Below are 137,900 nucleotides of genomic sequence, written 5' to 3' on the forward strand. Positions count from 1 at the left end.
ACAAGCAAACTAAACACCACAAGGAACTAACCAGACAGATCCGGAAGGTGAGATATTCTGTAGGACAACTACCTCAATTGCTTCCACTAGTAAGTGTCCTAAAAAAGGACTGTACTAGATTAAAATAAACTTAAGGGGAATGTGTGGTCCTGGATTGAATACCGATTTGGATAAATCAGTTGTAAGAATAATTGGAGTTAATTGGAGAAATTTTAATATGGCCTAGAAAGTAGGTAAGATGAGACAAGAGAAAAGTATACCAAAATACAAAGTAGAAAGTGTTGGCTAAATAATACAGGTTATAAAAAAGTTATAAACAATTTTTAGAGCATAATCTCTCTCTCTCTCACACACACATACACACACACACACGGTTGTTGCAGTGATGTTCTCTGGGAGGTAAGAATATGCTGTTTGTTTTTTAAACTTGTCTCTATTTTCTGATGTTCTACAAGCACATGTCCTGCTTATGTAATAGTTTTTTGTTTTTTTTTTAAGTAGTGACACAGATTTAAATGGGACAGATTTGCCATGAAGGTAATAAAGCTTATGCTTTAGGGCCCTTTGTTCACATGGAAACTTCCAAGGCCCTAGGAGGGCTTCTGGCAATTTTGTATCACATTTTTGTGGGGATTTTTTATTTGTTATGTTTTAGAAATGTTTTACTGTAGTAAAACAGACATAAAATATACCATTTCAAGCAGACAATTCAGTGGAATGACGTACATTCACACTGTTGTGCACCCATCACCACGCCCCACCTCCAGAACTTTGTCATCTTCCTGAACTAAAACTCCCTATTGCCCCATCTATCCAGTATTTTTATTTTAAGTGTCTCCAAAATTGTGTAAGCTTTAAGCGCCAAAGCACCCTGGTCCAGCCCCAACTGACACTCAGAAATCCTGGTCACTCCTGAGCAAGCTTTGAAATGATATTTGACACTAGTAAGTGATTTTAGCCTCAAACCAAAGTGCTACCAACATTGCCAAGGAGACAAGATCACTGTGGTGGGGAGAGAGATGGGGGCAGAGGAGCAAGAGAAGCAGACTCCCCACTGGGCAGGGAGCCCCATGTTGGGCTCCAACCCAGGACCCTGGGATCATGACCTGAGCCGAAGGCAGACACTTAACTTACTGAGCCACCCAGGAGCCTTGTATCAGCAAATTTTAAGCCTGACTCAGTATGACAGAAAACCCGAATTTATTTCTCTGATACATAAAAGAAGTCTGGAGGTACACAGTCCAGGCAGGACTAGTATGGCAGTTTTATGATCATCAAGGAACTGCAGCCCTTTTATCTTGCCATGCTACTGTCAGTAGAATGCCACTTCATGGCCCAAAGGGGCTGCTCAAGCTCCCACTGTCAAGTCTCTATTCCAGCCAGAAGGAAAAAAATAAGGAGTGAAAAAAGTATGCCCCTTCCTACAATGTTTCCTCACCACAGATGCACGGTGGGCTTACATCTCTGTGGCCACAACATAGTCACATGGCCTTACCTAGCTGTAAGGGAGGCCAGGAAATGTAATTTTTATTCCAGAAAGTTGTGCCCAACTAAAGATCAGACATTCCATCATTAATAAAGAAATGGAGAGCATGGATATTGAGAAAGGCAGCTAAGCATCTGTCAAATAGTTTTTAAAAAGATTCAGTGTGCTAGTTTTTGAGGTTTGATGGGGGCAAGTAGGAAAAGACATTTGACTATTGCTTAGGATTTTGTTTAGAGCCGAAAGCTCATTTCCTCACAATTAACTTTCTAGACTGGGAGCTAAAGCCTCTTTCAATCCCACAGAAGTAGGCTAAACAGGCTTGCACAGAAAACAGGAAACATCATCTTCCCCACCGAAGGGGACTTTTGGATGTCTCAATGGCCAAATACATCCAAACCACATAGCTAGACCAATGAGCTTGACTGTGGTGGGTAAGCTTTAACTTAAACCAGCGTGTTAGCTGCCATCACGTTTGGACTGTGTGTTGCTTCCCGAGAAATGGTAACCTCAGGACGGGGTCTCTTGACCCCCTCCTTAGAGACTATTCCATGGAGGGCATTTGTCCCACGTGATAAACAAAGGAAAACGAGGAACAGGAATGCCACAGTTGCTTTACCAACCACGGAGTGGTTTCCAGTGCTTGAACCGGGCAAACTAGAAGCGGCCAGGTGAGGGGCAGATGGAATCAGATCAGCAGGGCCTTATGACCTTTCAGCTGCCTCTCTGACTTGCTAATGAAATAGAAAAATAAATCTTCATGCTTGTACATCGCATACACTGGTTGTCCAATTGCTTTTCTGAACTGATCACCTTTGATTTTGATAGATAATACATCGTTCAGCAAATTCCGGGATTTTGTCCAAATTAGAATATAATTTCTCCCCGAAGTGGCCTTGAACAGCGGTCAGCCTGCTTCCTTCTTTGTCCTTGACCTAGCCACTGCAGGACTTGGGCTCTTGCTTCTTCTGACTCCAGGATGAGCATGCTGTCACTCTCTGAGAGGGGGAACATTTTGTTGATCTAGCAGAACTGCCCTGTCGCAGCTCTAGTCTTCTCAGCTGGGCACCCTCACAGAGCCAGCCTCTGGGTAAGAAACTAATTACTTGGACTCCTCCTTCAGTTTGACCTCCTAAGGGAAATAGGCCTGCAGAAGTAACCACCCAGGCGTAGCAGAGCATGGAGCAGGGCCCAGCAATTCCTTCCAAAACGGAAAAGGCTCCTGCGGATAAACCGGTGTGTTTTGTGTTCCCGCCTCATACACAGCTCGGAAAGGCTGGGTTTTAAATAGACAACAGCACATACCCCTGCTTGGGGTAGGTTGCATTAAGAGTAAGGGAGGGTTGAAAGGCAGGGAAGAAAATAGCCTCCCAGCAGCCTTCCTTCCTTGCTTCCTGCCTGGCTCACCCCTTTCCCAGCAAGCTCTGGGGGCCCTATGTCCCCAGACAGGGGCTGGGGAATATCAGGGCAGAAACAAGCCCTCTGGAGGCAAAGGGAGGCTCCTCTGCATTTCCCTTTCCTGCAGGCCTGCCCTGGTTTTTTCATGATGTCATCCATTCATCATTGTGAGCTGATTGGCGGTCCCAGACCTTGGCTAGCTGCCCAGGGCCAGGAGGGAAGAGAGAGATACCAGGGCAAACTTGCAGCAGGCCCCTGAGCATGTGCGGAAATGTTGTCATCAGTTCCACAGAGAAAGACTCGGTGGAAATCAAAGAAGACAGTAAAAGTCACAAGATCTTTTCCAACCTTCCCTTCCCTGAATGCCTGGGAAGAAGTCAGGGGCCTCTTGCCTGTGGATGGGGAGCCAAACCCTGGAGTTGGCCTGGGTGTGGAGGAGGGACTGCTCTGCCAGATGCTTCATTCTCCAGAATTCAACCTATTTCCTGACTCAGTGGTGTTTGAAAGCAACTTTGTCCAGGTACTCTTGGGTCGCTCAGAATGGCACTCCTTGATTCTTCTCAACCTGTTCCCAAGATGTGACCAGGAGAGTCTGTCCCAGAGACTGGAGTGGAGTGAGAACTGGGGCAAGGAGAAGTCAGTGGGCCTGGAATGCATCTGACCCTGACCTTGCAGAGCCCCAGACAGGGCTTCTTCTGCAGACACTTGTCATCGTGGGGACAGAGGTCAGGAGTTCTCTGCTCTGAGTAGAGGACTTGGTATCTGAATCCCTCCATGTGCTTCCTTCTCCAGGGTGTCAGCCCAAAGAGGTGAACAAAGAGGCAGTGAAATGGGCTGCCCTTGGAGGGTTTGTAACAGAAATGCTGATTGGTGAAAGAACAGGAGCAGGGCCCCCGAGAGGGACCAGGGCTCAGAGTCTCTGCTTTCATGAGGTGTCACTGTGCAAGTGACCTGCATGCCCCGAATCCCAGTTTCCTCTATTATAAAAGGGGTTGGACCAACCTGGTTGTTCTATGCAAACACAGGAAGCAAAGGCCCAAGTACAACGGGCACTCAGGGCATTTTTTTTTAAAAGACTTATTTATTTATTTGAGAGAGTGCACGTGAGTGCACTGCGCAGAGAGGGAGGGCGGAGGGAGAGGGAGAGAGCAAGAATCTCAAGCAGACTCCCCGCTGAGCACAGATCCCACGACTGGGTGGTTGGGGGCTCCATCCCAGGACCCCAAGATCGTGACCTCAGCCGAAATGAAGAGTCAGCCGCTTAACCGACTGCACCACCCTGGGGCCCCTCTGTGCATTTTTGTTTCCTTGCCTGCCCTTCCTTTCCTCAGGCCAGGTAGAACCCAGAATAAACAGACCTTGGGGGCTGCAAGGGACCTCACAGTTCAGGGAAAGTGCAGGAGATAATAGGGCCCCTCAAAGAATGGCCTAAGGACAAATTTTTCAAAGAAAACCCAGGAAACAGTGTGGGGAAGAGTCACAGAAACGTGACACAGGTCCAGGAACTCCTGGGCTATGGTTCTTGTGGGCGATTGTTGATAGGAGGTAGTGTAAATACTCTTACTGTTGTTCAACCAACATAGGTTTAAAGATTTTATTTATTTATGTATTTATTTGACAGAGAGAGACAGTGAGAGCAGGAACACAAGCAGGGGGAGTGGGAGAGGGAGAAGCAGGCTTCCTCCCGAGGAGGGAGCCCGATGCAGGGTTCGATGCAGGGCTCGATCCCAGGGCTTGATCCCAGGACTCAATCCCAGGACTTGATCCCAGGACTCGATCCCAGGACCCTGGGATCATGACCTGAGCCAAAGGCAGACACTTAACAACTGAGCCACCCAGGCGCCCCACCAACATAGGATTAAACAGTGGGTCTCAACAAGCATTGATTTCGCCTGCCACTGCCAGGGGGCATTTGGCAACCTCTGGAGATATTTTTGATGGTCCCAACTTGGGCGGGGGAAAGGGATTGCTATTGGCGTCTAGTGGGTAGAGACGGAGGCTGCTACTGACCATCCTGCAGACGCCCCCGCCCCCAAACAAAGAATTAGCCAGCCCCAAATGTGAATAGGGCTGAGGTTGAGAGACCCCTCAGCTAGAATACACTGCTGCTTCTGCCAAATGCTCAGGCTGTGCCCATGGGGCTGCTTTGCAGGTCAGAAAGGGCAGGAACTGGATAGACATCTACAAAGCCTCCAACACCATGGCCCTTGGGGTAACCTCCTCCGTGCCCTGCCTGCCCCTTCCCAATATCCTCCTCATGGCTAGTGTCAAATGGCACCAGGGACAGAGCCAGACATGGAACAGACCATCTATGGCCCCAAACATCAAGCTGAAGAGGTAAGCAATACAGATGGGAACAGAGGACGAGTAGGGTGAGGGGTGGACCCAAAGTAGAGGCTGCTTTGTGACTCAACTCAAAGTAGGGAGAAACAGAGAAGTCGCTGGCAGTGACATTATTATTGTAGACAACAGTAGCCCGAGACAGAGGGTGCACTGGAAGCATTAGGCCAAGCTTGGGGGAGGGGGGCAAAGGGAAGTGTTATGCGGTCAGCAATGAGAAGCCAGTCAACATGACTTCTTTCCTTCCTGTTGCTCTCACCCCACTGAATCCATAGCAAATCTCCCTGCCTCAGGCTGAGGGGCAAGGAAGCAGTGAGGTCCAGCCAATGGAGCACTGATTGGGAGACACAGACTCTAGTCTTTGGTATCCAAATGACTCAAATAAGTTTTGAGTCTCAAGCTATTTGCCTCATCTCAGTTTTCCTGGGGTAAAATGAGCGGAACTAAGTCTCACTTAGAACTGTAACATACAGGAAACTCAGACTCCTCTGGGATGAAACAGCCCTTTCTGATGTTTGAATCTCTTCAAGTAATCTGTAGGATATCTCAAGAATCTCTAGAGATTCCCAGAAGTCCAGGTAAACCCTTCATTTCTCCATGTCAGCTTGGTGATAAACCTCACCTTTATGTTCTGGGTGTACCTATAGAAAGTACAGCCCAGTTCCTTGAACTCTAGCCCCTTTGGGAAGAGTAGTGAAAGCACTGGGGTCAATGAACAGACAAGCTGGAAGTTCCCTTTATACTATCAAGAAGGAAACTGAAAACCCCTATGACCCCAGCCTCCTTATTCCAGGGCTATCTCTCTCAAGCAGGATCCCAGGGAACACCAGCATGAGAATCATGGCAGATTTCAGGGCCACACCCCAGACCTACTGAATCTGAGTTGTAGGGGATATCTTGAGGTGTCTGCATTTTAAACAAGCGCCCCAGGTAAATCTGGTCTCCCCAAAGTTTGAGCACCATGGTGCTAAACATTCTCTCTCCTACCCCCAAAAACCTCAGTCCTGTAGGAGACACTCCTCATTTTAACGAAGTCAGGGTTGGATCAGAAGCCATAGGGTTGCCATGGTGTGTCTTTCCCTTGTGGCTTTAGGATCCTCCCATTGAAGTTTGTGGAGTTCCAGGTCTGTGACCGGCTTCAGCGCATCCTGCGTTTGAGGACAGTCACCGAGAAGATCTACTACCTAAGGCTCCACCCTGACCATCCTGAGACTGTCTTCCACTTCTGGATCCGACTGGTTCAAATTCTGCATAAGGGCCTGTCCATCACCACCAAGGACCCTAGGATTCTTGTCACTCACTGTCTGGTACCCAAGAACAGCTGCAGCCCCTCGGGAGACTCTAACGTAAGTGGGCACCATTGCCACCTCCAGCAAAGGCCAGAGCTGAACTGTGGAGTTTAGGTGAGCTGGTATGTGAGCACCCTGTGAAGGTGATCCCTGCCTTAGGCCTTTGCTAATCAGCTTTATTGAGGTATAATTTACAACCATAAAACCCAGCCTTTTCAAGTATACAGCTCAACATTCTCAGTAACTGTATAGAGTTGGGCAACCATTACTACCATCCAGTTTTAGAAAACTTCCATCACCCTAAAGATTCCCTTCTGCCCAGTTGCAGTCATTCAAATGTCCCTATTTCCTGCCCTAGGCAGCCTGTGATCTGTGTTCAGTCTCTATAAATTCATATTTCTTAGACATTTCATATAAATGAAATCCTACAACATATAGTCTTTTATGCTTGGCTTCTTTCCCTTAGCATGATGTTTTTCAGGCTCATCTATATTGTAGCATGAGGCCAACTCTGTGGCAGAGTCACAGACTATCCGTATTCCTTTTCATTGCTGAATAGCATTCCATCATATAGATAGACCACATTTTGTTTGTCCATTCACCAGTTGGACATTTGCATTGTTTCCAGTTTTTGACTATCATGAATAATGCTGTTATGAACATTTGTGTACAAGTTTTTGCATAGATGTATGTTTCATTTGTCTTGGGTAGATTCCAAGGAATGTAATGGCTGGGTCATGGCATAAGTTTTGATTTAACTTTCATTTTTAAAAAATTTTTTTAAGGTTTTATTTATGTATTTGACAGAGAGAGAGCACACAAGCAGGGAGAGCGGCAGGCAGAGGGAGAGGGAGAAGCAGGCTTCCCGCCGAGCAGGGAACCTGATGCAGGGCTCGATCCCAGGACCCCGGGATCATGACTTGAGCCGAAGGCAGATGCTTAACCGACTGAACCACCCAGGCGCCCCTAGATTTAACTTTTAAAGAAACTGACAACTATTTTTCAAAGTGGCTTACCATTTTACCTTCCCATCAGCAATGCATGAGGGTTTCAGTTTCTCTATATCCTCACCAACCTTGTGTTTCTGCAATAAAAATTCCACCTGGTCATGGTATATATAATCCTTTCTATATGTTCCTGGATTCAGTTTGCTAGCATTTTGTTAAAGATTTTTGCATCTATGTTCATTAGTGATATTGGTCTGTAGTTTTCTTCAGAAATCTTTGTGATACCCTGACTTTGGTCTTGGAGTAGTACTAGCCTCATTGACTGATTTAGGAAGTGTTCTTTCCTCCTCTGTTTTCTGAGTTTTTGAAGAATTGGTATTACCATTAAGTATTTGATAGAATTCACCTGGGCATTTTTGCCCCAGGCCTTAAGATGTGACATCAGACCAATTTGAGCTGCAACATAAACTCCATGAAGGCAAAGGGTTTTTCCCCATCTTCTTAGCTGTTATATCCCTAGTGCCTGGTACAATGCTGACATTCAATAAATAATGAATGAATGCATGAATGACTATGAGCAGCATGCACGGCTAGAGTACCTATGGGGGTATCACAGGCAACAGGAAAGAAAGCAATTTTACCCAAGTGTGAAAAGCAGCTCAACATAGGATTTTTCTTAGAGAGATTAATTTTTTAAAAGATATTATTTACTTATTTGAGAGAGAGAGAGAGCTCCAGCATAAGGGGCAGAGGGAGAGGGAGCCGACTCCCCACCGAGCAGGGAACCCAAGGCGGGGCTTGATCCCAGGACCCTGAGATCATAACCTGAGCTGAAGGTAGACACTTAACACTGAGCCACCCAGGCGCCCAGATAAATTATTTTTTTAAGTATCTATTAAATTCCTACAACAGATATTTGATCCCCCTACCCTGAAATATAAAACCAAGTAGCAGAAGCTTTATTAAAGTTTATAGGAATAGGCTATTCAGGAACGTGTGAAGGTACGTTAATAAGAATAGATTATCTACTAAATTATGTCTAAAGTTTTCAATGACAGTATTATCTTTAAGGCACTAAAGGATATTTATAACAATACAGGCGGTATGATCAGAGATGGCCTCAGAATGGCCTCTCCGAGCAGCTGACCCATCAGCCCAGAGGAACAGCTCGAGTTCCAACACTTTCAGGTCTGGACCGTGATTAGGAAAATGCAGAGACCCTAAGGCCTTAACCACCTGGCTTTGCTTTTTCCCTCCATCTAGTCAGTAGAGAAGAAACCCCAAGCCTCCCAGCCCAGCGAGAGCCTCATGCAGCTGATGGCCAAGGGGGAGAGTGAGGCGCTCTCTCAGATTTTTGCCGACCTGCGCCAGCACAATGAGTTCAGGTACATGCCTTAAATCAGGCCAGCCTGACATCCCTGCTGCAGCCCAGATGGCCTGGGCTGTAAGATCTAGAAACCAAGTCACTTGGAAAAGGAGCAGAAGGAGGAGCATGAAATACTTGCTACCACTCAGGATCCAGGTTTTATCCTCGACTCAGAGTAACCTTTCACCAGTTCTCTTTGCCTTAGTCTCCTCCACAAAGCAAGCATGGTAGGCTCGACTCCAGAGGAATGTTGTACAAAATAAGAAGTAACTCGTCAATAATAAGAATAAGATAATAGCACAGGTGGGAAAGGAAAACCCAATTTCTAATCCTGTTCCTAGTTCTTACGGAGAAATAACTAAAACATTGTCTACTCATTGAGTTCATTTACCCATTCACCTGGCCTCTGCTTGGACTTCAGGGAGCTTCTGTGGTTGCTTTCTAAATGTATAATCCATTCTGGAAAGCTCCATTGTACAGGCTCATCTTCTCCATGCCTGAGGAAATGTCCTTGTATGTGCAGCTGCCTTAGGGTTGACAGGCATTGAGAGCAGTTAGACCACAGGGCACCACGACCAGAGCGCAAAGGTAATGTGGGAATCGGGGTCTGGCAATCTTGATCTGTGGTTTAAAAGGAAAGGGAGGACAGAAGTAAGTTAGTAAATGTCACCAGAAGAGAAAAACTAGGTGTTAGAAAGAAGAAGGTTTTTGTCACAATAGGGACCAGCAACGCAGAGACAGAACCAAAAAAAAAAAAAGAAAAGAAAAGAAAAAGAAAGAAAGGCTTTCCCCCAGTGTTGGTAGTAAGCCAGCAGAGTTGGAGGGGGCAAGCTCACACAGTCCTGGGCCCAAGTCACTGCTCTGACTGTGAGCCTTCAGGCACATTGCTTTACTTTTCTGGCCCTAAGTGTTCAGATCTGCAAAATGGAAATTATGGTAGTGCTGACCTCATCCAGATCTTGTAAGATTAAATGAGCTCATACACAGCAGTACTTGGCATGCTCCTCAGCAGATTTAGGAAGGCAGACGTAAGGAAATCCTCAATAAATATTAACTCGTATTATTAACTCAAGCGTGGGCTGGAAATAGAAAAGTAGTCACACAAGAAAAAGACTTGTTAGTTGCCCATGGCCTAAGAATTTACACGGGAGGTTGTCACTTTGTATACATATCAGAGACTTAACTACAGAGTATAGTTAAGTAATTTCTGGGTAAGATGTCAATATTACTGAGCTGGAGACCCCTGGACTCTAATAGAGCAAGATATATTGAAGCAACTTATTGACCGTCTCAAAATCTGAAATCACGGATTTTTCTTTTTTTATTACTGTTTGAAGGATAGCTTCTGTTTATATTCATGGCCACCATTCAGTCACCTGGCCACCCCCAGCTACAAGGGAGCTGGGAAATGCACTCATCATTGTTCATAGCCATGTGCCTCACACAAAATTAGATGTTCTGCCCCTGAGGAAGGAGAGAAGGAGACTGGGGGCCTGTGGCAATCTCTGGCACAGGCAGCTTTTAATATTTCTGGAAGGTCAGAGGAGACTAAGACCAGAAGAGAATAGGCTCTAACCAGATGAAGGGTGAAGAAAGCTGTAGAGGTTGAGGGATCAAAGGAGGCTTCATCCTGAGGAAGAGACTTGGTGAGTTTAGAAAAAGGGAGGAAAGGCCAGTGGGGAAATGGTGGTGGTGGGAGGATGGAAGTAGAAGTGGGCAGGGCCGAGCCAGGGCCTGGGAAGCGTGGGCATGAATTAAGACCTTAGTGGAGTGGTAGCCTTAGTTGATTTGAAGGGAGGGAGCCTAGGTGTGAAGAGGCCAGCCGGTAAGCTGGGGCAACCTAATCGGGGCTGTCGTGTCCCAGATGGATCGGAGGGCTGTGAGAAATAGGGGATAATGAATTTTTGCTTCACTGTTCTCTCAGTAATTGCTTTGGACAGACATTGGGTTTCTTCTCTTTAATTTCCTAGAACGAAGCCCTGAGTGATGGTTTCTCTCCTCATTCAGGCAGGTTCTAGTCTGTTTGCAATTATGTCAGTTTTTGCACATTGGCAACAACCAGCAACTTACAGCAAATACAATAAAAGGCTGAGACAAAGGACCAAACAGATGCAGTCGCACCCACTCTTCCTCAGCAAAAGCGGCAGCATGGGCTCAGCTCCCCACCCCGCCCCCCTCCCCACTTCCCCTTCCTGAGTTTTTTTCTGGTACTTTATTATGCAGCACACCCACCCGGTGTCGCCACGGTTGGCCTTTTTCATATTTATATCTGCCTCTAAAGCTTTTGCATGAAGAAAAATATAACTGGAAAGAAGATTTGAAATGAGAATTTCATGCTCTGTTCTTTTCCTTTTGACCTTCATTTCCTTGATCCTGAAATGGCTGGAGTTCCAGGAGCAGCAAAAAGACACAGACCAAAAGGGACAGCTCAGGTAATGGAGGGCACAGGGCACCCATGTCTCGGAGAACTTTCTGCTCCACACATGTAGGAATAAGTCCCCCCACCAGCTCCCCATCCCAGCTTTCCCGGATCTCTGTTGTCTTTCCTTATCTTAGTTTGAGTTCCTCTAGGCTCTTTGGCCACCATACTCAATCTGGCAGCAAGTCTTACCAATTTCTTTCTTTGAAATGTTTCTTGTATTCTTTCCTTCAGTTCTACTCCTGCAGATTCTACACTAACCACCTTATCACTGCATGCCTGGCCTGTACAGTAATCTTCTCTAGTTTATTCATTCATTTACTCATTCCAAAACATGCGGTGAGCACTTGGTAAGTGCCCAACACTGTTGAAGGCTTTGGAGTCACAATGAAGAAGGACACAGTACCCCTGTGAAAGGGTTTATAATTTGATGGAGTCAGATGGGTAGATTCTGAAATCTCAAAACCTCTCTTTCTAGGCAACATTCAGAACTCATGCCTGGGGTCCCTCAGGAGCATAGAGACAGGGGTCCCTCACTCCCCCCAGGAGGCTGTTTGGGAAGGCCCGGGGTCTGAGCTGAGGCATAGAGGATGAGTGCAGGCGGGGCTGACTGAAGCAGAGAAGGCAAGGCATTCTTTTTTTTTTTTTTTTTAAGATTTTATTTATTTATTTGAGACAGAGAGAATGAGAGAGAGAGAGCACATGAGAGGGGGGAGGGTCAGAGGCAGAAGCAGGCTCCCTGCCGAGCAGGGAGCCTGATGCGGAACTCGATCCAGGGACTCCAGGATCATGACCTGAGCCGAAGGCAGTCGCTTAACCAACTGAGCCACCCAGGCGCCCCAAGGCAAGGCATTCTAAAAAGAGGCAGAGTCTGGGTGAAAGAGCATGACACATTCTGGAAAGAGCAGCCGGTTCCCTACTTATTGCCAGGTTCTAGTTTACCCCAAATCCACTCATTTTGGCATGCAGGACCCTGCAGAAACTTCCCTCTCTTCCCCATCTCACCCGAACAGTTTCTCCCCCTCAAATAGACGCCCCTTGCCTCATCTTCTTCTCCAACCCAAATCTGCTCTAGTCAAGTATTCGCTATCCTTCCCTGTGCCTTATTCATTCCCTCTGTTCCCTTCCCCCTGATGCCCCACCCTCAATCCTACCCATCCTTGGTCATAACCTCTATGACATTATTCCCTACTTGTTTCATAGGCTTAAGTCTTATTTCTTCAGCCAATACTCATTCTTTTCATGCCTCTGAATTATCTGCAGTGGCTAGCACAGGGCTAGGAACCCAATGGGAGTTCAGTAAATATCCATGTGCCACACCACTAATAAATTATTCCTCCAAATTGGTTCAGGAGGCAACCAGAATATCGTGTTATATTTAGGAATTTAGAGGAATGTGTAGATCGCAGAGAAGCTCTCGACTTTCATCCAAACCAGGGATTCCAACCCAAACGTCTGCAGGTGGTATGAATGGGTAGAGAGTCTAGGTGTCATGTAAGAAATGGTTGACTTTTCTCTCAACTCCGTTGTAAGTTAAACACCAGCTAGGCTGACACTTGGTTTCAGCACTGAGGAGGCAGTAGGAGGTGGTAGGGACGGTGGCGATGAGAAAGTGAAGGTTTCCATGAAGCCTTCAATTGTCACCATGCTGGAACACAGGCCTGGTGTTGCCAGATACTCTGATTTCTCAACAAAAGCCACAAATCTAGATTTTTATGTGACCTATCCCCTGCCCCATAAACACTAACACACAGTCTAGGCTGACACTTAGTGGGCAAACAAAACATATCTGCAGGCCAAATTCAGCCTGGAGGCTGCCAGGTCATTCAGCCCCTGTTCTAAATGGTGAGTAGAGCTGATGCTGGCCCACGTTTTCCCAAGCCTGAGAATGTGTTCTCATGTCATGTGACTGATAATACAATGATGATGCATTGTTTTCACACATACATTCAATCACATACACACTCAAAACACCCCATGAGATTATGGTTGAAGAAGACAGAGAATAAGTCACATTTACTTCTAGGACTTGAGAAAACAGCTGGAATTTCAGAGTCACAAGGTATGTGGTGTTCTGACAACTACCACGCCCAAGCTGTCTTGAGGCTGATTTCAGTGAATTGTCCTAGAATGTTCTCAGGACCCTTCACTCTCCTTGTACCTGAAGGAACCTCTTTTTCCTCTTTGGTCCAGATAGTGTACCCTTTGAGTTTGGGAGGACAGTTATACCCCAGCCTCTGGGAACTTCTGGATGAAAAGAAAGAGAGAGCTACATTGGGAAAAACCAGGGTCCCAAGGCTTACCTGTGTGGCTGAACTTTTCAACTCCCCCATCAGTGGGTAGTGTGGCCCTACTTCAGTGCTTCCCAAACTATAATGTGCAAGCAGTCCCCTGGGGATCTTGTTAAAATGCAGATTTTGACTCAGTAGGTCTGGATGGACCCAAGATTGTGCATTTCTAACATGCTCCCAGGTGATGCCAAAGCTGTTGGGCTGCAAGCCACCCTTTGAGTAGCTGAAGCCAAGTGGACTAAGAACAGGCTCTGGCTTAAGGCCATCTGGGTTCACGGCCATTGCCAGTTCAGCTAGCTGAATCTCTTCGGGAAATTCACTCAGTGATCCTCTCCAAGCATGTTAGTTCCCTCCTTTTACTGGCACTGCCTTGTTCAAAGGATATAATAGTTAAAACATGGGCTCTATTGCCTAACTGCCTGGCTTTGAATTCTGGCTCTGACTCCTCATTATGTGACCACAGGTAAGTGACTTAACCTCGCTGGGCCTCAGAATCCTAGTAAAATGGGAACTAGAGCAGCACTGACCTCTCGGGCTCCTTGTGAGAATTAAAAGAGCATTAAGGTGTGTGGTTGTTTGGAACCATGCCTGGCTCATAGAAAGCACCCCACAAGTGTTGGCCATAACCTGTGAGACTGCTCTGTGAATTAAAGTTACAAACGAATGCATTCCCTTTATGACCTAGAGAAAGATACTCACAGTGAAGACGGCATCCCTTGCACCCGCGACCTCAGTTGGAGAGATTCGCTCACTTATGGAGAGTGGGAAAGAGAGAACCCCTCTGGGCCACAGCCCCTTTCACTCCTCAGCACCCTGGCAGCCTCCACGGGACCACAGCTGGCCCCACTCATATAGGTACTGTGATGGGAATAATCTGATCGCCTTCATGGGACAGCCCTGGAGTTCCATCTCAGGCTTGGGTTCAGGTCCTAGGGGCCTGGGGGTGATTCCAGGAGGCTGTGAGTGGGAGTGGGGGGTGCCAGCCAAAGCCACCTCAATTCTCTTTGTTCCTGCTCTGTTCTTCTCTACCTCCAACTGGGTTGAGTGACACCCTAAATGTGGCAGCTCCAGAGCCCCTAGAGGCTCCTAGGACCTCTTGCCAGGGGCCCTGACAGGACAGAGACCCGGACAACACTGTTGTGGCTAGACCTGCTTCCTCCCTGCTGTGTGGGAGGGGCTGCCTCCTCAGCCGAGTGCCTCTGGACTCTTCCTTTGAGGGAGTGGGAAGCTGGCTTTCCCTTTTCCTTTCCAGAGCTCTTGGGGAGCCCCAATCTTCTGTTGCAGAGAGTGAGAAGGAACTAGGCCAGAAAGGGTCGGGTGGGGATGATCCTTCTCTGGAGCCCAGCCCTTATCTTTCCATGTGCCACAGGCTCATCCACCCATCCATATATTCATTTAGCAAATATGCATTGAGTACTTCCTATGTGCCTCTGCCTGACCAGAGAGAGATCCCTAAAGAAGGTAGGAGTGGTTTGTGTTTTCTCAAGTCAAATAATATTAATAAACCACTAACTCTGACAAGACACCTATTATTAATAGTTGACAATTAAAAAATTACCTTAAGTATCTATGTGTCCACAGAAGAGCTTTTTAGGCAAGCTATGTCTTATTGGACATTCTTCTCTCCTACATTAACAGGAAATTCTATTTGAACCACCTTTTCGCACTGGGGAGAATCTATGCAGCCCTCGCCAACGCCACTCTGCAGCATTCAGCTTTCTGAGGGACTCTGTCTGGATGTAGGGGAGGAGAAAGCTACAACTAAGGAAAAACTAGACTCATCTCACGCTGATAGCATAGCCTTTCCCTGGAGAACCACCTGGGAGCATGGCTCCGGGTAAGAGCATTATTCCAGCATCATTCCAGTACGTAACTCCGGGTCCGTGCCACTACCCATCACACCTTGCCTCCGTTACCACCACCAGGGCAGGCACAAGAAGATGTGCTCTCAGAAGGGCCATGGACAAGAGATGGAGAGAAGGAAGGAAAGGGAGGCAGGACCGGAGGAGAGGGGGACAAGAAACAAAATGGCGGTGAAGAGCAAGGGGAGGGAGAAAGAGAAGAAGGGAGATCTCACAGAGAGGTGGTAAGAAAACAGAAGGGACCTGAATGAGAAGCTGAAAAGGACAAGAGAAGACATACACCACTGAGAGATGCCTCACGAAGCTTCTATTTATCTAATTTAAAACTTGAAAGTAAGGCCATATACCCAAACAAATGTGTTTTCTTCTCTGTGCCAATTATTCTGGATAACTGTGAGGGGCTAAAAACTAATTCCAGCCAAGGGCCTCTCCTGAAGTTTCGTTTTTTCCCCCAGTTTGTTGTTGTTGTTGTTTGTTCCTCCTTTGATTCAAGCTTTGTGCCTTCTTCCTTAGCACATTCCCTAACTTGGACTTGCTAGCCTGGCCCTGGTATTTCAAATGAAGGTTTGGGTTTGAGGCTGCAGAAAGGTTCCTGCAGGAGGCAGTGTTAGGACAAGGTGTGTGAAGGAGGGGGACTTTCTCTTTTGTGGTCCAACTTCTTCAGTTGGCTGTTGTCTCAGTCCTATGGACACTGGCTCAATTTCCTTTGCGTATGACACCCCCTTTTTAATTTTTTTTAATTTTATTATGTTATGTTAGTCACCATACAATACGTCATTGGTTTTGATGTGATGATCCACAATCCATTGTTTTCATATAACACCCAGTGCTTCATGCAGTAAGTGCCCTCCTTAATACCCATCACCGGGCTAACCAATCCCCCCTCCCCCCTCCCCTCTAAAACCCTGTTTGTTTCTCAGAGTCCATAGTCTCTCATGGTTCATCTCTCCCTCCAATTCCCCGCCCCCCCATTTTTCCCTTCCTTCTCCTAATGTCCTCCGCTATTCCTTTCACAAATAAGTGAAACCATATGATAACTGACTTTCTCTGCTTGACTTATTTCACTTAGCATAATCTCCTCCAGTCCCATCTATGTTGATGTAAAAGTTCGGTATTCATCCTTTCTGATGGCTGAGTAATATTCCATTGTATATATGGACCACATCTTCTTTATCCATTCATCTGTTGAAGGGCATCTCGGCTCTTTCCACAGTTTGGCTATTGCGGACATTGCTGCTATGAACATTGGGGTGCATAGGGCCCTTCTTTTCACTACATCTGTGTCTTTGGGGTAAATACCCAGGAGTGCAATTGCTGGGTCATAGGGTAGCTCTATTTTTAAAATTTGAGGAACCTCCACACTGTTTTCCAAAGTGGCTGTACCAACTTGCATTCCCACCAACAGTGTAAGAGGGTTCCCCTTTCTCCACAACCTCTCCAATATTTGTTGTTTCTTTCCCTGTCCATTTTTTGCCATTCTAACTTGTGTAAGGTGGTATCTCAATGTGGTTTTGATTTGGATTTCCCTGATGGCTAATGATGAACATTTTTTCATGTGTCTGTTAGCCATTTGTACGTCTTCTTCAGAGAAGTGTCTTTTCGTATCTTCTGCCCACTTTTTGACTTGATTTTTTGGTTTTTGGGTGTTGAGTTTGAGAAGTTCTTTATAGATCTTGGATACCAGCCCTTTATCTGTAGTGTCATTTGCAAATATCTTCTCCCATTCTGTGGGTTGCCTCTTTGTTTTGTTGACTGTTTCCTTTGCCATGCAGAAGCTTTTTATCTTGATGAAGTCCCAAAAGTTCATTTTTGCTTTTGTTTCACTAGCTTTTGGAGATGTATCTTGAAAGAAGTTGCTGTGGGCGATGTCAAAGAGGTTACTGCTTATGTTCTCCTCTAGGATTTTGATGGATTCCTGTCTCACATTGAGGTCTTTCATCCACTTTGAGTTTATCTTTGTGAATGGTGTTAGAGAATGGTCGAGTTTCATTCTTCTGCATGTGGCTGTCCAATTTTCCCAGCACCATTTATTGAAGAGACTGTCTTTTTTCCATTGCATGTTTTTTCCTGCTTTGACACCCCCTTTAAATGTTGCCATACCTTGTAAGTGCTTGTAAAACCAGCGATTCCACAGAAAGGAGGTATAGCCTCAAAACATAGGTAAGTCAGAGGTTCCAGGCTCAAAGTAAAAGTAAAATGAGAGGTTTGCAAGTTATAGATCAAAGGAGTCACCAAGGAATGTCTGTTACCATGGCCCGTGGACTGGCCACTTTGTTTAAAATGCACAATATTTCACATTCAGTAAAAAATAGACTATGAGCATTTCAACCAACTTTCCAATTGGAAAGCTTTTTTAGAGGTCTTGCTCTAATTTAAGATATCCTATGAGGGTCTTTTCTTTCGCTGGGGTAATTGAAAAGGTTGGAGGGCTAAAAAGTAAGCTCCTGGATCACCATCACTCTTTCCAAGGATGAGTTTTGTTGGTGATTTCAATATCCACGTAGGTGACCCCTCCCATACGCTGGTTGCTGTTCCTTGAGCTGCTGCAGCCCAGTAATCCTGCCCACTACCCTCATCAGCCACTAACTCCTGCGATTTTATCTTAGAGTTTGTCGTTAATAACTGTAGCCCACCCCATTACTTCCACTCTCCATCTCTACCACCACCTGTCTTTCCCTGAGTCCAGTAATCCTTCCACCCGCTAATCCCACAATCTATTGCTCCTTCTGGTTTTCACTGTCCCTCACTCCCCTCACATCCTCATTTCCTTCCCCTCAGCCTAGATTCCACGATCAGTCATTACTATTACCATTCCCTTGCATGCACCCTCAACACCTTTGTGTCTCTTCCACTTGATTCTATTTACTTGGCTAAGTCCAACTGTCCACCAACTCCATGCCTGCATCATGCTGCTAAATTTGCCTGGAGAAAACCATGTGATATACTAACCAGTGTTACCTCAAAGTCATAATCTCAAGTCTCAGGAGGGTCCTCAGTGTTGCCTGGAGATCACACTATGCTTCCCTCATCTGTTCTCTCTGCTGAATGGCTACTTCACACCTTCTCTCGCCTCAAACCCCCAGTGCTTCCTGATGACCCAGCTTCCTTTTTCTCTGAGAACATCATAGCAATTGAAAGAGAACTCCAAGCTCTCTCCACCATGTCCACCACTTACCTGGAATTAGACCCACAGATCTAGTTTCTCTCCTTGTTACTATGGAAGAACTGTCTCAGTTCTAAGCAACGTCCAACTCTTCCCCTTTTGTACTAGATCCCATCCCATCTCCTCTACTCAAGGACATTGCTCTAGCAATTCTCCCTTTTTCCTACATCAATTTTATGCTCACTCCTAGATCCTCCCCATCAGCAACAAACTGATATTTCTCCTAAACATATTGTTATTTCTTCCACTTAAAAATAGAAGAAAATAAAACAAAACCTCCCTTGGCCCTGCTACCCCACTGCTCCAGTTTTCTCCACCCCTTTAAAGAAAACGCCTTGAAAGGGTTTCCAATTTCTTGCTTCCTATTCTCTCCTGAACCCCTCTGGTAGGTTTTGGCACCCACTACCCCACCAAACCTGATCCCCACGTTGCTAAAGCCAATGGCTAATCAGTCCTCCTCTCTCTGTTACCAGCGTGGGACATAAGTAACTACTCCTTTCTCCTTGAAATGCTTTCTTCACTTGGCTTCTAGAACACTACGCTCTCCTGGCTTTCCTCCTTCACTGACTTTTCTTCTCAGTTTCCTTTGCTGATTCATTCTCATCAATACCCTCTACCATCTCCAAATCAAAACTCATGGCTGCATATCACACATAAACCAATTATCCCCAAATTTATATCTCTAGTCCAGAACACTGTGAACTCCACAGACACCTATCCAACTGCCTACTGGACATTTCTATTTGAATATCTAATAGGCATCTCAACATGTCCAAAACTAACCTTTCAATATTATCCCTCAAGACTTGCCCCTCCCAAGGTCTTCTCTATCCTAGTCAATGGCAGCTCCATTTTTCTACTTTCTCAAAACTTTGGAGTCATCCTTGACTCCTCTCTTTCTCCCCACCCCATCGCCAACCCATCAGGAAATCCTTTTAAACTACTTTCAAAATATATGCAGGATCTGACACATCTCAACCCCCCTGGACCAAGCCATCCTCATCATTGTCATCACCTGGATTGTTGCAAAACCTCCTAAAGGGGTGGCTTTTTTCTAATCTCACCCTCTTCGGTCACATGTAACCCTTTAAAAATCTTAGATCATGTCACTTTTCCACTCAAAACCCTCCAATGTCTTCCCATCTGTATTAGTTCAGGTAATGCTAGCTCTGAAAGAGATAAATCCCAATATATCAGTGGCATAAAATAACCAGTAGAAATTCATTTCTCACTCAGAAAAAGCCCAAAAAAGGTGTTCCTGTTCAGTGAGAGTTTTTTTTTTAACAAGCACCTGGGCTCCTTCCATCTCGTGATATGCCATCTGCACTACATGGCTTCTAGGGTTGCCAGAGAAAGAGAGAGAGCTTGGAGAATGGCCCATGGCAGGTTGGTAAGGCAAGTACTGGAAGCGGTAGACATCATTTCTGCTCCTTTTCCTTTGGTCAGAGCTCAGTTACCCGTCCACGCTGTAGTCTAGCTGTGTCCATAGAGGGAAGAGGAAACAATCTGGTAAATAGCCAGTCTCTTCCATGCCTTCTCAGGCATAATAAAAGGGAAAGTCCTTACAATAGCGTAAAGGCTCCTCGCCCACCTCTCTGCTCCCTCCTCTCCGACCTCATTTTCTCTACTCTCCTCAATTACCACAGCCTAGCCACACTGGTTCCCTGCTGCTTCTCAAACACTCCAAGCATGCTTCAGGTCAGGGCCTGCCTTCTTGCTGTTCCCTTTTCCTGGAATGTTCTTCACCACCTTCAGATGTTCACTTACATGTTCATCCTCTTTATGAGCCTTCCCTGGCCACTCTTTCTAAGATTGCAACACCACTCTGGATAGTCCCAGCACTCTGTTCTCTCCTTCTCTGCCTTATTCTATTCCTTGGTACCTATCATTACCTCCCATTCTCTATGTTTTGCTTTTTTATCTGGATTATTGGCTTCATACCAGAATATAAGCACCATGAGAGTTTGGTCCATTTTGTTTATTGCTGTATCCCCAGTGCCTAGAATGGCATCTGGCACATGGGAAGCAATACGTTTATTTGTGGAGTAAGTGTTCAGCAGCACCAAATGGGCAGAGTAGGGAATGCTTGAAGAACATCAGCTTTCAGAGGTTGACATCATGCTTGCCATAAACAGTACTTCAGTACTTCTCTGAGAGACAGAATCCAGGACTCATGGGCTTTTAGGGGCAGCTAAGGTGACATTTCTTATGTGAGTCACCCTTCAAGTCCTCTTCCTCCTCCACCTCCTTTCTAACTCAGGGCTCCCTTGAGGCTTAATGTGCTTTTCTCTCCTCAGCTCATTTGTTCTCATGGCTCCCTCAGCTGCCTCCTGGCCAATGATCCTTCTAAGTATCTCTTCCAGCCTATTGATTCTTTTTCTTTTTCTTTTTTTAAAGACTTATTTATTTGAAAGAGAGAGAAAGAACGCACGAGCGTTCTTTGGAGTGACAGAGGGAGAGGGAGAAGTAGACTCCCCGCTGAGCAAGAAGCCCCACGCTGGGCTTGATCCCAGGACCCTGAGATCATCACCTGAGCCGAAGGCAGACACTGAACCAACTGAGCCACCCAGGCACCTCTATTGACTCTTCTTAGATATTCTGCCGTCATCTTAGACTTTCCACGTCTTGAACTCATTTCCGTTTTCTTACACCCATTTAGTTCATTCTCCCAGTTTCCTATGATTAAAATTTTAAATTTTTGACTGCTCCTTTATTTCTTTCATCTAAGCAGTCACTGAGTCGAGGACTTGTTATTTCCACTTAAAAAATTTCTCTTGTATATGAGAAGTTTTTTTTTCCCCCAAGGCCAAGCCCTTATCCACAGGGAATCTCAGGGTTGGAGGGCCCCATCTCTGGCAGAGTCCCACTACCTTATCCAGCTTCCTCTAGGACACTTTCGAGATGGGTGGCTCTCCCACTGGGCTGCAGTTCCTTGAGGGCAGGGACCTGTCCTATTCATTGTGGGTTTACCAGCACCTGGCACAGTGCTTGACTTCAAGGAGGCATTTCTCCTGATGCACCCTATTCTATAGTTAATCCCTATTAGGAGATGTTCCTCCTAGAAAGAACCACTTTCCACTTTCAATCTCATTCTACCTCCCACATAGGCACAAGTTTAGAAACCTTCAGAAGACCCACAATTCCCACTGCCTTCAGTTCAGGCTCCTCAGATTAAGACTTTGTATTACTTAGAGAAATTTACACATGTGCTTTCTCTTCATGCCCCCCCCCCCCCCCTTTTTACCTCCCTCATCCCCTGCCTGGCCTAAGAATTTATCTCCCCCCTCTGTCCCCCACTTGCTCTTGTTTCTGTTACTGCTGTTGCTGAATAGTTGCATTCAGGAATTCCTTAGTCCAGTTTGAGTTGCACCTTCTTAGGAGGAAGACCTCTCTGGTTAGCACCAAGGGTCACTGTCATTCCTAAAGTATTCGTTGTCAATCTTTCACCTTGTCAATTAAAAGCACGTTAACTTGCTTTGTATTTAAAGCTTTCATCAGCATACTACCTGTTTCAATTCGATGTTAAAGTATGAGGCTTTATGTGCTAAGAACATAGTAGGTTTATGTTCCATTGGTGTTGCTAACATAGTAGTCCTCATTCAATGTTTGCTTGAATTTCATGACATGAAATTGAATGAGTAAGTGAAAAATTTCCTGTGTTCCTCTTAACTCAGGAACATGCAATGGGCTCACCCATTCAGTTCACTTCACTTAACATTATTGAGCATTTACTCTGAACTGGGCAGCAAGGTCAGAGCTGTAGATAAAAAGATGAATAAGGCAGGGGCGCTTGGGTGGCTCAGTCAAGTATCTGCCTTCAGCTCAGGTCATGATCCCAGAGCCCTGGGATCGAGCCCCGCATCGGGCTCCCTGCTCAGCAGTGAGTCTGTTTCTTCCTCTCCCTCTGCCCCTCTGCCTGCTTGTGCTCGCTCTCTCAAATAAATAAAATCTTAAAAAAAAAAAATGAATATGGCAGATCTTTACCCTGGAGCTTAGCCTAGAGGAGGACATGTGGATAAAAAGCTTTTTATAGCAAAATTTGGCAAAGTGTATTGAAGATACAAAGTGTTAGGAAGGCAAAAAGAGGAATTATACCTAGTGGGGTCAGGAAAGACTTCAAAAGCTAACCGAGACTGAACCGGGACTTCTATTGGCATTCATAACACACTTAGTCCAGGCAGAGGAGATCACATGATGAAGACAGATCAGAGATGTGAAAAGGCAAACTGTTAGGATACACCGAGATGGTGGTGGCCAGAGCACAAGATATGTGGGAGGGAGTGGTGGGAGACAAAGCTGAAAGTTACACTGGAGCCAACGAGTGAAGAGCCTCCCGTAGGCTACATCAGGGCGGTAGCGCTGAAGGGAAAGAAGTTGGGATTGTTCAATATAGTTGTCGACTGATACAGTCGAATTAATTCGGTCCTGTGTGCTTGTGGGCATGAAGATAACTGGAAGGGTAATCCAAAAAGCCGTGTGGAGGCCGAGTCACGCGCTGTGAACTGGGACCAGGCCGCCAGACAGCCGCGCCCACACGCCACCCGGAGTAGGGGGCTGGGGCCCGCCATCCCCACAGGGCCGGGGACCAGGGTTGGGCGGGAATCCGGTCCACGCACTCGGCGCGCTCGCGGGGACGTGGCGCTTTCCAGCCAATCCCGGTTACGCGACTGTAGGGCCAATGGATGTCGGGGAATGCTGCACGTCAGCGGCGGGTTCGTTGATGATTGGTCAGGAGGCCGCCGGCGAGGCGGGTGGGGGCGGGGCGCGGAGCTGCTTCCGGTTGGGCGGTGCTTGCGCGCGTGAGCTGAGCCGGTGGGTGAGCGGCGGCCACGGGAACCTGGGCTGTGGGCGCTTCGAGGAAAGGTAGGTCCTGCGGTCCCCAGTTCTTCTGCAGCCTCGTCCTTTTCCGCTTTTTGTCGTCTGCACTCGCTCCCGACGCGGCATGGGTCCCCTTCGTTCGGGGCCCCTGTTTCTGCTAGCGCGGGGGGAACGGGCCCTGAGCCTGCTCGCGACCCCGCGGCCCTCGGCGCGCAGTCTGAGTTGAAGGCCGCCGCTCGCCCTCCCGCGCGCGCCGGGAAGGGGCCTGAGTCTCGGCGAACTCCGGCTCCCGGTTTTGCGTTCTGGGGGGTACTGTTTTGTGCCTGGCTTGCCACGTCCTCGGCCCCTGGGCTCCGTCTCTCACCGAGTCCCTCCTGTTTGCCTACTGAAGGTCGGAGGGCAGTGGGGTAGTGTTAGTGTAACAGTTCTCTGCCACCTCCCACTAACCGGCCTACCTGTGTCCTCCAGCCCAGCCCCAAGGCCACATCCCGAGAGTCGGGTGCGTCTGCCAAGAAAGTCGTGTTCGCTGACTTTGAGGGTGTAGAAACGGGGCGGGGGGAGGGGGTGGGGGAGAATGCGGGAAGACACTATGTGATTAAAAAAAAAACACCTTTGTGTAATTTTAAAGAAAAGCCGACTGCTTCGAGCTTCCGTGTTTGGCTGCATACTTCTGTCAGCGACGGGAAATAGTTTTTAAGCTTTATTAGGGAATTGTATTTTACCTTTTTTGTTGCTTTTAGCTATAGATCTTAGTTCTGATTTTTGGCATGCTGTGTTGAGAAGTAAAGTTAATTCCCAACCGCTGCCCTGATTAAGAGCATAGTTAGGTGGTAGGTAGTTCTGAAAGCAGCTTGTGCACTATGGCAAAAGTTTCCTGGGTCTCCTGCTAAAATTGTAGGGCCCTTGATCTCAATTCCTGATTGTTTAAATTCTCAGAGTAATGTCTCTGAGAATTGAATTGCATTCACTTCCTGGCGGCATGTGCCATAAGATCAACGTTAATGAATTGGGAATAAGGTTGCTTTTAATATGGTTTTGTAGTTGGGAAGTAGAGAACGTGTAGTCTCCCGATAAATTACTTTTTGCCCTAGAGTGGAAGACACAAGACAAATGCATGTCTGACCTCATTCCATGAATTTAGTTAGCCAAGTGACGATGGCCATCACTGAAGAATTTAAGTATTATAGTACGAATTTACAGTACAAACCTGTAAATTGTATTTGTGGGTAGAGAATGAATTGCCTAGGCCTAATCTGAGTTTTACAGTGATTCAGGGGTCTCCAGTAGGATTTTTTTTTAAGAATTGCAACTAGGAGGACCATGAACTGATAAAGATGAATTGGGTATGCCTGAGTGGATGGTACTTGGTTACAGCTTTGAAATCAACTCCTACCACTAACTCTCAATATAATTCTTGGCTTCCGTTCATCCAGTAATGTGTCACAAGATACATATTGGTGGCATTTTCTATACATTGCACCAGTACAGGAGATTGGTAATTGATATTAACACAAATTTTCTATAACATGGGTGTGCCAGGGGTATTGGAAGGACAGAGGTGTAGCCAGGGATAGCCGTTGGAGATGCTAGGCCGTAACATCCTAGATCCTTTGTGAACTCTTAAATATGGGTGTTGTTGATGTTGTAATTTATGTATTAGAGTTAAAACAGCTGAAATAACACTTGCCTGTTGCTGCCTGATGGCCAGATCCGGTGAGGGGAATTGGGGGTTGGGGAGCAGGCAGGAACTGCATTGCTGCCAAGTACTGTCCAACTAATCCAGTAAAATGTATTGGTATATAAAAAATGTAAGACATTGTACTGGGGACTGTAGAAAGATATTAATTTATATTAGCTGAGAGTCCCGCCTTTTAAAAATGTACTGTCTATAGGGGAGCTAAGGAGACAACTTAAAGTAGCCTATGATCATTATTGTGGAGTGGTACAAGTTTTATAAAAGTTAAGAGGAGGGCGCCTGGGTGGCTCAGATGGTTAAGCGTCTGCCTTCGGCTCAGGTCATGATCCCAGCGTCCTGGGATCGAGTCCCGCATCGGGCTCCCTGCTCCTTGGGAGCCTGCTTCTCCCTCTGCCTCTCTCTCTCTCTCTCTGTCTCTCATGAATAAATAAATAAAATCTTTAAAAAAAAAAAAAAAAAAGAAAAAAAAAGTTAAGAGGAATGGGTACGGATTACTTCCAGATGGAGTAATCATAGTAGATAGGTCTTTTCATCTAGGACTTTAAAATTATTTATAGACATTTGGCACCGAAGGGAGGTTGAGCTAAAATAACTACCAAATTCTCAAGGACTTTATGTGTGTTAAACATGCACTCCAAAACTGCAACTAGAAAACAAAGCTCCTGTCCCTACATTTTGCAAAGCATTCCTATGGCAATTAATTATGTGTTAAAGTTTCATCAGCCCCAAAGGAAACTTTTTTCTTCCAGAATTTTTAGAACTTTTTTCTTAATTTTTTCACTCCGTAGCCAGAAAATTTTAGTTTGTACTGAGCTGCTTTGGTTATAGAACTAAGGAAGCCTGAGTAATAGTTTATCATTCTCAAAGCTCTTCTTTAGGCAAATTTTGCAGTTTTTCTATTCTCAGCTGTCATATAAATGTGTGCTCTCAGTACCACAAATAATTTAATTAGAATGTGTTAATGATCTCATGTAAATTTGCTTTGTCACTAGAGAAACATGGACTAAATGGTTTGTCATTATCATAACTTTTATCAGATCATGCAGGATGACATTATTCCTTGAATGTGATAATCCGTTGTACTTGCACTAAAGTTGTAAGTGAAGAATGTCAGATAACCAGATAGCTTTAATTTCTAGATTTTATAACCTGGGCCTTAGTATACTTAAGCTGCTGTCAGGCTGTTACCCCAACCCACAACTGAAGTGGACACTTAGGCAGTGAGATCCTCTTTTTGCTGCATTATAGAGGATTGTCCTTTTTTGCTGATTATCCAGCTCAGAGAACTGGAATTTTACCACCACACCCATTTCTCCCACTTGTTAACTTTGAGTAATGGGTCTTTGATCAACCAAAATACCTGTGGGATCACTCAGTGCTAATGTTCTTGAGAAGTTGTATTTAATCCAGACATCTGAATTTCCCTGGAACAATTTAAGTGTTCTGTGACCAATGACTGGGAAGGAAGGGAGGGAAATGGCAAGAATTTAGAGCTTTCAAGGAAATTTTTGAATGGATAAAATAAACTGATTCTTAAGGCTAATCTTTGTTATTGAAAGAAATTTAAGCTTATGCTATTAATTTTCTCCCTATGAATTAACTGGAGCAGTTCATGAAAATAACTTTTGCGGGAGACCATTATTGGTGATATACTTTGAAGGATGATAGTTACTTGGTATCTTTCCTGTTCTGTTTAGTTTGTGTCTCTAACATGGCATTATCCAGTAGAAATATAGTACATGTCACATGAATACATTTTTTCTTTTCTTTTTTTTTTTTTAAAGATTTTATTTATTTGACAGAGAGAGACACAGTGAGAGAGGGAACACAAGCAGGGGGAGTGGGAGAGGGAGAAGCAGACTTCCTGCAGAGCAGGGAGCCCGATGCGGGGCTCGATCCCAGGACTCTGGGATCATGACCTGAGCCGAAGGCAGACGCTTAATGACTGAGCCACCCAGGCGCCCCAAATACATTTTCATCTGAAATTTTAAAACAGATTAATGTTAATAATTTAATCCAGTGCATACAAAATGCCATTTTTTCTATGTAAAGTGTAACACTTATATCACATCTTATTTACACCAGCCACAGTTCAAGTGCTTAGCAGCTGCATGTGATTCATAGCTATTGTCCTGAACAGTACAGGTCTAGATTTTTTTTTTTTAATATTTTATTTATTTCATTTGAGAGAGCACATGCAGGAGCCAGGGGAGGGGCAGAGGGAGAGGGAAAAGCAGATTTCCCCGTGAGCAGGGAGCCCGACATGGGCCCAATCCCAGGACCCTGAGATCATGACCTGAGCCGAAGGCAGACACTTAACCGACTGAACCACCCAGGTGCCCCAGATTTTCTTTCTTTCTTTTTTTTTTTTTTTTTAAGAAAAAATATTAGATGTTACCCTTGGTGAAGGTGGGACAGAATTATAGAAAGAAAAACTTACAGGTCATTTGAGAAATAGGAGATGGAGAGATGCTTTTTCCACAGCCATTGATTTACCTTCTAGATCACATGATAAAAGTTCATACATCTATGTGCGCCATTTATGTTTTCCTGATATCCTGTTATCTATTGATGTGTAGCTGTGATGAAGAGGGAAGGAGAAAGAGAAAGGCCATTATTTGGTTTCAGTTTGATTGAAAAGATAAACATGCTTTAGAAATAACTGCACTAATGCAGTTCTTCAAATACATTGTGTCAAAGGTTGTTTTGTACTGTTCTCACATCTTCCTATATAAAATATCCTTTGTCTTGGTGGATATCTTTTGTTTCTACTTGAACATTTTTATGTACTGTATGGATTTAGATAAATCTAGTACAGTCTTTTTTTAGTGTCTATATTCATAGAACAAGAGGCCTTTGTGAAAGTTTCTAATAGCCAGGAGTTGGTATATTATATGTGGGTACAAAGGGTGTATATTTTTTTTAAAAGTTACTTAAAGTGCAGGGTTTTTTATTGTCCACTGCAGAGAGGTGAAGGTAGGACCATTGGCTTTGTCCATCACGTGGTCCTTGTGACCTTTTTAAGAAGTAGTTCCATCAGTGGTAGGTAGAAAGCTAGATTTCACAGTGGCAGTAGGTGGTGAGGAGCAGAGATAGCAGTATAGACACTCCTGTGGGTGAGGGAAAGGGAAGGGCAACCTTGAATGAATAGCGAGGTCTGGGAAAGACAGATTTTGGATTGTGGAGACCTGAGTAGTAGTGATTGGCAAAATGGGGGAAGGAGCCTTTAGAGGCGTGGGATTGGAAGTTAATTGAAAGAGAAGGAAAAGGGATGGATAGATAGATGATAAAGCAGAAGCTCTTGACTTTTACTCTGGAATTCTCTTATCCTTGTTATCAAGATGTTAAGCCTCAAACTTAAATGTAGCTTTGCCTCTAAATCACAGTGAATCAGTGTTACATTTTTGTATGTTACATGTATCAAAACTTTGTACAGTATCTTTTCCAGGCCTGGTAATGGGCTTAGGCATTATTTATATTGTAACATTTGAGGTTTGCAAGAGTTGTTAAGGAATTATGCAAGAATTGTTGGGGTATTTTATTCTGAGGATGTAATTAATCATATATAAAATTTTCCTAAATGTGAAGTTTCCTTATTAATAGGTATAAGGAAAATCAACTGTTGCAGTGACTTGATTTTACTTGATTTTGTAAACCTCTAACATTATAGATATTGTTTGGATATATCACAAAATATCCACAACAGAAATTTGTTCCTTTTCTCTACAGAGTTTTATTGGTCTAAAGAAGTGTTTGTAGTTTGAGATGGAAGTCTTATTTTGTCCTAAAATAAAGTCATACTCATTTTGGCATTTAAGAGAGCCATTAAATCTCTTAATTTTCTCTTATGCCACTGATTTGATTGATCAGTTGAATTATTGAAGGACAAGCTGAAGTGTTACTCTAAAGCAGCATGTTTTACTTTAAAAAGAGTTTATGTCTTAATAGATATGTGTTTTTCTTCAGTCTCCTTTTTCAATCTGGAGAAATGGCTTGAAAATGTTTTCTTTGCAACTAGTATTGAAAAGAGTTTTTATAATATTTAAAAAGTAATATACACAGGTAATACACATGAGTGTGTATTCATTTACAAAATATAGACAGCAGAGTACAATACTAAAGTTCATACCAGCCTCACCACCCCGCCCATCTCTTCTCCCTTGAGTCTGGGGGTTACCACTGTTTACAGATAGATGTTTATCCTTCCACTCCGTTTTTATTCATATGTGTTCTATATTATACAAATACAAACAACCTGGGAGGTTATTTGGTTTCGCTTATTACATAAATGAAATCTTAACATTGTTTTGCAACTTGCTTTTTGTTGTTCACTTAAAGTGCCATGGCGAATTCTCCGCTTCAGTGCAGATAGATTCACCTCATTCTTTTTAACCTTTGTGTAGTCTCCCATAATAGAGGTTTCGTGTGTATTTACTAGTTCTCTGGTTTTGTTTGTTCTCCATTCCTTTTTTATCATTATAAACTGTCATTATGGAATATCTGTGTGCAGGTGTATACAAATTTGGGCGTTTCAGTGGGCTAGCATGAAACAGAATACTGATAAACTTTCAGAAGCATAGCTGAGTTCTGATGTTGGTAGGAACAGCTTAAGAAAAGTCCCACCTTCTTCCCGGTTGTCTAGCGGTCTCTTGGTCTTGCTTTTTCACATTGCTTCTTACGGGTTTTCATCAGTCTCACCAACCATCCAGTAAGAGTACTATTTTTTGGAGAATGAGCATTCCAGGAGTGACTGCCTTCAGTCATTTCCTTAGAGGCGTTTCTGTTTGACTTATTGGTGCTGTCCTGTTTACTGTAGAATACTTTCTACTCTCTGTTGATGCCGCCTCTGCCATTTCAGGACCTTCTCACCCTTCCCCACTGCGCTGCTTTCCCAGGCACTGCGTACAGTGTCCTTGTGTGCTCTTACAACCTGAAAGTTACTCATGGAGACCTCAGGTTGTGCTTTTGTAGGATCATCTTTCTAGGTTGTGTTGGGATTAAACATATTTCTCTATTTGCTTTCTTTCTACTTTTAAGGAATCTTTATGTAACATGCTCACCATTAGCTGTTGTAAGCATTTTTTAGTTTACTGAATCCAAAGAACTCTCTAAATCCAAGGTGATGCAATGTAACTTCCTTTACTATTTGGTGGTTACAAGAAAAACAGATACATTGAAATATGTCTGATCTGTTGGCATACTTAATTTCTTTAATTTAATTAATCCCCTGGAACAATTCATTCTAGCTCCCAAAACTTTCAGGCAGGATCAGCTATATGCAGTTTCTTCATGTTAAGTATATTTTCAGGTCAGTTTTTTTTTTTTTAAGATTTTATTTATTCATTTATTTATTTAATTTATTTGTCAGAGAGAGCACAAGCAGGAGGAGCCGCAGGCAGTGGGAGAAGCAGGCTTTCCGCTGAGCAAGGAGCCTGATGCGGGGCTCGATCCCAGCACCCTGGGATCACGATCTGAGCTGAAGGCAGACTGAGCCAGCCAGGCACCCCTAAGAGAAATAATTCTTAATCAGGAAGAAACAAGATAGATAGGGGTGTTTGTATGATTGCAGCTTTATTTTTTTTTTTTAAGATTTTATTTATTTGAGAGTACGTGTGCACGAGCAGGGGGAGGGGCAGAGAGAGAGGGACAAACAGACTCCATGTTGAGCGGGGAGCCTGATGTGGGACTCGATCCCAGAACCCCGGGATCATGACCTGGGCTGAAGGCTGATGCTTAACCGGCTGAGCCACCCAGGCATCTCTCAGGTCAAATTTCTTAAGATATTACTATGGCTGTTTGAGAGGTTAGTTAAAATAGTGGTTCTTAGCCTGGCTGCCTTTTAAAAATATTAAGTTAGGGGTGGGATTTCGTGATCATATTTTCTTAAAAGTCTTTGGGTGATTCTAGGGTATAGTCTAGATTGAGAACCACTAAGTTAAAAGTTATGCTGAAAGAATTCATGTTTTTAAAAATATTTACATATAAATTGTGAGCCCTTGGACTAGATGGTTCCACTAGTGACAGCCTGGGGAAGGTGAAGTCTGTCTAGCTTAATCTGCAAATTAGAGTAAGGCAATGCATTTACCTTTCATGTGATACAGTGGTCCTCTGTACTGAGCCTTTTATTAGTTTCCTAGGGCTGCTGTAACAAATTGCCACAAACTGGGTGGCTTAAAAGGTCAGATATGTATTCTCTCATAGTGCTAGAGGCTAGAAGTTAGAAATCAAGGTGTTAGCAGAGCTATGCTCTGTCTGAAGGCTCTAGGGGAGGATCTTTCCTTCCCTCTTCCTAGCCTCTGGGGTTGCCTGGAATCCTTGATATTCCTTGACTTGCAGATGCATCATTCCAATCTCTGCCTCTTCATAACTTGGCATTCTCTTCTCTGTGTGACTGTCTAAATTTCCCTCCTTTTATATCAATGATTGGATTAGAGCCCACCCTCTACTCCAAAATGACCTCATTTTAACTTAATTACATCTGCAAAGATCCTGTTTCCAAGGTCACATTCACGGGTACTGGGACTTCAGGATATATATCTTTTGGGGGGGACACGGTTTAACCTACAAACAAGCCTCATGCCTAATAACCACCTGCCTATCCAGTAAGGGAGCCATTGGTTACAAGTGGAAATGAGTTAAGAGATTTTGTGAATTTACAAAAACTGACTCACTACAGGGGGAAAGGCATTTAGAATTCATGTTCTACTGGTCAAAGAGTTAAAATATGAAAATTGGGAAAACCTTTCCTCTTGATTTTTAATTTTATAGTTTTTTTCTCTAAGACCGTAACCTCTCTAGACAATATTCTGGGGAATCTGTAGAGTATGCTAAACAAGTTACCATCCTGCAGCTTCTCTGCAATTTTTTGGTCAACATTTTTTGATAAAGTGTTCCAGCCTTGGGGGCGCCTGGGTGGCTCAGTCGTTAAGCATCTGCCTTCGGCTCAGGTCATGATTCCAGGTCCTGGGATCGAGCCCCGCATCGGGTCCCTGCTTGGCGGGAAGCCTGCTTCTCCCTCTCCCACTCCCCCTGCTTGTGTTCCCTCTCTCTCTGTGTCTCTCTCTGTCAAATAAATAAATAAAATCTTAAAAAAAAAAAAAGTGTTCCAGCCTTGTGCTTGTTCATTAGAGTCAGCTGTGACTGCCGAGATTCTGAAAGTACGGAGTAGAACCCAGGGATCTGTACTTTGAACAGTACTCCAAGCATCCTTATGCCTGGGCAAGTTTGGGAAACCCAGTATAAGGAATGCTAAAGCAGTTGTTCTCCATTACCGTACCATCTGAATGGTTCGATCTTTGAAGGTGGTTTGAGGTTGAGCATGAATATGGGAGACAACTTGTTGCTGTATACAGGACAACTGATCTCAAATATTTTGTGGTTCCTAATCTAATGATCACCGGAATCACCTGAGAAACGTTTAAAACTTCAGAGATTCTAATTCAATAGGGGAAATTTTTTTAAAGCGGCTTTGGTGATCCTAATAACCAGCCAGTTTTAAAGACCAGACCCCTGATACAATACAAAAGTAAAGTTATTTGGAGTCAGTAGGTCTGAATTTAAATGTTGGTCTTTTTGTGGGGCGCCTGGGTGGCTCAGTTGGTTAAGTGACTGCCTTCGGCTCAGGTCATGATCCCAGGGTCCCGGGATGAACCCCACATTGGGCTTCCAGCTTGGCGGGAAGCCTGCCTCTCCCTCTCCCACTCCTCCCTCTTGTGCTCTCTCTCTCTCTCAAATAAAATCTTTTAATAAAAAAAAAATGTTGGTCTTTTTGCTTTTAAGTCTTAAGAACTTGGGCAAGAGGGTTAATGTTCTACTTTTGTGTTTTTAATCTTTTTTTTTTTTTAAAGATTTTATTTATTCATTTGAGACACAGAGATACAGAGAGAGAGCATGAGCAGTGGGAGAGGCAGAGGGAGAGGGAGAAGCAGACTCCCGGCTGAGCCAGGAGCCCGATGTGGGGCTCGATCCCAGGACCCTGGGATCATGACCTGAGCTGAAGGCAGACGCTTAACCATCTGAGCCACCCAGGCACCCTACTTTTGTGTTTTTAAAAGGGAGCCTACTTACAAGGTGGATATTTTAACTGATTCCATGTCAGCTTCCAATCAGATGAAGGAAACTGGTGAAAATTTGTCACCATAAAATTGGAAAGTCTGATATTCTACCATTCTTATTTTATGGATTAAGTAATAATATTTGGGATAATATCAGAATAATAACTGGATATGAGTTTTAATTTCTTATTTAATTACAGAGCACACTGCTTCCTGAATTAACTAACCTTTGTTTTTCTTTAAGATCTAATTATCATGGACCTGCGACAGTTTCTTATGTGCCTGTCCCTGTGCACGGCCTTTGCCTTGAGCAAGCCCACAGAAAAGAAGGACCGTGTACACCATGAACCTCAGCTTAGCGACAAAGTTCACAATGATGCTCAGAGTTTTGATTATGACCATGATGCCTTCTTGGGTGCTGAAGAAGCGAAGACCTTTGATCAGCTGACACCAGAAGAGAGCAAGGAAAGGCTTGGGTAAGGTGCCAGCTCTCAGGGGGCTAAAGTAATGACATTTCTTTGTAAATCACCTCATTCTTTTTTTCTCTTCTGGCTTGGCCACCCAGTAAAACTGTTTTGAACTACATTCTTCTGAAAGCTAACCACAGAATTCCTACCACTAAAATTTAATTGCTTGCTTTCATACATTTCTCCACTGAGTAACAGTTTACCTCATTCTACAAAGCAAAGTCATTTTTCGTAAAGGTACCAAATGCTGCAGGACCCAGATCGAACTGCATCTTCTTTCCAAAGGAACATTACATGGGGGGCATCTCATCTCTGCTGCTTTTAATTTTTAAAAATGATCCGTGACCTATTATTCATTGTTTCCCAAGCCAAGCCTTTGAGTGGATAATAAACTGCAAATGAGACCCCTGGGCTAATTTCTATACAGTTTGTGATTTTTGAGAATGTCCTTCACCTTCTTTGTTTTCATTCTAAGATATTTGCTTAATAAAAAACAAAAGCAAACCAATCTTGCCTTTTAGAAGATTGTAATAAGTAATGTTCTTAATGTCAGAGTGTGAGTTGCTGGGTTTTTTTGTTTTGTTTTTAAGATTTTATTTATTTATTTGACAGAGACATAGCAAGAGCAGGAACACAAGCAGGGGGAGTGGGAGAGGGAAAAGTAGGCTTCCTGCCAAGCAGGGAGCCCGATGTGGGGCTTGATCCTAGGACCCTGGGATCATGACCTGAGCTGAAGGCAGACGCTTAATGACTGAGCCACCCAGGTGCCCCTGTGAGTTGCTGTTTTTTGTTTTTTGTGGGTTTTTTTGAGAGAGAGAATGAGAGAGAGAGAGCACGAGAGAGGGAGAGGCAGACTCCCCACTGAGCTGGGAGCCCGACGTGGGACTCGATCCCGGGGCTCCAGGATCATGACCTGAGCCGAAGGCAGTCGCTCAACCAACTGAGCCACCCAGGCGCCCCTTGTGAGTTGCTGTTTTAATAACAGCTGGGCCATAGTTGGGTTCTGTGGCTCTCAGGAGGCATCTTTTTACCTAGTGAGTTGATTTGGTGGAATCCCAGTTGATTATTTCTGAGGATCTAGGAATGTCTTTTTTTTTTTGGCTCATCCAAAGCCTTGCTTTTTGAGGAAATGTGGATTAATTTAGTGAACATTTTCTCCTTAATGAGCACCATTGGTGTAACTTTCTGAACTATATTTAAGCGATTTGTTTGGAAAGTTGTACCACATAAGGATTTCCAAAAGTATTTTGTCATCATGGATAGTCCTATGAGTAGAAGACATTATAGAGGGACGCCTGGGTGGCTTAGTCGGTTAAGCGTCTGCCCTTGCCTCAGGTCATGATACCAGGGTCCTGGGATCGAGTCCCACGTTGGGCTCCCTGCTCGGCGGGGAGCCTGTTTCTCCCTCTGCCTGCCATTCCCCCGCTTGTGCGTTCTCTCTCTGACAAATAAATATATAAAATGTTTAAAAAAAAAAAAAAAAGACATAACAAAGTTTGTTTTGGGTCATACTTCGGAATAAATTTATTTTATCCTTTCATTGGATTATCTGCTAACTGAAGAGTACAATATTTTATTCTTAAACACTGACAGAAATACTCAAAAGATTTTGCTATGTAGAATGAGAAACTATCTTCAAACATTTGAAAATAGAAAAAAACAAATACATTAAAGAGTCAGTCTTCTATTAGGTTACTTTTCTAACTTTAAGAGACCACGCTCACTTTTAATTTTAATCTTCTAACTGTGCTAACATTTGGGCTAAAAATAGGGATGCGTGAAGGTGTTTTGGTCTTCATGTCTTACCTGTTAATAATGTGCATGTCCGACCCACATTTGGGTCTGCACATGGCTCTTCACAGAATTACTCTTAAATAATGAAGGGCCTTTAGCCTTGGTGTCAGTCAGTATATTCTGGCTCTCTGCAGGTAGTGGAATAGCTCTGCTAGCAGTTGTCAGTAGAGAGAATGTTCCTTTTTGTCGTTAGTAAATAGCAAAAGGTCAATACATGAGCAGACTCTATATTTGATTAGAATAAGATGGTTAAAATAATGCTTTTCATAGAATGTATGAATGAATACTATTTGCTTCTAAATTTTGGAGATAATGAGAAATAAGGTGATGTACTATGGAAGCAAGGATTCCAGATGAACTTTCTTCTTTTTTTTCTTTTTTTAAACTGATTCATTGTGGCATTTCTAAACATTGTTTTGATAGGTGACTGCACACCAGACGTTGGGGACAACAGATTCCCCACCCCACCCCTTCTGCCTATATAGAAGACAAGTGATTAGGAGAGAAGATCATTGTTTACACCTGTAGTTGCAAAAATTCACGACTATTTTAAAATCTTCAGTAATATCTAAAAACATTTAATATAGTTTTCCCTTTTTCTTAAGAATGTTGACAAATAGAACTTTTTTTCTTTTTTCTTTTTTTTTTTTTTTTTTTAAAGATTTTATTTATTTATTTGAGAGAGAGAGAACACCTGAGAGGGGATAGGGTCTGAGGACGAAGCAGACTCCCTGCTGAGCAGGAAGCCCGATGCGGGACTCGATCCTGGGACTCCAGGATCATGACCTGAGCCGAAGGCAGTTGCTTAACCAACTGAGCCACCCAGGCGCCCTAGAACATTTTTTCTTATGTGTGTATTCTCCCCCGGCCACCCAAAGAAGTCTTAAGTGTACTTAATTTTCATTTATGTGTCCTTCAAATGAGGTTTATTTGTTTTGAGGTGGTGGTTCTTCATATTAAAAGTTTTCACCCTTGGTATATTTGCCTTAGAAATGAACTAGAGCAGTTCATCATCACAGACCAACCCCTTTGAGAGTCTAAGGAAAGCAAAGGACTCTACCTCAGAAAAGTACATATATGAATATGTATTAAATTTTGCATGCTAAAAATTTCAGGAATATTATGAATCCTCCTGGAGCCTATTTACTCAGGTTCACTTAAAAAACAACAACAAACAAAGGATTTGCATTTTGACTCTTGAAATGTGGAGGCATGTGTTACCTCTTAGGAGAAATAACATAAGGTCCACTAAGTACATTGTGTCTATCCTGAAATGTTTATTTGGTGGCATCATATCTACATCTATAGGGTTCTTCAGTGTCACAGGAAAACAACACCATTAGCTTCATAAATTTGCACAGGCTTTAAAAGATCAGAGTTTAGAACTTAGTGCCTAAAATAGGACATACCCACTTCCAGTGTACTTTCACAGCTGCCTGCAAGCTGGATGGCCAGCAAGATAAGAATGGCTTTTATATTTTTAAATGGTTATTAAAATGTAGAGATATGTGACAAACCATTTGTGGCCGACAAAATAAGAAATATTTACTATCTATCCCTTTTCAGAAAAAGTTTGCCAACCTCTGTGTTAAAGCATTTGAGATATTTCTGTTGGAATAAATAGAGTGGCATTCAGCCAACTTCATTAACAAAAGCCCATCTTGAGCAGTCATATGCTTCTTTATCTGAATGATCCTTCTCTTCAGGCTATTTATAATAGTTTACAATTTTCCTTTGAGACTGGGAGCCATTCTGATACCTTACCCTTTTTTTCTTAACGGTACAATGGCAGTATATTGGTAGTCAATACCATTTGGATATAAACTGGGTTCCATTTTAGATAATGCAGGTTTTTAATACTGGTAGAACTTAATGTGTTAATATTTTTTTAAACTCTCCAGGGTTAAAGTTGCAAAAAAACAATTTGTCTTATGCTCATGTAGATAGAGGAGGGTATTTAAGATATAGCTTCTTACTGCTTTACCTTTTCTGTTAACTTTTTTTTTTTTTAAGATTTTATTTTAAGACAGACACAGCAAGAGGGGGAACACAAGCAGGGGGAGTGGAAGAGGGAGAAGCAGGCTTCCCGCTGAGCAGAGAGCCCTATGCGGGGCTCAATCCCAGGACCCTGAGATCATGACCTGAGCTGAAGGCAGACGCTTAACGACTGAGCCACCCAGGCGCCCCTCTATTAACATTTTAGAGCAAAAGCTAGATTACACATTCCCTGAAGGAAAATGCTTGTTAAATTACAGAGTTTAAGTACTAGACAGTTAAGGCTAACAGCATACCAAATATCAAGATGAATCTCTTTTCATAGTGTCACTAGTACTCTGTGATTTTAATCATTTTCCAATGTTGTATTCATAAAATGCATAGTGGGAAAAGACATTTGCTACCAAGTGACAGTCTTTTTCAATCCTGCAAATAATAGGGCATAGGAGTATGCCAAGATTTCAAATCTCTTGAATTTTTTTTTTTTTTAAGATTTTTATTTATTTGACAGAGAGAGACACAGCAAGAGAGGGAACACAAGCAGGGGGAGTGGGAGAGGGAGAAGCACGCCTCCCGCAGAGCAGGGAGCCCAATGCGGGGCTCGATGTGGGGCTCAATGTGGGGCTCCATCCCAGGACCCTGGGATCATGACCTGAGCCCAAGGCAGACGCTTAATGACTGAGCCACCCAGGCGCCCCCTCTTGGATGTTTTGATTTGAAGTTCCCATTCCAAACTGGGCTAATTACTTGGGTGACTTTACATAGGTTGTCTGTGCCTCTATAAATGAGTGGTTGCATCTTCAGAGGTTTTCATGTCATGCACATATTTCAAAATTCTTAAGTTAAACTTGAGATGGCAAACCTGGAAGAAAAGCTCATGAAGAGTGAAGTATATTGATTCTTTAGCTTTGTAGTTTTGCTTTATCATCTGTATCCTCACCCTCTCAGCTTATTAACATTCTCCTAAGCTCACATACGTCGGGGCAGACATTCTTACCACATCATTTCCTCAGAGTTCTCTGTTTTTGTGGTTATATGTGAAAGTCCAACATAATGTATAATTAGCTGCTAGCTATTTTTTTAGAATAAGCATGCGTCTGTCCTTCTGGCTTTGTGTAACTTTGTGAATTTTTTTTTCCCTCTGTTTGGGGGTGTGTGTGTATGTGTGTATGTGTTGGTTTTTTGGTTTCTGTTTTTAAATCTTGAGATATAAGTGATCCCAGAACTATCTTTGTATCTTTATATTTTTAACAAAAGTGTTCCTTTTTTTTTTTTTTAAGCAACTGAATTAAAAGTCTGGTTTAAATTTTTGAATTTTTTAGAAAACCGTATCAGTGATTGTGATTATTTACCAAGAAATTGAGATTCTCCTAAAAGCAATAAAGAAAAACATAAAGATTTGTGTGTTTTTTGATACAAAGAATGGAGAATCCAGATAGGGATGGGTATTCACTCCTGAATTCTGGCCGCTGGCTGTAACCTACCCGGGTCTAAAGGGATGAGACTGGGTTTGCTTGACTGGGTTTGCTTTTGCATGTAAGTGCACCAGCCATGGACTGTGCTTGCCTTATCTGGATGGCTCATTTCAGACCAGTAACAGGCCATTTATGAGAAATATTTTCAGTTGCTTGTCTGGAAGGTTTTTTGGAGACTTTTTTTTATGTCCATGCTTTAGCCCTGGGCAACACCTCTAGTTACAGCACACGCCTGGCTAGGTGTAGAGCCTTGTGTCCCTTTAACCTCTTGCTGGATTTCTCTGCATTTTCTACAGAAAGATTGTAAGTAAAATAGATGGCGACAAGGACGGGTTTGTCACTGTGGATGAGCTCAAAGACTGGATTAAATTTGCACAAAAGCGCTGGATTTACGAGGATGTAGAGCGACAGTGGAAGGGGCATGACCTCAATGAGGACGGCCTCGTTTCCTGGGAGGAGTATAAAAATGCCACCTACGGCTACGTTTTAGGTAGGTCCCTACTATCTGGGGGAAAAAGCCTTATGGAGCTGGCACCTTGAAACGTAACTGTTTTGTCTTGTAGAATGATTGTAGATAAAATAGACGTGGATAAAGATGGGTTTGTGACGGAGGGGGAGCTGAAATCCTGGATTAAGCATGCCCAGAAGAAATACATGTATGACAATGTTGAAAACCAATGGCACGAATTTGATATGAATCAAGACGGCTTAATCTCCTGGGATGAGTACAGAAACGTGACTTATGGCACTTACCTGGGTAAGGGGCAAGATGTCAGCCTGATAGAGACTGTGGTCTTGAGTCAAAGAAACAAATGGGTCACACAGTGAAGGAAAGGAAGAAATGGTGCTTATTTTAAATAGTCCAGTGCTGAACTGATTTCCCTTTATTTTATTAATTTTCAATGTGTATATTAAGTAATTTTGGCTTTCTAAGGTCTGGCATCTTCTACATCTTTAGCATTTCAGATATTTTACCAATTTTTCTTTCTGTGATCCCTCAGAGACCATTTTTTGGGGTAGATCTCAGCTAAAAGGCTGCATTGTTTCAATAATGCAAAGCAAGAGACTTTGAGATGTCTCTTGACATGGTCACATTAAAGTATTGGACCTGATGGGTGTTTTTATGCAACTGATGAATCACTAAATCCTACCCCGAAAGTAATAATACACTATATATTAACTAAATTGAATTTAAATAAAATTTTTTTTAAAGTATTGGACCTGAAATTCAAACCAAATTAGACTCCTTTATCTGGTGAGAATAGGAAGATTACTGTCTTTCCTTAATAAAATAAATATCAAATATAATAGCTTTCTTTGATAAAATTTAACTGTTTTATTTTAGTATGTCTGCCTACCGAAGTTTAGAAATGAAAATTTCCCATTTGTTTTCTCTGGCACATGAGTTTATCAGCCTGCTATGCAAATGCTTCAAGGCAAATAAATGTGACTTTGATTGCTTTCTGTTGATTTAGGTAGCTTGTGTGCTTGGGCCACCTGTTAGTAATTTTCTTTTCCTTATTACACTTGCCTGTTGCTGAATGCTAGGTGGCAATCTTACAGAGTTGATGACTTAGGATGTTTTTGTTAGTGAGATTCCTCTACTTGGTTACAATTTGAGATAAGAATGTGTAAGTGTTACTTCTTGCATTTCTATCCTGGAAATTAGGCAAATTTCTGGGTTAAAGCAGGCATTCTCCACCACTGATTAACAAGCAGTGAGTGTATAATGGTCTGTTTCCCCTACTGGATAGCCAGCTGTCTGTGTTAATTACAGGACTGCATGCATTTCTAGTGAAGAGACTTTTATTTCTGTGTTGGGCTTGTTCTCATTCCTAAGACTAAAGTGGCAGTCTCTCTTCATGCTTGACACTTAGCCAAGAACCAAACATATCCTTCACCCAATTAAGAACATGTGTATTAAAAAGTCAATGCAGATGGAGAGGCACCCCATGCTTCTTGCTTTCTGGCTGAAAGCCAACACCCTCCTGATTTATTTGGACTTATAAAAATAGAGTGAAGGGTAGGCTATTGGTGATCTAAACAAAATGGTGTGTTAATAAATCTCCCGTTCAGACCTAGGCACTCACTTGCTATCCAGAATGAATCTTAAACTCTTTGTATGATTATGTGCATAAAAATCTGTTGAGAGCTCTTCTGCTCTCATAGGTCAAATGATTCAATGTAATGGGTATTTCTACTGAGACTGCATAAGCTGAAGCACTTGCTAGAGAAGCAATATCTTTATAAGGCATCTTTCCCTCAAGGCATGTGGGTGGTTAGTGCTGGGGTAATGAGGTCGCTTACAGAAGTGCTGAGGGGATTTTTGTGAGAGTATGTTCTTGATTCAGTTTTTGAGTTCAGGCATAAATAATCTTAGCTTTTAATTAAAATCTGTCTTAATGAATCTGCTTTCCACAAAAGGAGGGTTAACGCTGTCTCTGCCACAAGTGAAATAAGAAATACTAAGATCCATTGCGGCTATACCAAAACTAGATCAAGAGCCTACCCAAAATGATGCAGGCTGGATAGCACAGTAAACTGGTACTTAGGGTAGATCTGGCACTCCAAGCAATGACAGCAAACACATGAGTTTAGTTATTCAAAATAAAAGTTTTTTGTCTTCCTTTTTCATCTTTATGTATGTGCATGTTATCAGGCTACATGATTGCAGTCACCATGTTTTACCCTAAGGCAGTGAGGAGGGCTCTTTGTTGAGAATCTAGTCTTAATATATAAGTTGTCTTCTATTATCTTCTTTTTTTTTAAGATTTTATTTATTTGACAGAGAGAGAGAGAGAGAGACAGCCAGTGAGAGAGGGAACACAAGCAGGGCGAGTGGGAGAGAGAAGCAGGCTTCCCGCTGAGCAGGGAGCCCAATGTGGGGCTCGAACCCAGGACCCTGGGATCATGACCTGAGCTGAAGGCAGACGCTTAACAACTGAGCCACCCAGGCGCCCCTTCTATTATCTTTATTTTTGTTGTGTAGTTAGGACTGAAACTTTGTTTAGAAAGATGACTTAGTATCTTAAAAAAGTGTATTTTCCTTAAATTCTCCATCTTCAACCTGTTACGGTTTTGAGTATCACGTATACTCATGATTCAATAAGCCGTCTTACTGAATTTTGACACTTAACGAAGAATGAAGCTTCAAACTGCCCAGCTCTCAAAATGGAGTAGTTTGTTTTCAAAACTGTGCTTAAAGTGTGGAAGGATTGAACTCTATATCAGAAATCAGCAGTGTGATGTTACTGTTAAAGGGCCCCTGTCGGTCTTTTTATAAAACTAGTGCCATATCTTTTTTTTATCTGATGGATGTGTTGTAGGAAAAATTGTTTCTTAGCTTTAATGTGGTGTCTTTTACATTCATAATATCTTCACATGTTACCTTTTGGTCCACACAACAGATTGAATCAGGGTTTTTTTATTCATTTGTTTTGTTTTTCCTACAGATAACTCCTTCACATTTTTTCAACTTAAACAAACTGAATTTTATTCTTCTAGATTGTTATATAGAGACTAAATAACTACTGCTTATGTAGTTCAGCATCCTAACAGATGGATAGGTCCAACTTCCAATTTGGTTGTAATCTAATGTTTAATTTTTGTAACAGCTTCATTGAGGTATAATTGACAAATAGTACACTGCACATATTTAAAATGCACAATTGATGAGTTTTGCCATAGGTATATACCAGTGAACCCATCACTACAATCAAGATAAATGAATATATCCATCACCCCAAAAAGTTTCCTCATGTCCCTTTATAATCCTGCTCACCTTCCCCATCCCCTATCTCTGGGCAACCCCTGACCTATTTTCTGTAACTCTGGATTAGTTTTGCATTCTAGAATCTTACATAAATGGGGGGGAGGGAGTGGCAAACAGTACTTGTGACTCATGGTAGATCTCTGAGTTGGCTGAAAAAACTATAGTGTGATCTTTCAGAGGGTAATATTCTGTTGTTTCAATCAGAGTGGCCTTAATATGAGATAGGAGGCCTTTGATATCTAGCTTCTCAATGGGAGCCTAATGTTAATAAAAATAGCAATAGCTAACATTTATTGGGAGCCAACTCTATGCTAGGCACTGTTCTAAGCACTTAGATTTATTTGCTCATTCACAACTCCTGACAGCCCTGTGCAGCCGGCACCACTATTATCTTCATTATTCGGATGAGTAGATTGAAGCACAATTAAGTTACTTGCACACAGTCACACATTTAGGAGGTGGTAGAGTTTAGGATTCAAACCCAAATTGTATGGCTTTAGACTACCACTGTCTCTCAGATATAACCAGAAAGCTTGAACCTTCTAGTAGCCTTAACACCAAAAACAGCGAAGCGTCATGTAATAGGTCACATAGCTAAGGAGCCAGGGTTCCATTGGAGTGGCACACATTTACATCGCACCTGACTTTGATTACCAAAATGTTTTCACACTGTTACAATTTTACCTGTTATTTCTTCATTGCTTGGTTTATCTTTCTTGGAAATTGATTCCTCAGCCCACACATTTTCATGTTTTGTGGCAGTCTTAAGATTGGACTTAAACATTTTGTTTTCTAGATGATCCAGACCCTGATGATGGATTTAACTATAAACAAATGATGGTTAGAGATGAGCGGAGGTTTAAAATGGCAGACAAGGATGGAGACCTCATTGCCACAAAGGAGGAATTCACAGCTTTCCTGCACCCTGAGGAGTATGACTACATGAAAGATATAGTAGTGCAGGTTGGTGGAGAGCAGTGATTCTCCATGGAAACTCAGTTTCTCTTTTTGTTGCTTATACTATTTTTCCTCTTTATTCTTTACTCTGTATCTGGAAGAATGGCTTGCTTTTATTTATTTATTTATTTTTAATTTTTTTTTTTTTTAAAGATTTTATTTATTAGAGAGAGAATGAGAGAGAGAGAGCGTATGAGAGGGGGGAGGGTCAGAGGGAGAAGCAGACTCCCTGCCAAGCAGGGACCCCGATGCGGGACTCGATCCGGGGACTCCAGGATCATGACCTGAGCCGAAGGCAGTGGCTTAACCAGCTGAGCCACCCAGGTGCCCCTGGCTTGCTTTTATTTTGAAGTAAGCTCTAAGCCCCACCGTCAGGCTTGAACTCATGACCCTGAGATCAAGAGTTGGATGTTGTACCAACTGAGCCAGCCAGGCACCCCAGGAAAATCCTGTTTTTAAAAATGTTCCGTTGGGCACCTGGGTGGCTCAGTCATTAAGCGTTTGCCTTTGGCTCAGGTCATGATCCCAGAATCCTGGGATTGAGCTCCTCATCGGACTCCCTGCTCCACGGGAAGCCTGCTTCTCCCTCTCCCACTCCCCCTGCTTTTGTTCTCTCTCTCGCTGTCTCTCTCTGTCGAATAAATAAAATCTTTAAAAAAAATAAATAAAAATAAAAATGTCCTGTAGCCAGTGATCAGACACTAATAACAGTAATACTGAAGAATTCTCACAGAAGGCATTTACCAATAAAACATAAACCATGGACTTTATAGTTTTGTAAACAAAACATAGACTATAGCTATAGACAGATTAGTCACATTTCCTGTGACTGTTAGAATGACGTCAGCATAACTAGGGCTGTTCCACATCATTGTGGGCTTGGTGGGATAGGTCATTTTTTAAACAGTGTACCAGTGTTCCTCCAAGAAGATTTGTAGTTATTTTGGGTTGAAGCATAAAAAACAAGTAATGTTTTACCATTTTTTAGCTAGAAAAACAGCAATTTCCTATGGTTTAACCATACCCACACATATACATATGTGTGGTGGGAGGGGGTTTAAGATTTTATTTATCTATTTGTCAGAGAGAGAGCACACAAGCGGGGGGAGCAGTAGGCAGAGGGAGAAGCAGGCTCCCAGCTGAGCAAGGAGCCCAATGTGGGACTCGATCCCAGGACTCTGGGGTCACAACCTGAGCCCAAGGCAGACACCCAACTGATGAGCCACACAGGCGTCCTTGTGTGTGTGTGTTTTAATGAATGCTAAATTATTGCCTAAATTTCATCCAGATACTAACTTTGTCTCCTCTTCTGTCTAGGAAACAATGGAGGATATAGATAAGAATGCTGATGGTTTCATAGACCTTGAAGAGTATATTGGTAAGTCTGTTTCTACTGTTTTTCCTAGGAGAAGCTGAGAAGCTATGGAAGTATGTTTGCCCATAGAAATAATTTACCCCATGGGTCAACTCGTAGCACATCATTAAGGCCAGACCAGTATGAGGAATAGTGGGTCGTGATAAAGTATCTATAGCAGCACTGTCCAATCAAAATGTTCATGTGAGCCACATATGTATTTTTACTTTTCTAATAGCCACATCAAAAAAAAAAGTTTCGGGCGCCTGGGTGGCTCAGTTGGTTGAGCGACTGCCTTCAGCTCAGGTCATGATCCTGGAGTCCCGGGATCGAGTCCCGCATTGGGCTCCCTGCTCGGCAGGGAGTCTGCTTCTCCCTCTGACCCTCCCCCCTCTCATGTGCTCTCTCTCATTCTCTCTCTCTCAAATAAATAAATAAAATCTTTAAAAAAAAAAAAACGTTTCTTTAAAACATGATTCTTTCCTTTTTTTTTTTTTTAAAGATTTTATTTATTTGACAGACAGAGAATGAGAGTACAAGCAGGGGGAATGGCAGGCAGAGGCCCAGGGAGAAGCAGGCTTCCCACTGAGCAGGGAGCCCGATATGGGGCTTGATCCCAGGACCCTGGGATCATGACCTGAGCTGAAGGCAGATGCTCAACCGACTGAGCCACCCAGTTGTCCCAAAACATTATTATTTTCAATAATGTATTTTATTTAGCCTAATATTCTAAAATACTTTCAACGTGTTATCCATATAAATTAAGGATTTTTTTTTTCATACTGTCTTCAAAAGCATATTTTACACTTACAGTACATCTCAGTTCAGACCAGCCACATTTCAAGTTCTTGATAGCTCCGTGTGGCCAGGGGCTACCATATTGGATAGCAGTGATACAGTACATCCCAGATGCCTGTGGAATTGACAGTAAAGAGTTGCAGGGAGCCTAGGCTGGCATTAGGAAACCCAAGAGAAGAAGATAGGGAATAGAATAAAAGAGATCGGTGAGTGAATAAGCGACCACGAGTTGCTGATTTCTCTTAGAGCCTTTCTTTGCTCCTTTCCATGGTTTTCTGTTTGTGTTTTCTGTCTAGGTCTTCTATCTCCTTTTTTTTTCACCTGTCCCTTGAATTAAACAAGTTATTTCTTTTCTCAGATTTTATCTAATTATACTTGCTATTTATATCTAGGGTTATTCCAGTTGAATTACTCCCTGAATATTTACCATTCTGTTCTTCAAAGACTCAGTGATGTGTTTTGAGTTTTTTAGAGAAAGAGGGACGAAGAGAAGATAGATTTTTTTTTTTTTTTAACCAAAATGATTATTTTTAATGGAGTTCATCAGCACAGTGGAAATAAATGTCTGGGTGCATTTACTGAGCCTGTTTCAAAGTTGACTATTTCTACCTTTAAATATTTAATATTTTATCCTTTCATTCTTGTTTTTTGCCATTTTATCTTCATTGCTAAAACTGAGGAACTTATTTGAACCTCCAGAGGAGAAGAATTGTTTTTTTTTTTTTTTTTTAAAGATTTTTATTTATTTGACAGAGACACAGCGAGAGAGGGAACACAAGCAGGGGGAGTGGGAGAGGGAGAAGCAGGCTCCACGCAGAGCAGGGAGCCCGATGTGGGACTCGATCCCAGGACCCTGGGATCATGACCTGAGCCGAAGGCAGTCGCTTAACCGACTGAGCCACCCAGGCGCCCGGAATTAAGTTTTATAACTGTTAAGTACCATCATTTATCAAGCACTGAGGTCAAATAAGGAGATATTTCTTTCTACATCCCTATCATACAGATCCAAGGGCAGAGGAATTGTATTTTGAAACTATTAAAACTATCAAGTCTGTGTATGTATGTTTGTTGCTTTTTTTTGCAAATCATCAACTAATGTAAACACTTTTACACTGGGGATGCTGGGCTTTGTAAATCTGAAAGTCTCCCAAACAGTATCTTCCAGTTTCTGGGGATGTACCCTGTTGAGGAAAGAGATCATAAACAAATGGTCATTGTTTCTTACATTTAGCATTAATAAGAAGTCCCTGGAGTTATACTGTTAAATATTTTTATTCTTTAAATTTGTTATAGGGGCTCCTGGGTGGCTTAGTTGGTTAGGTGTCTACCTTCAGCTTGGGTCTTGATCCCAGAGTCCTGGGATCGAGCCCTGTGTTGGGCTTTCTGCTCAGTGGGGAGCCTGCTTCTCCCTGTCCCTCTGTCTGCCGCTCCCCCTGCTTGTGCACTTTCTGTCTCTCTGTCAAATAAATAAATACAATATTTAAAATAAATAAATAAATTTGTTATAGAACATTGCAAACATACACAAAATTAGATAGAATAGTATAATGAACCCCCATGCGCCTGTGCCCAGCCCTAACAGCCATCAGCCCATGGCCAGTCCTTTTAAATCTTTATCTACTTCTTTTTTTTTTCTGAAGAAAATCCCAATCATCATCTCATTTCATCTGTAAGCATTGGGTTATGTATCTCTAAAAACTTTTTTTTTTTTTTTAAAGACTTTATTTATTTATTTGAGACAGAGAGAATGAGAGACAGCATGAGAGGGAGGAGGGTCAGAGGGAGAAGCAGACTCCTGCCGAGCAGGGAGCCCGATGCGGGACTCGATCCTGGGACTCCAGGATCATGACCTGAGCCGAAGGCAGTCGCTTAACCAACTGAGCCACCCAGGCGCCCACTCTAAAAACTTTTTTTAACATAATCTCAGATTATATTAAAGGGACTGAATCCTTTTTGAATAGAAAATTCTATAGTAGTATTGTTATCTTTACTTATCTAGCTTTAAAATGTACTCATTATGTCGTATATTCTAGCTTCTGTTAAAAGTAGGTCTTTTAAGGGGTGCCTGGGTGGCTCAGGCGTCCGACTCTTGATTTTGGCTCTGGTCATGATCTCAGGGTCATAAGATTGAGCCCCTCGTTGGGCTCTGGGCTCAGCATGGAGTCTGCTTGTCCCTCTCCCTCTGCTCCTCCCCTTGCTCCCTCGCTTGCTTTTTTCTCTCTCTCAAATAAGTAAATAAAATCTTAAAAATAAATAAATAAATATAAGTATGTCTTTTAAGTATACATGTATTCTCTCTCTAATTCAGAATTTCCTCATGTGTGTACTGTGAAAGTTCTTTTTTTTTTTTTTTTTTAAAGATTTTATTTATTTATTTGACAGAGAGAGACACAGCGAGAGAGGGAACACAAGCAGGGGGAGTAGGTGAGGGAGAAGCAGGCTTCCTGTGGAGCAGGGAGCCCGATGTGGGACTTGATCCCAGGACCCTGGGATCGTGACCTGAGCCGAAGGCAGACGCTTAACGACTGAGCCACCCAGGCGCCCCAAAATGTACTTACTTTTTTTTAAAGATTTTTATTTATTTATTTGACAGAGAGAGAGACAGCAAGAGAGGGAACACTAGCAGGGGGAATGTGAGAGGGAGAAGCAGGCTTCCTGTGGAGCAAGGAGCCCAATGCGGGGCTCGATCCCAGGACCCTGGGATCATGACCTGAGCTGAAGGCAGATGCCTAATGACTGAGCCACCCAGGCGCCCATTACTGTGAAAGTTCTTGACCCACAGGAGAGCTAAGGCAGGGCACTGGCCCAGTGGATTGTACAAATACTACATTTTCTGAATGTGCTGTAGCATAGAGAAAGAACTGGCAAGTCCTGCTGTCAGGTATTCCTCCTTTGTTTAAAAAAAAAAGGTAGGTCTACTCTTAGCGCTCAAACTCAGGAAAATGACAGTACCAACTGTCAAATGACAGTAATACAGCTTAGTAACGAGTCTATCCTTTATTCAAGGGAAACAGCCCATGGATTGGGGAGTGCAGTGCCGAAAAGCAGCGGAGCACTTTTCCCAAGGGATTTTGGGCATGAGAAGAAGCAACGCAGAAACAGGGCGTGATTGGCTAGAAGGTCAGGGGTTTCCTTATAGGGCTAGCAGGTCTTGTGTTCTGGGGTCAGGTAAGCTGCTAAAGCTGAGTTGGGAGAATTGTGACTGGTGTATGTTAAATTTCTTTGGCAGTGTGGTGTACCCCCTAAGTGCAGGCTAGCTTGGGTTCAGATTTGTGCCGTGGGCCGTGCTGCTGGAACCACCCCCACTTTGTGGGTTTCAACATATGAATTACCTTTATCACGACTAAATACCTGTGCTTAGAACTGCTAGAAACTAGACGTATATAAGGTATGTTCCCATAGCTTGCGTGAAATGCACATATACTTTGATGTAGTAAACTCGGGAGTCTTCAGACTTCTTCACTCACATCATTCTAAAAGAATTTTGACAAACAGTATTCCCTTACATTTTAAAGTTGGCATCTACAGTATTTAAGTAGAAGTTTATATTTTTTTAAAGATTTTATGTATCTGAGAGCAAGAGCAGGAAGGGGAGGTAGGGGCAGAGGGAGAAGCAGACTCCCTTGGAGCAGGGAGCCCAAGGCAGGACTCCATCCCAGGACCTGAGCCAAAGGCAGACACTTAACCGAGCCACTCAGGTGCCCCTAAGTAGAAGTTTAAACGGTTGTAAAGAATAATTTCTCTTGGGGCGCCTGGGTGGCTCAGTTGGTTAAGCGACTGCCTTCGGCTCAGGTCATGATCCCGGAGTCCTGGGATCGAGTCCCGCATCGGGCTCCCGGCTCGTCGGGGAGCCTGCTTCTCCCTCTGACCCTATCCCTTCTCATGCTGTTTCTCTCTCTCTGCCTCTCTCTCAAATAAATAAATAAATAAAATCTTAAAAAAAAAAATAATAATTTCTCTTGGTTGTAAATACTGAATTTTAAAGTACTTTAACTCATAAATAAATCTAGTAAGATTTAAATACCGTAGCAACTTCTTTTTTTATTTGTTTGTTTTACCATAGCAACTTCTTACCTACTAGCATTCATATAAGTAATTTGAACAAACCAACTTTATTATTTATTTATTTATGGGGGTGGCGCTGGTGGGAGGAGCAGAGGGAGAGAGAGAATCCTAAGCAGACTTCATGCCCAGCACAGAACCTGACTCTGGGCTCGATCCCACAACCCTGAGATCATGACCCGAGCCGAAATCAAGAGTCGGATGCTTAACCGACTGAGCCACCCAGGTGCTCCTGAACAAACCAACTTTAAAAGATAATTAGGAAATTCAGATTTGGACTGAGTATTTGATAATACCAAAAGTTCATTTTGTGAAATGTGATAATGGACATTATGACTATGTAAGAAAATACCCATCATTTTTAGAGGTACATTCCAAAAAATACTTAGTAATTGGTTGTGCACAGTTTGGGCTTCTCGCACACACTTCTCAAGTTTACTTGAGAATTTAAAATAGCACCTTTCTTTTTTATAAGATTTTTATTTATTTATTTGTCAGAGAGAGCACAAGCAGGGGGAGCAGCAGAGGGAGAGAGAGAGAAGCAGGCTCCTCACTGAGCAAGGAGCCCGACGTGGGACTCGATCCCAGGACCCTGGGATCATGACCTGAGCCGAAGGCAGACACTTAACAACTGAGCCACCCAGGCGTCCCTAAAATAGCACCTTTCTAATAGCAATAGGTTTAACTACCTTGGATCGAAATGGAATGTAGGGAACAGCTATCTTTTAAAAGTTATTTATCTTTCTGGTTGCTTGTCATTACCCTTTATTTCGGCATTTTTTTTTTTTTAAGATTTTTATTTATTTATATGACAGAGAGACACAGCGAGAGAGGGAACACAAGCAGGGGGAGCGGGAGAGGGAGAAGCAGGCTTCCCGCAGAGCAGGGAGCCGGATGCGGGGCTCAATCCCAGGACCCTGGGATCATGACCTGAGCCGAAGGCAGACACGTAACGACTGAGCCACCCAGGCGCCCCCATTTCTGCATTTCTTAAGGGCTAAGGATTTTCTTTGCACTCATATTATAATCAGCAATTGGAAACATTCTTTTTAAAAAATTTTTTTATTTAAATTCAGTAGTTAACATGTAGTGTATTATTAGTTTCAGGGGTAGAATTTAGTGATTTATCAGTTGCATGTAACACCCAGTGCTCATTATATCAAGTGCCCTCTTAATACCCATCTCCCAATTATTCCATCCCCCCACCCACCTCCCCTCCAGCAACCCTCAGTTCCCTATAGTTAAGAGTCTCTTATGGTTTGCCTCCCACTCTGTTTTTATCTTACTTTATTTCCTTCCCCTCCCCTATGTTCATCTGTTTTGTTTCTTAAATTCCACATATGAGTGAAATCATATGGTATTTGTCTTTCTCTGACTTATTTTGCTTAGCATAATATATTCTAGTTCCATTCATGTCATTGCAAATGGCAAGATTTCATTCTTTTTGTTGGCTGAGTAGTATTCCATTGTGTGTGTGTATATATATATATATACCACATCTTCTTTATCCATTTATCTGTTGGTGGACATCTGGGCTCTTTCCATATTTTGGCTATTGTGGACATTAAGCAGTTGGAAATATTCTTGTTACAAGGTCATTAAGTAAGCCAGTAAGCCTCAGGAAAACGCCTTGCTTTCTAAGGCCTCGGACCTAAAATACCCTTGTAACTGCTACTAGGTTCCAGACAGATGAGCTGGAAGATGGATGAGGAAGAAAAGTTAAGCCAGATTACCACGTGGCAGTCTTGAGAAAAAGACAGACTCACCTTTTGCATTATGTACGTTTGTGCATGCAGGTGACATGTACAGCCATGATGGAAATGCTGATGAGCCAGAGTGGGTAAAGACAGAAAGAGAACAGTTTGTTGAGTTTCGAGATAAGAATCGTGATGGGAAGATGGACAAGGAAGAGACCAAAGACTGGATCCTCCCCTCAGACTATGATCATGCGGAGGCAGAAGCCAGGCACCTAGTCTATGAATCAGACCAGAACAAGGTAAGTCTGGCCAGGCCCAAACAACCTAGTAGCGATCAAAGTCTGTTTGTAGGGGATTGCCTAAAACATTCCTGTTGAGGTACATAGAGCATGTAAAGTCTTAATTGGTCTAAGTCTGCTACAAATCTTAAGTTGACAATTGAAAACTTACAGGGCAGTGCTACCTATCTGATCTCATTTTAGAAATCCCTTTGCCCAGTGTTCACACCATTGGAGGCATTTGGCTTCAGAAAAGAGCCTCTGTATATATAGCCTGTGTCCAGCGTGCGTCATCTGTTATCTTTGGATCCCCAGGAAATTTGCTTTTTTTTTTCTTCCTTTGTGCTTTTACCTATTGCAGGCTCATTTTGCCTGCTCAAAGTTGGTCATTTCCTTCTTAAATACACTTTTTAAAATTAAGTTCTTTATAGTGGGTTGTAAATCAGCATTTATCTCGAGCTTGTTAAAATTTTCCTTGATAAATTATCTGAGGCATTTGTTTCATAAAAAGAATGGTAGTCTCACTAAGCCATCACCTTTTCAGCAATTTTAATGCTCTGCTTAGAGTAAGCTGAAAATCAATCTAAAGGTGTTGGGGAGGGGGGGTTGTATTCTGAACATTCTCCTATCTAGGCCAGTCTTCTGTTTCAGATGCAGTGTCTTATCATCTGAGCCTTTTTAAGGCACAGTCTGTTTTGAGTTCTTGCTTCAGTCACTTCAGTAGCCAGGTGCTGTGTCCTGAGATACGTGAGAAAAGGAAACTCCCAAGGTCATCCCTTGTGAATCCGGCATAGATAATTTTTGAGCTGAGGTCTGAGCCTTCATTTGGGGTTGTGTCTGGAATCTGTTGGTGGCTAGGGCATTGCGGGGGTGAAGACTGTGTGGGAATGTTAGCAGATTTCATCGTTCCTGTTAGGCAATGACTGGATTCACTTTAAAGTATCTTCCCCGGTTCTTCCTGTCTCTTACCTATACATAGGAGATGGCCCACATTTTGCTTGATGCATTAAGTTATTGAGCTGTGTTATTCCCGTCCTTCCACTTTTAACTTTCTTGATAAGAAAAATGTATTAATTGCTATTTTCTTCTCTCTTTGTGTGTATGTTGTGGAGGGTTGGGGGTGAAGGTTGAGTTCACATTTAATTTAGTGGGAATTAGAATCTTAAATCCTGATTAACCCCTTTTGTTCTGTAGCGGTGTTTCTAAATTTGGAATGGGAAATCGTTTTTGCCTCGATTCACTCTTCTCTCTAATTTCAGGATGGCAAGCTTACCAAGGAGGAGATTGTTGACAAGTACGATTTATTTGTGGGCAGCCAGGCCACAGATTTTGGTGAGGCCTTAGTACGACATGATGAGTTCTGAGCTGCATACAGAAGAACCCACATTTCTTCAAAAGTAATTTATTTTTACAGCTTCTGGTTTCACATGAAATTGTTTGCGCTACTGAGACTGTTAATACAAACTTTAAGACCTGAAAAGGTGTAATGAAAACCATCCCGTCCCCATTCCTCCTCCTCTTTGAGGCACTGGAGGAACTGTGCTTCTGAGGAACAACTCTAATTAGTACACTTGTGTTTGTAGATTTACACTTTGTATTATGTATAACATGGTGTGTTTATTTTTATATTTGTTCTCTGGTTGGGAGTATGATATGAAGGATCAACATCCTCAACTGACGCTTGTTTGTAGGCAAATGTTAGCCCTTCACTCTTTCTCAACCCTTGCCATATAATTTTTGTAATTCTGACTTAACTAATTTTTTAAGCCTGAGATCAATAAGAAATGTTTAGGAGAGAGAAAAGGGAAAAAAATATGCCCCACAATTATATTTAGAGAGACAACATTTAATCTTGCCTATTGAAAAGTATGTTTCATAAGTAGTAGGGGCCACATATTCCATTCAGTTGCTCTAAGTCCAGCAATTGATCGTGGCATTATCTGGGCAAGGACAGATTCCTGTGCTGTCAGAAAGCTTGGCTCGACTTGATTTCATTCAGTTTTTTTTCTTCCCAGTAAGACTAGCTGTTTGCTAATTTTGCCAAGCACAGCTGTGGTGGGAAGAGTTAGGGCCAGTGTCTTGAAAATCAATCAAGTAGTGAATGTGATCTCTTTACAGAGCTATACATAGAAACAGCTGGAAAACTAAGGGAAAAATACAAGTGTTTTCAGGGCACACACTTTTTTCTGGGTGTGCATCTGTTGAAGTGCTCAAGACTTTCTTGCCTATTGAATCACTGTAAGTGCCCCATTCAGCTCCTATTTCCCCAGGTGTTCCTAGGAATTAATCTTGCTTTCACTACATAGTTAAAATGTACTCCTTTCCAATTATGTCATTTCATTGAAAGTGCCTTTAACGAAAGAAATGATCACTGAAATGAGGGTTCTCTTAAGAAACCCTGAGATGAAATAAAGAGATTATTTGGACCACCTTGTATGAAGCTTACAACCTCCCAATGTATTGGGGATTTTTTTTTTTTTTCTTCCCTTTCTCTTTCAGACAGTGGTTAAATAGCAGTATTAGTTAGGAGCTTGGTTGCAGTGTTCTTATCTTGTGGGCTGGTTTCCAAAAACCACATGCTGCTGAATTTACCAGGGATCCTCATACCTCAGAATGCTAACCACTTACTACCAGGCCTATTTCTGTGTCAGCTGAAGAGCTTGAACTCAGACTCAAAGATGAGAGGGCCTACTGAGAGGACTCTTTGGTTTGAGGACCATTGTTCAACCTTCTTGCCTTTGACCCAACGCCCCCTCTCCCCGCTGCCCCCAAAAAAGTTTATCGTGGATCAGCAGATTGCCAATCCTTGTCAAAGAGAGGGACATTGTAGAAAGAGCTGAAGAAGCTGCCTTCTGTTCCCAACTCACTTTACCCATATTTTATGTAACACAAACTCTGTCTTTTTTGGTCCTTTTCTTACAGATGGACCTCTTTTGAGAAGAATTATTGTATTCCAAACTTTTTTAGCCCTCAGGTTACTAAGATAAATATATGTATATCTAACCTTTATTATTTCATGTATCTTTGTGGATAATACATTCAGGTGGTGCTGGGTGATTATTATAATCTGAACCTAGGTGTATCCTTTGGTCTTCCATGATCATGTTGAGGTGGACTACTTGGCCTGGCAAAAAGCCAGATTATCACGTAACTTGATCCTGGCCTTTGCATTGAGCTCTTGAGAGTGGATACACTCTTTTTAACCCCAATATAGGGGAATGTAAATTCTCTGCTCTCCAGATTCCCCATTTTTATCATTAAGAAGATCAAAGATAATAATGGCAACCCAGGATTAGAGAGAGCACATCATGAACTGTGTGGCAGGAGAGCCTTGCAGCTCACTAGGTACAGAGAACCCAGGCCTGATGTTAAAAGTTACGCACTTAGAAAGCAAACCTTCATATGCTAAAATGGCAACTTCTGGATGCTGGGTGCTCAGCAGCAAGCATACTCTAATAATCTCTAATGATCCCCCTGGATTATCTTTTTGGTTTAAGTCAAGCCTGAGGCTGGTGAACAGTAGCTACACACCCACACTGTGTGTCCTGTGAATGCTAGCTCTCTTGAATTTGGATACTGGTTATTTTTTATAGAGTGTAAACTAAGTTTTATATTCTATAATGCAAACAGGTACCTATCTGTTTCTAAATAAAACTGTTTACATTCATTGTGGGGTATGCGTATTCCTTTATTCTCTTAAGAAATGGAACTCTTACTTAGAATGATGGGTGCTGTAAAATATCAAGAAAAGGAGGTCTCCTAGAAGATACTCCTTCCCCATCCCAGAGAAGTTCTGCCTTCTCCCAGATTAGCCATTCTTTTTTATTTCTGAAATCTTCTGGCGTCTTTCCCACTACAGCTGTAACCCCTCTTTGCTTCCCTCGGGCCATGTAACTGGAGAGGAGTCCAGCTGCTCATTACATAATTACCTGATACCAAACACAAGCCATTCCTGAATGTACACACAGCATTTATTCTGACTTTTATTTCAAAAAGGCTCTTTTTCAGGGGGTGCAGAGGGGAAACATAAAGTATAAAGTAAAACAGTTTTTTGAACATTTTGGTATAGTTCATAAATGGTATTAAGATGTGCACAGTCATTTTGAGAACATGAAGGGAATTAACCATTAACTTTACTAAATACAGCTTAAGACAGGTTTAGCCAAATTGGGTGGGGAGCACCTGGAATAATTCATGCTGGCTCAGGAGCTTCTGGACATGGCTGTCCCTGCCAGAACTATAGGATTATTGGCAGTGATGGCATAAAGAAGTTCTTTCAGACTCGTATTTTGGGCCTACTCAAGGTTTTGGTGGTTTCTTTATATCTCTCCGATTTCTTTCTTTTTCTTTTTTTTTTTTTAAAGATTTTATTTATTTGACAGACAGAGCACAAGCAGGGGGAGCAGCAGGGAGAGGGAGAAGCAGAAACAGGCTCTCTGCTGAGCAGCCCGATTGGGGGCTTGATCCCAGGACCCTGGGATCATGACCTGAGCTGAAGGCAGCCGCTTAACCGACTGAGCTACCCAGGCGCCCTATCTGATTTCTAAGGTGTTTTAAGTTTGTTCTAATTCAGAATGTATCATCTCAGAACAGATCCTCAATAGGAAGAAAAAAATTACAAAGAAGGAAGATAATTATTATCCATACACTGAAAAATCCGCCATACTCCTGTATAGTTGCCTCATAAATCAGTTATCCAAGTGCTATGAATGATGCCACTTAGTAAAAATTGAGTATTGTTGACATGGCCTTTGGAGTGGTCTAAAGTAGACCTGGTTGGAACAGTAGCTTTGTGGGTAGGAAAGGAATGGTAGGAAAATGGAAAGTGGACTCCCCGAATTGCCATTATACCCTTCCCATCTTTTTCTGCATTTGTTAGTAGTTTGGTTTTTGAGAGAGAAAGAAGAAATTTCCCTAAATGTAAAATCCTAGTTGCTGCAAATAAGCCAATATGACTCCTTAGTTGGGGCCAACTTGACTGGGAGAGACAGCAGAGACTTCTGTTTTCTGGGAGCTGGACATTTCAGAATCATCTGTCATGGACTTCCCACACACCATCTCCATGATGCAGGCTTGGAACTGGAAGGAAAGCACAGAATTGGAGATAGCCCCTTGCAGACCAGTACGGAGGAGGTGACATCAAGAAATGTGGGGAGCAAAGAGATCTCATTCTTTGTATCCCCAAAGCCTTGTGCAATGCCTTATACCCAGGATCTCCTCACGTGTTTTTTTTTTTTTTTTTTTAAGATTTTATTTACTAGAGAATGAGCGGGGAGTGGGGGGCGAGGGGAGCAGAGAGAGAAAAACAGACTCCATGGGGGCGCCTGGGTGGCTCAGTCGTTGGGCGTCTGCCTTCGGCTCGGGTCGTGGTCCCAGGGTCCTGGGATCGAGCCCCACATCGGGCTCCCTGCTCAGCGGGAAGCCTGCTTCTCCCTCTCCCACTCCCCCTGCTTGTGTTCCCTCTCTCGCTGTGTCTCTCTCTGTCAAATAAAGAAATAAAATTAAAAAAAAAAAAAAAAAAAGACTCCATGCTGAGCATGAAGCCCTACTCAGGGCTCTATCCTAGGACCCGGAAATCACGACCTGAGCCGAAGGCAGACACTTAACTGACTGAGCCACCCAGCCAGGCGCCCTCCTCAGGTGGTTTTGAATACATCTTCCCAATCCTTAGAGCTCCTCCTAGGTCTACAATAATAATCCCTACATATTTTGGCTCAGAGACTTGACTGTTGGTAAACCCCAAAGCAGCACCTGCCTCATCAAAACACTGAAAAGCAAGGCCGGAGTAGGCCTGCCCACACACCCCACCATTATTAGAGGGTGCTCCCGATTGGAAAGTTGCCAATTTTGTTTCCATCCAGAAGCTTTGAATCCGTCTCTGTGGACTGAGGAAACAAAATAGCTGTTAATAATTCTCAAAGCAGGGAGTTTGCCCCACAAGACGGGAACTCTCCTAGATTTATCTAAGTTTGGGTTTTTATTAGCTCAGATACAGGATTTGGGATAGGAGGCCACTCGGTACCTTCAGATGATAAACTGTGTTAGAGATGTATGCATGTGTTATGGTTTCTGTGCTTTTGCATATGCTCCTGCAGGCTGGAAGTTGGAAGGGAAAGGATTAAGAACCTGTGAAGTGGAAGGACTAGGAATTTAGGGGAATGATTAGTCTATTAGTTTTTCAAGAAAACAAAACCCTTTCACTTCTCATCCTGCCCTTTGGAGCAACCTGATTTTTAGGGCTCAAGTTCTGTTTTCTCTGGGTTCTATTACCTTGTCTCGATGACCACCCCCATCTCCCTGTGCTTACCAAGGGCTTTCCTTGTTCACCCTTAGAAGCCTTTTGAGTAGAGTCCAAGGTGCTCTGAAGCAAAAGGTGTTGGTGAGAAAAGAACCAGGTCTTATGAACTGGAGTCTCATAGGCATGTAAATAGAGAGCTTTACCTGCTTATTCATAAAGCAGTAGATGATGGGGTTGTAGACACAAGCACTCTTGAAGAAGAAGGCAGGAATGGTGACAAGCCGTAGGTCCAGCCCGTGGTTCCGGCTGTTGACCATATACATGGTCATTGCAGCATAGGGCGTGTAACAGAGACAGAAGGAGCCCACCATCACTACCACCATCCGGCTCACCTCCCGCTCGGCCTTCTGACTCCTGTTGCTGGGCTGCGACCTTGGCAGAGCACAGAGAAACCTTCTCTTCTTCCTGGCCCTCAACTCCCCGCCTCTCCACCCTTTCCTACCAGGGGGGCATCCACTCCCAGTTGCCTCTCTTCTGTCCCAGCTTCTGGCCTAGTGCCTCTTGCTCTCCTTCCTTGAGGAAGGTGGGATGGAGAATGGCTCTCTGGTCTGTGACTTTGGAAGGGATCACATGAATCTCTTGCCACACGTTTGAGCAGAGAGGACCCCGCCCTGCTCTTCACACCATTTCATCATACTCCCTCTCTCAAATAAATAAATAAATAAATAAATAAATAAGAGGTCAAAGACTAAGGTTATACCCAACTCTTTCCACCCACATCAGCTTGAGCTCCTAGCTCAGCACCACTGCCCTACACTCTCACCGGCTCCAGCCAAAGAAGGGTGGGATGGAGACGCCAATACCAATGGTCCAGGTAGCCAGGACCACCATCAGCGCGTGCTTGGAGCTGAAGCGGAAGTTGCCGAAGGGCTTACAGATGACCATGTAGCCCTCAAAGGCCAGGAAGGCCAGTGACCAGCCTGTCACCAGACCTGTAGTGAAACATGAAGGTAATTGGGGTAGAAAGCCCCACCCAGCCTGGCAGGCAGAGTGGAATACAGATGGTGGAGCAAGCACGGGGACTGATGGTTGGTGTGGAGTTTGGGACTTGGTCAAACTTCTAGTCCCAGCTACTTTGTACCCAATGATAAAGAGCACCAAACTCCTTTTCCCCAGGCTCCTCTTTAGGGGCCCACTCTAACCCAACAGTCTGGTCCCTGGTTCCAATCCTGGAGCAGTCCTTTGTCTCCCCCCAGTCTCCTTCCCCTTCAGTACCTGCTGTAGAGCCCAGGAAGGCCTCCAAAGCACAAACATGGCGGCCAAAGATGAAGTATCCCTGACAGCTGGCGATGAAGATGCTGGAGACAGAGATGCAGTAGAGGAAGCCCCCCAGGGATACACTGACCAGAATATAGTTGAGTGGCTGTCGCAACTTCTTGTAGCGCAGGGTGGCCACCAGCACCGAGGCATTGAGTGGTGTCCCTGCAAAGAAGACAAAGCCCATGAAGACTGCCTGGAGGCAGAAGGCCCAGACAGGGGCAATGTGGTACTGAGGCCCACCCCATGGCCCCACCAAGGAGATGTTCTTGAACAGATAAAACTCCTCCTCCCCTGACATCTTACTCATGGGATGTCCCCACGCTCTCTGATTCCTCTTATAGATTACCATCCCACCACCACTTCTCCCCTGCCCTCCAAAGCCCCTTTCGGGCTCCCTGAATGATCAGTACTGATCCTAAGCCTCCTAAGGACAAAGTTTTGAGATTAGAGATGTCCAAGCCCCCACCTAAACCTCCTTTGTGGCCCCAAAGCCGATTGTGTGTTCTTGAGAGGATAAAAATATTGGGCTCAAAGAACCGACATGCAGTGCTGGGTGCTGGAATGACTAGGCGTCTGCGCACTGCAGCCTGGGGTTCCTGACCCATATTTAGCAGGGATGTGTCCACCACTTTGTGTGTGTGTGTGTGTGTGTGTGTGTCCTTTGAATGGAACTACCGAGGGTATGCCTTTTGGTTTGGCTTCTGGCGCCACTACATCCCTATACATTTCCGTGCCCATCTGCTCCTTTGTGGAAGGTGCCCCCTAAGTCTCCCTCTCCAGAGATCTTGGGCTCACAGCCAGCCTGGGAAGCAGCCTTGGGCCACAGAAGAGGCAGGGAATGGGGAGCACCTTGGTGAACAGCCTTCACAGATCAGTACAGGGGCAACTGGACAATGCTTGCAGTCGAAGGCCTCCCTGGCTGCCTCTGTTTCTCCATGTTGAGTCTACCCAGGAGGGTGTATTTTCTGCTCAGCCCACCCCCCTCCAGACCTCAGGCTGCGGTTGGTTTGCTCGCTGGCCCCGCCTTGAGCTCAGCAGTGCCCAAGTCGCCAAGTGCCCAAGTCTTGCCCTGTCTGCTCTCAAGGCCTGCCCAGCCCTCACAGCTGGACTCAAGACCTGTTCCGCGCAGCCCGCCCCAGCGAGGCCACCGCAGAGAGGCCAGCTCTGCCCTAGGCTCCGCCCTGTGAATGTGTCCCCTGCCCCACTTCAGCGGACTGTGAGCACAGAGATCAAAGCGACGCACTTTGAATACAGGTAAGGGGAAGTGAAAGGGTGGCTTCTGGTGGCCCAGTTGTTTTTATCACATGAATCCCCCCACAGGGAAAAATTATAAACTAAATATGAAAAACGACTCCTGGAAAGCGCTATAAAGTACCCCAAAGCAGGCAGCAGCGGAGAGGACCCAAACCTTGAATGAAAGGAACCATCTACATGTAAATGGATTATTTCCTGAGGGCACCCTGCCCAGGCTAAAGGGCAGGGGACAGCTGGGAAGTCCCAGCCTTTACGCCCTGAAGAGGCAGAGGACAGAGTCTGGGACTCCAGAGTGGCTGAAGATGGCAGGTGGGCCTCCTGGAAGGAAGGACGCCCCAGCAGAGGAAGACTCCCCCCCAGTCGGAGGCTGCGGGCCGAGCTCTGCCAGGAGGAGCGTGGCGGGAGCCCAGCAGAAGGCCGGAGCTGGGGGTCTGACCGCCGAGCGGAGGCGCGGGCCGCTAAACAGGGCGGCGGAGAGAGAGTTCGAGACTGATCCCACCCAGGTAGAGGAGCGGGCCAAACCCTCCTGGCTTTCCATTTGAAACTCCAAGAGGCCACAGCTCAGGATAAAATCTGCGGCCCTCGGATCGCGAGCTAGAAGGGCTCAAAGCCGACTGGCCAGCCGCTGGCGAGAGACCGGACGCTCAGCCGGCGCGGGGACCCTGGCGGGGGCCCGGCCCGCGGCCAGGAATTGCAAGGCCCCTGGCTCTCCACTGGATCGCGGGGGCGGCTGGTCCTCTGCCCCGGGCAGGCTCTTAGGACCAGGGCCGGAGGCCACCTCTCGGGCCGTGTGAGGTGCTGCCTCCGGGCAGGGCCCCGGGCCCGGTGGCCTGTGCTGCGGGGGGCGAGGCCGCCTCCGCTGTGTGCAGGGCTCTGCTGAGGTGCCAGCTCCGTAAACGGTTCCGACGGGAAGCCTCGGCTTGGCCTGCCGACCCAGCGGGTGTGGACAAAAGACACCCCAAGGCCCTCCCACTGGTACTACCCAGGCCAGGCGGCTGCACCTTTGGCCTCTTCTAGGTCCGTCCTGACACCTTTCCAGACAGTCCCTTCCCACCTTATTCTCCCCTGCATCAGAGGGCGGGGCGGTGGGCGCAAGCAGGGAGCAGCCCCGCCCCCGCTAGGATGGGCCAGAGGCCCAGCGCCCCGGGGGGGGGGGGGGCGGGGGTGCGGACAGCTCGGGCCAGAAGGAGCCTTTCCCAAGGATAGGGTCTCATTGGTACCCACGCAGGGGACGACAAAGTTCCAGAGTCAGCGAAGCCATGGAGTAGGGAGCAGGAAGGTTTTGAGGTTGGGGCATGGGGTAAAGGTGAAGACTGAAGACAGGGGCGCCTGGGGGGCTCAGTCGGTTAAGCGTCTGCCTTCGGCTCAGGTCATGATCCTGGGGTCCTGGGGTCGAGCCCCGCATCGGGCTCCCTGCTTAACGGGGAGTCTGCTTCTCCCTCTCCTTCCCACTTGTGCTCTCTGTCGCTATCTCTGTCTCTCTCTCTCTCTCAAATAAATAAATAAAATCTTAAAAAAAACCAAACTGAAGACAGTTTGAGTACATTTAACATATACAGTGCCCTTTTCAAGTTTCAAGTCACTTTATTTTTTTATTTTTTAAAGATTTTATTTATCTGAGAGAGAGAGAGAGTGAGAGAGAGCGCGCAAGAGGGGGTAGGGTTAGAGGGAGAAGCAGACTCCCCGCCGAGCAGGGAGCCCGATGCAGGACTCGATCCCGGGACCCCGGGATCATGACCTGAGCCGAAGGCAGTCGCTTAACCAACTGAGCCACCCAGGCGCCCTAAAGTCACTTTATTAATTTAGGAACATGATATACTAAGGCTTTACAGAAGATTATGTTGGTTAGGTATATTTAGCCCAGGATTTCTCCATCTCCACACTCCTGGTATATTGGCTCAGACAATCCTTTGCTGGGGGAGGGGCGCGGCTGTCCTGTGCACTGCAGGATGTTTGCAGCTTCCTGGTCACTACCCGCTGGATGCCAACAGCACTGGCACCACCTCAGGCATGACAATCGAAAACGTTTCCAGACACAAATATCCCCTGAGACGCAAAACCACCCCCTGCCTCCTCCCGTCTAGTTAAGAACCACTGACTTAGATTTAGACATATAAATGTCCAGAACAAAATGGAAAAAACAGTCAAGAGGAAATTTGTTTTTCCCTTCTAATTGTCTAGAAAAAAGGAAAGTTCTAGAAAAGGAGGATTTTTTTTTAAGATTTATGTTTTCCTTTGAGAGAGAGAGAGAGAGAGCGCACGCATGTGAGGGGGGAGGGGGGAAGGGGGGAAGGGAGGCTGAGGAAGACGGAGAGAGAGAATCCCAAGCAGTCTCCACTCCGAGCACAGAGCCCAACGCAGGGCTAGATCCCACAACCCTGAGACCATGACCCAAGCAGAAACCAAGAGTCAGATGCTCAAACCACTGAGCCACTCAGGAGCCCCCAAAAGAGGATACTTTTTGAATAGTCTTAGCGTTTTGGTTTGGTTTTTTTTCCTATTCTCTTTAGGAGTTTATCCATCTATACTCCCCCCTTTTCCAGAAATAGTTTAAGGGAAGTTTGTAGGAATATATGGGACACAACAAGAAGTCATGAATCAAATGTAGGAGCAAAAGAAGAAGGAGTTCAGAAGTCAAGAATTAAATTGAAATATGACCACACATTCATGCTTTCTAGAAGCTACATATTTACATAATTCAGCGTCCAGAAAGCAAACGCAAACCAACTGTTCTTGGGATTATGACAGAGAAGAATACCTCCCTAGGGACTATACAAAGGCGACGTTGGTGTAATATAATAAACTATGTCCTCAAGAACATTCTTGAGCAGACAGAACAACCAGTTTCATAGGACTGGATATACTCCTGACTATTACCCCTCAATATGGACTCAACACAAAGCATAATTCAGAATTGGACATAAACCAGAACCATTATTAGGCTGGGTGCCAAATACCAGCTCCGGTGGGCTGCTCTGATCCAGAGGACATTTAGGCTCTCTGGAGGTTTGAAGTACATTTCCCTTTGCCTTCTCTAATCCTTGCTTCTCTCGGCTTAGAGTCCCATAATTTAATTTCTGTTTTTGAGTGGATTATAGATATGTCCAGGACTGAATATTCAAAAAGTACAAAAGAATGTACAGTGAAAAATTCACTTATTTCCCCCCCAGTTCCCCTCTCCCAAGGCAACCAGTGTTGGCTTTTGCTGTGTTGTTGATACATAGGAGGTGACAGTGAACTTGAGATGATGTGTTGTGACAATGTTGTCTGTTAAATACTGACCCATAAGAGTTCTCCAGACAAATGATGAGATAAGAGAAAGGTCTACACGCTGACGTGGATATGAGGAATTGTCAAAGGATTTGCCCAACTGAAAGCCACCCTCTCTTGGGAGGAAAGGGAGGAAGCTCCTAGAAGTAGAGCCAGGATTCTCCCCAGAGAATTCCATCTATGGCTTGTTAAAGGCAGAGACAAACAAGTCACTGAAGGCCTAAAGTCCTAGGGCCCACAGCAAAGCCACAGTAATTTTAGCCTGGGGGGAAGAATAGTGTATGGTAGGTGCCAATGGATTCCCACCAGAGCAGCGCTCCTCTCCCCAGACCCCTGCCATCCTGGGGGGCATTAGGTGGTGTGCGGGGGTGTTTCGTGGCTGTCTCAATGGTGAAGAAGGGATTACTGGTATTTAGTGGGCAGGACACTGTTCCAGACAGGCCACACAACGAAGAATGATCCTGCCTCAAATTTGAACAGCACCCCCAGAAAGAAGCACTGGCTGGAATCCAAGCCCCGTCTCATCCCTGAAACATTCTTAGCCCCTAGGAGACTGTCTTGGAGTAACCTCACTTCCTGGCACATCTACCAAGAGGAGCAATTTAGGGAATGTGTGCTGAGGTAATGGAATGACGTGTTGAGTGCGCTATTATTTATAAGCCAGTTTAGAGCTGGGGAACAGCTACCCAAAAAAGTCTCTTTGGTTTTAGAATAGATGAGCTGTTGCCTTTCTCCCTGGCCATGATTAGTTCGTGGAACCAGTTGTCTGGTCCAGCCCTCCTGGATGGAGACCATGAAACTCCCCTGGATACAAACGAATGCTGGCCAACCCTCTCTCTGAAGCGAGGGGCCATTCTTCCTGCTTTTCCAAGAGAAGACTGGGTTCATGAGGAAGCCTGCTTAAAAGGATGGAAGGCAGGAGGTTTTCTTCAGGCTTATGGTTTCTACTTGGAGCCAAAAGACGAGGATTGACCTGAATGTCTGTTGCCGCTAGTGATTTTTTGTGTCCTCCCCTGAGACTTTTCTTTCACGTACTCACTCACTCATTCATTCCACAGACATTTGCTAAGTGATGTCTACAATAACAGTTGTACCGTGAAAATGAGATTAATTTGGTAAAGTGATTACACAGAACCCAGCGCATAGAAATGCTTGGGAGTCACTTGTCAGCAGGATTGCCAAGTGTCAGACATGAGGCTGGACCCAAAGACCAACAAGACAGGGCTCTGCCTTCTGCAAGCAAGCAGGGCTCGGTGGTGGTGGGTGGGGAGGAGGGGTGACGGATATGGTACAATGGAAGCACAAAACAGAGAGTCTGGCAGGGCCCACTGGGTTCTCCCACAAGACCCCAGTTTCTGAGCCTCCCCCTCACTCTCACTGGGGAAACTCCCAGCCAGAAGGAACCCACCCAGGCCACACTTAGCCTGTTAGCAGGTTTCTTCCTGCAGCGTCTCTGGGCAGGATGAGGAGGGCAGGCTGGGGTGTGGGAGGAAGTGTGAGTATTTACAGGATGTATTCCCATCTTTAGTTTTCTAGAAAGTCTGGGTAGCAATGTCTACTGTGTTTAAAACAGGCTTTAGGGCGCCTGGGTGGCTCAGTGGGTTAAGCGACTGCCTTCGGCTCAGGTCATGATCCTGGAGTCCCTGGATCGAGTCCCTGGATCGAGTCCCGCATCGGGCTCCCTGCTCAGCAGGGAGTCTGCTTCTCCCTCTGACCCTCCCCCCTCTCATGCTCTCTCTCTCAAATAAATAAAATCTTTAAAAAAAAAAAAACAGGCTTTAGATTTAGATAAATGTGCCTCTTGTAAGCTGAATGCAGATCAGTTTCCTTTTCTTACAATGGGGATGACACCTATTTCACAAGGTTGTTATAAGGCTGAATAAGATCCGCAAAGCACACAACACACTACGTAGCTGTCCCATATTAAGCATCAAGGGGCAACTTTCCTATTGAGTGTTTTCCCCCCCACCCTCATGTTGCTGTCATAATAACCCCTCTCCTTCGTACAGCATCTTACAGTTTGCAGACTGCCTTCACAGACATCGTCTTGCCTGATCCTCAAATTACCCTGCAAGGCACCCAGGGCAAGTGTTACTTCCCCAACTGACAGATGAAGAAACTGAGTAAGTCTGCAAATGTCTTCTAGTCCAGGTGATCTGGGTCAGTCTTCTGCTTCCTCATCTAGGAGGCTGATGATGTGGAGGGTTTTTTCTGGTGGTCTGATCATGAGGAAAGAAAGAAGGGTTGTTCTTCATGGGGTGCAGTCTCCCTCAGACCTGGGGCTCCCCTGGAAAGTGGAGGTTGCTGCACCCTGGCTTCTTCTCTGCCTTTTCTCACCAGCACCCCCACAAAGTCCACGTGGTAGCCCTGGGGGAGAACCGGCTGGTCCTGGGGAAAGGGCCCTGCCCGTAGCATCTGCGTGGCTCCACAGTGGGCCAGGGAGGGGCGGAGAGAGCCAAGACAGAGGCAAAGCCCGCTGGAGTACAGCCAGCCTGGGCTGGTTGCCAGCCTGGGAAAAGATTCCACCTCTAGGAACCATAAACTGCGCCTGCTGCTGATGTGACAGGGAAGGCACATCTGGCCAAACATAACCATCGGTGGCTCGTTGGTCTAGGGGTATGATTCTCGCTTAGGGTGCGAGAGGTCCCGGGTTCAAATCCCGGACGAGCCCTTGTTTTCCTGATTTTTTTTTCCTGTACCCCAACATATACTGCCTGCCCCTTTTAGGGTTGTGGCAGAAAGATGACCTAGTGGTGAGTGAATAAAGGACCCTAAAGACAAGCTGCCGGTCATTCTCCCCATTAGCAATGGCCTGTATATGCCCCATTTGGACTCATTGGAAAAAATAGGAATGACCTGTATGTGCCCCATTTGGACTCAGTGGAGAAAAAAACCCATTTTTTCCACTGAGTCCAAATGGGGCAGGAGGGGACTGGCATCAGGAGCTGACCTAGAGAAGGTTAAAGTCAAAGGGTTGCATTGTGTTAGGCAAAAAGAGCCTCTCAGAGGGCCTCATATGAAGAGTAAATGATCAGGACAATTTGCGGGGTGGATCCGAGCCGGAGGTCAAGAAAAGACAAGCTCCTTGTATAAAACTCAAGCTATGAAATGCACTGGATTCGAAGTCCAAAAGGTAGGATTAAAGTTACAATTTTGAGTCTCAGTTTTCCCATTGGTAAAATGGGAACAGTAATGCTTATTTCTTAGAGTTCTTGAGAGGATTAAAGCAGAAAGTCTCAAGCCTGAACAAATGCTTGTATTCCATCTGGATTTATGCTATTTACATGATGCTGAATCCTCAAGCAGAGAAATTAAATCTAAACCTGGTTTAGGACACTTGGAATACCATATAGCCCCACAGAAGCAAGAAAGAGCTCTGTCATTGAGGCATCTGGGTGGCTTGGTCGGTTAAGTGGCTAACTCTTGATTTCAGCTCAGGTCATGATCTCAGGGTCCTGGGATTGAGCCCTGCGTTGAGCTCCATGCTCAGTGGGGAGCCTGCTTGAGGACTGTCTCTCTCTCCCTCTGCTCCTCCCCCTGCTCATGCTCTCTCTCTCTAAAATAAATAAATAAATCTTTTTTAAAAATTAAAAAGAAAAGAAAAGAAAGAGCTCCATTGCAATGTTTCATAATCCAGGGCATATGGGACTCTCACTAAACAAACACCTACTGAAGAAGAGTTCACAATATCAAACTAGACAAGGAAGCAATCCACCATAAGGAAGAGTCAGCCGACACAACAAATAGGAGAATCAACATTCCAAGAACTGTGCATAAGAAAACAACATGAAAAACACTATATATTAAGTATACTTAAAACTATTAAAGACAATGGGGCGCCTGGGTGGCTCAGAGGGTTAAGCATCTGCCTTGGGCTCAGGTCATGATCCCAGGGTCCTGGGATCGAGCCCCACATCCCATGCTGAGCAAGGAGCTTGCTTCTCCCTCTCCCTCTGCCTGCTGCTTCCCGGGCGTGTACACTCTCTCTCTGTCAAAAATAAATAAAATTTAAAAAAGAACTATTAAGGACAAGAAAATAAACCATAATGAAAATATTGCACTATATAAAAAAACACCTTACTGAGGGAAAAAAATAAAACATAGGGAAAGACATACCATTGCAATTAGACTCAATGACCCATTAAGCAGTAGACTAGACCCAGCTGATAAGAGAATTAGTGAATTGGAAGACAGCTGGTGAAATCATTCAAAATATGGATAGGGGAAAGTGATGAGATATGAAATACGAACGAATAGTTAAAAGACACTAGTGAAAGCAGAAGACAGCATTAGCAACAAAAGATTGCAGAAAAACAAATAGAATATCTTCCAGAGGCCAAGAGAAAACTGTCAACCTAAAATTCTATACCCATTAAATTTCTATTTAAATTATATGAAATAAAGACATTTGAGAATGTTCACCAAAGACTTTCACTGAAATGCTGCTAAAAGATATACTTCATAAAAAGGGAACAAATAAGAAGCAAGGAGTGAAATGCAAGAAGGAATGGTGAGCAGAGAAATTTAGAAATATGTTGGTGAACCTCAATGAGCACTGAAAGCCACTGTTAGTGCAACATAAATGGGTCCAACTGCTTTGTAGAGCAATTTGGCAATAATCAGTAAAGTTTTAAGATGCACAGATACTATGACCCAGAAATTCTACTTCTCGGTATCTACCTTAGAGAAGTGTTTACATATATACCCAAGACACATGCACAGCACTAACCACTAAAGTGTTGTTTTCTTTTTATTTATTTATTTATTTATTTATTTAGTTAGTTAGTTGTTTATTTGAGAGAGAGAGAGCACCGGCAAGTGGGGCCAGGGGAGGGGCAGAGGGAGAAGGAGAGAAGCAGACTCCCCGCCGAGCGCCGAGCAGGAGCCCATACAGGCCAATCTCCAGAAACTCTGAGATCATGACCTGAGCTGAAATCAACAGTCAGATGCTTAACCAACTGAGCCACCCAGGCACCTCTAAGGCATTGTTTTCTAACATAGAAAACTGGAAACAGCCTAAATGCCTATTAGCAGAAGAATGGATAAATAAATTGTGGTATATTCAAATATTGAAATAATATTCAGCAGTTAAAATTCATTAATTGGAGCTAAATGAAACATGGATAAATGTTAAAAAAAATGTTAAGAAGAAAGTTTGCAGAATTTTTATTTTTAAGTTCTCTCTATGCTCAGTGTGGGGCTCAAACTCAGGACCCAGAGATCGAGGGTCATATGCTCTACCACCTGAGACAAACAGGAGCCCCCAGATAGATTTTTTTAAATACACAAATCAATATTTTGTTGTTTGTGGATACAAAAGTATGAAGTGAAATTGCAAAACCATAAATAGAAGGGTTATCTCTGAATCAAATGTGGCAAAAATGAACAGTTGTTGGATTTCAGAAATAAAGGTAAAGGGGGATAAAAGGCTGCATCAATCCTCAGAGAGGATGATCTGTTGGGATGGGATTAGGGGGAGGCTGAGTCCAGAGTCCAGGGATTACAAGGATTAATTCAGATCATCCCCCTAAGCTGATTACCTGGCTGGCATCCCCACCACTCCTGGCCCTTCAGATATGCATCCCTGGACCACAGTTCACTTCCCCCCATGCCTGCTAAGCCCTTACCTCCTGCCTCCTAACTTCACCTCCACCCTCAACCCAGTACTGATCTGGCCAGGATTTGCCCAAATTTGGGTCCTGAAAATAGACTGGTTCAGGTGTCTCCTGAATGCTCCCCAAATCAAGGGTGAGTGGTGACCTGCACCCCAGGAGCCAAGGAGAGATTAGTCCTAATACTCAGGATCAGAACTCCCTGAGGAGAGCCTGGCTCACTGGAGGTCACAGTTGACAACTTCCTCTCCTGCCCCTCCCTCCATGAACCAAGAAGTCAGCAGTCAAGGTCAAATGTTAACAACTGAACTTGCTGGCTGAGCCAGGACTAGCCGGAGCTGTGGTTGGGCAGAGCAAATAGCCATTGGGCTTCCAACCTTCCAGCATATCAGTCTCCAGAGCTCTATGCCCCCATCTTGACACCTTGCCACCCCCATGCCAGCCATGTCTGGACAGGCCTGATATCTGCAGCAGACTCTGAATGGGGTCTTCGTGGGCTTGTTCAACAGCCTTTCCCCACAACTGGATCACCTTGACCACAGGATCTGAGGTGTAATCCTGTTCTCTGGGGAGCAAATGAAACCTCCTTGATCTGTGCTCCTCATCTCTCAGAGCACCAGGCTTGGGGTTTGAGAGGGAGAAAAAAAGAGGAGGTAGGGGGAAGGGAAAGACTTACAGGGCAACATTATACTCAGTAGGCAACATTTAACTCTATGTGAAATCATATATTGAATGATAAGACAGCATTAACTGTGCAGTTGAGAGATTTACCTTTCTCATTTATTGTGTCGGATACTTTGTCAGATGCTGGAGATACAAAAATGACTAAGGTACTTCCCAATCTTCCGGAATTTGGGCAGACACAAGAGTAAAAACCTGACCTTGACATCTGAAAGTGACAGGCACTGCCCTAAGAGGGAAGGAGGAAGGGTGGAGCACAGCAGGCTTCTACTGGTCTAAGGGTGGGCATCAGGGAAGGCTGCTAGAGGTGACTCCCAACAGAGGGTTGAAGAATAAGTAGGGATGTCCAGGCAAAGAAGGCGCCTCTGTCCTGAAGAATATGGAGGGCTTGTGAACCTGGAAGCCTGTGGGGGTGAACACAGACAATGTACGTCCATAACCTAGTGAGTGGATATGCAAGAAAAGGGACTGGTGTGTGTCCCTGGCTCAAGAATCTCCTAACACTTTTCTGGGTGTGTTGGGACTGCCTGGTTCCCAAGTGTACCCACTTCTTTCCTGGCTCAGACCTGGAGAGATGTGAGAACAATTGCCTCCTCAAGATCCGGCACCCCGTGGTAGATGTTCCTTCAAGGAGTAAGTGAAATAAGTCCTCTGGGTTTCCATATCTCCCTCGTGCGAGAGTGAAAATCAGTAGTGCCCACTCCGAACAGGCTACCGAGGCACGGTGGGTAGTGGTCGTGGCTCGAAGCTCAGAGGGTGTGGGGCCAGGTGGGAAGGGACAGTGGTGGAGAGAAGCGGTCTTCAGGCAGCGAGGGCTGTGTGGGGCCAAGGAGCGGCCCTCCTGAGACGGTCCCTGGTTCTGGCTTGGTGGGGGCGCTAGGAAAGTAGAGATCAGGGCCCTGCAGTTCACGTATCTCCGCCTTGGCTTTCCTTCTCCTGCCTTCACGCAGTCCTGGGACGCAAGAGGCCACCGCGCAGGAACGGGGCCGGAGGCCGGAGGTCCGCGCTGCCTGCGGAGGTGGGGGACTCGGGCCCTGCTCAGTGGGCGTGTGTCTGCGAGTTTGGAGGGAACAGGATCGGAGGATTCGTCCAGCTTTGTCCCCTTTCTCCCTCATCGCTGCGCGGGACAGGACGTTGACACATGGCCCCGGGGGTCCCCCCGCGCAGCCCACTCTGGGCAGGACCCTTCGCCAGAACCAGGGGATCTTGTGGCCACTCCTGGGGCAACCTCATGCCCCGAGTGGCTCCCGTCCTCTCCCCCTCTCCCACGCCCGGGTCGTGGGGTGTGTCGGGGGACGCGCTCCCTCGGCCTCTCCGCGCCCGCTCGCCGCCACCGGGTCCCGGAGCCCGGTGGAGGGAGGGCTTCCGGGCGGGGGCGGCGTCAGGTGGCCGGGCCAGGCCCCGCCCCCTCGGCCCGCCCTCCTTCCCCCTGCGCACCCGGCTCCGGGTCCCCGGCCTGGCGGCTGCGGCGTCTGCTCCGAGCGGCGGCGGCGGCAGCGCGAGCGGCCATGGAGGCGGGCGCCGGGGCCGGCGCGGGCGCCGCGGGCTGGAGCTGCCCGGGCCCAGGTCAGAGCCGCCCCTCCCTCACCTCTCCACCGCCACTCCTTCCTCTTCTTCATCTCTCCTCCCTCCAGACCCCCTCGTTCTCCCTCCCTCCTTCCGCCGCTCCCACCTTTCCGTCCCGTCTTCCTCCCTCCATCCCGCCCCCCAGCCCGGGCCCGGACTCCATCTTTCCCGGCTGGGTCTTCCCCACACCGGTCGCATCCTCCCCTGGCCGTCCCTCGCCCCGAACCCTCTCCACCTCGTCTGTCCAGCCCTGGGGGCCCCAGACCCTGCGCGCACTTCGGCTCGAAGGCTTCGAGCGCAGGGCGAGGGTGGGGTGGACGAGGTCCAGGGAGAGAAGGGAGGGGAGGGGAGCGGCTCCGGCCCAGAACCCCTTGCCACACGCCCCCTCCTCCCCGAATCACCCCTTTCCCTTCCACGCACCTCACCCTTTCAGCCTCATCTTCCCTGGCTCCCGCCCTCGCTTCCATCCTTGCCCGTCTCCTCCCTGTCCCCTCCCGGCTAAAGAGACACACACCCTTTCTGTCCGTGCTGGGAGAGGAGCCTGGAGCTGGGGATGCCGAGGAGCTTGGGCAGCACAGGGCGGGGTCCCCGCAGGCCCAGCTCGAGGGGCGGCTGCGGGAGGAGAGTCGCAGCCTGGGCAGAGTGAGCCAAGCACTTCCACCCGGATTAAAAACTCCAGGGCTCCAGAGGGCTGGAAGGCACGTCCCTTTCTCTCTCCCGTGCACCCTAGCCCCCAGGCCCCTAGCAGCCCACCGTGCCTCCTCTCTCCCTGCTCACAGGACCCACAGTGACCACTTTAGGCTCCTATGAGGCGTCTGAGGGTTGTGAAAGGAAGAAAGGCCAACGCTGGGGGTCCCTGGAGCGGCGGGGGATGCAAGCTATGGAGGGTGAGTTTTCCAAAAAAGCTTGCTTTCTGTCCCCTCAGCCAATTTCCCTTCCCTCCTCCTTACCCCATCCGGTCCCCAGAACGCCCAGCCAGGACAGAGCCCTTCCTCTAGCTCACCTGAGCCCCCTCTACCCTTCAGGTCTGAGTTCTACCCCTCCTCAGGGCTCCGGCTTTGAGGGAGCTTCTGGGTACATCTCTTTGGGGCCCTAATCACCAGCGAACCAGGTTGTGTGTCCCAGGGGGAGCTGCCAGACAGAGAGGCCTCGTTGGACAGAGCTTTGAAGCAGGCTTTCAGCAGGGGGTTTGTTCTCACTGCCACCCGACCCAGATCCCAAGCTGTCTCACATTTTTGAAAAGCAGGGAAGTGAGCCTTCTCTTTCTGATGCCACCACCACCAACTTTGAATGTAAGCCTTGTGGCTGGCCTGAAAGAATTGCCTGGGAGGGGGCACGTGAGACCAACCTTGCAAAACCCACGTATCCCCACCGCACCAGGTGACTTGGCAGTTGCTGCCAACACCAGGCCCCTGGAAGGATGCCTGTCCGCTTCTCAGGACTTCCTGTGAAGTGTCCCCAGGTCCCAATGCACACTGTGTGGGCAACCCTGCTCCCCTATGGGGGACAGAGGACACAAGGGGTCCCAGATGAACCTTAGGCTGCTGTTGTGAGACCAGGGATTCAGAATTGTAAAACAAAGCACGTAATCAGTATCCTGACAAAATGTCACTATTTCAAGGAACTGCATTGCAGCAAAGGAGGGGGTACTCACCAACCAGAGGCTGGGGACCAGTACACCCCAGTTTCTTAATGCATTAAAATGGTAGGCTTTCTTTTACACACAAGTACAACCTGGGACTTGAAACCTGAAAATTGCCCTATGGTCAGCATGGGAGGAGGGGCCTTATAACACTTGGGGAGGGGAGAGGCCTCCTGACACTCCGCAGAGAAAAGGAAGGTGGGCCTTGCAGAAAATTTCAAAAAGGCTATGTGATAGAATACATTTGAAAGGGCCCCAGTGTTTGTCCGGTAAAACATTTTAGAATCATTTCATTCAGATGTTTTCTTTCTCTAACTGTTGATAGGCAACCCTTTCTCATTATGGAACAGCTAATTTCTCCCAAGCCACCTGGATAACTTTTTAACTTTGGACAAACCCCAAACTGTAACTCTTGCCCCATTCAGCCTAAAGACACGCCCAGCATCTGAATCCTTTCTTGGGTACTTGTCCCCAACGCAGGGACCACCAGGACTGGAAGAAGCAGGTATCCCTGTGTAAGCTCACATGGCTGACTAGCACCCAGCTGCTCAGTTTGCCCGAAGGCAGTTACTAGGAGGCCACCTGGTACAATCCTGGTCCAGAAAGGGCCTGGGAGGGGAATGGGAGACCTTACATCTGAGGACGAATCATGAGTGCAGGTCCTGCCCAGGGACTCCTTGGGGGACACCAGGTGGCACTATTATACCATCCCTGCCCTGGGACCATGAGCTTGAGGGCCCTTGAAGGACTCTGGAAAGGAAGTTGACTCTGAGCCCCTGGGGGGATGGGTTTCTCTTCTAGGGGAAGTGTTACTCCCAGCTCTCTATGAGGAGGAAGAGGAAGAGGAGGAAGAAGAGGTGGAAGAAGAGGAAGAGCAAGTGCAGAAAGGTGGCAATGTGAGCTCCCTGTCTGTCAGCAAGCACCGGGGCCTGAGCCTCACTGAGACAGAGCTGGAAGAGCTGAGGGCTCAGGTGCTCCAGCTGGTGGCAGAGCTGGAGGAGACCCGGGAGCTGGCAGGGCAGCATGAGGATGACTCCCTGGAGCTGCAGGGTGAGTGCCCGGGAGGGGGCCAGAGGGCCTGGGCTCCCTGGATCCCAGGCTCACGCCTGCTCCCCCTCTCACTGCAGGGCTCCTGGAGGATGAACGGCTGGCCAGCGCCCAGCAGGCAGAGGTGTTCACCAAGCAGATCCAGCAGCTCCAAGGTAATTCCCAACACTGGGACTGGAGGGAAGGTGGCCATCCAAGTCCTTTTGTCCTGAGGGTTTGGCTGAAGCATAGCAGACAAATATAAACTAATTCAGTACTTTCTCCTCATTTCCCCCTTACTATTCTCACCCTTTTCTCCTTCTCTCTCCAGTCTCTTCTTTACCTAATATCTGTTCTTTGCATCTCTACCTGGCTCTTCTGCCCTCCCCTGCCCTTTCTTGCCCTCCCATTTCACATCTTCTCTCTCTGGCTGACACTCTCCCTTTTCTCTCCTCCAGCTTCCTCCCTTCACACCTGTATCCTTTTCCCTTTGTTCTCCAGGTCAGGGGGGCAGGTAATCAGGGCTGAATACCTATAACCAGACTGCTTTTCCCTGTCCCTACAAGGGCACCAGGGAAAGAGCAATGTGCCAGTGAGAAGTGACTGAAGGGGACTCTGCTCTTTTAAGGGAAGCAGATGAGAACGTTTCTCTTGCTTCCTAGGCCTGAGCTTGTGGCCCCAAATCCCTTTATTCTAACGCCCACACCCCTTTGTCTCTGGAAAGTAGCAAGGCAGGTGTCCCACATTCCATGGCACCACCAAAAAAAGAGGCAGCTTTTGTTACTTCCATGGACTTCCAGAAGGTTTAGGGGAGCTGCCCTAGAAAACCGCAGGGGCTCTCCAGAGAGAACTGAGATCAAACCAAATGGAAAATATAAATGGAGAAAAAAGGAAGGCCAGGAAGCAGGCCTGGAGAGGAAGAAGCAAAGGTGGAGGAAGGGGAGGAAAAGAGAAGGGAAAGATAAAAGCCTAGGTAGATGCAGGAGAAGTAGACAATGAATGGGAAGAGGGTGAAGGAGAGAAATGGCTGGAGATGTGTTGTATCTGGGAAAACAGTGTGAGCACTAGTCTCGGATCACCTAGGTTCTGGGCCCAACTCTGCCACATAACAAGCTTTAGGGTCTTCGGCAAGTCACTTTTATCTTTCTGAGACTCAGTTCCTTATCTGTAAAATGGTGCTAATTTATTTGTTTATCATTCATTTATTGAGTACCTATATACTCGGAGGACAAGCTATGAACAAGACAAACCAGATCCCTGCCCTAATGAAGAGTACATTGTAATGGGGAGAGGCAGAAAATAAACGACATAAGTCCAGGTGGCAATAAACGCTATGAAGACAATGTAACAATATGAAATAGAGAGATGGGGTGAGATGAGAACTTTTTTTGATGGGGCAGTTAGAAAAGTCCTCTTTGAGAAGATGATATTTGAGCTAAGGCTTGAATAAAGAGAAAGATCTGAGGGAAGAGCATACCAGGCAGAAGGAATAGCAACTGCAAAAGCTCAGAGGCAGGAATGAGCTTCATGTGTTTGCAGAACAAAAGCCATTGTGGCTGGAGCAGAGTGCATGTGGAGGCCCCTGGTAAGTGAGTTTTTTTTTTTTTTTTTTAAGATTTTATTTATTTATTTGACAGAGAGAGATACAGCGAAAGAGGGAACACAAGCAGAGGGAGTGGGAGAGGGAGAAGCAGGCTTCCCACGGAGCAGGGAGCCCAATGCGGGGCTGGATCCCAGGACCCTGGGATCATGACCTGAGCCAAAGGCAGACACTTAACGACTGAGCCACTCAGGCGCCCCAAGAGAGTTCTGAGAGGCAGGCTGAGGCCAGATTACAAAGGGCCTTATAGGCCAGCTGGGAGGTTTGGTTTTTATTCTTAGTAAAAAGACATGGGAGGGTCTTCTATTGAAGGTGGAGACCTCAGGACTTCTGATGAATTGGATAGGGTGGAGGGTGGGGTGGGGTGGGAATAGGAGAGATATGGAAGATAAATTTGCCTTGAGAAACTGGATGGACAGTGCTGTCATTTATTGGGATGGGGAAGACGTAGCAAAGAACAAGGGCTAAGGGAACCACTGGAGACATGTTTTTACATGTTGAGTTTGAAGTCACTAATGACATCTAAATAAATTAGTATGTTATAAGGGGGCAGTTGGATATATGAATCTAGAACAAGGGGAGAAATCAAGGCTGGAGATATAAATTTGGGAGTCGTTAGCATATAGATGGCATTTGAATCCCTGAGAGATCACCATGAAATCACAGGGAGAGACAGGAAGAAGAGGAAAGGCCCTGTCCCAGGGATACTCCAGTATTTAAAAGTCCAATAGAGGATGGGCGCCTGGGTGGCTCAGATGGTTAAGCGTCTGCCTTCGGCTCCGGTCATGATCCCAGGGTCCTGGGATCGAGTCCCGCATCGGGCTCCCTGCTCCTTGGGAGCCTGCTTCTCCCTCTGCTTCTCTCTCTCTCTCTCTCTGTCTCTCATGAATAAATAAATAAATAAAATCTTTAAAAAAAAATAAAAGTCCAGTAGAGGAGATATGAACAAAAGAGACTGAGGTAGGAGGAACAGCAGAAGCCTTTGATGCCCTGACGGCCAAGAGCAGAAAGTGTTTCAAAGAGATTCAAAAGTTGCTAAATCAAATAAATGGCCATTGGATTTGGCAAGATGGAGGGCTCGGAGATACTTTGGTGAAGACAGAAGCCTGATTAGATTGGGATTAAGGAGAAAGGGGAGGTGAAATAGAGAAGGTGAGTACAGATAATTACAGTAGTCATGTTTTGAAGAGAAGCAGAGAAATAAGGGGAAAGGGAATGAAGTCAAGGGAGAGTTGGGGGGGGCGGGCTTGAGATAGGACTCCCTACACTAGATCGCGTTTGTATGATGAAGGAAACAATCCAGTAGAGCCGAAAAAGACCTTTGCTTGGAGAAGGGACATACTCCCTTACAAGGAGGAGGGAAGTCAGTAGAGAGGCAGGTAGGCAACTACTTGGGGAAACAGAAGTTCTGGAGCGACTCCTTACTCACTAGGGTTGTTTCTGAGCATGAGCTCTCAACTGGGGACTGCGGTCTGGCGAGGACGCCCAAGCGCCACCCCGCGGGAGGAAATAGAGACCGTCCTTGCGCACGCGCGTTGCCCGTTTCCGCCAAGAGGGGGCGCGCGCGACCTCAGAGGTAGCTGGTGTTGAGAGGCCGTTCCGGCCGCCACAGCCCCGCGGGGGCCGGGACCGGCCGGCGGCGGGGGGGCCCCCCAGGGAGACCGCTTGCAGGGGGGCCGACGAGATGGAGGCCATAACCAGTGAGTAAGAACCTACTTCTCTGTCCCACAGCTCAACTGCCGGGCCCTCCGCTTCTCCCCGACCGACCCACGCCCCCTGTCAACCGGCGCTAGGTCTTCGGAATCCGGGTCCAGTCCTCCCAAGTCCCGGCCAGGGCCCGCCCCGCCCAGTTTTCGGATAAGCCCCTCCCCCTGGGGCCTGCAAGCCCCGCCTCTCCATCCTGGGCGTGCCCTGCCCCTTTGTGCTCCACATCGAGAGCTTGCTTGGCTGAGGAAGAGCTTCCTCCCTTCTCCAGTGGATCTGAGAAGGCCATTTTTTAGGGCCAGACCTTAGAGGGGAACCTAAGGGAAATTTGAACCCTGACATCCAGAACATAACCATGTTTGGTTACCATGTGATGAGCCCACATTTGAATTTCAGCAGTGAACTCTAAATACACGTTAGGGGCCAGTACTTACCTGTGAAGCTCTTACTGCGAGGCTCTGTAATTTCTAAGCTTCCAGACTAAATAGATGAGAATAGTGTGTGTAAATTTTTTTAGTCAGGGAATTTTTGGAAAAACTCAGTGCATCAGTAAAATACTGTAAATTAGTTTTTGGTCTTCAGCGTAGAAGCACTTAATACTTTTTGTTTGTAGTAGCCCAAGGTGTTGCTTTGGTGCCAGAATCTTTCTTTTTTTTTTTTAATTTTTTTAAAAGATTTTATTTATTTATTTGAGAGAGAGAGAATGAGATAAAGCATGAGGGGGGTAGGGTCAGAGGGAGAAGCAGACTCCCCGCTGAGCAGGAAGCCCCATGCGGGACTCGATCCCTGGACTCCAGGATCATGACCCGAGCCGCAAGCAGTTGCTTAACCAACTGAGCCACCCAGGCGCCCAGAATCTGCCTTTCTACTGCACCTTACTTACTACATGGAGTCACTCCATTCCCTTCTTAGGTACTCCTTTTATCCCATAGCCGATGAAGCTATACTTCGCTGATGGGGTAGAGACTAGATTGCCAGTAGTTTCCAGATAAGACATAAATCTGCCTTTAACTTTCTGCCTCTAGAACATGGTAGATGAGTTCACTTATCCTCTTGACCATCCCAACCTCTGGGGTTTGCAGGTGAGCTGCGGTCTCTACGAGAGGAGATTTCCCTGTTGGAGCGAGAGAAAGAAAGGGAACTTAAGGAAATAGAACAGGAGTTGCACTTGGCCCAGACTGAGATCCAGAATCTGCGGCAAGCAGCAGAGGACTCCGCGACTGAGCATGAGAGTGACATAGCATCCCTGCAGGACGATCTCTGCCGGATGCAGAATGAGCTTGACGACATGGAGCGCATCCGGGGAGAGTATGAAATGGAGATCACTTCCCTCCGTGCAGAAATGGAAATGAAGAGCTCTGATCCATCCAATAGTTTAAATCTTTCAGATTACTCTGAGATGCAAGGTACGAGAGGGCAAGCCTTTTTCCTGGTCTGTCAGTAAAGCCAAGCAGAGGGAGTTAGTATCCAAAAAGATGGTGGAAGATGGTCTTAGATCATGAACTGGGAACCTCTAGAAAAAACCTCCAGGTTGAATTCAAGACTAGAAGGGAGAAAAACTTATCCAGATGTCACATAACCGGTCAGTGGTGGTATAAGAAATAGCACGGTGGAGATGTACCTTGAGAATTCTTCCTCAGAGAGCCATATGGGAGAGCCCTTCCTAAGAAAGTCTCCAGTGCCAGGATGGGAGGATAAGGGGCTGGTCACCTTGGGAAACTACCTGCTGCTCTGGCATGGCAGTTTGCCTGGCCCGCATTATGGGGGGGCCTCTAGTCCTGCTCCCAGGTCCCAGGATGCTAATGCTTAGGCTCCTTGAGTCCTCTCCAGCGTAGAAGCTTTAGGGGGCAACAAATCAGAGCACAAGATAGCTGGAGAGGAAGAGAGGTTATTTCCAGTAATACATGAGGTACTAAAAAGCTTAGAGCTCTGCTTTTAGACAACGAGTCTCCCAGCTAGTTGCTAGGATTCATGACATCAGAGAGTATGCCTTTATTTTGAGGCTAGATTTATGATCTGGGTATAATGGGAGGCCCTGTATTAGGCCAGGTCAAGCAGAGACAGTCAACAAGGAATCAAAGAACTGCAAGTTTCCCAGCTGTAACAAGCTTCTCAGAAGAGCCTTTGGACTGGTGGTGCCAGGAGAGCGAGGCCAGCACAGTGGGAGAGCTTGGGTCGAAGTAAAACAGACCTGAGTTCAGAATCTCAGTTCTGCTAATTAGTGGGATGAACTTGGCCTGGTTATTATCTCTCTGAACCTTAGTTTCTGTATCTGTAAAAATTGGTTAATAAAACTTTACAGCCAGGGGCACCTGGGTGGCTCAGTCGTTAAGCGTCTGCCTTCGGCTCAGGTCATGATCCCAAGGTCCTGGGATCGAGCCCCGCATCAGGCTCCCTGCTCCGCGGGAAGCCTGCTTCTCCTTCTCCCACTCCCCCTGCTTGTGTTCCCTCTCTCGCTGTGTCTCTCTCTGTCAAACAAATAAAATCTTAAAAAAAAAACCACAAAAAACTTTACAGGCAGAGGGGATCCTGGAACAGGAAGGGACCTTAGGGAAAATGGAGAGAAATCTGAATAAAATGTTCAGTTTATTTAACAGTAATTTATGAATGTTGATTCCTGAGTTGTGACAAATGTACCCATGGTAAGATGTTAACAATAGGGGAAACGAGGTGAAAGCTCTCCTGGGGAATTTTGCACCATCTTTGTAACTTTTCTGTGAATCTAAAACTATTGTAAAATTAAAAGTTTATTTAAAAAAAAGAGAGAAAGAAAACCTTACAAGGCTATTTTTGGGATTAAATGAAATGCCTAGTATGTTGAAGTACTCACAGACTAACTGAATGTGAGGCTGAAACCATCAAGTCTAATGCTTAGCACATGGTTGGCTTGTATTAAAGATAGTTTCCTTCCTTCCTTCCATGATAATCTGCAGTATTCCAAGGGCTTTTGATTGGAATAAAGAAGGAACATTAGATGTGAATTTCAGGGTGTTGAATCTTACAGCAGATAAGCCTTGTGTTCTAACTGGAGTAAATTAACGTTCTTTAAATATCAGTAGAATTGGTATTCTAGGAGAAATAATTCTTTTTTTTTTTTCTTCTAAAGATTTTATTTATTTGAGAGAGAGAGCACAGCAGGGGGAGGGGCAGAGGGAGAGGGAGAAGTAGACTCCCTGCTGAGCAAGGAGCCCGATGCGGGACTTAATCCCAGGACCCCGGGATCATGACCTGAGCCAAAGGCAGGCACTTAACCGACTGAGCCACAGGCACCCCTAAGAGAAATAATTCTTAATCAGGAAGAAACAAGATAGATAGGGGTGTTTATATGATTGCAGCTTTATTTTTTTGGAAAAAATTTTATTTATTTATTAGAGAGAGAACAAGCAAGGGGAGGGGCAGAGGGAGAGGGACAAGCAGACTCCATGCTGAGCAGGGAGCCCGATGTGGGACTTGATCCCAGGACCCCGGGATCATGACCTGAGCCAAAGGCAGATGCTTAACTGACTGAACCACCCAGGCGCCCATGATTGCAGCTTTAAAAAGTACTGGTACCTGGTACTTAGGAACATGTGCTGGGGCATTTCAACGAGATCTCTGCTGGTGATTGAAGATGGTATGTGGGTCTGGTTGGGATGGGCTCTTCTTTCAGCAGATAAAAGATCATTAGAAAGAATTCTTGACCACATGCTGGCCAGTGTATTTGGCGTGGTGATAAGTAAGTAAAAGGACGTTCAGGATGCCGGAGTTGTCTCTGAAAGGCCAGGACTAGCGGTGTGACATCTGGCAGTTCACATTCCTCAGCTCTTGTACTAAAAGAGTAATAGGAAGGTAATCATAAACAGTTCAATGGAAACTTGAAATACAATAACCCAGAAACTCAATTAAAACCTTCACGAGCTCCTAAAATCTCAAGACTCTGCCTTGGTTGGGGTTTTGAAGATGGGCACAGAGGGTAGAGCTTCTGGGCAGATGAAAAGAAGGGCAGCTACCTGAAAGAGGACCAATACACATAGCAGTGTGGAATTTGGGGGGCCTTGTCTTCTAAGCCGCCGCATGTGGTGTCTCTTCTGTCTTTAGAAAAAAAGAAGCTATTCGGCCTTCTGCTATCTGATTTCTAGGCAGGAAAAGTAGGGGCTGATTACCAGTGCTTCTCCCCTAGGATCTCACATGTCTCCATTTGCCCTTTGTAGAAGAGTTGCAGCAACTGCGGGAACGCTGCCACTTCCTGAACGAGGAGTACCGGGCCCTGCAGGAGAGTAACAGCAGCCTCACAGGGCAGCTTGCGGATCTGGAGAGTGAGAGGTACAGCTAGCAGGCTAGGGGGCTCTGCAGGGCTCTGCTTTGGGCTTTTCTCTTGAGTAGACTCAGTGAAGGCAAATGCAGGCTAATGAATGTCCCTCTGCTCCTAGACAGCCAGTTCTTCACAGGGTATGGATGCCGCCTAGAAGCAGGCATGGAGATCCAGCTGTCTCAGGACTGGGGTTTTAAAATTTAGTTTTCTTCCATTCTAGGGATTGGGGTCTGGTTTGCTCTGCCCTAGAGTTGATCAGAAGTGATTCCTTTGTTGTCTACACAGAATGGATTCAGTCTAATGGTGTAGGGCCTCCAGATTAGAGCTGGCTTGACATAAGGCCCAGCCTTGAGCCCAACTAGACTAGCATGCTTAGGTCTCCCAGAGCCAAACATGCCTTGATTGAGGTGCTGGGACTTTTTCTTCACCTTCTCAGCATGTTTATTTAGGAGATAAACTACAGTAGAAGGCTCTTTCCCATCTTGGCCTAAAATAAAGACATCAGGACCAAGCACACTTAGCAGGTGATGCCAGGCAGAGCACTTACCCAAACATGGCTCTGGGGTTCTGGATCACAGGACACGAAGAGCAACAGAAAAGTGGCTGGAGTCCCAAATGCTAAAGGATATGATGTCAGCAGAGTCTCAGACTTCAGAAATGGATTTTCTGGAACCTGATCCTGAAACCCAGTTGTTGCGACAACAGCTACTGGGAGCTGAAGAGCAGATGCATGACATGCAGAACAAGGTAGGAGAAGGCAGGCACCTTCGCTGTCTCTCTTTTACCCTTTCCTGGCCCATGGTAGAAACATCTCCTTAGACACAGGGGGCATGCACTATGGCAGGAGGTAGTACTCTGGGGTCTTGCTTGCTTGCCTGGTGTAAATATTCCAATGAAAGGAATGTCATCTTCTTTCCAAGCCTATCCCTGCCCCCCCGCCCCCGCCAAGCCTATTCTCGAAGTGCATGTGGCACTTATCCTCAGTCGGCCTTTCTGTTCCATCTCCTGCCCAGTGTAAGGAGTTGTGTTGTGAGCTGCAAGAACTACAGCATCATCGTCAGACCAGTGAGGAGGAGCAGAGGCGGCTGCAGAGGGAGCTCAAGTGTGCACAGAATGAGGTGCTTCGGTTTCAGACTTCCCACAATGTCACCCAGGTAAACACTGCCAGGGGAAGGGCATTTGGGGAGGGCAGACGGGCCTCCATGGAGTTGCTGCGTTGGGGAAGGAGGAACGCAGAGCAAGGTTGTGCTGTGCTGACTCTTGCCCTGCGACCAAGGGTACAGTCTACTGGAGACCAGTTGGAGAAGTCACGTAGCATTGCATTCTAGAGATGGTAGTCATTACTGAGTGTCTGCCTCAGCGAAGAAACCCAACCGTAGACCTGTGGGAGCTCCTCAAGATGTCTACGTCTGGAAAGGACCCAAACTGGTCTGTAGAGGGGTCTGCTGTTTCTTGAGAGTAACTGTTCTACCCACATCCTCCCACCACAGAACGAGGAGCTGAAGACCAGACTCTGTGCCCTGCAGCAAAAGTATGATGCTAGCCAGGATGAGCAGAATGAGCTCTTGAAGGTGCAACTACAACTTCAGTCTGAGCTCCGGCAGCTCAAAGTCTTGAAATCCACAGTCGTAGAAAGCCCAAATGAGAAGGTAACAACAAAAGGAGGTGAGGGGCAACCGAGGTGCTAAGAGGTTTTGGGGAAGGTGGCCCAGAGCGGAGTTTAACTAAGGGCGGCTGCCAGCCGTGCAGCGCCTCTGGTAGGGGCCTCCGGCCACCTCCGGGCACTGTGCCGGACGAGAGGACAGCCGGTCAGCGAGGGGCAGGGAGAAGGCAGGCCTTAGACTGTCCGTGTCCGAGAGTGACTCAGGCAGAAGAGCGAGCGGGTTGATGACCCCAGAGGTACTGCCCACAGCCCCCTCCACCGCAGGAGTTACTGTGCCGGCTACAGAAGCTGCAGCTCCAGTACCAGCACATCACGTGCGAGAAGGATAAGCTGCTGGAAGTGCAGCGACAGCTGTGCGGGGACCTGCGGTACCATGAGGCGGAGGTGCAGCGCCTCAAGGACGTCGTGGCCTCCTTCCAGGAGAGCAGTGAGAAGGTAAAAGAAGCTCCAGGTGAGGGAGATGTAGCCAGATGGAATCTTCTGTGAGAGCAGTAGTACCAAGGAGGAGGGAGCATCGTAGGAGTTCTATGGTACAGTCCTTGGTGAGGGGTATAAAGAGGTGCCTAGTAGAAAGGTGATCTCAGAGAGTCATGACGCTCTCAGCTTCCTTTGATTTTTAATTAAAAAATCAGCCTATAAAAAGGTAGCTCTCTTTCTTCCCCACCTGCCCGAAAAGGAAGCCCCAGAAGGTCCCTGTGTAGAGCCTTTTAGGGTCCATCTCAGGTCACCCCCAGTGGGATGAAATTGGGACTGGAAAGGACCGAGTAGGAGAGGAGAGAGTGCAGCTGCAGGGGCTTCTGGGATGATGGCGGGGCCTGCCTCCCCTACCCCAGAATGCAGAGATGCACGCCCAGCTTCAGGAGGTGAAGCGGCTGTACCAGACCAGCAAGGAAGAGCTGGAGCGGCAGAAGTACATGTATGATCAGCTCGAGCAGGACCTCCTGCTTTGCCAGCAGGAGCTGAAGGAGCTCAAGACCACCAAACCCATCCCAGAGGAAAAGGGGAAATGTGCTAATAAGGTAATTGTACTTAAGAGAGGTGAGATCTCCTGGGTACTTCCTCTGGAGAGAGGAGTTGTAAGGGCAAAAGGTGAAGTCATCCAAAAGAGGGGCTTGATGAGCTTCCTTTACAGTCACAGCTGAGCGTGCGAATCAGGAAACAGAGGCAGAGTCCCATGCTGTTAACTTTTAAACAGTTTGCCTTGATCTTGACTTTGAGCCCAAGCCACAGCCTAGTAGGATCAGTACAGCTGGATCCTGTCTGAACACCAGAGGGTTTTGCACTTGATCCATGTGTGTAGACATTTATACTTCATTATTAGGACTGTAGTGATATCTTGTCATTTGTGGAGAAGAACATACACAAAAGCCCACATATACAGCTTTTCTCATTAGACCTAAAAAGAGAAGGTCCAGTTTTCTCAGGCAGATTGCAGATGCTCTTGTCAGATGACATGGTCTTGTGCCTAGAGTGCTGATTGGATATTAGAAGGACCTAAGTTCTTCCAGGGTTTACTCTGTGACTTCGGAAGAGTGAAGTTCTTTAAGCTTGAGTTCTACCCTCTTTAAATTGAACAGAATACTAGTCTTTTCTCACTTGCTTGTAGTAATAAATCCTAGTAGTGATAAGTAAGGCCTTCCTTATTCATTTTCTTTTTTCCCATAGTGTGTAAAAAGTCATTATCAGTTACCCTGTGTTGAGCACTTTCAGCTCCTGATCACTGATAGGAAATGGAAGTTGTTGAAACATGATGGAGAAAAGGCACGAGATTCTCAAAAGATGGAGGAGCCAGTCACCTTCTGCCCAAATCCTCAGTGACTCCTACCACAGCCAGCAGCAGGCTGTGTCCCCGGGGAAAGGCCTTCTGAAGACCCAGAATGGGGAGGTTATTTGGACCACTCCCAACAGTCCACCTGCCTTTCTACATCCAGGCTCACATTTCCTTCTTCTGTTCCCGCTCAGCTTAGAGGCCAGAGTGTCCATGACTTGCTCATCCGCTCCTCTCCTAGTAGAAGAGACTGTGGGGAGGGAGAAGCATGCTGACACGGAGCCAGCTTTTCCTCTTGTCCTAAAAACAGCATGGAGATGAGTTTGATATTAGAAGGTTTGGGTTCTTGGAATCATGGGATAATTTAGTCTTCTCAACCCAAATTCAGCAATAGCCCATATTTTTCTAGAGATTTAAAAAGATGATTATGAAAACAAAAATGAGGACAAATCGGGTGACGTTTTCATTGGTAAGGAGTATAATTAGGTATAAAACCAACTGGGGATGATGACAGTGACAGGAACTAGAACTCCCAGCAGGGCCGGAGAACGGTGTGTACCACAGGGAAGGGCCAAAGGAAAGGAAGGTGGGGTCATGAGAAGGGAGGGGCGTTGGTAACACTCCCCTCACAGGGCTCTCAGAAGGGACCAGTAGATGAAATTTGCAGCATAGCCAAACAGTCCTGAGCGGCCCGCCGGAGTTTCCCGTTATTGTATGTTCAGGTGTCTAAACCTGTATGGGTGCAGTGTGGCTTGGGATGGTCAGTCCAAGGGGGCTGTAGAGGGTGGGAGCCCCTGCTGAACCACAAAGGGCAGGAGAGCACAGAAGGGCTCTGCCAGCTGGACGGTGCAGAGCAGTGCCTCACAGAGTAACTGCCCCTCCGCAACTCCCTCCTCCCCCGTCCACAGTGTGACACACTGCTGTCCAGACTGACAGAGTTGCAGGAAAAGTACAAGGCCAGCCAGAAGGAGATGGGGCAGCTGCAGATGGAGCAGTGCGAGCTCCTGGAGGATCAGAGGAGGATGCAGGAGGAGCAGGGGCAGCTGCAAGAAGAGCTGCACAGGCTCACGTTCCCGCTACCCAAAGCTGGGCTCCTCCCTAAGGTAACCCCAGCCAGGGAACGGCTGCTAACTAGGGAGAAGCTGCTTTGAGAAGCTTCCGAGGTGTGACTATACTTGGGAAAAAGAACGGGGTTGGAATCGAACCTTTTCTTTTCTGCATCAGCCCCTCCTTACTTTGTCACTGATCTCTTCAAACCAAAAAGTTCCATATAGCTGATTAGGGTTTTAAGTCTTAAAACACATAGCATACTCTGGAATCTGTCCAGCATCTTCTCTTTAGATTTTTAGTCCCTCTGGAGAAAATATACTCTGAGAGAACTTTGTAAACTACAAAATACCTGCAAACATACGAGATCGTGGCTACTCACCTAGTGGGTCTCCATAGAAAGACCATTCCCCCGCCACACCGACCCTGTCCCAGATGGCTGTTTAGAGCCAACCCAGAGACTCCTAAGGGAAGGGTCCCCAGCAGGAAGGAGGCATGGGTCTTCCCACGTAACTACCACAGTTCCTGCCCGCTTCCTTCCCACTCCACCTCGCAGAGTCAGGAGCTACTTACAAAGTTACAAGACCTGTGTGAACTACAGCTGTTCTACCAAGGTATGCAGGAAGAGCAGAAAAAACTGGTACAGAGTCAAGAAAGTGTGCTCAAAGAACAGTCAGATCTGCACGAAGAGCTGCATCTTTTCAAAATGTCTCGTTTCCGGGATGTGTTGGAGAATCCCAACGATTCCAAATCACCTAAGTCCTCCAAGTGTGGTCACGACAAGGTAACAGAGCAAGAGGCAGGGAGACAGTTCTGGGGACAATAGCATGGTAGGGAAGAGGGCTCCATGCAAGGCTCAGAGTTAGGAAGGCCTGTCTGGCCAAGAGTAGGATGAGACTAAGGCCCCCTTCTTCAGCCATGACCACCCATGGGCTCATGAAAATGTGGTTTTAGCTATGGGCTGAGGATCTCAATCAGATACATGCCCAGTTGAAGTGCTGTGAACACCGAGGATGGATCAGGGTGACCCGGGAATCTAATCACCTGATAATCTGATGCAGCCCCTTCAACATCATTTTCCAGATTTATAATAGCAACTTAGTGTTTGTCTGGATTCCTTGGGACGGACTCTGAGCATGTCATCCTTTTCTCATGAGCTGGTTGATAATTAAGCAGTACACCTTCAGTGATCAAAATCTATAACCTTCCGGGGTTCTACCTGAGACAAATCTGGGGCCATTCGTTTCCAAGGGAAGAATTCCTAGCCTGTGGCATTAATGGTACTGGCCACACTGTCTTCATTGGAACTTTGGTGGCAATAACAGGTCAAGAGGGTTAGACTAGAGAATCCATGCATCACAAGCACCAGGAAGGGGTTATGCCTCTGAGGTCACACTGGTGGAGATTTCCTGATAAGTCTGTTTGGGGTTGGGGAATGCATTTGGTCTGAGGTCTCAGGGTGGGCAAGGAAGAGCAGGTAGACAGTTTCAATTTAAGGCTAGCCCTATTCATTCAAATATTAGCCTGGATAGGGAGAATCAGGGAATTGCAGAAATCCAAACTGAGATTCGGTCAGATTCCAGAGGCATCAGATTTCAGCCTGGATAACACAGAGACCAGGAACCAGGTAGAACTCTTTCCTTAACCGATCAGATCTCATCCTGGGCATTAGCAGCCAAGAAGCCAGGCGCAGAGGGCCTGGGAAACATGCCTAGAGGCCAGATTCAGAGTTGGGACCGGAGGTAGAGGGACTTGTAGTGAGACCTTAATTCCAGGTCCACATCTGAGGGAGGCATTCTTGTAGGCTCACATTCAGGGCCGGAGCTGATTTTAGAATGGGGGGCGGGGTCGGGGACTGAGCCCCAAGGTCAGGATAATGGGTATATCCTGACTGAGAAGAGGGTAGGGTAGGGAGCCAGAGTGTTCTCGATTATCACTCAGTTCTGCTGCAAGGAGAGAGGGATGTACCAGAGTTTAGAAACCAGCTGAAATGGGAGCCTAGAAATCGCAGAATTATCTGCCCGGGGTAGATTTTCCCCAACGAGCAAGTAACTGACATGCCAGCAGCTGCAGGCGGTTAAAGACCTAGGCTGTGGTGAGACTGGAGCGTAGGTGTGCAGGTCTCTGAAGTGTGCCCGCAGACATCTGCTCCAGGAGGGGTGCGGCGAGAAGGACGGCAGCGTCTGGAGTAATGGTAATGTCTCCTCACCCACTCCTGGCAGTCCAAGCTGATCATCGCCCAGATGCAGGCGCTGCAGGTGCTCTACGAGGGCACGCAGACCGAGCAGGAGCTACTGCAGCGGGAGCAGGGCAGGCTCCTCGAGGAGCGGAAGAGGCTGCAGGCCGACCTGCAGCTCTGCCTGGAAGAAATGCAGCTGCTCCAGGTCCGGTCCCCTTCCAGCAGAATGAGCTTGGAGAAGAACCGTGGCAGCATGGCCGCCAGCGGCGAGAACTGCCGCAGGAGTTCCGGGAGCGGCCTCGATGACAGCGGGAGCTATCACAAGAGTTACGGTAGCACCCAGGCCAGCACCGAGAGCTTTCTCAAGAGCTATGACAGCAGCAGCAGTGCCCAGGAGAGCAGCGAGAGGAGCTACTGCGCCGGCAGCAGCGGCAGCAGCATCTATAAGAAGAGCTACGGCAGCAGCACCAGCTCGGACACCTGTTACAGGAGTTACGGCAGCAGCACTAATGAGGGACCTGCCGAGCCTGAAGACCTCGAGGTAACAGAGCCAGAGGAGAGTCGGACAGGGAGCAGAGCCTCTTGTCTTACTAAGGGATGAGTCACCAGGGAAGGGTGCAAGAAGTGAGGTGGGCGGCAGGGTCAGAGCTGAGCTGGGTCCCCGGAAATGGATGAGGCAATCCGCCTGTCTAATATGGAGATGCTCCCATCACAGCGATGCTGCTTTATGGGAAGAAACACAGAATTAGCCCCAGCGCAGCTTCAGATCCTTGCCGCCATTGTTCTATACTCAGGATGGGGCCTAGCAAAGAGAGTGGGGCGGAGGGCAGGTCCTTCTCAGGGTGCGGTCATTACTCCTCCACCCTCCGCAGCACTGTGAGGATGTAGTCGCCAGGGTGGTGATCAAGCTGCAGGGGGTGCAGGCCATGTACCAGCTCAGCCAGGAGGAACATGACCGGCTGCAAGACCGGATGAAAAAGCTGTTGGACAGGCAGAAAGAGCTGAAGGAAGAGCTGGTCGCCTGTGAAAAGGAGTTCAAGAAATGCATGGAAAGCCTTGAGAAGCCCGCTGCCTCCCCAAACAACAAGGACAAGAACGAGGTAACTGCTATGTGGGAGGCAAGGTTTCTTCCAGGAGTCCCTAGAGCCAGAGCAGGTCATAGGTCCTAGCCATTTCGGAGAGGCTGAGGAAGGAGGCCCGGGAGCTCACTGCTTGCTCTGCATAGTTGCCCCCTTCCTGGTCAGAGGAACAGAGCAGGGGCTGAACGCCAGGAGGCTGGGCACTCTGCCACAGCACTGGTGGACGGTCCTCACATGCTCACTGTGCTGAGATATACTCATCATCAAGACTCTGAATAATTTTTCTCTTTTTCCTTTTACCACTTCCCTCTTTTGCTGTGTCCCAGAGCACTTCTATAGAGTTGTATTTTTTCACCTTTAGTTATTTTTGGTGTACTTGTCTCTTCTACTAGATTGTAAGTACCTCGAGGGCAGAGCCTTGCCTCCTTTCGGATCCCTTATACTGCCAAGAAGGGTGCTCTGTGTCCATGAGGGATGGGACAGAAGGCATTCTTCCTGCCCAAGAGTAGTCCACAGTCCAGCGGGACTCACTGTGTATGCATGGGAGAGTTCAGACAACAGTCAGCCCGGGGGCCTCAGTTGCTTAGTATTGTTACCTACCAGGGAGACTGTGATGCCAGAAGTCAGGGAAGACAAAACCAGAAATTAGGGAGCAGGGTTGGAATTTGCCTGTTTCCAGGGTGAGGTTTGCAGGAGCCCAGGCACACTTTCAGGAGTGGGACCACACAGTTCCTTAGGTAGTTGTTACCTGTTAGAGAAATAGCTTGGGTGAAGTAGGCGTTTCCATCAAAAAGACGTCCATAATAAAGCCCTGAGCTTCAGAAGGGGCAGCTCTATAGTTATTCCCCAGACAGATCCCAGTAAAAACATAATTTAAATCATCCTTTTTTGATCCCATTAGGTGTAAATCATCAGGTACCTCATTTAGAAGCTATTTCTGAAACCGCTTTAGAGGCTCGTATCCTGCAGTTTAACGTTTCCTCTCTTATCTACTCCCCCATGGGCCTTAGCAGGGCAGACTCAGGCAGTGACCCCCAGGCCGGGCTGTGGGTGACTGGCCGTCCGCACCGCCCCCAACCCCCCCCCCCCGCCCCCTGCAGATCAAAGAGCTGCAGGCCAAGCTGCGGGAGCTGCAGCTGCAGTACCAGGCGAGCATGGATGAACAGGGGCGGCTTCTGGCCGTGCAGGAGCAGCTGGAGGGCCAGCTGCAGTGCTGCCAGGAAGAGCTGCGCCAGCTCAAGGAGAAGAATTCCTCTGTTCCCAGAGAGACCAAGGGGAAAAGTGGCAATGAGAATAGGAACAAAAATGCCAACGGGGTTAAAAACAAAAAGGTGACCAAACCAAGCCTGGACGGTTCTGAGGGCTGCTATGAGAACGAAAAGGTGAGTAATAACCTTAGTAGCCTGATAAGCAGAAAGGCAGAGGAGATCTTGGGAAGAAAAATCACCACCACCACCATTCCGGCCAGGTGAGGTATTTGTAGAGAAGCTTCTGGTCTCTCTCGTGTATTAGAGTAGATCTCTCCTGGTAGCAATTCCGTACTTCCTTTTCCTCTGAAGGTAAGGGGAGTGGAACACAGACCACTTATACCTGGGGGCACAGCCCCAAAGGACCATAGCCCCTAGGATGGACGACGGCTCCAATTAGCTCAGCCCAATCTCCTGGGGCCCCTTTTCTTCCTGGGTTATGTGCCCAAGAGAGGGACCAAATGGATGAAAAGAAGGAATTAATTCGAAGCGGTGGCGGACTCCTACGTGAGGAGGAGGGGAGAAAATAGGAGTCGTAGCCGCCTTGCAGGGGTCGGAGGCGGCAGCTGAGGGGCAGAGCCCAAGATTCTAGCTCTGGTAGCTGTCCGAGACGGCCAACGGCCGGATGGCCGTGTGGGTCCCGAGAGGCTGGGCGTGACTGCCCACGGTGCCAGAACGCGGTGCTGCCTGCGGGCCGTGCCGGGCCGGGAAGCAGAGTGCCCTTGAGGTAGTCCGGCTTCTCGCGCAGGTAGGCCTCCTGGCGGTAACCGCAGCCCCCGTCCTGCCCTGCCTCCGCCCACAGAGCCTGGAGGTGGTGCTGTACTACAAGGCCAGCCACACGGACTTAGGTGTCCTAATACAAGAGGAAGTGGAGGAGGAAGAGGAGGAAATCAAAAAGGACTCGAAGCAGGACTCCTGCAATGAACTGGTTTCTGTGCCGTCAGAGCCTGCGGAGATTAAGTCCGCAAAAGCAGAGGAGGGGTGTTATGAAGAGCCCCAAGAGCGGGAGGGCAAGGAAGACGACACCAAAGATGAGAGCGCCAACGACACTTGCCCTGAAGCTTCAGAGGGAAACAACCCCCTCAAGCTTTCTGAGAGCAAAAAGGTAACCGCAGTCGAAGGCTGGACCGAGTGGGAAGTGGGCTCTGGGGCTCCGGTGCCCTGGTGTGGCGGGGTGACCCAGCCCGAGGATGGACTTCTGCAGGAGCGTATAGGCCAGCCAGCCCTGAGGCCTAGCGTTCGGGGAGAGTGGAGATGGAGCCGGGAGTGGTGGAAGTGGGCTCTCTACGGGAAATGGCGGGCTGAGACCACTGCTGTGGACCTACCTGTGTCTCAAAGATCACCTTTTCTGGGGCCGTTGCAGTCCTGCCTGCTTTCACCTCTGTGGCAGCCCTCGCTCCTTACGTCAGGAGGTCTTCCCCCCTTCACCTAGCACTGCACTGAGGACACGGATGGTGTGAGGCCCGCTTCAGGCTATTTGCCAGCCTGCGTTAGTCACTCAGTCCTGCCTCCTCGAGGTGCCCTGTTAGGTTGACCTTTGTTGTTGCTGTTAGGGGTGTTCGGGGGGCAGGTGTGGCTTTCGGGTTCTGTGTATTACAGGGCATGAGGGGAGGGGCTGGGGGTGGTCAGAAGTAATAGAATATTTTAGTCCGCACAGCAGGGGCGTGGGCCAGTCTGGGGAGAGCAACCAGAGTCCTAACGCTTTAGTGGCTAGATCTTGAGAGGTTGGGTTGGGAGTATCCTGGGTAACGTGCCAACCATACAAAAGTATTTCTGTATTTTAACTACTAGTACATCTGCACAGGTAGGTACCAGCTGAATTCCTGCTCTAGTTGAGGTTAACTGGGGGCTCTGATTCCCTGAAGAGTGAGTACTTCCTGAATGAGTCCTCGGTTTATGGTACAGGCTCTTTCCATCTTTCTTTCTTCTTTTTTTTTTTTTAAAGATTTTATTCATTTATTTGACAGAGAGAGAGAGAGAACAAGTAGGCAGAGAGGCAGGCAGAGGGAGAGGGCGAAGCAGACTCCCCGCCAAGCAGGGAGCCTGATGCGGGGCTCGATCCCAGGACCCCGGGATCATGACCTGAGCCGAAGGCAGACGCTTAACTGACTGAGCCACCCAGGCGCTCCATCTTTCCATCTTTCTAAACACCGGGGAAGAAAATAAGTCTCTTGTGGTGGGATGTCCCAGTCAGCTCTAAGGCTCTCTGGCGTTTTCCGGCAGCTCAGTCTGCAGCAGTGGCTAGGGATCTAGCATGTAGGTCTCTGTTAACCTTGTGGCAGAGGACCGTTACTTAGGATGTAAAAAGTAGGAGCCACCGCAGCCTCTTCCCCAGTGCTCTGTTTCTTCGAATTCATCATATTCCACCGCATGCTGGCTCAGAGCCTCCTCAATTTCCTTGCCTTGGGTGCCAACATCTCTAAACGCCAGACCGGATCCTTGTACTTCGAAGTTGAGCGCGTTCCTTGTGTCTACATACGGAGGTGTCCCTTTGCCTCGGCGGGTCCTGCGTCTTTTGCAGGCAGCTCTAATGGTGTATGTTACTGCCTGCGAATTCACTTTCTCTCTGGAAGATTGTTGCAGTCAAAGAGCTAGCACTTCTCCATTGTTAGCCTGTTGGAGTGCATTTTGTCTCACAACAACGGCGTTAGACTCTAGGGGATCATAGGGGCCAGGGCCCAGAACACTGAGATTCGGTGGACAGCAGCCAGAAAAAGTGGGCTAATGGGGGCTGGGGGGTGGGGCGGGTGGCCTGGCAGGAGACTGAGTGACCCAGGAGAAGTATACGTCCTCCTCATCCAGAGAGCCCGGCTTTACTCTCGGAGCTTCCCTTTTCCAGAGTTACTGACCTGTACGAACGGTCTAGGGCAGATCACCCCTGCTTGACAAGATATGAGAGGGATATGGCCAGCCAGCAGACTGGCCTCCCCACCTGATTTGGACCTAAGCAGCTGCTTAACCCATTCAGGTTTGTATCCTCCACAGGCTGCCAGTGGGAAGATCCAGGCCCGGGCGCAGAGGAGAGATACGGCTGCCCTCACTGCCTGTTGTTTAACCTCTTGATCTCTTTCTCTTTTCCCTTTGTTTTCTCATCTTCATTATCCATTGGATTCATGTGTTTCTGTCTTTTTATATCCGCCCCCCCCCATCTCCTGGCCTCTCCCTGTGCTTCCTTCTCATTTGATATGTTGCAGCCATCCCCTGCCCCTGAGCCCCCCATCTTCTCCTTGCCTCTCGTAGCCCTGGTGGTCATATCGGCTTTGCTCTGGTGCTGGTGGGCCGAGACGTCGTCCTAACACAGGTACTGGTATCGAGTCCTCTCCTTCGGAGGGGTAGAGGGAGGGTGCAGGTGGCCCTGGCCTCTCCTCTTTGCCCTTTCTCTCACTTGCTTGCTTCTTGCTTTTAGCCCTTTGACAACAGGATACTCAGGGGCTGAGTTTTAGCCCTGGCTTCTCCTTGGGCTACTGCAAAGCCCATAGCACCTCTGAGCGTCTTCCTAACACATAGTGAGTTGGAATGCATACTGTTGACACGGTTTGAGTTTCTGTCCTCTGGCTGGGAAAACTTTGGATGATCCCAGCACTGTTGCTACTTTGAAAAATGCCTGACCACTTCTGATGAGCTGATGTCTGTCTGCAAGGCTGACCTGAGTGCTCTTTGCTCTCACTACTGTCACCACCCAGGATGGCAAAATAAGGCATCACTGCGCCTCCCCTGTTGGGTGAGAGAGGAATTCCGGAGTGTTGTGACCAACCCCCAACCCCAACCCTAACTCCCTTACCAGGGGCATTTGTATGAGGGCAGGCTCAATTTGTCCTCCAGACTTGGCGAAAATGGAACAGAAACCCCTACCATATTGTGTTCTTTCAATGGAGAAATTCTCTGGTTTGGGACTTCTGGTCTTCAGACAACTCAGAATCAGAATGCCAGGAAATATTTTATAGTTCTATGTTTATCCCTTTTGGGGTCCAGACTCTATTGTAATTGCCTTCCCAAGCCAGGCTTTTTGGACATAATGTGGTACTGGTGAAAAGAAAGAGATGCAAGTATTCCCAGGGCGCCAAGGCTGACATATTCTGGGCATCTTCCACTTGGCCTCGGCCCATGTAATCTGGTCTGTCAACAGGATACCAAATTTAGGAGGCAGAATGTGGTCTTAGGTCCCAGGGTAGAGCCCTAGGGTTCCACCTGTCTTTGGAACCCATAAACTATTCTCTCCTGGCCTGTTCTGGCTCCTTTCTCCTGCTCCCCTGCCCCCCCCCCCCACTTCCCACCCTCCCTTCTCACCCCTGCAAATGAAGTGCCGCTGGCTTAATGCACGGGTTGGGGCGGCAGCTGAAGCATATGTTGGTAGCACTTAGCAGCATCCTTTTCTCCTTCCTTCTCCCCTCACTGTTTTTCCTCTTCATCCTTTCTCCTCTTTAAGGTGTTCCACTTACTCCCCACAAATAGTCTACCTCCTTTAGTGACAGGGTCCCTATCCCTGTACTGTCCACATCCAGATTTCTCAGCCCCTAGGGGAGGAGACCCAAAGCATTTGGCCATAACCTTTCTGCACCTCAGCCAGGCCCACACAGAGTGAGAGGAAGGAGCTCCTGGGTCAGGGTGCTCTTGGGGGGTCGGGCTGTGCCCCACTCTGCAGCTCCCAGTCCAGGAGCTGAGGCAGCGTAGCTCTGTAGAAAGCGTGGCTGACAGGTGAGAACCTGGCCCAGTCTGTCTCTGCCTCTTACCGCTTAGTCCCAGTGGGCAAAATGCATAACGGAAACATTAGTTTCTTCAAATGACAGTGAAGAATGGTAAAATCTCTGCTTTCCTCATGTGACCATCACAGGAGTTCATGTTTATGAAGGTTCTTCATAAATAATAAAACACCCCATAAATAATTTAAAAAGCGTATACTTACAGCATACATACTATGTACCTGGCACTGTTCTAATCACCTTACATATAAACTCATTTAATCTTTGCAACAACCCAACGAGGTGGCTTTTATTATGATTTTATATGTAATAAAACTAAGGCATGGAGAGGTCAAGTAATACCGCCAGTGAATTATGAATTGATTTCTAAGGACTAATATTAGCAACAGCTAGAATTCCAACCTTGCCTCCCCCTTCCCATCTCTCCTCATTTTGAGCAGTTTTCCCTGGTTGGTTCCATGTAATTAGGAAGACTGCGTACTTCTCTCCACACAGCCCCCAGGGGCATTAGCTCTCTTGACAACTAATGTCACGTTGTTAACTCTCTGCGTGTGTTGTTTATAAAGCCCCTTTGCGTATTGCATATGCTAAGTATCCTCTCCCCGTTTTCTACCTGCAATTGATTTTTTGGATCTGAGGCAGAATTTTTTACTCATTCCTATTCGGTATAGTCCATTGATGTAACCTGTGGAGTTGGTTTTTTCTTTTTTTTAAATCTTGACCTTGCGGTTTCCGATTATCCATTTCCCTGCCAGCTCCACATCCTCCTCAAGGGCAACCAGCCTACTTTCATATGTTCGTGTGCATTATTTTTTTTAGAAGTCTTATTTAGGTGATCTCTACCCCGTACATAGGGCTTGAACTCACGACCCCGAGATCAAGAGTCGCATACTCTTCCACCTGAGCCAGCCAGGCGCCCTGTTAGTGCACATTAAGGGGGAGGGCCGACCCTCTGGAGTGTTGTCTCTCCAGGCTCTCTTTTATCCAGCTCATTGGTCACATGGCAAATGGTCACACAGCAACCTGTGTGTGCTACCATGCTGATTATTTCCTCTTGTTCTGTCCAAGGAGATCATGGAAAATCTGTCGGATGTGTTGATAAAATCCAAAAACATTTCTTTGATCTGTCAACTTAGTAACCTAGTCTGTAAGGAAAGCCTGATGTGACTTACCCCTTTGGGACCAGCCCTCAGCCAGTCTGGAACATGCCTCTGACTGGTATAAAGCGTATCAGTTCACATTTATGGGTCTAGCTCTGTCCTTTTTTTTTTTTTTTAAAGATTTTATTTATTTATTTGAGACAGAGAGAATGAGAGAGACAGAGAGCACATGAGAGGGGGGAGGGTCAGAGGGAGAAGCAGGCTCCCTGCTGAGCAGGGAGCCTGATGCGGGACTCGATCCTGGGACTCCAGGATCATGACCTGAGCCGAAGGCAACCGCTTAACCAACTGAGCCACCCAGGCACCCGCTCTGTCCTTTTTTTAAAATTTAATTTAATTTATTTAAGTGGGGAAGGGGGAGCAGAGAGAGAATCCCAAGCAGGCTCCACACCCAGCACAGAGCCCAATGCTGGGCTGGATCTCACCACCCTGAGGCCATGACCTGAGCCGAAATCAGAGTCAGATGCTTAACCAACTGAACCACACAGGCACCCCGCTCTGTCCTTCTTTAAGAACACCAGACTGACAACATTTTTAGCAGTGTACATTAGGATATAAGCATCTAAGCATGTAGATACCCTTTCTAGCTTCCTTTCCAGTTACTTTCTTGTATAAATTACTCTGTATATCCACCTCCAGCATTGTTTCACTTTCCATTTCATTTGTGCTGCTCTTTTTAGTAACTATTTCTACAAATGTAGGAGATCTTCTTTGCTCTTTATAGCTGGCTTAAAGTCCTCTTTTTAGTTCCATTATTCTCTGAGCAAATGCATTCTTAGCATCAGTACTATACTCCGCTCTTACCTAAAATCATCCTCCTGTCATTGTGCCATAGCTTATGACTCAGCCCTAATTCTGTCTTTCAAGTAGTACAATAAAAAAAGTAATAACAATGGGAACGATTTCCCTAAGTATGTATTGTCCACGATTTCGTGTTCCCTGAAGGATGCTGCTTTGTTGTCCCACGAATCAGCAGGCTTTGCTGTGGTCAGCAGAGTCTGGCAGCCTCAGCGCACTGGCACTTGCCAGGAAGTCCATCAACACACTGGTGCCCAGGGGTGTTTTAAGGCATTTGTCTCTGGGGCCGGTGACCGGCTTCCTTGAGCTTCCTCGAACCAACATCGTTGTCCAGAAAAGGTTTGGGCTGCCCACGAACCTCAGGTTCGCCTGCACTCTGGGGTGTGCTTTCTTTACTTCCCCCTCAGTCTTCTCCTTTTGACTGAGTTTGTTGCTCCTGCGTAAAGCCAACGAGGCACTGCTGCTTTTCCCAAAGGCCCCAGTTTACCCTCTTTTTCTTGCCGTGGCACTTGATCCTTTCTCGTTGCAACCATCCGGATACTCTTTGGTCTGCCTCCTGAGCTCGCTTCTACACCCAGGAACTGGTATTCTCATTCCGTTGGGCATGAATACACGCAGTCCCCTCAGGTGGTACACCTAGCGTTGTTCCAGGTACCTCGCACCGCCAGCACTAAGACCACATTGTCTCCGGCAGTTACCCAGGAGGTGAGAGAGACCAGACCGTGAGGTTCCCGATGTCTCTCCAGTGCCAGTAGACAGGGGAGCCTCTGGCTTAGGGAAGGGTTCAGAAGGCCGGGCACTCACCATTTGTCTTTGGTCCCCACAGAACATGTTTGGGATGTGGAAGCCTGTGGTGTTCTTGGCTATTGCGGCTGTGGCTCTGTATGTGTTACCCAGCATGCGACCGCAGGAGTCCGAGTTCTGCCTCATGGAGTGATGGCAGACCTGGGCCAGCCGAGGGGGCAGATCCCCAGTGGCCACTACCCCCAGCTTTGGGCAGGACACACTGTGCCAGAGCCCCCACCCCACCCATGTGTCCCATGTGTCCCCATCTCCTTAGCCTCAGTCACCCAGGCTGGAAAGGTTATGGGGCGCTGCTGGCTGCCATCTCCTGCCTTGTATAAGAACCTGGGTTCCGTGTGATTAAATATCAGCCTAATTACCTGAGACTTTGTGGCTCTTTATTTCTTATAAATACCTCACAGCACAACCGGAGCAGAGCGGTTCCCCTTTAACCAGGTACCTCACATAAGGATCTGGTTCCTAAATACGATTTCTCACCCTACAGATGACCTCAGAGATGAGGGGGGCTCCTTGTGCTGCCAGCCGGATCACAGATGCGCTGGTCTGCACCTAGAAACCCTGTCTCCAGGAGCTCATCCGAGCACAGGGCAATGGAATGAGCTGGGTACTCTCTGTGAGGGGGGTCAAATGACCCACACCCATCTGCGGTGAGAAGAGTGCCCTGAGAAGATCTGCATGCACATGAGCCTTCGTGACTTAGGCCCTGTGACACCCCATGGGATTCGCTCTCAGAGAGGACTTACTAATCATGTAGGGTCCTGCAGTGAATAGGTGGCACACTCAGGAGCTTTAACTTGAGGAGTGTTTAGTGAAGGGACTCCCTTCACACGGGCAGAGTTAGGAGAACCAGCAAGGAATAGTGAAGTCCCCAGGCACCAGCAACAGTGTCTCCCATCCTCGGCCCGAAGGAGATTGGGGAGGAAGCGAGGGCTAGAGGCCTGGGAAGGGACCCCAGACCCACGGGGGGGCAGGGTACAACCTTGTCAGAGCCTGACACCCTCTCTTCCCACCTGCCAGTTTCCTGTTGGCACCTCTCATTGGCTAATCCCAGCTGGGAGCCAGAGAGCAGAGATGCCCAAGTGACGTAAAGTCAGTCTGCTGGAATTGAGAGCAGGGCAAAGGATGGAGAGTGGATCAAAGTGGGGACAAGCAGAATGATGAGGATAACTTATGAGTGTCCTTGTTTACCTTCATTTCTGTGGAACCCCTCGTGATTGGTTGTTCCATATGAATGTTTCCATAGGAGAGCCGCTGAGTGTATTCATAAGCCACAGTGGGCAAAACAGTGCCGTGACTGCTGGTTTCCTGGAACCCTTCTCTCTGCCTCTTTTCTACCTGATGCCAGGGAGTTTGTTCCATTCACCCAAATAATCCAAAGCCACACATACCTATAGAATAAGGCACTGTGGTGGGCCCTGCTAAGCATTAAATGAATTCATTTCTTGCCTGGCCTTTTCCTAGGGGGTCTGGGGCCAGTGCTAAAATCGTGACCAGTCCCTATAAACAGGGCTGCACCTAGGCAGATTGAGGGCAGTGCTACGGATTCCTTTTGCCTCCCTTTAAATGACTTCTCTTTGAAGATAGTACTGGTTTAGGGTGGCCTAGCCCCTTGCTACTCTGTTGTCCACAGACCAGCAGCATCAGCACTGTTAGCTTGTTAGAAAGGCAGACTCTCAGGCCCCACCTCAGACCTACTGACACAGAATCTGCATTTTAACAAGATCCCCAGTTGATTAGTATGCACAGTAAAATTAGAGAAGAACTGCACTCAGTTATGTTAGGTGGTGTGTTCTCAGTTGTAACCTAAATTGGAGCTATGCCTTCACAAGCCACCCAGTACCACTGGCCCCTTGCTGTTGAGTGTAGTGAGACCCTGTTTTTTGTTTGTTTGTTTGTGGTTTTTTCTATCCACTTTACTCCAGCCACCAGTTGGCTGGAGAACATGCGCGGTGGAAAGGACTGGAAGATTACCCACCAGTGAGGATCACTGATTTAACTTGGAATTAGAAGCCAAGATGGAGGTCATGGTCTGGTAGGCAGTCAGCCTCCAGCTGAGACTTTATCTGTTCCTTCCCAGGCCTGAGCCTAGAGCCTGAGCAACGGCAGGAAGGTGGTCCTGCCTTTCCCCAGCCTTTTTGCTTAGAATACAGAACTCTTCCCTTTAGGACACTTGCCCCTGTTGGCTCATTTTAGAAAGCCATCCTCTTCATCACTGGGGGCTTTGTGCCTCCTGGTCTTGTTGACACACTGTTGCCAGAGTAAAGAGGTCTCTCTTCACATGTTATCTCCTTTCATCTTCTCACACACACACACACACACACACACACAAAACAACATATGAAGGTACTATTAACTCCATTTTACGGAGGAGAAAACCAAAGCCCGAGAGCATTATATTACCTGCCCAAGGTTGCAAGAGAAGTGAAGAGGCTGGAATTCAGCCTCTGACTCTTTCTAGCCTACTGCTGAGCCCCTGGCACCTAAATCAGGGCCACAGTCAGTATCACTGATTGATCAAAGTGCCAACTATGAGCCTGGCCAACCTGGTATCATCCCAGGTGACTATGGAAATGTCCCTGGCTCCAGGAAAACAAGATTCTCAAACATGGCCCATTAGACCTGGTCACTTCGATTCTGCTCAGCCCAAGTTAAATCTGGCCAATGTCGGTGGCTGGTAAGCAGTGCCCCTTGACAGGAAAGGCAGGGCCAGGTGAACTGCCAGGCAACCTGGTCTCCTGAGACAGGTCAGTGGGTGGTGAGTCAGGGGGCTATAAAAGGCCTGTGGCCCCAGCCAGCACTGCCCCAAATACTCAGCTGATGAAACCCCCTGTAAATCCTCTCCGTGCCCCTGCCTGACTCAGGGAGGAGCACACCAGCCCTCCTCAGGGAGGGGGCCCCACTTGGCAGGCCCCAGGACCAGCATTGTGCACGGTCTGTTCCAGCTTTCATGGCTGGGCCAGGCTCATGGGCTATATTGAGGGCTGAGTCACCAGCCTGCGCCTGGGTCAGGCTGACTGTGACTGGCTGGCTGGGGCCTGAGTCAGGCCCCGATTTATCCTGGAGAGCAACAGGTTCGGGTTTCTGTGGGAGGGGGTGAGAAGGATGCTGGGAACCATCCTGGGCACTGGGCACCCTTGTCTGCCAAACCACTCACTTACTCCCCTGGAGCCGTACACACAGACCTCTCTTGCAGAGAGGGAAGGAGAATGGGGGGAGAGAGGAGAGAGAGGGGAGAGAGGGGGGAGAGAGAGAGGGAAGAGAGAAGGGAGGGGAGGGAGAGGGGGGGAGGCTATACTTGGGAGTTCTTTCTTCACTCACTGGCTTCCCTCTGAAATCCCCCCTCCTTAAGAGACGCCCTTAACTTACTGGGGGACCTCAGGTAATGCCCACAAAACAGGACTGTGAGCCATTAGAGTCTGTAAAGAGGCTGTCAGCTCCCAGCAAACCCACCCTACCCTTGTCTCTCCTCCGCAGGAGAAATTTCTCAGATCTGTACCTCAGTTTCTTCATCAGAGCTTCAAAGACAACCTCGCTGAACCCTGAGCTGGGCACCTCAGACTGGGTAGCAAATGTCTACCTTTTTACACACACACACACAGGCGCACGCACACACATGCACACACACTTCACTGTGAGACCCAGCTATGTGTCATGTGTCTCCAGCTGGGCATCTCTCCACAAGAGAGCTCAGCCTCTCAAGTAGACGGTCAGCACTGATGCCGGATGGTTGGTTTTGGACATGGGACAAAGGTGGCATGGGGGGAATGAGCGTTCTGGAGATGGGGGGTGCCAATAGGAGAGTGGAATTCCTGAGCACCTCGTCACAGGCAGCCGACAGAACATGAGCCGCAGGGCCCAAGCTATTTATACCTCGCCTGTCACTATCAGGGCCCCAAGAGCTCCCCCCTCCCAAGCCACACACAGCAGGTCCCTTTTCTGTTTCTGGTCCCTTCTCTGCTCCTCCCCCTCCCTACCTAATGAGAAGGGAAAGAAATCATTCATGGACTACTTTTACCATAAGCACTGCCCCGCACAAAACCCCTGAACTTCTTTCTGAGCTTTGTAACAGGGATTGCCTTCATTCTGCCCTTGAAGAAACAGCCCTCAAAGATACCCACTGTCCTCTTTCTTTTCATGATGCCTGGGGGTAGAAGAGGAATAAGATAGAATGGTTCACTGAGAAGGTCCCAGAACCTTCCCAAATTCCAATCACCACACAGCTTGCGTTGGGGACTGTCTGGCCCAAACTTACTGGGTCAAGAAGGATGGGGCAGCTGAGGAAGTTTGGCCTAAAAGGGGTACCAGGAGATATGCAACACATGTATGCTACAGAATTGCAGACTATATATTCTCTATATAAGTACGTTCTGTAGCTCTTTCACCTCACTCCAAGCAGCTCCTCTGAGTGCCTCAGTTTCCTTGCTGTCACCATACCCTAGACCTCCAGCTACCCTTGACTTACCCTGAGCCCAGTCCTGCCTAGGCTTTCTGGCTGGCTCGCTCCAGCTCTCCCTGCCCACCAGCCCTGTCACGTTTCCCCTTGGCTGTCTGGGCTGGGCTCTCCCTGTTTCTGTCTGGCTAACCCGCCCTTTTGCTGGAAAGATCTGCCTTGTGGCCCAAATGGGCACATTGCCCAGGGGGCTCCCTGGCACAACGGGGCAGAGTCTCTCCCTGCCCTCTCATCACCTCGGTTGAGTCAGACATAGTGGTGGTGGGGGGGGGGGGGCACAGTCTGACTCACCAGGTACTTTTTTCCTGAGCTCAGCTTCATTCTGAGGGGATGAGGCCAAGTGGGCTGGTGACAGGGACACTGAGTCAGGGGCAGCCTCAGTCTTTCCCCTGGGACCTTGGGTTTGGGCTTCACATGAGGCTTTTCTACCTGTAAAATGGAGCACCCCCAAGCCTTCTCCCTAACTGGCCTGGGCAGTGTCCCTGCTTCCTCTCAGTCCATCTGTACACAAGCACACACACTTCCTCTCCCCTGCAGGTGGACAATACCCTGGGCCAAGAGCCAGGACTCTCAGGCCCTGTCAACGGCCCTGCCACCAATTCATCCAGAAAATTCTGTCAACACTAGTTCAGGGTGTTTGGTCCTAACCACTGGCCTCAGTTTCCCCATTTATCTCTTTAGTCCCACAGCGTATGGAAGGGGTGTATTTCATCTCGGACCTGCAATGCTTAGTTTGGGGGTATTGGGTGGCTTCACCCCTCGCCTTCCAGCTCTGCGATCCACCCGCCCGGCGCGGCGGGGCGGGCACTGAGCCCCCGCCTGGGCCGCAGACCCCGGCCAGGGGGGCCGGCCCCTCCCGCCCCCGGGGCCGCGTGGGGGAGGGGAGGAAGGAGGCGGGGCCCGCCCACTCGGCGCGGCCCCCACCCGCGGGCCGGGCGGCATTCCTGGGAGGCCGGCGCTCTGACGTGGACTCGGGGGCCGCAAGCGCGGCGTGGGGGGGGCGCGGCCCCGGGGGCTTCTTAAACCCCCCGCCCCGGCGCTGCCCGCACTTCCCGAGCACCGCTCCGCCCCCGGAGGGAGAAAGAGAGAGAGAGAGAGCGCGCGGCCGAGGAGCCAAGGAGGCCCGCCGAGTCCCGCCAGCCAGGGCGCGAGAGAAGTTGCTAGCAGCGCAGCGCAGAGCGCCGAGTCCCGCGGTCGCGCCCCGACAGCGCCCCGACAGCGCCCCAGCCCCAGCCCAGCCCCAGCCCAGTAGGCAGCGCAGCCCCCGCCCCAGCCCCGCGCCAGCATGATTAACAACAGCGGCTACTCGGAGGCCGCGGGCCTCGGCCTGGGCGACGAGGTGGACGACATGCCGTCCACGGAGAAGGACCTCGCGGAGGACGCGCCGTGGAAGAAGATCCAGCAGAACACGTTCACGCGCTGGTGCAACGAGCACCTCAAGTGCGTGGGCAAGCGCCTGACCGACCTGCAGCGCGACCTCAGCGACGGGCTGCGCCTCATCGCGCTGCTCGAGGTGCTCAGCCAGAAGCGCATGTACCGCAAGTTCCACCCGCGCCCCAACTTCCGCCAGATGAAGCTGGAGAACGTGTCCGTGGCCCTCGAGTTCCTCGAGCGCGAGCACATCAAGCTTGTGTCCATCGGTCAGTGCGGGCAAGCAGGGCGCGGGCGCTGCGGGGGAGGGGGACGTGACCTGAGAATGGGCCGGCCCGTGGGGGCGGCGGACACAGGTGGTGGGTGGGGGCGGGGAGCTGAGATCGGGCAGAGGGCGACCCCCTGGTACAGGGAGAGGCCCCTGGCCCCGGCTTTCCCCGTCCATCAACGCAGGCCACGAGGGCACTGCCTGCACACCGGTCTGTCCCTATAGCGGCGTCTGGGGGGGGGGGGTCCGGGGGAGTCCAGACCTTACCGTTCCTAAGTCCTCCAGCTCAGCCTTCCCGCACACACTCCCATCAACCCGACTCGACTCATTGTCCCCTTCCTTGCCATCAGGCCATCCCAGCTCATGCTTGAGAAGACAGGGTCCGTGCCCATTACTGATTCCTGGGGGGTGTCTACTCCCTAAACAAAGCAAATAGCTTCTTTGCCTCTCAGCACCTCCACGAGGGGAGGACTGGGCTGAAGGCAGGTCCCAACCACTGCCCATGGGAGGGCTGGAGGCCGAGGGAGAGCTGGTGGCCGGGCAGGCATGGGGCTGGGGCCCTCCACAGGCATGTGCACAGCAGCTGGGTTCTGGCCCCTGGGCCAGGGCAGGCAGGGCCCAGACTCAGAAACCTAAAAAGGCACTGAGCGAGTGCAGAGAATCTTAACCCCTGCCTGTCCACCTCCTGTTTCAGCCTGCCTGGGAGGGTGCTCCCCCAAGTCCATGCCAGGCCCCAGCCCACCCGCTAGGCCCGGATTGGCTGCAGCTAACGGTCTGGGTTGAGGGGAGGGAGGAGAAGGCCTGTAGAAGGGAGGAAGTTATTGAGTGTAACCAGATTTGGAAGGTGTATCAGTGCTGGTGGGGGTGGGGAGGCACTCCAGGCTTCCAAGCCTGAGCCGGGGAGCTGAGGGTGGGCTCTGAGTGGCCAGAGGCTGCTCCTTCCCTCCCAGCCCTGCAGTGCTCCCTGCTGGCTAGGGGCCTGGGGAAGACCCCCTATGCCTGTGGTGAGCTTTTAAGAGTCTTGCTGTGATTTACACGAAAGGGCCCCTTGGGGTATACCCCAGGGCCCCAGGAGAGGAGTTTCACACAGGGTCAGGTGCCTTCCCCCACCAGGCTACCCCAGAGCCTATTCTAGATAAGTGAATGTCTGTCCACCCCCCACTCTCCCTCAGGGCATCTCTAGGCCTCCTGAATTAGCAGCTGAAGTCAGTCCGGGGCCCTTTGCCCTGTCCAGTCCCGGGCCCTTTGCCCTGTCCAGTCCCTTCTCTAGGCCTTACCCCTTCTGCCCCAATACTGCCCCCCCACCCCACCCGCTCTGGCCTGGAAATAGCCCTGCCTCCGTGACACAGCAGATGTCTCTGAGCTTTCCAGAAGGACAAGCCTGAGGACAGGGGGTGGGGGAAGGGGCCCTGGTGTTTGTAGTAGGGCTGAGGGCTACATGAGTGTGTGTGTGTGTGTGTGTGTGTGTGTGTGTTGGGGATGGTCAGAGGGTGTGTGGGGGAAGTCAGAGACAAGTCAGCTCTGGGGCTGTCATCCCCCTTGCATGCTGGGATTTGACCTACAGGACTGACTGTCCCAGGTGGGGTCTCAAGGGGAGGGCCTGGGGCCTCACCAGGACTTTATAGGAAACTGCTCAGCCCTCCCCTCCCTTCCCCACTGCGGGGGTGGCCGGCCCCTCTCCAGGCCTCATCCTTCCTGAGCGCACCTCTCCCCTCCCCTATGGCGGTGCCTGGCTCGGGGGCCCCTTGGCTCAACTGTGGAGGGGCCGGCTCAGAGTAGAGGGGGAAGAAGCAAAACATGGTTTGGGGGCGGGAGGGACGCTCCTCATTCCCGGTTCCTGCTGAGAGGACAGGGAACTGTTCCCCATTTGGGCCAAGTGGCTCCCTCGCGCTGATGAGATAAGCTGTCAGCAATTCGGGGCGGGCCTGAGGCTGAGGGGGGAGGGGAGGGGGCGCCGGCAGCAGGGAGATGTGAAGGGATTCCCCACCAGGGGTGGCCTTCTGCTTCCTCTCATTCCCTCTGGCCCACGTAGCGGTGGGAAGGGACTATGGGGTGGGGGGCTCCTCTGGGCATTGTCCCAGGACTGAAATGGAGCATCTGGGCACCTGGGAGGGGGTCAGAAGGACTCCCCACTTCCCTTTCTAGGAGTGGGGTGGGAGCTGGGAGCTGAGGAGTCCACCTGAGGAAGGGGTGCTCAGCCTGGGTTGATGAGCTGTGTGCCCTTACCCCAACACCCCGACCCGGCCCCCACCACCCCCTCAACCCCTCCAAACAAAGAGGCCTAATGAGGCAGCTCTGTGCCGCAGCTGTTCCCCAGTTGCTCTTCCTTCTAGAGCCAACAGCTGAGGGAGGGGCGGGAGGGGGCAGCAGCTGGCCAGCACCTCCCTGGCCCAGGCCCTCTCTCCTCCCCCTCCACTTGAGGCCTGGGGTGGCCTCAGGGACCGCTGTCAGGCTCCTCCCACCCATTTGGGGGTGTCCCCCAGCTGGAGAAGAAATGGTGGCTCCACCATGTGAGGGAGGAGGCCTGACGCCTGGCTTGACGGAGCGTCTCTCTTCTGCCTGGCCTGGGGGCGGAGGCGGGTAGGGAGAGGAAGGTCATGGCTCCAGAGCCGGGCTCTAGGCCCCTCTCCTGCCCCAGGCCACAGTGGACCACTTGCTGCTTGGCCCAGGGCCAGTTACTGGGAAGAAACTTCTCCCTGAAGCAAATATGAATGACACTCCCTCCCACCCCAGCAACCTCAGGGCCTCCCTGCCAGGAATCGGGCCCCAGTTTGCAAGAAGCACTGCTGGGTGTGTGCGCCCTGGCTTTGGAGGCTGTCGGGTGGTAAGAGGCGGCAGGGCACTGGATGTCAAGACTGTGTGAAAGTCTTGTGGACCGTGTGTTTGAGAGAGCGCCCTGGAGCGCCCTGGGGCACCGGGAGGCCCGGAGTGAGTGTGTCATGGAATCTGAAAGCTGCCAAACCATTGTGCTGCAGCCGAGCCAGGGGGGGCGAGGGGGCGGGCTGGGGAGCTGCCGGGGAAGGAAGGATGAATCAGTGAAAGGGTGGGGGAGCCAAGGGGGCTAGAGCTGGAGGCCAGAGGGATGCAGAGGCTGCGATTCTGCCTCTGGGGGGCTGGTGGGGTGGGGTGGGGGGTGCTGGAGTAAGGCAGGCCTTTGGTCTCCTAACTCCTTTCTCCTAAGATCTAGAGAAGGAGGAAAAGATGTGTAAAGGGGGGTGCCTCCAGCCCCACCCTCTCCTGTCTCTCAGGCAACACCAGTAAACAAGGCTGAGTCTCCCAGCCACCCCCAGCCCCCTAAAAGTGGTGTTCAGGGAAGCTGACGGATTTCAGTCCTGCGTTGTCCTTTACAAATAAGCTGGTTTGCAAAGAGCTATATTCTAGTCCACCTCAGCTCCTGGATATTTCTCTCTGGCTGTGGAAGGAGAACTTGGTCCCCCAAATCCTGGGGAGCTGGTGCTGGTATTCCCCAAAGGAGGGGATGGGTGGGGAGTTGTGCTTCCAAGACTTGAGTCCACATGGGTGACATTCTTCCTGACTCATGTGAAATCCCACTGGCCCCAGCATTTGAAAGCATGATTTTCAAGCCTTTACCCAAAGTCTGCACTGTACCCCCTCCCTCCTTCCAGAACTTTGTTTCAAAAGCCTTTTATGGTGTTCAGAGGAGAATTTGGCTGGAGCCAGGTTAGTTCTATTCCTCTCCAAATTCAGTTTTTAAAATATTCATCCATTCAGCCAGTACTTGAGACCCTACTAAGTTCTACACTCTGAGCATAAAGAAATAAAATAGTGTCTAGTGTGAAAGAAGCCAGACAAAAAGAGTACATACTATAGGATTCCATTTGTATAAAACTCTAGAAAATGCGAACTAATCCGTGGTAACCAAGGGCAGACCAGTTGTTGCCTGGGAAGGGGGGACAAGGAGGGACAGATGCAAAGAAATTTGGGGAGAGATGGATGTTTATGACATGGTGATGGTGTTACGGGCACATACTTATCCAGTTGTGTACTCGAATATGTGCAGTTTCTTGGATGTCAGGCATACCTTAATAAAACTGTTAAAAAATGAAACAAAACAGCCTCTGCCCCCAAGAGGCTTACAATCCCGGATAATTGCCCAGATGCCTGTAGCCTGATGGAGGCCCACGCATGCGCCGTTCCACAGGTGAAAGTACCTGTTGCGGGGGAAGCAGCCTCATTCCGAAGGGAGGGACCCAAAAGTGTTAGGCTTCTCGGTCCAGCCTCGTGGGAGGTGAGAATTTGGTAGGCAGAGAACGGGGCAGGTTCCAGAATCAGGAGTTCTGACCACCCCCACCACCCCACCCTCCCCCGGGCTCTAGCAGCAGCTTCAGGAGCTGAGCTGGGGAGGGCAGCCCCCTTGCTGAGCCCAGCTTGGCCTCCTTGCTCTGCAGACAGCAAGGCCATCGTGGATGGGAACCTGAAGCTGATTCTGGGTCTAATCTGGACGCTGATCCTGCACTACTCCATCTCCATGCCCATGTGGGAAGATGAGGATGACGAGGATGCCCGCAAGCAGACACCCAAACAGCGTCTGCTCGGCTGGATCCAGAACAAGGTGCCGCAGCTGCCCATCACTAACTTCAACCGCGACTGGCAGGACGGCAAGGCTCTGGGCGCCCTGGTGGACAACTGTGCCCCTGGTGAGTGGGCCGGTGGGCCCATCCTGGAGCCCTTCGCTGGTGGTACTGAGGCCTGTGCTTGTCAGAATGCATATCTCAGGGCTGGGGGAGTCGGAGTGTGGGGGCGGGGGGTGGGGGCGGAGGGGGCTTGCCCCCTGCTCCAGCCGAGAATCGAGAATCTTTGCTGGCGTCAGGCCCTGCCTGCTGGGTGTGCCAGATCCTGCAGCTGCAGCAAAAGGTTCAGAATTCCTCATTCTACAGACAAGGACACTGAGGTCCAGAGAGGGCCAGTGACTTGTCTAAGATCACACAGCTTATTTGTGACAGAACTGAACTAGAGCCCAAGGCCTCAGCTTCCTGCTCCAGGAGCTTCCTACTTCGCCACAGGGGTACAATTTCTGCTGAGCTGAGAGGACAGAAATGTGGTAGGACTTGTAGCCAGAAGGCCGGGAGCTGGACCCTGAGAAGGTTCTTCTTTGGGAGACCCTGGGAGAGGCTTGAGGAGGGGCTGAAGCTGGTGTGGCACCGCCCAGTGGCTGGTGACCCAGCCCTGCCCTCTCTCACTGTAGGTCCCGGCCTAGTCAGGTGGGGGCAGCTCAGGACCCACGAGGAGACTGAGGCATCACAGACTAGTGCCCTGCCCCACAGGCGGCTCCCTCTCTGACCATCACTGCCTAAGAAGAGAAGTTGTCTTCTCACTTGGGTGGATCAGCTCTGCTCCTAGCCCCTTGGGAAAATCCTCCCCCAGCCTAGGGTCAGCCGGGGAGCAGGGGGCGGGAGGCGGGGGCACGGCTGCCTGGGAAGCATTCCCAGCTGCTGAGCCATTGCCCACAGCTGGTGAGGCCGCCAGCAGTGAGCTCAGCTGTTCCGGCCGTCATGGATTCCAGCCTTTGAGCCGGCCCCCTCCCAACCCAGGAGCATCACCCCTTCTCCAGCTCTGGCCTGGACCAAGCACCCCCCAACCTCTGTGCCCCTTGACAGGAGTGATCTGGAGCTGCCTTAGCATTCTTCCTGTTAGGAGAGATGGGTTTTGGGTGGCCACAGAGGAGAACCCATCCTCTGAAAACGTGCCCTTAAGTGTCTCAGTTTCCCCAAGTGGTCAATGAGGAAGGAGAGGGTGTCTTATGCCCTAAAGCTGATGTGGGAAGTGCTTGGAGCTCTGGGACTTGAGGGCGGCTGTGAGAAGACCTTCTGGGGGACAGGTCAGAGGCATGTGCAGGACGGGGCCTCTGACCTCCCCTGCGCACCCCTGGGGTAGCGGGAATGAGGCTGGAGGGATGGGGGGTGTCCTCACAGGGTCTGCGCTGGGGCCTGGGCAGGCAGGAGGCCGACTGGCAGGGCTGGTGCCAGGCTGCGTCAGCCAGGGCAGAAAGGCCTCATTGTTGGTGCTAGGGAGGGCTGCCGCGCTTCTCAACAGCGATGGGCATCCCAGCCGATGGGCCACAACGTAAGGGGTCAGCAGGAACCTGGCTGCTCAGGGACCTAGAGCGGCGTGGCGGTGGGTGTGACTCTGTCGGATGAGCAGATGCTCTGCGTTCTGACTGGCAGCTTTCCCCTAATCATCGTCTCTCTCTGCCATCTCTCCAGGCCTCTGCCCTGACTGGGAGGCCTGGGACCCCAACCAGCCTGTGGAGAACGCCCGGGAGGCCATGCAGCAGGCGGACGACTGGCTCGGGGTGCCCCAGGTACACGAGCAAACGGGATGGGGGGAGAAGAGAGGGGCAAGAGGACCCAGGATGGAGGTTGGGTCTATAAGGAGGCCCAGTCAGGACGTGGGAAAGAAGTGGGGTTGCTAGGTCGAGGGCACCCTGTGACTCCATTCCTCCCCGTGGCAGGTGATTGCCCCCGAGGAGATTGTGGACCCCAACGTGGATGAGCATTCTGTCATGACCTACCTGTCCCAGTTCCCCAAGGCCAAACTCAAACCTGGTGCCCCTGTTCGCTCCAAGCAGCTGAACCCTAAGAAGGCCATTGCCTATGGGCCTGGTAGGTGTTGAGCCCCTGACCGTCTTCCCTGTGCAGCTGGGTACATCCTAGGATGGAGCTCCCTAAGTACCCCGGCTCTGCCTTCTGTCCCCCAGGCATCGAGCCCCACGGCAACACCGTGCTGCAGCCCGCCCACTTCACCGTGCAGACGGTGGATGCCGGCATGGGCGAGGTGCTGGTCTACATCGAGGACCCCGAGGGCCACACTGAGGAGGTATGGAGAGCCTCTGGGGACGAGAGGGGTTGGCATGGGCTTGGAGCCAGAGACCCACAGGCTAGCAACAGGGTGGCTGGGAGATGGCCACCAGAGCTCGCTGCATGCTGGGGGCTGGGGGGGGGGGGGCATCACCGTGCGGGCTGCCAGGCACTGTGGGGTCAGGAGGGGCTGCGGCCACTGTGACCTCCTGTCTTTTTCCTTCCCAATAGGCCAAGGTGGTTCCCAACAACGACAAGAACCGCACCTACGCGGTCTCCTATGTGCCGAAGGTCGCTGGGCTGCACAAGGTATCTCCCTGCAGACCTTCCCCATTCCAGTCACATGCTTAGCTCTGGCCGAGTGGACCCCGCTCTCAGCTCGCACCCCCCCCACCCCAGCACACTCAGTGGCCAACGTCTCCCCATCCTTGGCTCTGCTCTGCCCATCCATCCCCTCTCAGAACTGCTTTCCCTGAGAAGCTAATGCTTGCCCCCTGACCCCAGGTGACCGTGCTCTTTGCTGGCCAGAACATTGAACGCAGCCCCTTTGAGGTGAACGTGGGCATGGCCCTGGGGGATGCCAACAAGGTGTCAGCCCGTGGCCCTGGCCTGGAGCCTGTGGGCAACGTGGCCAACAAACCCACCTACTTTGACATCTACACGGCGGGTAAGAATAGGCCCGAGGTGGGTGGCAGCCCGGCAGCCCATGACCACATGGGGTGACATGGATGGGGGCCTGGGACAGAGGAGTGGGTGGGCCCAGAGCGGGGGAGCCCACAGTGGCTGTGTGTGTCTGGAGCAGGGGTGCTCACGGCCTTTGTGCACGGCAGGGGCCGGGACTGGTGATGTTGCCGTGGTGATCGTGGACCCGCAGGGCCGGCGGGACACAGTGGAGGTGGCCCTGGAGGACAAGGGAGACAGCACGTTCCGATGCACTTACAGGCCTGTGATGGAGGGGCCCCACACGGTGCACGTGGCCTTCGCCGGGGCCCCCATCACCCGCAGCCCTTTCCCTGTCCATGTGGCAGAAGGTAAAGGCCCTTCATCCCCACAGTCACCCTCACTGAGGCCAGGACACAGAATCACCCCCAAATTTTGGGTCTGAGGGTTTATGGGAATCGAAGGAGCAAATCCAGGGTAGAACGGGAGTCAGTTGAAGCTTTAAAATAGGTAGTGTAGCTGTGGAGGGGAGGGGGATAGCTCCGGAGAGACCTCATCCCGGTCATCGCTCCACACACTACCCCCGGGGAGGGTCAGGAGACCACAGTAAAGCATATCAGACAGGGGCCACCTTGGGAGGGTTGCAGGGGCATATGTGATGAGCACCCATACCCCAGGCCTCAGGTGGTGACTCCCGCCACGCGGTTCTCTCCCTGCTGCTCGGGGTCCTCGGTGCCCATCCTCCACCAGGCCAAGAAGGTGGTGCCACGTTCGTAGTATCCGGGGGAGGCGGGGCCGGCATGGCCATAGCTGACTGGCCGCATTGTGCTGTGTGGCAGGGCCCAGGCGTGTGGGACTGCCCCCCTTCCGTGGCATTCCGTGGTAGGCCCCACGTTCCGTGCCATTGCCTGCGTCCCGTGCTAGGCCTGGAGTACATGTCATTGCCGGTTTTGTGGCCCTCCCATCGGGTTCGGTGCCATTTGATGTGTTCTGTGGCAGGCCGAGATCGCCATTCTTTGGCCCGTGTTGAGCAGCAAGGTCTGGGTTCATTGCCATGGTGGCGTTCTGTGGCAGGCTGATTTCCCTGCCTTGCCTGCGATCCGTGGCGGGCTTCATGCTGTGTTGGATCTGTGGCCTTGCTCAGTGTGTTGTGGCATGACTTAGTCCTAAAGCTGCTGTGGTGGGTCTGACTGAGAAGGATTAGGCGGCTCTAGGTGGGTGCCTCTGGGTGGTTTGGACCCCCCCTTTACCTCCCCCTCCCCGGGTCTGCTCGCCCGTGCTGTGTGCCATAGTCTGAGAAGCCCAGCAGGAAGGGTTTCTTGTGGCCGGCTCCCCGTCCAGCATGGCTCCCAAGGGCCCCAGGAGTGTCAGGGGCTCCAGGGAGTGCTAGGGAGGGCGGATGGCATGAGGCCCGAGCTCGTGCCTGTGCGAGTCAGCGAGACTATGCCCAGCGAGGTGGGGGAGGAGTGGTGAGGGGCTGAGGCTGTGTCTCAGGCCCCTCAGCACCCCTAATCTTCTCTCTCCAACCCCAGCCTGTAACCCCAACGCCTGCCGCGCCTCTGGGCGGGGCCTGCAGCCCAAGGGTGTGCGTGTGAAAGAGGTGGCTGACTTCAAGGTGTTCACTAAGGGTGCCGGCAGTGGGGAGCTCAAGGTCACAGTCAAGGGGCCGAGTGAGTGCCAGGGCCCAGGACTGGGGAGTGGGAGAGCAGGGAGGAAATCTGGCCAGTGGGGCTGATTCCCTGAGGGCAGTGACAGCCGCACTATGCCCCCCCTGGAGAGACTCCAAAGAGAAGCTGCCCACAGGCACCATGGGGCCTTAGGCCCATTGTCTCCTCTCTTGCTTCAGTTTCCCGACTGCAAGCTGGGAATGATCCTCTTCCCCTTACCTGCTACCCCGGCTGTCATGCATAGGGAGGACATGAGGTCCCTGCCTGAGTTTCAGCCCTGCCTATTAGGAGGACTGCCCTCAGGGTGGGCCTGGGTCCCTAGGGCTCCTTGAGGGGATTGAGGAACTGTGACTCCCAGACTGTTGATCACACCCCCTTCTCTGACCCCCATCCCCCCAGAGGGCACAGAGGAGCCGGTGAAGGTGCGGGAGGCTGGGGATGGTGTGTTCGAGTGTGAGTACTACCCTGTGGTGCCTGGGAAGTACGTGGTGACCATCACATGGGGCGGCTATGCCATCCCCCGCAGGTAAGCCATGCACCCCGGGCTTTCCTGTGTGGGCCCTCATGGGGCGGGAGGAGGAAGAGGGGCTGCTGGCACTCTGGGGGGTTACCTCTAGCAGAGTGCTTCCTGGCATGGACACCAGGTCCCTCTTTGCCCAGCCCTTTTGAGGTACAGGTGAGCCCAGAGGCAGGAGCACAGAAGGTACGGGCCTGGGGTCCCGGACTGAAAACGGGCCAGGTGGGCAAGTCAGCCGACTTCGTGGTGGAGGCCATCGGCACGGAGGTGGGGACGCTGGGTAAGTGGCCGGGTGGTAGCAGCTGGGAATGCTGGGGAGTGGTATGATGGAGGGGACGTGGGAAGTGACGGGGGCCAGGAGGTGGGAATGTTGGGTAGCATGAGACCGAGTGGGACATTGGGGCAACTGAGGGGGTGATGGAGTGTCCGAGCTGCCTCTCGCGCCCTCTGATCTTCCCTACCTCGCGCACAGGCTTCTCCATTGAGGGGCCCTCGCAGGCCAAGATCGAGTGTGATGACAAGGGCGATGGCTCCTGCGATGTGAGGTACTGGCCCACAGAGCCTGGGGAGTACGCCGTGCATGTCATCTGTGACGACGAGGACATCCGAGACTCGCCCTTCATTGCCCACATCCAGCCGGCCGCACCTGACTGTTTCCCAGACAAGGTGCGGTCCGGCGACTGCACGCCAGGCCCAGGATGGGGCAGGGGTGAGAGGGGGCCCTCCTCCAGTCCCTGACCTAGCCCTCCGCTCCTCCCCCTGCACAGGTCAAGGCCTTTGGGCCCGGCCTGGAGCCCACTGGCTGCATCGTGGACAAGCCTGCGGAGTTCACCATCGATGCCCGTGCCGCCGGCAAGGGAGACCTGAATCTGTATGCCCAGGTGGGGCACTCACTGCCCAGTCCTGCCACCCCCATTGCCCTGGGCAGGAACCCTGGGAGGGTGGGGGCAGATGAGAGGCAAAGCAAATTGTAACATCGCAGGACTGACTCTCTCATGGATCCAGAAGAACTATGGGAAACTTAAAATTTTGTGTTTCCTGGTGATAATCTCAACATATTTTACCAAAAGTATATTTTGTTGCACTAATAATTTTTCAACTGAAAGATGGTTTGATTCAGACATTGGCTTCCCAAATCAGTTTTTCAAACTGGTGTCCACTAATCTCTAAATTAATGAATGTATTCTTGGGTCCGAGAGGATGATTTTTCTCTAAAATGTTCACTGTTCAACTTTAGAAACGTGGATTTAGCCCAGCCTCTCCCCCACTAACACCTCTCAGCTGCCTAGGCTGGGAGGCCAGGCCACCCAGATGTTTTTGAGCCAGATCTCTAGGCTCCCAGGGTGTGCTGTGACCCGGGGCTCCTTTGGCCTGAGGTCGGAGGCAGTGGGTAAGGAGGGCCACCTGAGGCCAGCAGAGGGCGCCAGTGCTCTGAGGAGGCGGGAGCCCTTTAAGGCTTTGCTTGGTGATCCCACAGGATGCTGATGGCTGTCCTGTCAACATCACGGTCATCCCGAATGGCGATGGCACCTTCCGCTGCTCCTACGTGCCCACCAAACCCATTAAACACACCATCATCATCTCCTGGGGAGGTGTCAACGTGCCCAAGAGCCCCTTCCGGGTGCGTCTCCTATCCTGCCCCTGGCCGCCTGGGTCCCAGAGGGAGGGTGGAGCCCCCCCTGTACAGGAGGGCCCTTGTCACCACTTCCCACCTCACCACCCACAGAGGCTAAGACTGGTCCCACTAAGGCTGAACTGGCAGTGCTGGGGAAGGGGGCCTTGTGGGAAGGGCACTGTGCTGAGCATTGACCCCCTGCCCGCAGGTAAACGTGGGAGAAGGCAGTCACCCTGAGCGGGTGAAGGTGTATGGCCCAGGCGTGGAGAAGACAGGCCTCAAGGCCAATGAGCCCACCTACTTCACGGTGGACTGCAGCGAGGCTGGGCAAGGTGCGCCTGGCTGTGGCTGGGGGGCGGGGGTGGCCTGGGGTGGGGTCTGGGTTGGTGGGGCTCCTGCTCCGGCTAGATCCTGTTTCTGGGCGGAGTTCGAGTGGGACTAATTAAGTGCGGGAGGCTGTTGAGACCCCACTCATGGCCTTGTGCCTGCCTCCCCTCAGGGGACGTGAGTATTGGCATCAAGTGCGCCCCTGGCGTCGTGGGCCCTGCAGAAGCTGACATCGACTTCGACATCATCAAGAATGACAATGACACCTTCACAGTCAAGTACACACCCCCAGGAGCTGGCCGCTACACCATTATGGTGCTGTTTGCCAACCAGGTACCCCACCCTCGGCTTTGGCCGTCACCGGTAGCCTGCACCCTCCGAGTCTGACACGCTGTCATGTGGGGACAAGTTTGCAGCCATCGACGGGGCACTTCTTGGGTGCGGACAGTGTGCCTGCTGCAGGAGGCACAAAGGGCGGGGGGCTCTCTCAGAAGCTGCCTCTGCCCACCCTCACCAAGGCTTTCTTCCATCCAGGAGATCCCTGCCAGCCCCTTCCACATTAAGGTGGACCCATCCCATGATGCCAGCAAGGTCAAGGCTGAGGGCCCTGGGCTGAACCGTACAGGTAGGTGTCTGGGCAGGGGCTGGGCCAGGCTGCAGTTGGGGCTGGGCGTCCGCCAGGCCCTCACCGCCATCTCGGCTGGGCCCCCCAGGTGTGGAAGTTGGGAAGCCCACTCACTTCACGGTGCTGACCAAGGGAGCCGGCAAGGCCAAGCTGGATGTGCACTTCGCCGGGGCCGCCAAGGGCGAGGCTGTGCGCGACTTTGAAATCATTGACAACCATGACTACTCCTACACTGTCAAGTACACGGCCGTCCAGCAGGTGTGTCCCACCCCCTCCCCGCCTCACCTGTCCTGGCTGACAGGGTCCTGCATCTCCTTCCTCCAGTCTCCTAGGGCCTCTTCTGAGTGTCGGCCCCTTTCCTGCTGCCCCTCCTCTCTGGCCATGCCCTTCTGAGCCTCAGGTCCACCTTGGCCACGGGCATGTTGCCAGGCTGTGTCTAAGCCACCCAGTTCGGACCTCCTCTTGTACCCAACAGGGCAACATGGCAGTGACAGTGACCTATGGTGGGGACCCTGTCCCCAAGAGCCCCTTTGTGGTGAATGTGGCGCCCCCGTTGGACCTGAGCAAAGTCAAAGTTCAAGGCCTGAACAGCAGTAAGTGGGGCAGGAGCTGACCCGGAAGTGACGGGTATCGTGGGGTGGGCCGGAGCCTCTGTTCATTGCGCCCCTCGCCCTCTCCGCAGAGGTGGCCGTGGGGCAGGAACAGGCGTTCTCCGTGAACACACGTGGGGCTGGCGGTCAGGGCCAGCTGGATGTGCGGATGACCTCACCTTCCCGTCGGCCCATCCCTTGCAAGCTGGAGCCCGGGGGTGGGGCCGAAACCCAGGCCGTGCGCTACATGCCCCCCGAGGAGGGACCTTACAAGGTGGACATCACCTACGATGGTCACCCAGTGCCTGGCAGCCCCTTTGCTGTGGAGGGTGTCCTGCCCCCTGACCCGTCCAAGGTGAGGAGATAGGAGCTGGAGGGAGCTGGGATTTGGGGGTTTACAAGGAAGATGGAGGAGTCACAGGGCCAGAGGCCAGAGGGCCCGTGTTTCTGGAGTGAGTGCAGTCAAGGACCCAAGGCCAAGCGATCCTCCGTCCTGGGACCTGCCTTTGAGACAGCTTAGTTATTAGGAGCGTGGCCTTTGATCGTACCTGGGTTTGAATTCCAGGTTTGATCTGTCTGCTTCCACTTCCTCATTTGGAATTGTTATAATCAGGACTCAGTCTGTAGTAGCTGCTACATTAAAAGGTGCTTAGCTGTGGGGGGAGCCCTGAAGACCAAGCATGGGAGGGGCCGGATGTGAGGAACCCATATCCCTGCCCTTCTCCCTAGGTCTGTGCTTATGGGCCTGGTCTCAAGGGTGGACTGGTAGGCACCCCAGCACCCTTCTCCATCGACACCAAGGGGGCTGGCACAGGTGGCCTGGGGCTGACGGTGGAGGGCCCCTGCGAGGCCAAGATCGAGTGCCAGGACAATGGTGATGGTTCATGTGCTGTCAGCTACCTGCCCACGGAGCCGGGCGAGTACACCATCAACATCCTGTTTGCCGAAGCCCACATCCCTGGCTCGCCCTTCAAGGCCGCCATCCGGCCTGTGTTCGACCCGAGCAAGGTGCGGGCCAGTGGGCCAGGCCTGGAGCGCGGCCAGGCTGGCGAGGCAGCCACCTTCACTGTGGACTGCTCTGAGGCGGGCGAGGCTGAGCTGACCATTGAGATCCTGTCGGACGCCGGCGTCAAGGCCGAGGTCCTGATCCACAACAATGCCGACGGCACCTACCACATCACCTACAGCCCTGCCTTTCCGGGCACCTACACCATTACCATCAAGTATGGCGGGCACCCTGTCCCCAAATTCCCTACCCGCGTCCACGTGCAGCCTGCTGTTGACACCAGTGGAATCAAGGTCTCGGGGCCCGGGGTGGAGCCTCATGGTGAGTGAGAGGAGGAGACAGGGAGCCATCAGCAGGAGCGAGGGAAGCAGGGCTGAGGGCTTGGGGGGGGGGGGCCAAGGCCGGGTGAACGGAGGGTTTGGGGGCAGCCTTGGAGTCCTTAGGGCTCAGATACCCCAGAGAAGGAACCAAGGACCAGGGGCTGGGCACAGAGCTTTGCCTCTGCTCACGCGGCAAAACTGTCTGCCCATGTGCATCTTTCTGGGGAGATGCTAGCTTTCTCAGATCACGTCCCTGACCTGAAAAAGCTACGGACCCCGCTGGAGCGAGTACAGAGGGAAAGCTTTGGGGCAGAGGGTCAGGAGACCATTCAGCTCTGTTCAGTAAATGTGAGTGGCCACCTGCTGGGGGCCAGCCAATGGCTAGGCATGGTGGGGGGGAGGTATAGGGAGACAGAAGACCCAGACCCACCCTTGAGGCTATGGGGCACCTGAGGGGAATATCACAGGATGGTGATGGGAACAAAGCAGGGGCAGGGGGAGATTGGCCTGGAGTGCACAGGGGTGCAGAGGGGGGCTGGGCTGGGAAGTAGCAGGTGGATAGGAGGAACAGCTTGGGAGTTGGGGAGGGTGGAGGCATGAGTGACTATGGGAAAGCCGCCCCTGACCCACACTGAGTGTTCCTCTCCTGGGACCCAGGTGTCCTGCGTGAGGTGACCACTGAGTTCACTGTGGATGCAAGATCCCTAACAGCCACGGGTGGGAACCATGTGACCGCGCGTGTGCTCAACCCCTCGGGTGCTAAGACGGACACCTATGTGACGGACAACGGGGACGGCACCTACCGAGTGCAGTACACAGCCTATGAGGAGGGTGAGGGCCCGGGCTGAGTGGGGGAGGGCAGGGGTCTGATCACTGCACTCAGTGTGGCTGCGGTGCTGGGGGCCGCGCATGCCCTGACTTGCTCTGTGCGGCCGGCTTCCAGGCGTGCATCTGGTGGAGGTGCTGTACGATGATGTCGCCGTGCCCAAGAGCCCCTTCAGAGTGGGCGTGACTGAGGGCTGTGACCCCACCCGCGTGCGGGCCTTCGGGCCAGGCCTGGAGGGTGGCTTGGTCAACAAGGCCAACCACTTCACCGTGGAGACCAGGTATCCACCCCCTTTCCTAATCTGGACACTGAGGCTGTGGCCCCCCTGATCCCAGCCCCTTGCCCTTCTCCTTTGCTCTCCCGTGTGTGCCTCATCCCATCTTCTCTCAAGGGTGACCAGGAGCAAACCTCCCCCAGTGTTTCAGATCAACCCCTGTAGCTGGGCCCCTGGCAGCCTCCCCTCCTTCCTCCACCCACCCCATTCAGCCACTCTTCCCCCTCCCCACTCACTGTCACTAGCAGAGCTGATGAGGGTGTTACCTTGCAGGGGAGCTGGCACTGGAGGTCTAGGCCTAGCCATCGAGGGCCCCTCGGAAGCCAAGATGTCCTGCAAGGACAACAAAGACGGCAGCTGTACCGTGGAGTACATCCCCTTCACACCCGGAGACTATGACGTCAACATCACCTTTGGGGGGCGGCCCATCCCAGGTGCGTGCGGAGGATGGTGGGTAGCTCGGGGGAGGCAGCCGCGGATGCTGGGGCCACAGCCAAGAGGCAGGGCGGGGCTTGCTGTTGACCCCACAGCCCCTCCAGTTCCTTCTGCCAGGCCCGGAGCTGGCATCCTACAGGCCAGACCTCCTGGGTCCGGTGCTCAGACACAGTCCGCGTGCCTGGCTCAGCGCCGGTGGCCTCACGCCTTCTCGCTCTGCAAAGCAGGCCCTGCTCCCCACAGGGCTGGCTGCCTCCACGGGTCCCGCCTTCGGTGACTGCAGTGCTCGGGCATGCTGCAATTGGACATTTTCCCCCACCTTTTCTTTTTTTTTTTTTTTAAAGATTTTATTTATTTGAGACAGAGAGAATGAGAGACAGCATGAGAGGGAGGAGGGTCAGAGGGAGAAGCAGACTCCCTGCCGAGCAGGGAGCCCGATGCGGGACTCGATCCCGGGACTCCAGGATCATGACCTGAGCCGAAGGCAGTCGCTTAACCAACTGAGCCACCCAGGCGCCCCCCCACCTTTTCTAATTTCACACGGTCAAAAGTGGGTTTTATTATTTTTTAAAGATTTTATTTATTCATTTGAGACCGAGAGAGAGAGAACATGAGCAGGGGAGAGGGAGAAGCAGACTTCCCGCTGCGCTGGGAGCCTGACATGAGGCTCTATCCCAGGACCTGGAGATCACGACCTGAGCCGAAGGCAGATGCTTAACTATCTGAACCACCTAGGTGCCCCCAAAGTGGATTTTTTTTTTTAAATCAGTTTTTAGCATTTTATTTAGGAAGGACTTCTTCCAGGCCTGCCCAGCCTCGGTCTACAGCCAAGTTTATCTATCCCTGTTTACAATTTCTTAGCAAGTTCTTAAGCATTTGCATAAGTTGGTCTGGCCTCCCTCGGGTGCTTCAGAGGCAGGGAAGACCTCCTTCTACCAGCTTCCTCAGTGTCCCAGATCTTCCCTGGCAGGTGGGTAGGGGCTGATGTCCTTCTCCTCACAGGGAGCCCATTCCGGGTGCCGGTGAAGGATGTGGTGGACCCTGGGAAGGTGAAGTGCTCGGGGCCAGGGCTGGGGGCTGGTGTCAGGGCCCGGGTGCCCCAGACCTTCACCGTGGACTGCAGCCAAGCCGGCCGAGCCCCGCTGCATGTGGCCGTGCTGGGCCCCACAGGTACAGAATGTCCGGGGCAGGGTGGAAGGAGGGGCGGGAGGACGGGGCGCCAGGAGGCTCTGCTGACCCTGCCCCCCTTGCCCAGGTGTGGCCGAGCCCGTGGAGGTGCTAGACAATGGAGGTGGCACCCACACTGTCCACTACACCCCAGCCACCGATGGGCCCTACACGGTAGCCGTCAAGTATGCCGACCAGGAGGTGCCACGCAGGTGAGAACTACTTTGGGGCTCCCATGCCGTGGCCAAACCCACTTCTCCCAGGGCCACACCTACAGGCCCCTGCCAGGGCCCTGGGGGTGCCCCTTCTACCTGTCTTGGCCTCCTCTGGCCTCGGTCTCAGCCAGCCCAGCCTGCTCTTCCTTGGGGCTCCCTGCCTGTCGCCACAGAGGGGCAGCACAGCTCCGGGGGCTCTCCTTGGGCGGGGCTCTCCCACTGCGTAGCTGCACAATTAGTGCCTTGGGAGAAGGCCAGTGGGGAGGGGGGAGAAGGCAGCCTGCTGCACCCTCCTCTTTAAACCAACCACAGCGTCTTGCTGCGGAATGCAGAAATGCTCAGGCTCCATCCCGGCCATCGAGCAGCCCTCCCACAAAACTCAGGATGTGGTCTGTTCCTCTTCCCTGCCCCACAGAATCCTCCCTCCTTATGTCTGTGGGGAGGACTCCCCCGAGACCCCAGCCAACTGTCCATTCTTTCTGCCCCTCAAGCCCCTTCAAGATCAAGGTGCTTCCTGCCCACGATGCCAGCAAGGTGCGGGCCAGTGGCCCCGGCCTCAACGCCTCCGGCATCCCCGCCAGCCTGCCCGTGGAGTTCACCATTGACGCGCGGGATGCCGGGGAGGGTTTGCTCACCGTCCAGATCCTGGTGAGTCCGTGCTGTGCAGCCCATCTCCCTGGTCAGGCTCCGGGCACAGGCAGACCCTGACCTCTGCATCTCTCCCAGGACCCTGAGGGAAAGCCCAAGAAGGCCAACATCCGAGACAACGGGGATGGCACGTACACCGTGTCCTACCTGCCAGACATGAGTGGCCGGTATACCATCACCATCAAGTACGGCGGCGACGAGATCCCCTACTCACCCTTCCGCATCCATGCCCTGCCCACCGGGGATGCCAGCAAGTGTCTTGTCACAGGTGGGTGCGCTCTCCACGTCCTCTGCCCCTGCTCGCTGTCGAGTCCCCCTCACAGCTCTTCCAGGTCCCTGGCCCAGTCCCTAGGGGACTGCCGGTCAGCAAGCCCACCTGACCCACCCCCACCCCCCCCCACACCCCCTGCCCCCCACGGCCGTGTGGCCTCACACTCTTCTCTGTTTCCAGTGTCCATTGGAGGCCATGGCCTGGGTGAGTGCCCTTTCTCTTCTTGCTGTGGGCCGAGGTGGTGAGGGCAGCTGGGAATGGAGAGGGACTGGGCACAGCACCCCCCGCCCAAGACCCTCAACCTGGCTCTCCTGGGTGGCAGGTGCCTGCCTAGGACCCCGCATCCAGATCGGGGAGGAGACCGTGATCACGGTGGATGCCAAGGCGGCAGGCAAAGGCAAGGTGACATGCACAGTGTCCACGCCGGATGGGGCGGAGCTCGACGTGGACGTGGTCGAGAACCACGATGGTACCTTTGACATCTACTACACAGCGCCCGAGCCGGGCAAGTACGTCATCACGATCCGCTTTGGAGGCGAGCACATCCCCAACAGCCCCTTCCACGTGCTGGTAAGCTCCAAGGCCCTGGACGGTGGCTGGGGAGACGGGCCCTGTTAGCAGCAGCGAGAAAGCCCAGAACCCGCCCCCACGTCTGATGGATTCTGGAGTCAAGCCTTCGGGTCCCCACGGCTTCCCAGCTTGGGAGTTGAGCACAGCCCTTGTTTCTGGCCTCTCCGGTGGTCGGTCAGATCTCTTTGGAGGAGCTGGTCATGTAGTTCTCCGACCCTCGGGCCCACAGTCCCTAGCCATGCCCCCAAGGTGGCCCTGTGGGGCGATGAAGCCCTCCAGAGGGCAAAGCTCGCAAGATAGCCATCCCGCCCCGAGGGCAGCCCAAGACCTGAGGTCCCCGGGCCATTGTCGGAGTGGGCTCTGGAGCGCTCCGGCCTGCCACAGCCCGTGCTCTCCATGCCTCGCCCCCAGGCGTGTGACCGCATGGCCCACGTGGAGGAGCCCTCTGACGTGCTGCAGCTGCGTCGGCCTAGCACCTACCCCGCGCCCTGGGTATTGCCGCCTCCCGCAGGGGCCGCGCCGCGCCCTCCTCCTGCTCCTTCATTTCCTCCTTCTAGTCCTCCGTGGCCAGGGCTGGGGCATGGTTTGGGGCCATCTTGGGGAGCAGGCGGGCATGAGGCTGGGCAGATGGGTCCCGGGGCTGAGCACGGCACCTCTTCTCTTGCAGTTGCCACGCCTCTCCTGCCGCTCTGGTTTCATCATTAACCATCTTGTTCTCTCCTCACTTTCTCGGACTTCCGCTGGGACTCAGGCCAAGCTCCCCAGACCTTCCCCAGCTAATGACTGTTCCTCTCCCCTGCCGCAGGCCACGGAAGAGCCGGTGGTGCCCGCAGAGCCAATGGAGTCCATGCTGAGGCCCTTCAACCTGGTCATCCCCTTCACCGTGCAGAAAGGGGCACTCACCGGTACGGTCCTGGGGCCCTGAGGCAGGAGGGCTGGGGGTGGGGGAGAACCTCTTCCAGGCCCAGAGAGGGGAAGCTAACTACCCAGGGTCACCCAGCCAAGTTGGGCAGAGCTGGAACTCAGACTCAAGCCTTCTCTGCCCCAGTGTAGGCTTCGGCTCGCTGCTCCGGCTGTCTCCCGGGGCAGCAGGAGAAAAGCAGGGTCCCCTACCTAACTCTGCTACCCCGCAGGGGAGGTACGGATGCCCTCCGGGAAAACGGCCCGGCCCAACATCACCGACAACAAGGACGGCACCATCACGGTGAGGTACGCGCCCACCGAGAAAGGCCTGCACCAGATGGGGATCAAGTACGACGGCAACCACATCCCTGGTAAGTCGGGGCCAGGCTCAGAGGGGCCCACAGTGGCTTCGTTCTTGCCTGCTTTCTTTCAACAAATATTCACGGAGCAGCGGCTGTATGCAGAGACGTGCCAGCCCCTGGGGGGGCAGACTGCCATCAGTCAGGCCCTGTGACAGACAGGGAAGCTGCAGGAACGTACAGGGAGCCCTGCTCACACAGGCCCTTCTGTCTGTCTCCTTCAGGAAGCCCCCTGCAGTTCTACGTGGATGCCATCGATAGCCGCCACGTCAGTGCCTACGGGCCAGGCCTGAGCCACGGCATGGTCAACAAGCCGGCCACCTTCACCATTGTCACCAAGGACGCTGGAGAAGGTGCGGGGAGCTGGAGGCAGAGGGCTGGGGGAGGAGGAGGGCAGGACCTCTGATCTCAGCCCCCTCCCCCTTCAGGAGGTCTGTCTCTGGCCGTGGAGGGCCCGTCCAAGGCCGAGATCACCTGCAAGGACAACAAGGACAGCACCTGCACTGTGTCCTACCTGCCCACGGCGCCCGGAGACTACAGCATCATCGTGCGCTTTGATGACAAGCACATCCCCGGAAGCCCCTTCACGGCCAAGATCACAGGTGGGGTGGGGGTGGGCACATGAGCCTACAGTACAAGCCCCAGCATGAGCCGGGTGGGGAAGCCCAGCATGTCCGAGTAACCCAGGGCATTAGGGTTCGCGCCCCTCCGGGTGAAAGCGGTCATCTGTGGACAAATCCAAGGAACACTCCATTCCTTAGAACACGTGAGGAGTATCCACCCACCCCCCCATGCTTTCAAACACCTCACCTCATTTAGTCACTGATGTAACTCTTGTGAAGTTAGGGTACCGATCATCTCTTTTGGTAGATCAGGAGGCCCAGAGAGGCTGAGCAACTTGATCAGAACCACATGGCAGGCAAAGGGTCGGTGCTGTCTGCTCCAGTCTAGTGTTTTGGTTCCACGAAACCACGTGACTTGCAATTAAAATACACAGATTAGGGATTGCGCCCATTCAGGCCTGAGGCACCCATGGGGCAGCTGGGGTAGTGGGCCCATCTGTCATCTTTGGCAGCCAACGTGTGACTGAAGGCCATGCTCTCGTGGGCCTTGGGCCTCTCTGCCCTGAGTGGTCCCAGCTCGCGAGTCCAGCTAGGAGGTCTCCTGAACCCGAGGACATGGCCTGCCTGGAATCCTGTCTGACACGTCAAACTCCTCCACCAGGTGATGATTCGATGCGCACGTCACAGCTGAACGTGGGCACCTCCACGGACGTGTCACTGAAGATCACCGAGAGTGACCTGAGCCTGCTGACCGCCAGCATCCGTGCCCCCTCGGGCAACGAGGAGCCCTGCCTATTAAAGCGCCTGCCCAACCGCCACATTGGTGAGTGCGGGGCCGAGGGGAGGGGCCTCCGGGGGAGGAGGAAGGCCTGACAGGAGTTGGGAGGGGGGCTCTGCCAGGCGCAGGGCCCCGTGCCTGACCACCCCCTCTCCACAGGCATCTCCTTCACCCCCAAGGAAGTCGGGGAGCACGTGGTAAGCGTGCGCAAGAGCGGCAAGCACGTCACCAACAGCCCCTTCAAGATCCTGGTGGGGCCGTCTGAGATCGGGGACGCCAGCAAGGTGCGCGTCTGGGGCAAGGGCCTGTCCGAGGGACAGACCTTCCAGGTGGCGGAGTTCATCGTGGACACTCGCAATGCAGGTGCTTCTCGCCCCAGGGACCCCCGCCCCCACTCCCCACTCAGCTGGTGTTTCTAAGGAGGACTTGAACTTTCTCGCCCAGGGCCCCTTCGTCATTTCCTCCTCCCTGAACTTCCTGGCCCAGTCTCTGTGGGGATTCACATTCCGGGGTCCATTTGGGGGGGTAGTGCATGTTCCGTGTCACGTCTCTCAAATTTGAGAAAGCCCAGCTGTCCTGAGTTTCGGACTCTCCCTCACTCACTGGAACCTGAGAGGCCCACCTGAGGGACTTCCCGACACTGCCCCATCCCCAGCCCCCTGGCTCGGCGCCTGGCTCACCCCTCCTCCCGCAGAGCCCACTGTCCTCGGTGGTTATTACCCATGCTGGGCACCTGTTCCAGACAGAGCCTGGAGCGTGGGGAGGGCACAGCAGAGTGGCAGGGCCTGAGAGGGGGTGTGTCCTTGGTGTCCTGCCAGGTTACGGGGGCCTGGGGCTGAGTATTGAAGGCCCTAGCAAGGTGGACATCAACTGTGAGGACATGGAGGACGGCACGTGCAAAGTCACCTACTGCCCCACTGAGCCTGGCACCTACATCATCAACATCAAATTTGCTGACAAGCACGTGCCCGGTAAGCTTTGGGCCACCGCTGGGCAGGGAGAGGCTGCGAGGCGGTGGTCAGAGCTGCCTGATCACCCCCTCCCCTCCCCTCCCCTCCCAGGAAGCCCGTTCACTGTGAAGGTCACCGGCGAAGGTCGCATGAAGGAGAGCATCACCCGACGCAGACAGGCGCCCGCCATCGCCACCATCGGCAGCACCTGTGACCTCAACCTCAAGATCCCAGGTGTGACCCCGGAAGGGCCTGGGCAGGGCTCTGGGGCGGCCGGTGGGCCTGGCCCACTCACCTCTGCTGCTGTGTCCCCCAGGGAACTGGTTCCAGATGGTGTCTGCCCAGGAGCGCCTGACGCGCACCTTCACCCGTAGCAGCCACACGTACACCCGCACGGAGCGCACGGAGATCAGCAAGACGCGGGGCGGGGAGACCAAGCGCGAGGTGCGGGTGGAGGAGTCCACCCAGGTCGGCGGAGACCCCTTCCCCGCCGTCTTCGGGGACTTCCTGGGCCGGGAGCGCCTGGGCTCCTTCGGCAGCATCGCCCGGCAGGAGGGTAGGCATGGCTGCGCTGGGCCTTCCGTCCCCTGGGGGCAGGACGGGGGGAGGCCGCAGGCGGCCGGCCGCGGGTGTTCTGGGCAGAGGAAGAGGTTTCACTGAGGAGGGAGGGGAGGTCCAAGGCTGGGAGCGGCCCCAGTGTCACCCTGACACTCCCCACTCCTTGCAGGTGAGGCCAGCTCTCAGGACATGACCGCACAGGTGACCAGCCCGTCGGGCAAGATGGAAGCCGCAGAGATTGTCGAGGGAGAAGACAGCGCGTACAGCGTGCGCTTCGTGCCCCAGGAGATGGGGCCCCACACAGTCACGGTCAAGTACCGCGGCCAGCACGTGCCTGGCAGCCCCTTTCAGTTCACTGTGGGGCCACTGGGTGAAGGCGGTGCCCACAAAGTGAGGGCTGGAGGCACAGGACTGGAGCGAGGGGTGGCCGGCGTGCCAGGTGAGGGGCAGGTGCCAGGCGAGGGGGGTGGAGGCAGGGTGGCCGGGGGGATGGGCAGTGGTGCTGAAGAGCTGTCTCTGCCCTGCTTCCCTGTCCCCAGCCGAGTTCAGCATTTGGACCCGAGAAGCAGGTGCCGGGGGCCTGTCCATTGCTGTGGAGGGTCCCAGCAAGGCGGAGATTGCATTTGAGGACCGAAAAGATGGCTCCTGTGGGGTCTCCTATGTTGTCCAGGAACCAGGTAGGGGTCCGTGATGGAGGGGGAGCCTGGGCCTGCCTGACCTGGGCCCCTGCTTGCTCTCTGCCCCATCTCCCTCCACCCCACACCCCTGGGGCTGTGAGTCTCTCTCCCTGACCCAAGGAGCCTGTCCAGGGATGAGGCGGGTGGGTGGTGCCACCCCCCCCATCTCCCACCCAGGGGCCTGTGCTGACCAGCCTTCCCTCCCCAGGTGACTATGAGGTCTCCATCAAGTTCAACGATGAGCACATACCAGACAGTCCCTTTGTGGTGCCTGTGGCCTCCCTCTCGGATGACGCTCGCCGCCTCACCGTCACCAGCCTCCAGGTATGTGCCCGGGGGTGGGCCCCTCTGCCATCCTAAGACATGGGCAGGAGCTGAAGGCAGGTCCATGGGTTCAAGGGTTTAACAGTGACCTTGGAAGGGACAGTCAGAAGTCCCTGTCCCCCCCAGTATCTGTACAGCAGGGGGCCATGCTTCACCCCCAGGATCATCTTCACACACTCCCATCCCCAGCTGGCCTCCTTGTGCTTCTTCCAGTACTTCCCATTGACCCACCTTCTCCAGGGAGCCCCCCCACCCCCAGGCCAGTCTAGGCCACACTCTTCCTTCCTCATCTGGGCCTCTGGCCTGCTTTATACTGTGAGTCTTACCTCCTCAGCCAGGACGGGGTACATCGTCTCATCCCCCACCGTGCCCAGCATAGCTGGGTGGGTCCGCCTCCCTGCAGGTGGATGCCAAGGCCACAGGCCCTGCCCCCCACCTCCCAGAGCCTTGTTGACTACCTCCCTGAGCTGGGCGCCTCCAGGCTAGGCGGGCAGCGAGAGCAGTGCTCCAGACCTTCCCAGGAGTCTGAGCACCCTCTGTGCCCTCTGCAGGAGACGGGGCTCAAGGTGAACCAGCCGGCATCCTTTGCAGTGCAGCTGAATGGTGCCCGGGGCGTGATTGATGCTCGCGTGCACACGCCCTCGGGCGCGGTGGAGGAGTGCTACGTCTCTGAGCTGGACAGTGGTGAGCTGGCCCTGGCCTTGCCCACCCGTGCCAGGCCCCGCTGGGGGACGGGGAGGGGAAGAACAAAGGCCCTCACCAACTCTCTGCCCCGCAGATAAGCACACCATCCGCTTCATCCCCCACGAGAACGGCGTCCACTCTATTGATGTCAAGTTCAATGGTGCCCACATCCCTGGCAGTCCCTTCAAGATCCGTGTTGGGGAGCAGAGCCAGGCTGGGGACCCAGGCTTGGTGTCAGCTTATGGTCCTGGGCTTGAGGGAGGCACTACTGGTGAGTGGCTGGGGCTGGGGCAGAGGGGTGGATATTGGGGTACTCAACTTCTGGTCCTGTACCGCCCTGGCCCGGAGGGCTGAGTCCCTGCCGAGGTCGGCTGTGGGAGCCTGGGGCCCGGCCCAGCTCTGGGCCCCAAGCCCTTCCTGCCTACAGCCCATCCTTGCTACCTCTGACCCCCAGGCGTGTCATCAGAGTTCATCGTCAACACCCTGAACGCGGGCTCAGGGGCCTTGTCGGTCACCATCGATGGCCCCTCCAAGGTGCAGCTGGACTGTCGGGAGTGTCCTGAGGGCCATGTGGTCACTTACACTCCCATGGCCCCTGGCAACTACCTCATTGCTATCAAGTACGGTGGTCCCCAGCACATTGTGGGCAGCCCCTTCAAGGCCAAGGTCACAGGTGAGTGCCCTGGGTGGGGGGCATGCCTCCAGCCCGGCCTGGAGGACTCCAGTGGCCATTCACATTGGGTCACAGTCTGACCCCAAAACCACGGGCAACTTACCAGGAATAAGTGGGCCTGGTCGCACACACACCATTCTGTGCAGCCACGGAGAATCATTTTTGAAAATCAACTCCTTCCTCTTTACTGTTGCCCATCACTTGATGAATCTTTTCCCTGCAATGGCTCCCAAGCTTTAGCTTAATCTTCTGCCCTCCTGGCTTCTAGGTTTCTGCTTCCTAGAAGACAAAGCTCAGTAAATACTTAGCATGCTTTCCTTTCGGAAGCAGCGTGAAGGATTAGTTGGATACGTGTTCTTTTTAAAGCAAGACTCTTACCCTGTGACTTGGATTCCCAGACCAAGCCAGGGTGAGGGCTGGAGCCATCTGAGGCCTAGGGCCTCAGGACAAGCGGAAGCTGGTGCACGCAGCCGGGCTCGCTGGGAACGCCGGGTGCCCCAGCGGGGGGAAGGGACGTGGCTCCCGCTGTTAGGGGCTGTCAGTGCGGGGGCCCAGGGCCTGCAGCCTAGGGAAGGCAGGCCTCTTCCCCCAGCTCGTGCTTACCCTGCTCTGTCCCTCAGGGCCCCGGCTGTCTGGAGGCCACAGCCTTCACGAAACATCCACGGTTCTGGTGGAGACCATGACCAAGTCATCCTCCAGCCGTGGCTCCAGCTACAGCTCCATCCCTAAGTTCTCCTCAGATGCCAGCAAGGTGGTGACACGGGGCCCGGGGCTGTCCCAGGCCTTTGTGGGCCAGAAGAACTCCTTCACCGTGGACTGCAGCAAAGCAGGCATGCTGAGGGAGGAGAGGGGTGGTTTCCTAGGGTGGGCAAGGGCACAGGGACACAGGGGGTGGGGGGTCCCGAGGGGCTGTGGGCCCCTGGGGTGACCCAGCCCCTTCTGTCTCCTCTCCAGGCACCAACATGATGATGGTGGGCGTGCACGGGCCCAAGACCCCCTGTGAGGAGGTCTATGTGAAGCACATGGGGAACCGGGTTTACAACGTCACCTACACCGTTAAGGAGAAAGGGGACTACATCCTCATCGTCAAGTGGGGCGACGAAAGTGTCCCCGGAAGCCCCTTCAAAGTCAACGTGCCCTGAATCCCAGAAGCGCCTCCCCCAGCCTCGGCCCCTGCCTCCGGCCAGCCCGTGCACGCGCACACACATGCGCACACACACACAAATTCCACACCTAGATGCACACGCGCAGAATCAGACCACAAACACCCGCCCTGGGGTGTGGGACGGGCGGCTCAGCCTCCCCGCCATGCCCCCAGGGCTTGGGGGGGCCTTACCTGTCTCAGGGCAGCGCTCCTCCTGGCCAGTGTGACGCGAGGGCGGGCTGGGGGTCGGGAGGGGGTCAGGGAAGCCCCGAGTTTTCTGGTGGGGCTGAGGCCAGCGGGGAAGCATGTGTTTGGGGGTGTCTGCGTGTGTGAGAGAGGTCACCCTCAAACCGCACTGCCGGCCAGACCACCTTGCTGCTAAGGACCGGGTCTGGCCCCTTGGGGGCCACAACCCCAGAGCGTTAAGGACTTGGAGAAGAAAGCACAACCGGAGGAGAAAACAGACCCAGACCCAGCAGCGCTGGACGTGGCCTGGCCCCGGGCGGTTTCTAGCTGCCCAGCCAGGCTTCCTGGAGGACTGCTTTCTCTCTCTCTCTCTCTCTCTCTCTCTCTCTCGCTCTTTTTTTTTTTTTTACGGTTGCACAGCTCTGCCCCATGGGGGGCCTTTTTTACACACTGCGAGGCCCAGCTTTCTGGGGGGATTTTTGCACAAATCATGTGGCTCTGCCGGGAGTCGCTTACGTGGAAAACTCCAAATAAAGTGTGGCCTGTCGCAGAGGCTTGGCTGTTGTCATGCACGTGCTTTCTATGGGTGGCCACCATCTGTCTGGGGAGGTCTGGGATTTGGTGGAATACTTGAAAGAACCAACGACAGGGGCTTCCAGGATTAGTCCTCAGACTCCTAGAGAGTTGGCGGGTGGGAGAGGGAAGTGCACGCTGTTCTGGAAGACTGCCCTATGGCTCCTGGGAGGCCAGCTTCCCTTCAGCCTGATCTCAAAGATGTTCAACAAATTAGGTCCTTAAAACAGTGAGCACGGACTCCAACAGGAAATGTTCCTCACCCAGCAAACAGGTGGAACCCCATGCAAACCCAGGAACCTTCAATCCAGTTAAGTCCAGGGTCAGATCTGGACCCGTTCCGGTTCCATCAGCAGTTCTGACCTTGCTCAGGACCCCAACCCAAACCAGCCTCCTAACCAGTCACCCTGGCCCGAGCTCTTCCCTTAGTCTCCCTGGCCCACAAGCATCTGCTGGTAGCATCCGTGGCCCGCCCACCAGCCTCTTCATTCAGCCTCCCTGGCTCAGACCACTGAACTAGTCTCCTAGGCCCACCACTGCCTCAATTAGCCTCCCTGGCTCACAAACCACTGAACTAGCCTCCCTGACCCTACAACCTTTTCACTTAACTTCCCAGCAGCCCCTTACCCGAGCCTCCCTGGTCCACCAGCCTCTTCACTGAGCCTCCTTGGCATGCTTGCTTCTTCTTTTAGTCTCCCTGGCCTCCAGCCACTGGCAAGTCTTCAGAGAGGCCCACCACCTCTTCCCTCAGCCTCCCTGGCCCACCACCTTCTCCCTTAGCCTCCCTAGTTCACGAGCCTCCTCCCTTCGTTTCCCTGCCCACTAGCCGCTTAACTAACTGCCAGCCCTTTAACAAGTCCCTTGCTCACCAGCTTGCAAACTAGCCCTTTTGTCCCACAGCATATTCACTAGTCTCCCTAGCCTGCCAGCATCTTTCTATGGCCTCCCTGGCCCACAAACCTCTGAACTAGTATGCCTGACCCATGAGCCTCTTTACTAGTCCCTGGCCCACCAGCTTCTTTTTCTTTTTCTTTTTTTTAATTTATTTGAGAGAAAGAATGAGAGTGAGAGCATGAGAGGGGTGAGGGTCAGAGGGAGAAGCAGACTCCCTGCTGAGCAGGGAGCCCCATGCGGGACTCGATCCCGGGACTCCAGGATCATGACCTGAGCCGAAGGCAGTCGCTTAACCAACTGAGCCACCCAGGCGCCCTGGCCCACCAGCTTCTAAACTAGACTTTTTGGTCCATCAGCATCTTAACTAGTTTCTTTAGCCCACCAGCCTCTTTGCTTACCCTCCCTGACCCACCAGCCTCTTCCTTTGGCCTCCCTGGCTACTAACCTCTCAGCTAGTCTGGGCCCGCCAGCCTCCAGACTTAACCTCCCTGGCCAGCCAGATTAACTAGTCTCCATGGCCAACTAACCTGTTCACTTACCCTCCCTGGCCCACCAGTCTCTTCCCTTAGCCTCCCTGGCCCATCAGCCTCTTAACTAGTCTCCGTGGAAAACAAACCTCTTCAGTTAGCCTCCCTGGCCTGCCACTTCTTCACCTAAGCCTCGCTGACCCACTAACGACTGAACAAGCCTCCCTGGCCTATAGCCTCTTCCCTTAGCCTACCTGCCTTTAACTAGTCTCCCTGGCCTGCTAGCCTCTTCCCTACTCTCCCTGGTCTGCCGGGTTCTTAACTAGTCCCGCAGGCCCACCAGCTTCTAAACTAGTTTCCTTGGCCCATCAGCATCACTACTAGTTTCCCTGGCCCACCAGTGTCTTCACTTGACTTCCTTGGCCACCAACATCTGAACTAGTCTTCCTGGCCTGTCAGCGTCTTATCTATTCTCCATGGCTTGCCAGCCTCCTAACTAGTCTTCCTGGGTCACCAGCTTCTTCCCTTAGCTTCCCTGGCTCATCTGCTTCTTCACTTAGCCTCCCTGGCCCACCAATCTCTTAACTAGTCTTCCTGTTCCACCAGTGCTTAACTAGTTCCCCTGGCCCATCAGCTTTTTACTAGCCTCCCTGGCCTACCAGTCACCTTAGCTTCCCTGGTCACCAACCTCCGAACTAGTCTTCCTGGCCCTATAGCCTTGTCACTTCGCCTCCCTGGTCCCAGCCAGTTCTCTCAAACCCACCCTCCACACCGCAGCCTGAGAGGCTCACATTGAAAGGAATTTGCCCCTCTCTGGTTCGGGCCCTTCTGCAGCTCCCTCCGGTTCCAGGCTAATGTCTACTCTTCCTAACAAGGCCACCAAGTTCACACACCAGCATCCCCCACCAGTTCAGGCAAGAAGTCCTGAGTCAGGGGCGCCTGGGTGGCTCAGTCGTTAAGCGTCTGCCTTTGGCTCAGGTCATGATCTCAGGGTCCTGGGATCGAGCCCCGCATCGGGCTCCCCGCTCCGCGGGAAGCCTGCTTCTCCCTCTCCCACTCCCCCTGCTTGTGTTCCCTCTCTTGCTGTGTCTCTCTCTGTCAAATAAATAAATAAAATCTTAAAAAAAAAAAAAAAAAAAGAAGTCCTGAATCAGACAGTGTGCCCACTCCCCACCACACCCTCTACTCCAACCCCACTTTACAGCTTCTAGCTTCCTGGGTACCCAAGCTGCAATTTGGGCCTGTGCCTGGAACACCCTTGCCTCTCCACCCCCCTCATCTTTCTGGCTCCCTCCCTGTCTCTCCTGGATCTGCCTCCCAGTTCCAAACTGCCCCAGGGCACCTCTCTGCATTACTACACTGATCTGTGACTTCGTATCTACAGACCCTCCTCCCCTACCAGCCTGAGCTCCCTGACCCCGGAAGATCTAATACAGACAAGTGTGACACATGAATAAATAATTCAGTAGCCAGAGCAGGGCAAAGAAGCATTTCACTCAATTGACCCCTCAACTCTAGACCTGTCCCCCGGACATTTCAGCACATAGTGGTGGGTCAGTCAGAGAAGACCACCCTCCTCACCTCTACTCAGTAGCCTATCTGCCTCTGCGCTCTTTTTTAAGTTTCTTCTTCCCTTTCCCCCTCCTTGCTCTGAATCCTGCTCCCATAAGACCCCTCCAGGGCCTCTCTTATGTTTGCCTTCCTCCCCATCCTGCAGGGAGCTCCCTGAGGAAAGAAATCGCATTTGATCAGTCTTGTGTCCTCAGCCCCCTCATGGCCACATTTGATAAATGCTGGTTGAATGAATGAGTGCCCAGCTCCTTACTCTACCTGATAAAACCAATAAAGGCAGGATCCATTCTCTTAAGTACCCAACCACTTGAGACCATTGTGGGCCAGTTCTGTGCAGGAGACTCAACAGGTTTATTGAATGAGCGATGGAACGCGCTTGCGTGAGCCCGTGGTGCCGCGCGCACTTCTGGGAATCGTAGTCCCCATGTTCGGGCCTCTCTTTATGGCGCAGGCGTATTCAGATTGAGACCGTTTTACTATTAATGCGCATGTCCCGGGAGGTGGAGTGGTGAACTGCGCATGTCTAAGGGGTGGAGGGGCGGGCGAAAAGGCGGTGCACTGCGGAGGTGGGGCTTCGGTGGGGCTTCGGTGACTTCGGGCCGTCGCGGACCTGCCTGCGAGAATGGCGGGTAGGGGGAAGCTAATTGCGGTGATCGGAGACGAGGACACGGTGACTGGCTTCCTGCTGGGCGGCATAGGGGAGCTTAACAAGAACCGCCAGCCTAATTTCCTGGTGGTGGAGAAGGATACAACCATCAATGAGATCGAAGACACTTTCCGGTACGGTAGCCCGCGAGGCCTGAATGGGACCCTCTGCCTTGGGTGGGAGCGCGGGGAGTAGGCAGGGGCGGCGCGGGGACCCGGCGGGCGGGGCCTGCGCTGGGCTTCCAGACCCCGATGTTGAGGGTCAAGGAAGTCGGTTCGGCCGCCCTTCCGGAGGAAGCCTCTGTGCTCCAAGTTCGCTTCTGGGGCTTGGGGGAACCCGGGCTCTGTCAAGTCCACGAGCTCATCTCTCACATGACTGTGTGTCAGGGAAGAAGGGGAACAGAGCTCATGACGGGCGCCGCCCCTCGGCCCAACCTGCCGCAGGGTCAGCTTCGCCCCCGTTCACCTGTAGAGCAGACCCCCAGCATTGCAAGCACTCGGCTCTTGCGGATTGACCCCTAAAGGAACCACACACTCATCGGAACACCTAGGCGGTGGGGTCGGGCTTTCTTGTATTTCCATGTCCCTTAGAGGCTCACAACCATCCTGTAAGCTAGGGGTTATCATTCCTCTTTACAAGAGAGGTTAAGGCACGTACCAAAGTCACAACATTTGGAAGAGAGGGAGAGGGGATTTGAACCCAGTCCCAACTCTCTTAAGCCAGGTCCACGCTTTGCTTGTACAGTTCTCTCTCTCAGAATTTCCCATTGTCCTGAGCACAGCAGGCAGAATATTAGGACAGTATCCTACTTTCTGCTAAGACCTTGCATTTGAAGTCCTCATTTCTTCCCCTGGGTCAAGAGTGATAGCTTCATAGTGTGAATCCAGGCATGTTCCTTAATCCAGGAGGTGTCCTGGTGACTTGAATTGAGAATGCCAGCCCCCTATGCTTTCTCACCCCTTTTCTAAGGCCCCTGTTGCCAAGTCTCAGGGACGAACCATGCTCACCTGTTTTCCCCTACACAGTCCAGCCCTGAGCTGCGGGCTGAGACTGGTTCCTGCTGCCTGGGGTATGGTAGGCCCTGAACTGGCCTGATCTCTAAGCATTCTGGTAAAGTGACCCAAGTTGTCATGGGAGAAGGACAGAGTTTACTCCAAGAACTTTCCATGTTTCTATCCAAAGGGACCCAGAGATCATTAAGTCTAACCTGCTCTAGTGCCTGGCACAGAGCAAGCGCTCAATAAAATTGATTTTTAATATTTTACTTAATTAATGCATGGGTGATCACAAAGAAGGGAGAGCGCAGTGCTAGGCTCTCTCTCTGGGGGAAAGTATGATTTTCCTCCTCTTGTGTTGTATTCTTGGCTCACACCAAACTTCCCCCCGATCCATCCCCCACCCTCATCAGCATAGACCTTAAAGCCTTTAGTGGTCTCATCAGCCCCCTTAAAAAAAATTTTTGGGGTGCCTGGGTGGCTCAGATGGTTAAGCGTCTGCCTTCGGCTCAGGTCATGATCCCACGGTCCTGGGATCGAGTCCCGCATCGGGCTCTCTGCTCCTTGGGAGCCTGCTTCTCCCTCTGTCTCTCTCTCTCTCTCTCTCTCTCTCTCTCATGAATAAATAAATAAAATCTTTTAAAAAAAAAAAATTTTGTTTCGTTGAAAAGTTAAAGTATTCATGTGGTTTGCAAATTAATATTTAAAAGGTATAAACATTGAGAAGTCTCACTCCCCCCCCCCCCCCCCCCGTCTTTTTCCACTTCATTACCTCCCTCCTCCACTCCTGTAAACACTTAATTGCTTATTTACCTTTCTGCTTTTTCTTCATGTACATACAAAGGGACAGGCATGCATATTCTTATCCTCTTTGCAACATACAGAATACACCAGCATGTGCCCTAATCTTCAGCACCAATTCACTTGGGAGCCTTCCAAGCAGGGGAGGGAGAAGCCAACCCTGACAGCCAGGGTCTTTAGGTTTTTGAATTTGATCCTGGTTAGAAACTCTCCAGAGTTTAGCTGGCAACCTTTGCCCTTGAACTCTGCGGTTTCTGGGTCAAGCCCATTCCCCTCTGCAGCCCAGCCTCAGCACCTCTGAGTGGGCTGTCCTCGAATCCCTTCTCCTCTCTCCCAACAGGCAGTTTCTAAACCGGGATGACATCGGCATTATCCTCATCAACCAATACATCGCAGAGATGGTGCGGCACGCGCTCGACGCCCACCAGCGCTCCATTCCAGCCGTTCTGGAGATCCCGTCCAAGGAGCACCCCTATGATGCCGCCAAGGACTCCATCCTGCGCAGGGCAAGGGGCATGTTCACGGCTGAGGACCTGCGCTAGGGCCCTCCCCACAGCCATGCAGCCTCTCGCCAGGCTTGCCATCAGCCCTTCTCTAAGTTGTGAGCCTCTGATTTCCAGTTCCCAGCCCCCTGCCCCTTCCCATTCCGCTGAGAGCCTAGGTGAGGTGCTTCCATGTTGCTGGGGCTCTGCCATTAAAGTCAAGGCTGCTTAGGGAACAGGAAGCCCGAGTGTCTTCTCTCCACTACCCCTCTGTGCTGTTACACAGTGTCATTGTTGATGTTAAATTAAAGTAATGTTCTTGTTTCTCTCCAAACTGAGGCTGGGTGCTACAAAGGACACGCATGGGATGAGGCGGTTGGGGGGATTAGATTGGCAGGGCCAGAAATGGTTCTGCCAAAGATACGGGCATAGAAAAGTTGGACCAGAAAGATGGTGCCAGGAGGTTGTGACTCAAGGATGGGTCCTTTGAGTCAACAGCGACCAGCTCTGGTCGGGAGGAGTGGGAGGAGGTTTGTGCCCAGGCCCTTGGCTCCCCCACTTCAGTCTCTCTTGGGCTGGGAAGGGACCTGACCCGAAGGGATGGAAG

General features: G+C 50.1%; 7 protein-coding genes and 1 non-coding gene across 12 annotated transcripts in view; 7 read left to right on the plus strand and 1 right to left on the minus strand.

The window, feature by feature from the left end:
* Positions 1 to 2,391: 2,391 nt before the first annotated feature.
* On the plus strand, positions 2,392 to 16,148 carry FAM71F1 (family with sequence similarity 71 member F1). Its single transcript, XM_035021060.1, has 7 exons — positions 2,392 to 3,401; positions 5,034 to 5,218; positions 6,315 to 6,567; positions 8,721 to 8,842; positions 11,212 to 11,255; positions 14,219 to 14,388; positions 15,172 to 16,148. Exons 1-6 carry the CDS (start codon positions 3,153 to 3,155, stop codon positions 14,386 to 14,388), a joined length of 1,023 nt encoding a protein of 340 aa, XP_034876951.1. The 5' UTR covers positions 2,392 to 3,152; the 3' UTR covers positions 15,172 to 16,148.
* Positions 16,149 to 23,322: 7,174 nt separating this feature from the next.
* Positions 23,323 to 55,436, plus strand: CALU (calumenin). 2 transcript variants are annotated; one of them, XM_035021061.1, is made up of 7 exons: positions 23,323 to 23,421; positions 33,371 to 33,602; positions 39,154 to 39,347; positions 43,426 to 43,592; positions 44,904 to 44,964; positions 51,597 to 51,796; positions 53,035 to 55,436. In XM_035021061.1, the coding sequence occupies exons 2-7, from the start codon at positions 33,382 to 33,384 to the stop codon at positions 53,137 to 53,139; spliced, it is 948 nt and encodes a 315-aa protein (XP_034876952.1). In that variant the 5' UTR covers positions 23,323 to 23,421; positions 33,371 to 33,381; the 3' UTR covers positions 53,140 to 55,436. The 2 variants fall into 2 exon arrangements, with proteins under 2 accessions (XP_034876952.1, XP_034876953.1); XM_035021062.1 differs by lacking the exon at positions 39,154 to 39,347 and adding an exon at positions 39,421 to 39,614 and having other exon boundaries at positions 53,035 to 53,332.
* A 1,298-nt stretch (positions 55,437 to 56,734) lies between these two features.
* Positions 56,735 to 59,704, minus strand: OPN1SW (opsin 1, short wave sensitive). The gene is made up of 4 exons (XM_035020304.1): positions 59,289 to 59,704; positions 58,837 to 59,005; positions 58,217 to 58,445; positions 56,735 to 56,854 (listed from the first exon to the last, which is right to left on the minus strand). The coding sequence occupies exons 1-4, from the start codon at positions 59,680 to 59,682 to the stop codon at positions 56,735 to 56,737; spliced, it is 912 nt and encodes a 303-aa protein (XP_034876195.1). The 5' UTR covers positions 59,683 to 59,704.
* A 6,752-nt stretch (positions 59,705 to 66,456) lies between these two features.
* On the plus strand, positions 66,457 to 66,528 carry TRNAP-AGG. Its single transcript has one exon. It is a non-coding gene; the product is annotated as a tRNA-Pro (tRNA).
* Positions 66,529 to 71,658: 5,130 nt separating this feature from the next.
* CCDC136 (coiled-coil domain containing 136) lies at positions 71,659 to 98,782 on the plus strand. 3 transcript variants are annotated; one of them, XM_035021066.1, is made up of 18 exons: positions 71,659 to 71,716; positions 72,496 to 72,603; positions 74,160 to 74,408; positions 74,486 to 74,560; positions 78,771 to 79,094; positions 81,879 to 81,990; positions 82,558 to 82,726; positions 82,993 to 83,133; positions 83,470 to 83,628; positions 83,907 to 84,077; positions 84,476 to 84,661; positions 86,319 to 86,513; positions 87,014 to 87,241; positions 88,680 to 89,177; positions 89,509 to 89,736; positions 90,816 to 91,097; positions 91,765 to 92,067; positions 98,447 to 98,782. In XM_035021066.1, the coding sequence occupies exons 1-18, from the start codon at positions 71,659 to 71,661 to the stop codon at positions 98,555 to 98,557; spliced, it is 3,597 nt and encodes a 1,198-aa protein (XP_034876957.1). In that variant the 3' UTR covers positions 98,558 to 98,782. The 3 variants fall into 3 exon arrangements, with proteins under 3 accessions (XP_034876957.1, XP_034876956.1, XP_034876958.1); XM_035021065.1 differs by lacking the exon at positions 98,447 to 98,782 and having other exon boundaries at positions 91,765 to 92,927; XM_035021067.1 differs by lacking the exons at positions 86,319 to 86,513; positions 87,014 to 87,241; positions 88,680 to 89,177; ... (1 more) ...; positions 90,816 to 91,097; positions 91,765 to 92,067.
* Positions 98,783 to 103,907: 5,125 nt separating this feature from the next.
* FLNC (filamin C) lies at positions 103,908 to 131,417 on the plus strand. 2 transcript variants are annotated; one of them, XM_035021063.1, is made up of 48 exons: positions 103,908 to 104,514; positions 108,923 to 109,171; positions 110,738 to 110,835; positions 110,986 to 111,136; positions 111,232 to 111,350; positions 111,563 to 111,640; positions 111,836 to 111,998; positions 112,162 to 112,362; positions 113,524 to 113,661; positions 114,058 to 114,184; positions 114,319 to 114,455; positions 114,648 to 114,841; positions 114,943 to 115,056; positions 115,653 to 115,796; positions 115,999 to 116,122; positions 116,290 to 116,450; positions 116,652 to 116,742; positions 116,831 to 117,000; positions 117,218 to 117,335; positions 117,425 to 117,687; positions 118,062 to 118,659; positions 119,316 to 119,489; positions 119,602 to 119,764; positions 120,032 to 120,192; positions 121,196 to 121,363; positions 121,449 to 121,572; positions 122,067 to 122,223; positions 122,302 to 122,491; positions 122,675 to 122,698; positions 122,817 to 123,064; positions 123,476 to 123,556; positions 123,870 to 123,969; positions 124,198 to 124,338; positions 124,551 to 124,679; positions 124,755 to 124,928; positions 125,551 to 125,712; positions 125,827 to 126,030; positions 126,486 to 126,638; positions 126,729 to 126,851; positions 126,934 to 127,173; positions 127,345 to 127,614; positions 127,715 to 127,852; positions 128,061 to 128,176; positions 128,728 to 128,860; positions 128,955 to 129,131; positions 129,315 to 129,533; positions 130,154 to 130,363; positions 130,488 to 131,417. In XM_035021063.1, exons 1-48 carry the CDS (start codon positions 104,160 to 104,162, stop codon positions 130,673 to 130,675), a joined length of 8,160 nt encoding a protein of 2,719 aa, XP_034876954.1. In that variant the 5' UTR covers positions 103,908 to 104,159; the 3' UTR covers positions 130,676 to 131,417. The 2 variants fall into 2 exon arrangements, with proteins under 2 accessions (XP_034876954.1, XP_034876955.1); XM_035021064.1 differs by lacking the exon at positions 123,476 to 123,556.
* A 3,437-nt stretch (positions 131,418 to 134,854) lies between these two features.
* Positions 134,855 to 137,627, plus strand: ATP6V1F (ATPase H+ transporting V1 subunit F). The gene is made up of 2 exons (XM_035021069.1): positions 134,855 to 135,149; positions 137,152 to 137,627. The coding sequence occupies exons 1-2, from the start codon at positions 134,992 to 134,994 to the stop codon at positions 137,351 to 137,353; spliced, it is 360 nt and encodes a 119-aa protein (XP_034876960.1). The 5' UTR covers positions 134,855 to 134,991; the 3' UTR covers positions 137,354 to 137,627.
* Positions 137,628 to 137,890: 263 nt separating this feature from the next.
* ATP6V1FNB (ATP6V1F neighbor) overlaps positions 137,891 to 137,900 on the plus strand; it is a 2,857-nt gene continuing 2,847 nt past the window's right edge. The window contains exon 1 of the mRNA XM_035021068.1: positions 137,891 to 137,900. This exon is cut by the window's right edge and continues 703 nt beyond it. The gene's annotated coding sequence lies outside the window, so the exon portion shown is untranslated.

The sequence above is a fragment of the Mirounga leonina genome, unplaced genomic scaffold (genome assembly GCF_011800145.1).
Source record: "Mirounga leonina isolate KUSES-001 unplaced genomic scaffold, KU_Mleo_1.0 Mir_174, whole genome shotgun sequence".
NCBI lineage: Eukaryota > Metazoa > Chordata > Mammalia > Carnivora > Phocidae > Mirounga > Mirounga leonina.

Bases quoted from the DNA above. Each gene is read 5' to 3' on its own strand.
- FLNC (XM_035021063.1), top strand. From the start codon at position 104,160: ATGATTAACAACAGCGGCTACTCGGAGGCCGCGGGCCTCGGCCTGGGC. The intron at 119,765-120,031 runs GTATCCACCCCC...GTTACCTTGCAG, and splicing joins CACTTCACCGTGGAGACCAG to GGGAGCTGGCACTGGAGGTC. The intron at 127,174-127,344 runs GTAGGCATGGCT...CACTCCTTGCAG, and splicing joins CAGCATCGCCCGGCAGGAGG to GTGAGGCCAGCTCTCAGGAC.
- CALU (XM_035021061.1), top strand. From the start codon at position 33,382: ATGGACCTGCGACAGTTTCTTATGTGCCTGTCCCTGTGCACGGCCTTT. The intron at 43,593-44,903 runs GTTGGTGGAGAG...TCTTCTGTCTAG, and splicing joins TGAAAGATATAGTAGTGCAG to GAAACAATGGAGGATATAGA. The intron at 51,797-53,034 runs GTAAGTCTGGCC...CTCTAATTTCAG, and splicing joins ATGAATCAGACCAGAACAAG to GATGGCAAGCTTACCAAGGA.
- CCDC136 (XM_035021065.1), top strand. From the start codon at position 71,659: ATGGAGGCGGGCGCCGGGGCCGGCGCGGGCGCCGCGGGCTGGAGCTGC. The intron at 83,629-83,906 runs GTAACAACAAAA...CCTCCACCGCAG, and splicing joins TAGAAAGCCCAAATGAGAAG to GAGTTACTGTGCCGGCTACA. The intron at 91,098-91,764 runs GTGAGTAATAAC...CTCCGCCCACAG, and splicing joins GCTGCTATGAGAACGAAAAG to AGCCTGGAGGTGGTGCTGTA.
- FAM71F1 (XM_035021060.1), top strand. From the start codon at position 3,153: ATGTTGTCATCAGTTCCACAGAGAAAGACTCGGTGGAAATCAAAGAAG. The intron at 3,402-5,033 runs GTACTCTTGGGT...GCTGCTTTGCAG, and splicing joins TTGAAAGCAACTTTGTCCAG to GTCAGAAAGGGCAGGAACTG. The intron at 8,843-11,211 runs GTACATGCCTTA...AAATGGCTGGAG, and splicing joins CGCCAGCACAATGAGTTCAG to TTCCAGGAGCAGCAAAAAGA.
- OPN1SW (XM_035020304.1), bottom strand. From the start codon at position 59,682: ATGGTAATCTATAAGAGGAATCAGAGAGCGTGGGGACATCCCATGAGT. The intron at 59,006-59,288 runs GTACTGAAGGGG...GTTTCACTACAG, and splicing joins CTTCCTGGGCTCTACAGCAG to GTCTGGTGACAGGCTGGTCA. The intron at 56,855-58,216 runs GTAAAGCTCTCT...CTTTCCTTCCAG, and splicing joins ACTGCTTTATGAATAAGCAG to TTCCAAGCCTGCATCATGGA.
- ATP6V1F (XM_035021069.1), top strand. From the start codon at position 134,992: ATGGCGGGTAGGGGGAAGCTAATTGCGGTGATCGGAGACGAGGACACG. The intron at 135,150-137,151 runs GTACGGTAGCCC...CTCTCCCAACAG, and splicing joins GAGATCGAAGACACTTTCCG to GCAGTTTCTAAACCGGGATG.